Source organism: Haliotis asinina, chromosome 11 (genome assembly GCF_037392515.1).
Source record: "Haliotis asinina isolate JCU_RB_2024 chromosome 11, JCU_Hal_asi_v2, whole genome shotgun sequence".
In the NCBI taxonomy this organism is placed as follows: Eukaryota; Metazoa; Mollusca; class Gastropoda; order Lepetellida; family Haliotidae; genus Haliotis; species Haliotis asinina.
Window position 1 is genome coordinate 28528322 of NC_090290.1, and position 144179 is coordinate 28672500.

Below are 144179 nucleotides of genomic sequence, written 5' to 3' on the forward strand. Positions count from 1 at the left end.
CTCAGAGTTATATTTAGCACACATTTACGGCAAAGGAATTAAATTGTAGACGCGTTTGAGGATTTGAACAAGGGTTCGTTTCTTACCACTCTTTCATTTTTATTTCAAAGGAAACGCTTTCAGTCTCAAAAACACAAACTGTCAGACTCTTCACATTGAATTGTCTCCCCTTCTGACAGGTCGAATACTACATGTGTGCAGGATGTCAAGAATGACATAACTCCATTTCTATCTCTTAATTTTTCAATGTAACGTTTCCACAAACCGAAGATAATACAATGTCATCATCTAAAAGTTTGAAATTGAATGTTGGACCAGAGGTTGAATTAATAAAGGCGAAGTAAGGTTTCAAAGACACCTTAGTCAGCTGAAATACCATGTGATACATATACCTCAGAGTTATATTTAGCACACATTTACGGCAAAGGAATTAAATTGTAGACGCGTTTGAGGATTTGAACAAGGGTTCGTTTCTTACCACTCTTTCATTTTTATTTCAAAGGAAGCGCTTTCAGTCTGAAAAACACAAACTGTCAGGTGCTTCACATTGAATTGTCTCCCCTTCTGACAGGTCGAATACTACATGTGTGCAGGATGTCAAGAATGACATAGCTCCATTTCTATCTCTTAATTTTTCAATGTAACGTTTCCACAAACCGAAGATAATACAATGTCATCATGTAAAAGTTTGAAATTGAATGTTGGACCAGAGGTTGAATTAATAAAGGCGAAGTAAGATTTGGAAGACACCTTAGTCATCTGAAATACCATGTGATACATATACCTCAGAGTTATATTTGGCACACATTTAAGGCAAAGGAATTCCAAAGTAGACGCGTTTGAGGATTTGAACAAGGGTTCGTTTCTTACCACTCTTTCATTTTTATTTCAAAGGAAACGCTTTCAGTCTGAAAAACACAAACTGTCAGACTCTTCACATTGAATTGTCTCCCCTTCTGACAGGTCGAATACTACATGTGTGCAGGATGTCAAGAATGACATAACTCCATTTCTATCTCTTAATTTTTCAATGTAACGTTTCCACAAACCGAAGATAATACAATGTCATCATCTAAAAGTTTGAAATTGAATGTTGGACCAGAGGTTGAATTAATAAAGGCGAAGTAAGGTTTGGAAGACACCTTAGTCAGCTGAAATACCATGTGATACATATACCTCAGAGTTATATTTGGCACACATTTACGGCAAAGGAATTCCAATGTAGACGCGTTTGAGGATTTGAACAAGGGTTCGTTTCTTACCACTCTTTCATTTTTATTTCAAAGGAAACGCTTTTAGTCTCAAAAACACAAACTGTCAGACTCTTCACATTGAATTGTCTCCCCTTCTGACAGGTCGAATACTACATGTGTGCAGGATGTCAAGAATGACATAACTCCATTTCTATCTCTTAATTTTTCAATGTAACGTTTCCACAAACCGAAGATAATACAATGTCATCATCTAAAAGTTTGAAATTGAATGTTGGACCAGAGGTTGAATTAATAAAGGCGAAATAAGGTTTCCAAGACACCTTAGTCAGCTGAAATACCATGTGATACATATACCTCAGAGTTATATTTAGCACACATTTACGGCAAAGGAATTAAATTGTAGACGCGTTTGAGGATTTGAACAAGGGTTCGTTTCTTACCACTCTTTCATTTTTATTTCAAAGGAAACGCTTTCAGTCTCAAAAACGCAAACTGTCAGACTCTTCACATTGAATTGTCTCCCCTTCTGACAGGTCGAATACTACATGTGTGCAGGATGTCAAGAATGACATAACTCCATTTCTATCTCTTAATTTTTCAATGTAACGTTTCCACAAACCGAAGATAATACAATGTCATCATCTAAAAGTTTGAAATTGAATGTTGGACCAGAGGTTGAATTAATAAAGGCGAAGTAAGGTTTGGAAGACACCTTAGTCAGCTGAAATACCATGTGATACATATACCTCAGAGTTATATTGATATATAGACGCGTTTGAGGATTTGAACAAGGGTTCGTTTCTTACCACTCTTTCATTTTTATTTCAAAGGAAACGCTTTTAGTCTCTAAAACACAAACTGTCAGGTGCTTCACATTGAATTGTCTCCCCTTCTGACAGGTCGAATACTACATGTGTGCAGGATGTCAAGAATGACATAACTCCATTTCTATCTCTTAATTTTTCAATGTAACGTTTCCACAAACCGAAGATAATACAATGTCATCATCTAAAAGTTTGAAATTGAATGTTGGACCAGAGGTTGAATTAATAAAGGCGAAGTAAGGTTTCAAAGACACCTTAGTCAGCTGAAATACCATGTGATACATATACCTCAGAGTTATATTTAGCACACATTTACGGCAAAGGAATTCCAATGTAGACGCGTTTGAGGATTTGAACAAGGGTTCGTTTCTTACCACTCTTTCATTTTTATTTCAAAGGAAACGCTTTCAGTCTCAAAAACACAAACTGTCAGGTGCTTCACATTGAATTGTCTCCCCTTCTGACAGGTCGAATACTACATGTGTGCAGGATGTCAAGAATGACATAACTCCATTTCTATCTCTTAATTTTTCAATGTAACGTTTCCACAAACCGAAGATAATACAATGTCATCATCTAAAAGTTTGAAATTGAATGTTGGACCAGAGGTTGAATTAATAAAGGCGAAATAAGGTTTGGAAGACACCTTAGTCAGCTGAAATACCATGTGATACATATACCTCAGAGTTATATTTAGCACACATTTACGGCAAAGGAATTAAATTGTAGACGCGTTTGAGGATTTGAACAAGGGTTCGTTTCTTACCACTCTTTCATTTTTATTTCAAAGGAAACGCTTTCAGTCTCAAAAACACAAACTGTCAGACTCTTCACATTGAATTGTCTCCCCTTCTGACAGGTCGAATACTACATGTGTGCAGGATGTCAAGAATGACATAACTCCATTTCTATCTCTTAATTTTTCAATGTAACGTTTCCACAAACCGAAGATAATACAATGTCATCATCTAAAAGTTTGAAATTGAATGTTGGACCAGAGGTTGAATTAATAAATTCGAAGTAAGATTTGGAAGACACCTTAGTCAGCTGAAATACAATTTGATGCATTTACCTCAGAGTTATATTTGGCACACATTTACGGCAAAGGAATACCAATGTAGACGCGTTTGAGGATTAGAACAAGGGTTCGTTTCTTACCACTCTTTCATTTCTAATTCTAAGGAAACCCTTTCAGTCTGAAAAACACAAACTGTCATGTGCTTCACATTGAATTGTCTCCCGTTCTGACAGGTCGAATACTACATGTGTGCAGGATGTCAAGAATGACATAGCTTCATTTGTATCTCTTAGTTTCTCAATGTAATGTTTCCACAAACCGAAGATAATACATTGTCATCATCTAAACATATAAAAGTTTGAAATTGAATGTTGGACCAGAGGTTGAATTAATAAAGGCGAAGTAAGATTTGGAAGACACCTTAGTCAGCTGAAATACCATGTGATACATATACCTCAGAGTTATATTTAGCACACATTTACGGCAAAGGAATTCCAATGTAGACGCGTTTGAGGATTTGAAGAAGGGTTCGATTCTTACCACTCTTTCATTTCTATTTCAAAGGAAACGCTTTCAGTCTGAAAAACACAAACTGTCAGGTGCTTCACATTGAATTGTCTTCTCTCCTGACAGGTCGAATACTACATGTGTGCAGGATGTCAAGAATGACAAAAATCCATTTCTTTCTCTTAATTTTTTAATGCAATGTTTCCACAAACCGAAGATAATACAATGTCATCATGTAAAAGTTTGAAATTGAATGTTGGACCAGAGGTTGAATTAATAAAGGCGAAGTAAGATTTGGAAGACACCTTAGTCAGCTGAAATACCATGTGATACATATACCTCAGAGTTATATTTGGCACACATTTACGGCAAAGGAATTAAATTGTAGACGCGTTTGAGGATTTGAACAAGGGTTCGTTTCTTACCACTCTTTCATTTTTATTTCAAAGGAAACGCTTTCAGTCTGAAAAACACAAACTGACAGACTCTTCACATTGAATTGTCTCCCCTCCTGACAGGTCGAATGCTACATGTGTGCAGGATGTCAAGAATGACATAGCTCCATTTGTATCTCTTAGTTTTTGAATGTAATGTTTCCACAAACCGAAGATAATACAATGTCATCATGTAAAAGTTTGAAATTGAATGTTGGACCAGAGGTTGAATTAATAAAGGCGAAGTAAGATTTGGAAGACACCTTAGTCATCTGAAATACCATGTGATACATATACCTCAGAGTTATATTTAGCACACATTTACGGCAAAGGAATTCCAAAGTAGACGCGTTTGAGGATTTGAACAAGGGTTCGTTTCTTACCACTCTTTCATTTTTATTTCAAAGGAAACGCTTTCAGTCTGAAAAACACAAACTGTCAGACTCTTCACATTGAATTGTCTCCCCTTCTGACAGGTCGAATACTACATGTGTGCAGGATGTCAAGAATGACATAACTCCATTTCTATCTCTTAATTTTTCAATGTAACGTTTCCACAAACCGAAGATAATACAATGTCATCATCTAAAAGTTTGAAATTGAATGTTGGACCAGAGGTTGAATTAATAAAGGCGAAGTAAGGTTTCAAAGACACCATAGTCAGCTGAAATACCATGTGATACATATACCTCAGAGTTATATTTGGCACACATTTACGGCAAAGGAATTCCAATGTAGACGCGTTTGAGGATTTGAACAAGGGTTCGTTTCTTACCACTCTTTCATTTTTATTTCAAAGGAAACGCTTTTAGTCTCAAAAACACAAACTGTCAGACTCTTCACATTGAATTGTCTCCCCTTCTGACAGGTCGAATACTACATGTGTGCAGGATGTCAAGAATGACATAACTCCATTTCTATCTCTTAATTTTTCAATGTAACGTTTCCACAAACCGAAGATAATACAATGTCATCATCTCAAAGTTTGAAATTGAATGTTGGACCAGAGGTTGAATTAATAAAGGCGAAATAAGGTTTGGAAGACACCTTAGTCAGCTGAAATACCATGTGATACATATACCTCAGAGTTATATTTAGCACACATTTACGGCAAAGGAATTAAATTGTAGACGCGTTTGAGGATTTGAACAAGGGTTCGTTTCTTACCACTCTTTCATTTTTATTTCAAAGGAAACGCTTTCAGTCTCAAAAACACAAACTGTCAGACTCTTCACATTGAATTGTCTCCCCTTCTGACAGGTCGAATACTACATGTGTGCAGGATGTCAAGAATGACATAACTCCATTTCTATCTCTTAATTTTTCAATGTAACGTTTCCACAAACCGAAGATAATACAATGTCATCATCTAAAAGTTTGAAATTGAATGTTGGACCAGAGGTTGAATTAATAAAGGCGAAGTAAGGTTTGGAAGACACCTTAGTCAGCTGAAATACCATGTGATACATATACCTCAGAGTTATATTGATATATAGACGCGTTTGAGGATTTGAACAAGGGTTCGTTTCTTACCACTCTTTCATTTTTATTTCAAAGGAAACGCTTTTAGTCTCTAAAACACAAACTGTCAGGTGCTTCACATTGAATTGTCTCCCCTTCTGACAGGTCGAATACTACATGTGTGCAGGATGTCAAGAATGACATAACTCCATTTCTATCTCTTAATTTTTCAATGTAACGTTTCCACAAACCGAAGATAATACAATGTCATCATCTAAAAGTTTGAAATTGAATGTTGGACCAGAGGTTGAATTAATAAAGGCGAAGTAAGGTTTGGAAGACACCTTAGTCAGCTGAAATACCATGTGATACATATACCTCAGAGTTATATTGATATATAGACGCGTTTGAGGATTTGAACAAGGGTTCGTTTCTTACCACTCTTTCATTTTTATTTCAAAGGAAACGCTTTTAGTCTCTAAAACACAAACTGTCAGGTGCTTCACATTGAATTGTCTCCCCTTCTGACAGGTCGAATACTACATGTGTGCAGGATGTCAAGAATGACATAACTCCATTTCTATCTCTTAATTTTTCAATGTAACGTTTCCACAAACCGAAGATAATACAATGTCATCATCTAAAAGTTTGAAATTGAATGTTGGACCAGAGGTTGAATTAATAAAGGCGAAGTAAGGTTTGGAAGACACCTTAGTCAGCTGAAATACCATGTGATACATATACCTCAGAGTTATATTGATATATAGACGCGTTTGAGGATTTGAACAAGGGTTCGTTTCTTACCACTCTTTCATTTTTATTTCAAAGGAAACGCTTTTAGTCTCTAAAACACAAACTGTCAGGTGCTTCACATTGAATTGTCTCCCCTTCTGACAGGTCGAATACTACATGTGTGCAGGATGTCAAGAATGACATAACTCCATTTCTATCTCTTAATTTTTCAATGTAACGTTTCCACAAACCGAAGATAATACAATGTCATCATCTAAAAGTTTGAAATTGAATGTTGGACCAGAGGTTGAATTAATAAAGGCGAAGTAAGGTTTCAAAGACACCTTAGTCAGCTGAAATACCATGTGATACATATACCTCAGAGTTATATTTAGCACACATTTACGGCATAGGAATTCCAATGTAGACGCGTTTGAGGATTTGAACAAGGGTTCGTTTCTTACCACTCTTTCATTTTTATTTCAAAGGAAACGCTTTCAGTCTCAAAAACACAAACTGTCAGACTCTTCACATTGAATTGTCTCCCCTTCTGACAGGTCGAATACTACATGTGTGCAGGATGTCAAGAATGACATAACTCCATTTCTATCTCTTAATTTTTCAATGTAACGTTTCCACAAACCGAAGATAATACAATGTCATCATCTAAAAGTTTGAAATTGAATGTTGGACCAGAGGTTGAATTAATAAAGGCGAAGTAAGGTTTGGAAGACACCTTAGTCAGCTGAAATACCATGTGATACATATACCTCAGAGTTATATTGATATATAGACGCGTTTGAGGATTTGAACAAGGGTTCGTTTCTTACCACTCTTTCATTTTTATTTCAAAGGAAACGCTTTTAGTCTCTAAAACACAAACTGTCAGGTGCTTCACATTGAATTGTCTCCCCTTCTGACAGGTCGAATACTACATGTGTGCAGGATGTCAAGAATGACATAACTCCATTTCTATCTCTTAATTTTTCAATGTAACGTTTCCACAAACCGAAGATAATACAATGTCATCATCTAAAAGTTTGAAATTGAATGTTGGACCAGAGGTTGAATTAATAAAGGCGAAGTAAGGTTTGGAAGACACCTTAGTCAGCTGAAATACCATGTGATACATATACCTCAGAGTTATATTGATATATAGACGCGTTTGAGGATTTGAACAAGGGTTCGTTTCTTACCACTCTTTCATTTTTATTTCAAAGGAAACGCTTTTAGTCTCTAAAACACAAACTGTCAGGTGCTTCACATTGAATTGTCTCCCCTTCTGACAGGTCGAATACTACATGTGTGCAGGATGTCAAGAATGACATAACTCCATTTCTATCTCTTAATTTTTCAATGTAACGTTTCCACAAACCGAAGATAATACAATGTCATCATCTAAAAGTTTGAAATTGAATGTTGGACCAGAGGTTGAATTAATAAAGGCGAAGTAAGGTATCAAAGACACCTTAGTCAGCTGAAATACCATGTGATACATATACCTCAGAGTTATATTTAGCACACATTTACGGCATAGGAATTCCAATGTAGACGCGTTTGAGGATTTGAACAAGGGTTCGTTTCTTACCACTCTTTCATTTTTATTTCAAAGGAAACGCTTTCAGTCTCAAAAACACAAACTGTCAGACTCTTCACATTGAATTGTCTCCCCTTCTGACAGGTCGAATACTACATGTGTGCAGGATGTCAAGAATGACATAACTCCATTTCTATCTCTTAATTTTTCAATGTAACGTTTCCACAAACCGAAGATAATACAATGTCATCATCTAAAAGTTTGAAATTGAATGTTGGACCAGAGGTTGAATTAATAAAGGCGAAGTAAGGTTTGGAAGACACCTTAGTCAGCTGAAATACCATGTGATACATATACCTCAGAGTTATATTGATATATAGACGCGTTTGAGGATTTGAACAAGGGTTCGTTTCTTACCACTCTTTCATTTTTATTTCAAAGGAAACGCTTTTAGTCTCTAAAACACAAACTGTCAGGTGCTTCACATTGAATTGTCTCCCCTTCTGACAGGTCGAATACTACATGTGTGCAGGATGTCAAGAATGACATAACTCCATTTCTATCTCTTAATTTTTCAATGTAACGTTTCCACAAACCGAAGATAATACAATGTCATCATCTAAAAGTTTGAAATTGAATGTTGGACCAGAGGTTGAATTAATAAAGGCGAAGTAAGGTTTGGAAGACACCTTAGTCAGCTGAAATACCATGTGATACATATACCTCAGAGTTATATTGATATATAGACGCGTTTGAGGATTTGAACAAGGGTTCGTTTCTTACCACTCTTTCATTTTTATTTCAAAGGAAACGCTTTTAGTCTCTAAAACACAAACTGTCAGGTGCTTCACATTGAATTGTCTCCCCTTCTGACAGGTCGAATACTACATGTGTGCAGGATGTCAAGAATGACATAACTCCATTTCTATCTCTTAATTTTTCAATGTAACGTTTCCACAAACCGAAGATAATACAATGTCATCATCTAAAAGTTTGAAATTGAATGTTGGACCAGAGGTTGAATTAATAAAGGCGAAGTAAGGTTTGGAAGACACCTTAGTCAGCTGAAATACCATGTGATACATATACCTCAGAGTTATATTTAGCACACATTTACGGCAAAGGAATTCCAATGTAGACGCGTTTGAGGATTTGAACAAGGGTTCGTTTCTTACCACTCTTTCATTTTTATTTCAAAGGAAACGCTTTCAGTCTCAAAAACACAAACTGTCAGGTGCTTCACATTGAATTGTCTCCCCTTCTGACAGGTCGAATACTACATGTGTGCAGGATGTCAAGAATGACATAACTCCATTTCTATCTCTTAATTTTTCAATGTAACGTTTCCACAAACCGAAGATAATACAATGTCATCATCTAAAAGTTTGAAATTGAATGTTGGACCAGAGGTTGAATTAATAAAGGCGAAATAAGGTTTGGAAGACACCTTAGTCAGCTGAAATACCATGTGATACATATACCTCAGATTTATATTTAGCACACATTTACGGCAAAGGAATTAAATTGTAGACGCGTTTGAGGATTTGAACAAGGGTTCGTTTCTTACCACTCTTTCATTTTTATTTCAAAGGAAACGCTTTCAGTCTCAAAAACACAAACTGTCAGACTCTTCACATTGAATTGTCTCCCCTTCTGACAGGTCGAATACTACATGTGTGCAGGATGTCAAGAATGACATAACTCCATTTCTATCTCTTAATTTTTCAATGTAACGTTTCCACAAACCGAAGATAATACAATGTCATCATCTAAAAGTTTGAAATTGAATGTTGGACCAGAGGTTGAATTAATAAAGGCGAAGTAAGGTTTGGAAGACACCTTAGTCAGCTGAAATACCATGTGATACATATACCTCAGAGTTATATTGATATATAGACGCGTTTGAGGATTTGAACAAGGGTTCGTTTCTTACCACTCTTTCATTTTTATTTCAAAGGAAACGCTTTTAGTCTCTAAAACACAAACTGTCAGGTGCTTCACATTGAATTGTCTCCCCTTCTGACAGGTCGAATACTACATGTGTGCAGGATGTCAAGAATGACATAACTCCATTTCTATCTCTTAATTTTTCAATGTAACGTTTCCACAAACCGAAGATAATACAATGTCATCATCTAAAAGTTTGAAATTGAATGTTGGACCAGAGGTTGAATTAATAAAGGCGAAGTAAGGTTTCAAAGACACCTTAGTCAGCTGAAATACCATGTGATACATATACCTCAGAGTTATATTTAGCACACATTTACGGCAAAGGAATTCCAATGTAGACGCGTTTGAGGATTTGAACAAGGGTTCGTTTCTTACCACTCTTTCATTTTTATTTCAAAGGAAACGCTTTCAGTCTCAAAAACACAAACTGTCAGGTGCTTCACATTGAATTGTCTCCCCTTCTGACAGGTCGAATACTACATGTGTGCAGGATGTCAAGAATGACATAACTCCATTTCTATCTCTTAATTTTTCAATGTAACGTTTCCACAAACCGAAGATAATACAATGTCATCATCTAAAAGTTTGAAATTGAATGTTGGACCAGAGGTTGAATTAATAAAGGCGAAGTAAGGTTTCAAAGACACCTTAGTCAGCTGAAATACCATGTGATACATATACCTCAGAGTTATATTTAGCACACATTTACGGCAAAGGAATTAAATTGTAGACGCGTTTGAGGATTTGAACAAGGGTTCGTTTCTTACCACTCTTTCATTTTTATTTCAAAGGAAACGCTTTCAGTCTGAAAAACACAAACTGTCAGACTCTTCACATTGAATTGTCTCCCCTTCTGACAGGTCGAATACTACATGTGTGCAGGATGTCAAGAATGACATAACTCCATTTCTATCTCTTAATTTTTCAATGTAACGTTTCCACAAACCGAAGATAATACAATGTCATCATCTAAAAGTTTGAAATTGAATGTTGGACCAGAGGTTGAATTAATAAAGGCGAAGTAAGGTTTGGAAGACACCTTAGTCAGCTGAAATACCATGTGATACATATACCTCAGAGTTATATTTAGCACACATTTACGGCAAAGGAATTAAATTGTAGACGCGTTTGAGGATTTGAACAAGGGTTCGTTTCTTACCACTCTTTCATTTTTATTTCAAAGGAAACGCTTTCAGTCTGAAAAACACAAACTGTCAGACTCTTCACATTGAATTGTCTCCCCTTCTGACAGGTCGAATACTACATGTGTGCAGGATGTCAAGAATGACATAACTCCATTTCTATCTCTTAATTTTTCAATGTAACGTTTCCACAAACCGAAGATAATACAATGTCATCATCTAAAAGTTTGAAATTGAATGTTGGACCAGAGGTTGAATTAATAAAGGCGAAATAAGGTTTGGAAGACACCTTAGTCAGCTGAAATACCATGTGATACATATACCTCAGAGTTATATTTAGCACACATTTACGGCAAAGGAATTAAATTGTAGACGCGTTTGAGGATTTGAACAAGGGTTCGTTTCTTACCACTCTTTCATTTTTATTTCAAAGGAAACGCTTTGAGTCTCAAAAACACAAACTGTCAGACTCTTCACATTGAATTGTCTCCCCTTCTGACAGGTCGAATACTACATGTGTGCAGGATGTCAAGAATGACATAACTCCATTTCTATCTCTTAATTTTTCAATGTAACGTTTCCACAAACCGAAGATAATACAATGTCATCATCTAAAAGTTTGAAATTGAATGTTGGACCAGAGGTTGAATTAATAAAGGCGAAGTAAGGTTTGGAAGACACCTTAGTCAGCTGAAATACCATGTGATACATATACCTCAGAGTTATATTGATATATAGACGCGTTTGAGGATTTGAACAAGGGTTCGTTTCTTACCACTCTTTCATTTTTATTTCAAAGGAAACGCTTTCAGTCTGAAAAACACAAACTGTCAGACCCTTCACACTGAATTGTCTCCCCTTCTGACAGGTCGAATACTACATGTGTGCAGGATGTCAAGAATGACATAACTCCATTTCTATCTCTTAATTTTTCAATGTAACGTTTCCACAAACCGAAGATAATACAATGTCATGATCTAAAAGTTTGAAATTGAATGTTGGACCAGAGGTTGAATTAATAAAGCCGAAGTAAGATTTGGAAGACACCTTAGTCAGCTGAAATACCATGTGATACATATACCTCAGAGCTATATTTGGCACACATTTACGGCAAAGGAATTCCAATGTAGACGCGTTTGAGGATTTGAACAAGGGTTCGATTCTTACCAGTCTTTCATTTCTAATTCTACGGAAACGCTTTCAGTCTGAAAAACACAAACTGTCAGGTGCTTCACACTGAATTGTCTCCCCTCCTGACAGGTCGAATACTACATGTGTGCAGGATGTCAAGAATGACAAAACTCCATTTCTCTCTCTTAATTTTTCAATATAATGTTTCCACAAACCGAAGATAATACAATGTCATCATCTAAAAGTTTGAAATTGAATGTTGGACCAGAGGTTGAATTAATAAAGGCAAAGTAAGGTTTGGAAGACACCTTAGTCAGCTGAAATACCATGTGATACATATACCTCAGAGTTATATTTGGCACACATTTACGGCAAAGGAATTCCAATGTAGACGCGTTTGAGGATTTGAACAAGGGTTCGTTTCTTACCACTCTTTCATTTTTATTTCAAAGGAAACGCTTTCACTCTGAAAAACACAAACTGTCAGACTCTTCACATTGAATTGTCTCCCCTTCTGACAGGTCGAATACTACATGTGTGCAGGATGTCAAGAATGACATAACTCCATTTCTATCTCTTAATTTTTTAATGTAACGTTTCCACAAACCGAAGATAATACAATGTCATCATCTAAAAGTTTGAAATTGAATGTTGGACCAGAGGTTGAATTAATAAAGGCGAAGTAAGGTTTGGAACACACCTTAGTCAGCTGAAATACCATGTGATACATATACCTCAGAGTTATATTTGGCACACATTTACGGCAAAGGAATTCCAATGTAGACACGTTTGAGGATTTGAACAAGGGTTCGTCTCTCACCACTCTTTTATTTTTATTTCAAAGGAAACGCTTTCACTCTGAAAAATACAAAGTGTCAGGTGCATCACATTGAATTGTCTCCCCTTCTGACAGGTCGAATACTACATGTGTGCAGGATGTCAAGAATGACATAGCTCCATTTGTATCTCTTAGTTTTTCAATCTAACGTTTCCACAAACCGAAGATAATACAATGTCATCATCTAAAAGTTTGAAATTGAATGTTGGACCAGAGGTTGAATTAATGAAGGCGAAGTAAGGTTTGGACGACACCTTAGTCAGCTGAAATACCATGTGATACATATACCTCAGAGTTATATTTGGCACACATTTACGGCAAAGGAATTAAATTGTAGACGCGTTTGAGGATTTGAACAAGGGTTCGTTTCTTACCACTCTTTCATTTTTATTTCAAAGGAAGCGCTTTCAGTCTGAAAAACACAAACTGTCAGGTGCATCACATTGAATTGTCTCCCCTTCTGACAGGTCGAATACTACATGTGTGCAGGATGTCAAGAATGACATAACTCCATTTCTATCTCTTAATTTTTCAATGTAACGTCTCCACAAACCGAAGATAATACAATGTCATCATCTAAAAGTTTGAAATTGAATGTTGGACCAGAGGATGAATTAATGAAGGCGAAGTAAGGTTTGGAAGACACCTTAGTCAGCTGAAATACCATGTGATACATATACCTCAGAGTTATATTTAGCACACATTTACGGCAAAGGAATTAAATTGTAGACGCGTTTGAGGATTTGAACAAGGGTTCGTTTCTTACCACTCTTTCATTTTTATTTCAAAGGAAACGCTTTCAGTCTGAAAAACACAAACTGTCAGACCCTTCACACTGAATTGTCTCCCCTTCTGACAGGTCGAATACTACATGTGTGCAGGATGTCAAGAATGACATAACTCCATTTCTATCTCTTAATTTTTCAATGTAACGTTTCCACAAACCGAAGATAATACAATGTCATGATCTAAAAGTTTGAAATTGAATGTTGGACCAGAGGTTGAATTAATAAAGCCGAAGTAAGATTTGGAAGACACCTTAGTCAGCTGAAATACCATGTGATACATATACCTCAGAGCTAAATTTGGCACACATTTACGGCAAAGGAATTCCAATGTAGACGCGTTTGAGGATTTGAACAAGGGTTCGATTCTTACCAGTCTTTCATTTCTAATTCTACGGAAACGCTTTCAGTCTGAAAAACACAAACTGTCAGGTGCTTCACACTGAATTGTCTCCCCTCCTGACAGGTCGAATACTACATGTGTGCAGGATGTCAAGAATGACAAAACTCCATTTCTCTCTCTTAATTTTTCAATATAATGTTTCCACAAACCGAAGATAATACAATGTCATCATCTAAAAGTTTGAAATTGAATGTTGGACCAGAGGATGAATTAATAAAGGCAAAGTAAGGTTTGCAAGACACCTTAGTCAGCTGAAATACCATGTGATACATATACCTCAGAGTTATATTTGGCACACATTTACGGCAAAGGAATTCCAATGTAGACGCGTTTGAGGATTTGAACAAGGGTTCGTTTCTTACCACTCTTTCATTTTTATTTCAAAGGAAACGCTTTCACTCTGAAAAACACAAACTGTCAGACTCTTCACATTGAATTGTCTCCCCTTCTCACAGGTCGAATACTACATGTGTGCAGGATGTGAAGAATGACATAACTCCATTTCTATCTCTTAATTTTTTAATGTAACGTTTCCACAAACCGAAGATAATACAATGTCATCATCTAAAAGTTTGAAATTGAATGTTGGACCAGAGGTTGAATTAATAAAGGCGAAGTAAGGTTTCAAAGACACCTTAGTCAGCTGAAATACCATGTGATACATATACCTCAGAGTTATATTTGGCACACATTTACGGCAAAGGAATTAAATTGTAGACGCGTTTGAGGATTTGAACAAGGGTTCGTTTCTTACCACTCTTTCATTTTTATTTCAAAGGAAACGCTTTCACTCTGAAAAACACAAACTGTCAGACTCTTCACATTGAATTGTCTCCCCTTCTCACAGGTCGAATACTACATGTGTGCAGGATGTGAAGAATGACATAACTCCATTTCTATCTCTTAATTTTTCAATGTAACGTCTCCACAAACCGAAGATAATACAATGTCATCATCTAAAAGTTTGAAATTGAATGTTGGACCAGAGGATGAATTAATGAAGGCGAAGTAAGGTTTGGAAGACACCTTAGTCAGCTGAAATACCATGTGATACATATACCTCAGAGTTATATTTAGCACACATTTACGGCAAAGGAATTAAATTGTAGACGCGTTTGAGGATTTGAACAAGGGTTCGTTTCTTACCACTCTTTCATTTTTATTTCAAAGGAAACGCTTTCAGTCTGAAAAACACAAACTGTCAGACCCTTCACACTGAATTGTCTCCCCTTCTGACAGGTCGAATACTACATGTGTGCAGGATGTCAAGAATGACATAACTCCATTTCTATCTCTTAATTTTTCAATGTAACGTTTCCACAAACCGAAGATAATACAATGTCATGATCTAAAAGTTTGAAATTGAATGTTGGACCAGAGGTTGAATTAATAAAGCCGAAGTAAGATTTGGAAGACACCTTAGTCAGCTGAAATACCATGTGATACATATACCTCAGAGCTAAATTTGGCACACATTTACGGCAAAGGAATTCCAATGTAGACGCGTTTGAGGATTTGAACAAGGGTTCGATTCTTACCAGTCTTTCATTTCTAATTCTACGGAAACGCTTTCAGTCTGAAAAACACAAACTGTCAGGTGCTTCACACTGAATTGTCTCCCCTCCTGACAGGTCGAATACTACATGTGTGCAGGATGTCAAGAATGACAAAACTCCATTTCTCTCTCTTAATTTTTCAATATAATGTTTCCACAAACCGAAGATAATACAATGTCATCATCTAAAAGTTTGAAATTGAATGTTGGACCAGAGGATGAATTAATAAAGGCAAAGTAAGGTTTGCAAGACACCTTAGTCAGCTGAAATACCATGTGATACATATACCTCAGAGTTATATTTGGCACACATTTACGGCAAAGGAATTCCAATGTAGACGCGTTTGAGGATTTGAACAAGGGTTCGTTTCTTACCACTCTTTCATTTTTATTTCAAAGGAAACGCTTTCACTCTGAAAAACACAAACTGTCAGACTCTTCACATTGAATTGTCTCCCCTTCTCACAGGTCGAATACTACATGTGTGCAGGATGTGAAGAATGACATAACTCCATTTCTATCTCTTAATTTTTTAATGTAACGTTTCCACAAACCGAAGATAATACAATGTCATCATCTAAAAGTTTGAAATTGAATGTTGGACCAGAGGTTGAATTAATAAAGGCGAAGTAAGGTTTCAAAGACACCTTAGTCAGCTGAAATACCATGTGATACATATACCTCAGAGTTATATTTGGCACACATTTACGGCAAAGGAATTCCAATGTAGACGCGTTTGAGGATTTGAACAAGGGTTCGTTTCTTACCACTCTTTCATTTTTATTTCAAAGGAAACGCTTTCACTCTGAAAAACACAAACTGTCAGACTCTTCACATTGAATTGTCTCCCCTTCTCACAGGTCGAATACTACATGTGTGCAGGATGTGAAGAATGACATAACTCCATTTCTATCTCTTAATTTTTTAATGTAACGTTTCCACAAACCGAAGATAATACAATGTCATCATCTAAAAGTTTGAAATTGAATGTTGGACCAGAGGTTGAATTAATAAAGGCGAAGTAAGGTTTCAAAGACACCTTAGTCAGCTGAAATACCATGTGATACATATACCTCAGAGTTATATTTGGCACACATTTACGGCAAAGGAATTAAATTGTAGACGCGTTTGAGGATTTGAACAAGGGTTCGTTTCTTACCACTCTTTCATTTTTATTTCAAAGGAAACGCTTTCAGTCTGAAAAACACAAACTGTCAGACTCTTCACATTGAATTGTCTCCCCTTCTGACATGTCGAATACTACATGTGTGCAGGATGTCAAGAATGACAAAACTCCATTTCTATCTCTTAATTTTTCAATGTATCGTTTCCACAAACCGAAGATAATACAATGTCATCATCTAAAAGTTTGAAATTGAATGTTGGACCAGAGGTTGAATTAATAAAGCCGAAGTAAGGTTTGGAAGACACCTTAGTCAGCTGAAATACCATGTGATACATATACCTCAGAGTTATATTTGGCACACATTTACGGCAAAGGAATTCCAAGGTAGACGCGTTTGAGGATTTGAACAAGGGTTCGTTTCTTACCACTCTTTCATTTTTATTTCAAAGGAAACGCTTTCAGTCTGAAAAACACAAACTGTCAGGTGCTTCACATTGAATTGTCTCCCCTTCTGACAGATCGAATACTACATGTGTGCAGGATGTCAAGAATGACATAGCTCCATTTCTATCTCTTAATTTTTCAATGTAGCGTTTCCACAAACCGAAGATAATATACACCTGGAAATTAATCAAGCAACACCCCATTTTTTTCTATTGGAGCAACTTTGAAGTGTTCTGACAATCAAAATATGCCGGGTTGATATAGTTTGACACTTTTTTATTCAACAGACGATCTCTGACAAACAACTTAAAGGGAAAAAGTATCAAGACTTTGCTTTATTGCAACGAAATCCAAATTCTTAAAACTGTCTTAAATTCATGAAAAAATGGACACAATTTACTATTCATCCACAGACGTTGTTGTCAGGTGTATTAACACAAATGTCACATGGAAAGAAAGAACAGTCATCTGAGAGTCTGCACACCGACTTTCATCAATATCTAGTGTGTCCTCCCTGCGCACGCACCACCGATTCCAGACGCCTCCTCATTCCTTGGATGAGTCTCCGGATCTGATTCTGGGGGATCCTGTTCCACTCCTCATGCAGGGCAGCCGTCAATTCGTTGAGATTATGGACTGGTGGGTCTCTCTGCCTCACACGACGGCCAATAAAGTCCCACAAATGTTCAATGGGGTTGAGGTCAGGGCTCATGGCAGGCCATGGAATTCTGTCAATTGCATTTTGCCGCAAAAAATCATTTACAGCATGCGCCCTGTGAGGTCTAGCATTGTCGTCCATAAATATGGGTCTCGTTGCCAGAGGATGGTTCTCAAAATGAGGTACCACAGCCCTGTCAAGAACCTCCTGTTGGTAACGAACACCGTTAAGGTTGCCACGGATGGTAATGATATCCAACTTGCAGTTCATGGAAATGCACCCCCATACCATAACGGAACCTCCCCCAAAGGCCACAGTCTCCTGGATGTTCCGTGGAGCCATTGCTGTGTTCCTCTGCCTCCAGACCCGAGTACGACCGTCCACCATGTGCAGCAAGAACCGGCTCTCATCTGAGAAATGGACCTTCCTCCAAGAGGCAATGTTCCAGTGCAAACGGTCATTACACCAGGCCAGTCGGGCTGCCTTATGGGCTGGAGACAGTCTGGGTCGCTTGATTGGCCTCCTTGCCCGGTATCCTGCAGCTTTCAGACGATTCCGAACAGTCCTGTTCGAGATGGGTCTCCCTGGAAGCCACTCCTGTCTCAACCGAGAGCTCGAGTCGAAGGACCTGCGCCGTACAAGTCTCAGTAAAGCTCTGTCCTCCCGGACTGTGGTCTTCCTGGGTCTTCCTGGTCTAGGCAGGTCTTTAACTTCATTAGTGGCCCGGTATTTTTTCAAAAGTTTTGAAATTATGGAATGATGTCGTCCGATTTGAGTCCCGATTTGTCTTAGAGACATACCAGCATTCCTCATGCCGATTATTTGCCAACGAGTGGCCTCTGATAATTTCCTACGTGCCATGACATTGAAATGAATGAAAAACCGAATGCAATCGACAACCTGCGCTTGTAAACACCCCAGGGAAAAAGTGCATTTTTCGAAAGTTGAGGTTAAAGCAATGCACGTGCGCTGTGCAAGCTTCACGCGCGTCATATCAACCCATGAAAAGCTCATGCTGTATGTCAATACATCAAAATTGAATAATCAATCATCAAAATTACTTCGTTAAACTTTGTTAAGTTTTTATGTGTCTTTGAATTTGGTGTTGCTTAATTAATTTCCATATGTATACAATGTCATCATCTAAAAGTTTGAAATTGAATGTTGGACCAGAGGTTGAATTAATAAAGGCGAAGTAAGGTTTCGGAGACACCTTAGTCATCTGAAATACCATGTGATACATATACCTCAGAGTTATATTTAGCACACATTTACGGTAAAGGAATTCCAATGTAGACGCGTTTGAGGATTTGAACAAGGGTTCGTTTCTTACCACTCTTTCATTTTTATTTCAAAGGAAACGCTTTCAGTCTGAAAAACACAAACTCTCAGACTCTTCACATTGAATTGTCTCCCCTTCTGACAGGTCGAATACTACATGTGTGCAGGATGTCAAGAATGACAAAACTCCATTTCTATCTCTTAATTTTTCAATCTAACGTTTCCACAAACCGAAGATAATACAATGTCATCATCTAAAAGTTTGAAATTGAATGTTGGACCAGAGGTTGAATTAATAAAGGCGAAGTAAGGTTTGGAAGACACCTTAGTCAGCTGAAATACCATGTGATACATATACCTCAGAGTTATATTTAGCACACATTTACGGTAAAGGAATTCCAATGTAGACGCGTTTGAGGATTTGAACAAGGGTTCGTTTCTCACCACTCTTTTATTTTTATTTCAAAGGAAACGCTTTCACTCTGAAAAATACAAAGTGTCAGGTGCTTCACATTGAATTGTCTCCCCTTCTGACAGGTCGAATACTACATGTGTGCAGGATGTCAAGAATGACATAGCTCCACTTGTATCTCTTAGTTTTTCAATCTAACGTTTCCACAAACCGAAGATAATACAATGTCATCATCTAAAAGTTTGAAATTGAATGTTGGACCAGAGGTTGAATTAATGAAGGCGAAGTAAGGTTTGGAAGACACCTTAGTCAGCTGAAATACCATGTGATACATATACCTCAGAGTTATATTTAGCACACATTTACGGCAAAGGAATTAAATTGTAGACGCGTTTGAGGATTTGAACAAGGGTTCGTTTCTTACCACTCTTTCATTTTTATTTCAAAGGAAACGCTTTCAGTCTGAAAAACACAAACTGTCAGACCCTTCACACTGAATTGTCTCCCCTTCTGACAGGTCGAATACTACATGTGTGCAGGATGTGAAGAATGACATAACTCCATTTCTATCTCTTAATTTTTCAATGTAACGTCTCCACAAACCGAAGATAATACAATGTCATCATCTAAAAGTTTGAAATTGAATGTTGGACCAGAGGATGAATTAATGAAGGCGAAGTAAGGTTTGGAAGACACCTTAGTCAGCTGAAATATCATGTGATACATATACCTCAGAGTTATATTTAGCACACATTTACGGCAAAGGAATTAAATTGTAGACGCGTTTGAGGATTTGAACAAGGGTTCGTTTCTTACCACTCTTTCATTTTTATTTCAAAGGAAACGCTTTCAGTCTGAAAAACACAAACTGTCAGACCCTTCACACTGAATTGTCTCCCCTTCTGACAGGTCGAATACTACATGTGTGCAGGATGTCAAGAATGACATAACTCCATTTCTATCTCTTAATTTTTCAATGTAACGTTTCCACAAACCGAAGATAATACAATGTCATGATCTAAAAGTTTGAAATTGAATGTTGGACCAGAGGTTGAATTAATAAAGCCGAAGTAAGATTTGGAAGACACCTTAGTCAGCTGAAATACCATGTGATACATATACCTCAGAGCTATATTTGGCACACATTTACGGCAAAGGAATTCCAATGTAGACGCGTTTGAGGATTTGAACAAGGGTTCGATTCTTACCAGTCTTTCATTTCTAATTCTACGGAAACGCTTTCAGTCTGAAAAACACAAACTGTCAGGTGCTTCACACTGAATTGTCTCCCCTCCTGACAGGTCGAATACTACATGTGTGCAGGATGTCAAGAATGACAAAACTCCATTTCTATCTATTAATTTTTGAATATAATGTTTCCACAAACCGAAGATAATACAATGTCATCATCTAAAAGTTTGAAATTGAATGTTGGACCAGAGGTTGAATTAATAAAGGCAAAGTAAGGTTTGGAAGACACCTTAGTCAGCTGAAATACCATGTGATACATATACCTCAGAGTTATATTTGGCACACATTTACGGCAAAGGAATTCCAATGTAGACGCGTTTGAGGATTTGAACAAGGGTTCGTTTCTTACCACTCTTTCATTTTTATTTCAAAGGAAACGCTTTCAGTCTGAAAAACACAAACTGTCAGACTCTTCACATTGAATTGTCTCCCCTTCTGACAGGTCGAATACTACATGTGTGCAGGATGTCAAGAATGACATAACTCCATTTCTATCTCTTAATTTTTTAATGTAACGTTTCCACAAACCGAAGATAATACAATGTCATCATCTAAAAGTTTGAAATTGAATGTTGGACCAGAGGTTGAATTAATAAAGGCGAAGTAAGGTTTCAAAGACACCTTAGTCAGCTGAAATACCATGTGATACATATACCTCAGAGTTATATTTGGCACACATTTACGGCAAAGGAATTAAATTGTAGACGCGTTTGAGGATTTGAACAAGGGTTCGTTTCTTACCACTCTTTCATTTTTATTTCAAAGGAAACGCTTTCAGTCTGAAAAACACAAACTGTCAGACTCTTCACATTGAATTGTCTCCCCTTCTGACATGTCGAATACTACATGTGTGCAGGATGTCAAGAATGACAAAACTCCATTTCTATCTCTTAATTTTTCAATGTAACGTTTCCACAAACCGAAGATAATACAATGTCATGATCTAAAAGTTTGAAATTGAATGTTGGACCAGAGGTTGAATTAATAAAGCCGAAGTAGGGTTTGGAAGACACCTTAGTCAGCTGAAATACCATGTGATACATATACCTCAGAGTTATATTTGGCAGACATTTACGGCAAAGGAATTAAATTGTAGACGCGTTTGAGGATTTGAACAAGGGTTCGTTTCTTACCACTCTTTCATTTTTATTTCAAAGGAAACGCTTTCAGTCTGAAAAACACAAACTGTCAGGTGCTTCACATTGAATTGTCTCCCCTTCTGACAGGTCGAATACTACATGTGTGCAGGATGTCAAGAATGACAAAACTCCATTTCTATCTCTTAATTTTTGAATATAATGTTTCCACAAACCGAAGATAATACAATGTCATCATCTAAAATTTTGAAATTGAATGTTGGACCAGAGGTTGAATTAATAAAGGCGAAGTAAGGTTTGGAAGACACCTTAGTCAGCTGAAATACCATGTGATACATATACCTCAGAGTTATATTTGGCACACATTTACGGCAAAGGAATTCCAATGTAGACGCGTTTGAGGATTTGAACAAGGGTTCGTTTCTTACAACTCTTTCATTTTTATTTCAAAGGAAACGCTTTCAGTCTGAAAAACACAAACTGTCAGACTCTTCACATTGAATTGTCTCCCCTTCTGACAGGTCGAATACTACATGTGTGCAGGATGTCAAGAATGACATAACTCCATTTCTATCTCTTAATTTTTTAATGTAACGTTTCCACAAACCGAAGATAATACAATGTCATCATCTAAAAGTTTGAAATTGAATGTTGGACCAGAGGTTGAATTAATAAAGGCGAAGTAAGGTTTGGAACACACCTTAGTCAGCTGAAATACCATGTGATACATATACCTCAGAGTTATATTTGGCACACATTTACGGCAAAGGAATTCCAATGTAGACGCGTTTGAGGATTTGAACAAGGGTTCGATTCTTACAACTCTTTCATTTCTAATTCTAAGGAAACGCTTTCAGTCTGAAAAACACAAACTGTCAGGTGCTTCACATTGAATTGTCTCCCCTCCTGACAGGTCGAATACTACATGTGTGCAGGATGTCAAGAATGACAAAACTCCATTTCTATCTCTTAATTTTTAAATGCAATGTTTCCACAAACCGAAGATAATACAATGTCATCATCTAAAAGTTTGAAATTGAATGTTGGACCAGAGGTTGAATTAATAAAGGCGAAGTAAGGTTTGGAAGACACCTTAGTCAGCTGAAATACCATGTGATACATATACCTCAGAGTTATATTTGGCACACATTTACGGCAAAGGAATTAAATTGTAGACGCGTTTGAGGATTTGAACAAGGGTTCGTTTCTTACCACTCTTTCATTTTTATTTCAAAGGAAGCGCTTTCAGTCTGAAAAACACAAACTGTCAGGTGCATCACATTGAATTGTCTCCCCTTCTGACAGGTCGAATACTACATGTGTGCAGGATGTCAAGAATGACATAACTCCATTTCTATCTCTTAATTTTTCAATGTAACGTCTCCACAAACCGAAGATAATACAATGTCATCATCTAAAAGTTTGAAATTGAATGTTGGACCAGAGGATGAATTAATGAAGGCGAAGTAAGGTTTGGAAGACACCTTAGTCAGCTGAAATATCATGTGATACATATACCTCAGAGTTATATTTAGCACACATTTACGGCAAAGGAATTAAATTGTAGACGCGTTTGAGGATTTGAACAAGGGTTCGTTTCTTACCACTCTTTCATTTTTATTTCAAAGGAAACGCTTTCAGTCTGAAAAACACAAACTGTCAGACCCTTCACACTGAATTGTCTCCCCTTCTGACAGGTCGAATACTACATGTGTGCAGGATGTCAAGAATGACATAACTCCATTTCTATCTCTTAATTTTTCAATGTAACGTTTCCACAAACCGAAGATAATACAATGTCATGATCTAAAAGTTTGAAATTGAATGTTGGACCAGAGGTTGAATTAATAAAGCCGAAGTAAGATTTGGAAGACACCTTAGTCAGCTGAAATACCATGTGATACATATACCTCAGAGCTATATTTGGCACACATTTACGGCAAAGGAATTTCAATGTAAACGCGTTTGAGGATTTGAACAAGGGTTCGATTCTTACCAGTCTTTCATTTCTAATTCTACGGAAACGCTTTCAGTCTGAAAAACACAAACTGTCAGGTGCTTCACACTGAATTGTCTCCCCTCCTGACAGGTCGAATACTACATGTGTGCAGGATGTCAAGAATGACAAAACTCCATTTCTATCTATTAATTTTTGAATATAATGTTTCCACAAACCGAAGATAATACAATGTCATCATCTAAAAGTTTGAAATTGAATGTTGGACCAGAGGTTGAATTAATAAAGGCAAAGTAAGGTTTGGAAGACACCTTAGTCAGCTGAAATACCATGTGATACATATACCTCAGAGTTATATTTGGCACACATTTACGGCAAAGGAATTCCAATGTAGACGCGTTTGAGGATTTGAACAAGGGTTCGTTTCTTACCACTCTTTCATTTTTATTTCAAAGGAAACGCTTTCAGTCTGAAAAACACAAACTGTCAGACTCTTCACATTGAATTGTCTCCCCTTCTGACAGGTCGAATACTACATGTGTGCAGGATGTCAAGAATGACATAACTCCATTTCTATCTCTTAATTTTTTAATGTAACGTTTCCACAAACCGAAGATAATACAATGTCATCATCTAAAAGTTTGAAATTGAATGTTGGACCAGAGGTTGAATTAATAAAGGCGAAGTAAGGTTTCAAAGACACCTTAGTCAGCTGAAATACCATGTGATACATATACCTCAGAGTTATATTTGGCACACATTTACGGTAAAGGAATTCCAATGTAGACGCGTTTGAGGATTTGAACAGGGTTCGTTTCTTACCACTCTTTCATTTTTATTTCAAAGGAAACGCTTTCAGTCTCAAAAACACAAACTGTCAGGTGCATCACATTGAATTGTCTCCCCTTCTGACAGGTCGAATACTACATGTGTGTAGGATGTCAAGAATGACGTAGCTCCATTTGTATCTCTTAGTTTTTGAATGTAATGTTTCCACAAACCGAAGATAATACAATGTCATCATCTAAAAGTTTGAAATTGAATGTTGGACCAGAGGTTGAATTAATAAAGGCGAAGTAAGGTTTAGAAGACACCTTAGTCAGCTGAAATACCATGTGATACATATACCTCAGAGTTATATTTGGCACACATTTACGGCAAAGGAATTCCAATGTAGACGCGTTTGAGGATTTGAACAAGGGTTCGTTTCTTACCACTCTTTCATTTTTATTTCAAAGGAAACGCTTTCAGTCTGAAAAACACAAACTGTCAGACCCTTCACACTGAATTGTCTCCCCTTCTGACAGGTCGAACACAACATGTGTGCAGGATGTCAAGAATGACATAACTCCATTTCTATCTCTTAATTTTTCAATGTAACGTTTCCACAAACCGAAGATAATACAATGTCATCATCTAAAGGTTTGAAATTGAATGTTGGACCAGAGGATGAATTAATAAAGGCAAAGTAAGGTTTGGAAGACACCTTAGTCAGCTGAAATACCATGTGATACATATACCTCACAGTTATATTTAGCACACATTTACGGCAAAGGAATGAAATTGTAGACGCGTTTGAGGATTTGAACAAGGGTTCGTTTCTTACCACTCTTTCATTTTTATTTCAAAGGAAACGCTTTCAGTCTGAAAAACACAAACTGTCAGACCCTTCACACTGAATTGTCTCCCCTTCTGACAGGTCGAATACTACATGTGTGCAGGATGTCAAGAATGACATAACTCCATTTCTATCTCTTAATTTTTCAATGTAACGTTTCCACAAACCGAAGATAATACAATGTCATCATCTAAAAGTTTGAAATTGAATGTTGGACCAGAGGTTGAATTAATAAAGCCGAAGTAAGATTTGGAAGACACCTTAGTCAGCTGAAATACCATGTGATACATATACCTCAGAGCTATATTTGGCACACATTTACGGCAAAGGAATTCCAATGTAGACGCGTTTGAGGATTTGAACAAGGGTTCGATTCTTACCACTCTTTCATTTTTATTTCAAAGGAAACGCTTTCAGTCTCAAAAACACAAACTGTCAGACTCTTCACATTGAATTGTCTCCCCTTCTGACAGGTCGAATACTACATGTGTGCAGGATGTCAAGAATGACATAACTCCATTTCTATCTCTTAATTTTTGAATGTAATGTTTCCACAAACCGAAGATAATACAATGTCATCATCTAAAGGTTTGAAATTGAATGTTGGACCAGAGGATGAATTAATAAAGGCAAAGTAAGGTTTGGAAGACACCTTAGTCAGCTGAAATACCATGTGATACATATACCTCACAGTTATATTTAGCACACATTTACGGCAAAGGAATGAAATTGTAGACGCGTTTGAGGATTTGAACAAGGGTTCGTTTCTTACCACTCTTTCATTTTTATTTCAAAGGAAACGCTTTCAGTCTGAAAAACACAAACTGTCAGGTGCTTCACATTGAATTGTCTCCCTTTCTGACAGGTCGAATGCTACATGTGTGCAGGATGTCAAGAATGACATAACTCCATTTCTATCTCTTAATTTTTCAATATAACGTTTCCACAAACCGAAGATAATACAATGTCATCATCTAAAAGTTTGAAATTGAATGTTGGACCAGAGGTTGAATTAATAAAGGCGAAGTAAGGTTTAGAAGACACCTTAGTCAGCTGAAATACCATGTGATACATATACCTCAGAGTTATATTTGGCACACATTTACGGTAAAGGAATTCCAATGTAGACGCGTTTGAGGATTTGAACAGGGTTCGTTTCTTACCACTCTTTCATTTTTATTTCAAAGGAAACGCTTTCAGTCTCAAAAACACAAACTGTCAGGTGCATCACATTGAATTGTCTCCCCTTCTGACAGGTCGAATACTACATGTGTGTAGGATGTCAAGAATGACGTAGCTCCATTTGTATCTCTTAGTTTTTGAATGTAATGTTTCCACAAACCGAAGATAATACAATGTCATCATCTAAAAGTTTGAAATTGAATGTTGGACCAGAGGTTGAATTAATAAAGGCGAAGTAAGGTTTAGAAGACACCTTAGTCAGCTGAAATACCATGTGATACATATACCTCAGAGTTATATTTGGCACACATTTACGGCAAAGGAATTCCAATGTAGACGCGTTTGAGGATTTGAACAAGGGTTCGTTTCTTACCACTCTTTCATTTTTATTTCAAAGGAAACGCTTTCAGTCTGAAAAACACAAACTGTCAGACCCTTCACACTGAATTGTCTCCCCTTCTGACAGGTCGAACACTACATGTGTGCAGGATGTCAAGAATGACATAACTCCATTTCTATCTCTTAATTTTTCAATGTAACGTTTCCACAAACCGAAGATAATGCAATGTCATCATCTAAAGGTTTGAAATTGAATGTTGGACCAGAGGATGAATTAATAAAGGCAAAGTAAGGTTTGGAAGACACCTTAGTCAGCTGAAATACCATGTGATACATATACCTCACAGTTATATTTAGCACACATTTACGGCAAAGGAATGAAATTGTAGACGCGTTTGAGGATTTGAACAAGGGTTCGTTTCTTACCACTCTTTCATTTTTATTTCAAAGGAAACGCTTTCAGTCTGAAAAACACAAACTGTCAGACCCTTCACACTGAATTGTCTCCCCTTCTGACAGGTCGAATACTACATGTGTGCAGGATGTCAAGAATGACATAACTCCATTTCTATCTCTTAATTTTTCAATGTAACGTTTCCACAAACCGAAGATAATACAATGTCATCATCTAAAAGTTTGAAATTGAATGTTGGACCAGAGGTTGAATTAATAAAGGCGAAGTATGGTTTGGAAGACACCTTAGTCATCTGAAATACCATGTGATACATATACCTCAGAGTTATATTTAGCACACATTTACGGCAAAGGAATTAAATTGTAGACGCGTTTGAGGATTTGAACAAGGGTTCGTTTCTTACCACTCTTTCATTTTTATTTCAAAGGAAACGCTTTCAGTCTAAAAACACAAACTGTCAGACTCTTCACATTGAATTGTCTCCCCTTCTGACAGGTCGAATACTACATGTGTGCAGGATGTCAAGAATGACATAACTCCATTTCTATCTCTTAATTTTTCAATGTAACGTTTCCACAAACCGAAGATAATACAATGTCATCATCTAAAAGTTTGAAATTGAATGTTGGACCAGAGGTTGAATTAATAAAGGCGAAGTAAGGTTTCAAAGACACCTTAGTCAGCTGAAATACCATGTGATACATATACCTCAGAGTTATATTTAGCACACATTTACGGCAAAGGAATTAAATTGTAGACGCGTTTGAGGATTTGAACAAGGGTTCGTTTCTTACCACTCTTTCATTTTTATTTCAAAGGAAACGCTTTCAGTCTCAAAAACACAAACTGTCAGACTCTTCACATTGAATTGTCTCCCCTTCTGACAGGTCGAATACTACATGTGTGCAGGATGTCAAGAATGACATAACTCCATTTCTATCTCTTAATTTTTCAATGTAACGTTTCCACAAACCGAAGATAATACAATGTCATCATCTAAAAGTTTGAAATTGAATGTTGGACCAGAGGTTGAATTAATAAAGGCAAAGTAAGGTTTCAAAGACACCTTAGTCAGCTGAAATACCATGTGATACATATACCTCAGAGTTATATTTAGCACACATTTACGGCAAAGGAATTAAATTGTAGACGCGTTTGAGGATTTGAACAAGGGTTCGTTTCTTACCACTCTTTCATTTTTATTTCAAAGGAAACGCTTTTAGTCTCAAAAACACAAACTGTCAGGTGCTTCACATTGAATTGTCTCCCCTTCTGACAGGTCGAATACTACATGTGTGCAGGATGTCAAGAATGACATAACTCCATTTCTATCTCTTAATTTTTCAATGTAACGTTTCCACAAACCGAAGATAATACAATGTCATCATCTAAAAGTTTGAAATTGAATGTTGGACCAGAGGTTGAATTAATAAAGGCGAAGTAAGGTTTCAAAGACACCTTAGTCAGCTGAAATACCATGTGATACATATACCTCAGAGTTATATTTAGCACACATTTACGGCAAAGGAATTAAATTGTAGACGCGTTTGAGGATTTGAACAAGGGTTCGTTTCTTACCACTCTTTCATTTTTATTTCAAAGGAAACGCTTTCAGTCTGAAAAACACAAACTGTCAGACTCTTCACATTGAATTGTCTCCCCTTCTGACAGGTCGAATACTACATGTGTGCAGGATGTCAAGAATGACATAACTCCATTTCTATCTCTTAATTTTTCAATGTAACGTTTCCACAAACCGAAGATAATACAATGTCATCATCTAAAAGTTTGAAATTGAATGTTGGACCAGAGGTTGAATTAATAAAGGCGAAGTAAGGTTTCAAAGACACCTTAGTCAGCTGAAATACCATGTGATACATATACCTCAGAGTTATATTTAGCACACATTTACGGCAAAGGAATTAAATTGTAGACGCGTTTGAGGATTTGAACAAGGGTTCGTTTCTTACCACTCTTTCATTTTTATTTCAAAGGAAACGCTTTTAGTCTGAAAAACACAAACTGTCAGGTGCTTCACATTGAATTGTCTCCCCTTCTGACAGGTCGAATACTACATGTGTGCAGGATGTCAAGAATGACATAACTCCATTTCTATCTCTTAATTTTTCAATGTAACGTTTCCACAAACCGAAGATAATACAATGTCATCATCTAAAAGTTTGAAATTGAATGTTGGACCAGAGGTTGAATTAATAAAGGCGAAGTAAGGTTTCAAAGACACCTTAGTCAGCTGAAATACCATGTGATACATATACCTCAGAGTTATATTTAGCACACATTTACGGCAAAGGAATTAAATTGTAGACGCGTTTGAGGATTTGAACAAGGGTTCGTTTCTTACCACTCTTTCATTTTTATTTCAAAGGAAACGCTTTCAGTCTGAAAAACACAAACTGTCAGACTCTTCACATTGAATTGTCTCCCCTTCTGACAGGTCGAATACTACATGTGTGCAGGATGTCAAGAATGACATAACTCCATTTCTATCTCTTAATTTTTCAATGTAACGTTTCCACAAACCGAAGATAATACAATGTCATCATCTAAAAGTTTGAAATTGAATGTTGGACCAGAGGTTGAATTAATAAAGGCGAAGTAAGGTTTCAAAGACACCTTAGTCAGCTGAAATACCATGTGATACATATACCTCAGAGTTATATTTAGCACACATTTACGGCAAAGGAATTAAATTGTAGACGCGTTTGAGGATTTGAACAAGGGTTCGTTTCTTACCACTCTTTCATTTTTATTTCAAAGGAAACGCTTTCAGTCTGAAAAACACAAACTGTCAGACTCTTCACATTGAATTGTCTCCCCTTCTGACAGGTCGAATACTACATGTGTGCAGGATGTCAAGAATGACATAACTCCATTTCTATCTCTTAATTTTTCAATGTAACGTTTCCACAAACCGAAGATAATACAATGTCATCATCTAAAAGTTTGAAATTGAATGTTGGACCAGAGGTTGAATTAATAAAGGCGAAGTAAGGTTTGGAAGACACCTTAGTCAGCTGAAATACCATGTGATACATATACCTCAGAGTTATATTTGGCACACATTTACGGCAAAGGAATTCCAATGTAGACGCGTTTGAGGATTTGAACAAGGGTTCGTTTCTTACCACTCTTTCATTTTTATTTCAAAGGAAACGCTTTCAGTCTGAAAAACACAAACTGTCAGACTCTTCACATTGAATTGTCTCCCCTTCTGACAGGTCGAATACTACATGTGTGCAGGATGTCAAGAATGACATAACTCCATTTCTATCTCTTAATTTTTCAATGTAACGTTTCCACAAACCGAAGATAATACAATGTCATCATCTAAAAGTTTGAAATTGAATGTTGGACCAGAGGTTGAATTAATAAAGGCGAAGTAAGGTTTCAAAGACACCTTAGTCAGCTGAAATACCATGTGATACATATACCTCAGAGTTATATTTAGCACACATTTACGGCAAAGGAATTAAATTGTAGACGCGTTTGAGGATTTGAACAAGGGTTCGTTTCTTACCACTCTTTCATTTTTATTTCAAAGGAAACGCTTTCAGTCTCAAAAACACAAACTGTCAGACTCTTCACATTGAATTGTCTCCCCTTCTGACAGGTCGAATACTACATGTGTGCAGGATGTCAAGAATGACATAACTCCATTTCTATCTCTTAATTTTTCAATGTAACGTTTCCACAAACCGAAGATAATACAATGTCATCATCTAAAAGTTTGAAATTGAATGTTGGACCAGAGGTTGAATTAATAAAGGCGAAGTAAGATTTGGAAGACACCTTAGTCAGCTGAAATACCATGTGATACATATACCTCAGAGTTATATTTGGCACACATTTACGGTAAAGGAATTCCAATGTAGACGCGTTTGAGGATTTGAACAGGGTTCGTTTCTTACCACTCTTTCATTTTTATTTCAAAGGAAACGCTTTCAGTCTGAAAAACACAAACTGTCAGGTGCTTCACACTGAATTGTCTCCCCTCCTGACAGTTCGAATACTACATGTGTGCAGGATGTCAAGAATGACAAAACTCCATTTCTATCTCTTATGTTTTGAATATAATGTTTCCACAAACCGAAGATAATACAATGTCATCATCTAAAAGTTTGAAATTGAATGTTGGACCAGAGGTTGAATTAATAAAGGCGAAGTAAGGTTTGGAAGACACCTTAGTCAGCTGAAATACCATGTGATACATATACCTCACAGTTATTTTTGTGACACATTTACGGTAAAGGAATTAAATTGTAGACGCGTTTGAGGATTTGAACAAGGGTTCGTTTCTTACCACTCTTTCATTTTTATTTCAAAGGAAACGCTTTCAGTCTCAAAAACACAAACTGTCAGGTGCATCACATTGAATTGTCTCCCCTTCTGACAGGTCGAATACTACATGTGTGTAGGATGTCAAGAATGACGTAGCTCCATTTGTATCTCTTAGTTTTTGAATGTAATGTTTCCACAAACCGAAGATAATACAATGTCATCATCTAAAAGTTTGAAATTGAATGTTGGACCAGAGGTTGAATTAATAAAGGCGAAGTAAGGTTTAGAAGACACCTTAGTCAGCTGAAATACCATGTGATACATATACCTCAGAGTTATATTTGGCACACATTTACGGCAAAGGAATTCCAATGTAGACGCGTTTGAGGATTTGAACAAGGGTTCGTTTCTTACCACTCTTTCATTTTTATTTCAAAGGAAACGCTTTCAGTCTGAAAAACACAAACTGTCAGACCCTTCACACTGAATTGTCTCCCCTTCTGACAGGTCGAACACTACATGTGTGCAGGATGTCAAGAATGACATAACTCCATTTCTATCTCTTAATTTTTCAATGTAACGTTTCCACAAACCGAAGATAATACAATGTCATCATCTAAAAGTTTGAAATTGAATGTTGGACCAGAGGTTGAATTAATAAAGGCGAAGTATGGTTTGGAAGACACCTTAGTCATCTGAAATACCATGTGATACATATACCTCAGAGTTATATTTAGCACACATTTACGGCAAAGGAATTAAATTGTAGACGCGTTTGAGGATTTGAACAAGGGTTCGTTTCTTACCACTCTTTCATTTTTATTTCAAAGGAAACGCTTTCAGTCTAAAAACACAAACTGTCAGACTCTTCACATTGAATTGTCTCCCCTTCTGACAGGTCGAATACTACATGTGTGCAGGATGTCAAGAATGACATAACTCCATTTCTATCTCTTAATTTTTCAATGTAACGTTTCCACAAACCGAAGATAATACAATGTCATCATCTAAAAGTTTGAAATTGAATGTTGGACCAGAGGTTGAATTAATAAAGGCGAAGTAAGGTTTCAAAGACACCTTAGTCAGCTGAAATACCATGTGATACATATACCTCAGAGTTATATTTAGCACACATTTACGGCAAAGGAATTAAATTGTAGACGCGTTTGAGGATTTGAACAAGGGTTCGTTTCTTACCACTCTTTCATTTTTATTTCAAAGGAAACGCTTTCAGTCTCAAAAACACAAACTGTCAGACTCTTCACATTGAATTGTCTCCCCTTCTGACAGGTCGAATACTACATGTGTGCAGGATGTCAAGAATGACATAACTCCATTTCTATCTCTTAATTTTTCAATGTAACGTTTCCACAAACCGAAGATAATACAATGTCATCATCTAAAAGTTTGAAATTGAATGTTGGACCAGAGGTTGAATTAATAAAGGCAAAGTAAGGTTTCAAAGACACCTTAGTCAGCTGAAATACCATGTGATACATATACCTCAGAGTTATATTTAGCACACATTTACGGCAAAGGAATTAAATTGTAGACGCGTTTGAGGATTTGAACAAGGGTTCGTTTCTTACCACTCTTTCATTTTTATTTCAAAGGAAACGCTTTTAGTCTCAAAAACACAAACTGTCAGGTGCTTCACATTGAATTGTCTCCCCTTCTGACAGGTCGAATACTACATGTGTGCAGGATGTCAAGAATGACATAACTCCATTTCTATCTCTTAATTTTTCAATGTAACGTTTCCACAAACCGAAGATAATACAATGTCATCATCTAAAAGTTTGAAATTGAATGTTGGACCAGAGGTTGAATTAATAAAGGCGAAGTAAGGTTTCAAAGACACCTTAGTCAGCTGAAATACCATGTGATACATATACCTCAGAGTTATATTTAGCACACATTTACGGCAAAGGAATTAAATTGTAGACGCGTTTGAGGATTTGAACAAGGGTTCGTTTCTTACCACTCTTTCATTTTTATTTCAAAGGAAACGCTTTCAGTCTGAAAAACACAAACTGTCAGACTCTTCACATTGAATTGTCTCCCCTTCTGACAGGTCGAATACTACATGTGTGCAGGATGTCAAGAATGACATAACTCCATTTCTATCTCTTAATTTTTCAATGTAACGTTTCCACAAACCGAAGATAATACAATGTCATCATCTAAAAGTTTGAAATTGAATGTTGGACCAGAGGTTGAATTAATAAAGGCGAAGTAAGGTTTCAAAGACACCTTAGTCAGCTGAAATACCATGTGATACATATACCTCAGAGTTATATTTAGCACACATTTACGGCAAAGGAATTAAATTGTAGACGCGTTTGAGGATTTGAACAAGGGTTCGTTTCTTACCACTCTTTCATTTTTATTTCAAAGGAAACGCTTTTAGTCTCAAAAACACAAACTGTCAGGTGCTTCACATTGAATTGTCTCCCCTTCTGACAGGTCGAATACTACATGTGTGCAGGATGTCAAGAATGACATAACTCCATTTCTATCTCTTAATTTTTCAATGTAACGTTTCCACAAACCGAAGATAATACAATGTCATCATCTAAAAGTTTGAAATTGAATGTTGGACCAGAGGTTGAATTAATAAAGGCGAAGTAAGGTTTCAAAGACACCTTAGTCAGCTGAAATACCATGTGATACATATACCTCAGAGTTATATTTAGCACACATTTACGGCAAAGGAATTAAATTGTAGACGCGTTTGAGGATTTGAACAAGGGTTCGTTTCTTACCACTCTTTCATTTTTATTTCAAAGGAAACGCTTTCAGTCTGAAAAACACAAACTGTCAGACTCTTCACATTGAATTGTCTCCCCTTCTGACAGGTCGAATACTACATGTGTGCAGGATGTCAAGAATGACATAACTCCATTTCTATCTCTTAATTTTTCAATGTAACGTTTCCACAAACCGAAGATAATACAATGTCATCATCTAAAAGTTTGAAATTGAATGTTGGACCAGAGGTTGAATTAATAAAGGCGAAGTAAGGTTTCAAAGACACCTTAGTCAGCTGAAATACCATGTGATACATATACCTCAGAGTTATATTTAGCACACATTTACGGCAAAGGAATTAAATTGTAGACGCGTTTGAGGATTTGAACAAGGGTTCGTTTCTTACCACTCTTTCATTTTTATTTCAAAGGAAACGCTTTCAGTCTGAAAAACACAAACTGTCAGACTCTTCACATTGAATTGTCTCCCCTTCTGACAGGTCGAATACTACATGTGTGCAGGATGTCAAGAATGACATAACTCCATTTCTATCTCTTAATTTTTCAATGTAACGTTTCCACAAACCGAAGATAATACAATGTCATCATCTAAAAGTTTGAAATTGAATGTTGGACCAGAGGTTGAATTAATAAAGGCGAAGTAAGGTTTGGAAGACACCTTAGTCAGCTGAAATACCATGTGATACATATACCTCAGAGTTATATTTGGCACACATTTACGGCAAAGGAATTCCAATGTAGACGCGTTTGAGGATTTGAACAAGGGTTCGTTTCTTACCACTCTTTCATTTTTATTTCAAAGGAAACGCTTTCAGTCTGAAAAACACAAACTGTCAGACTCTTCACATTGAATTGTCTCCCCTTCTGACAGGTCGAATACTACATGTGTGCAGGATGTCAAGAATGACATAACTCCATTTCTATCTCTTAATTTTTCAATGTAACGTTTCCACAAACCGAAGATAATACAATGTCATCATCTAAAAGTTTGAAATTGAATGTTGGACCAGAGGTTGAATTAATAAAGGCGAAGTAAGGTTTGGAAGACACCTTAGTCAGCTGAAATACCATGTGATACATATACCTCAGAGTTATATTTAGCACACATTTACGGCAAAGGAATTAAATTGTAGACGCGTTTGAGGATTTGAACAAGGGTTCGTTTCTTACCACTCTTTCATTTTTATTTCAAAGGAAACGCTTTCAGTCTCAAAAACACAAACTGTCAGACTCTTCACATTGAATTGTCTCCCCTTCTGACAGGTCGAATACTACATGTGTGCAGGATGTCAAGAATGACATAACTCCATTTCTATCTCTTAATTTTTCAATGTAACGTTTCCACAAACCGAAGATAATACAATGTCATCATCTAAAAGTTTGAAATTGAATGTTGGACCAGAGGTTGAATTAATAAAGGCGAAGTAAGGTTTAGAAGACACCTTAGTCAGCTGAAATACCATGTGATACATATACCTCACAGCTATATTTGGCACACATTTACGGCAAAGGAATTCCAATGTAGACGCGTTTGAGGATTTGAACAAGGGTTCGTTTCTTACCACTCTTTCATTTTTATTTCAAAGGAAACGCTTTCAGTCTGAAAAACACAAACTGTCAGGTGCTTCACACTGAATTGTCTCCCCTCCTGACAGTTCGAATACTACATGTGTGCAGGATGTCAAGAATGACAAAACTCCATTTCTATCTCTTATTTTTTGAATATAATGTTTCCACAAACCGAAGATAATACAATGTCATCATCTAAAAGTTTGAAATTGAATGTTGGACCAGAGGTTGAATTAATAAAGGCGAAGTAAGGTTTGGAAGACACCTTAGTCAGCTGAAATACCATGTGATACATATACCTCACAGTTATTTTTGTGACACATTTACGGTAAAGGAATTAAATTGTAGACGCGTTTGAGGATTTGAACAAGGGTTCGTTTCTTACCACTCTTTCATTTTTATTTCAAAGGAAACGCTTTCAGTCTGAAAAACACAAACTGTCAGGTGCTTCACATTGAATTGTCTCCCTTTCTGACAGGTCGAATGCTACATGTGTGCAGGATGTCAAGAATGACATAACTCCATTACTATCTCTTAATTTTTCAATGTAACGTTTCCACAAACCGAAGATAATACAATGTCATCATCTAAAAGTTTGAAATTGAATGTTGGACCAGAGGTTGAATTAATAAAGGCAAAGTAAGGTTTGGAAGACACCTTAGTCAGCTGATATACCATGTGATACATATACCTCAGAGTTATATTTGGCACACATTTACGGCAAAGGAATTAAATTGTAGACGCGTTTGAGGATTTGAACAAGGGTTCGTTTCTTACCACTCTTTCATTTTTATTTCAAAGGAAACGCTTTCAGTCTGAAAAACACAAACTGTCAGGTGCTTCACATTGAATTGTCTCCCCTTCTGACAGGTCGAATACTACATGTGTGCAGGATGTCAAGAATGACATAGCTCCATTTGTATCTCTTAGTTTTTGAATGTAATGTTTCCACAAACCGAAGATAATACAATGTCATCATCTAAAAGTTTGAAATTGAATGTTGGACCAGAGGTTGAATTAATAAAGGCGAAGTAAGATTTAGAAGACACCTTAGTCAGCTGAAATACCATGTGATACATATACCTAAGAGTTATATTTGGCACACATTTACGGTAAAGGAATTCCAATGTAGACGCGTTTGAGGATATGAACAGGGTTCGTTTCTTACCACTCTTTCATTTTTATTTCAAAGGAAACGCTTTCAGTCTCAAAAACACAAACTGTCAGGTGCATCACATTGAATTGTCTCCCCTTCTGACAGGTCGAATACTACATGTGTGTAGGATGTCAAGAATGACGTAGCTCCATTTGTATCTCTTAGTTTTTGAATGTAATGTTTCCACAAACCGAAGATAATACAATGTCATCATCTAAAAGTTTGAAATTGAATGTTGGACCAGAGGTTGAATTAATAAAGGCGAAGTAAGGTTTAGAAGACACCTTAGTCAGCTGAAATACCATGTGATACATATACCTCACAGCTATATTTGGCACACATTTACGGCAAAGGAATTCCAATGTAGACGCGTTTGAGGATTTGAACAAGGGTTCGTTTCTTACCACTCTTTCATTTTTATTTCAAAGGAAACGCTTTCAGTCTGAAAAACACAAACTGTCAGACCCTTCACACTGAATTGTCTCCCCTTCTGACAGGTCGAACACTACATGTGTGCAGGATGTCAAGAATGACATAACTCCATTTCTATCTCTTAATTTTTCAATGTAACGTTTCCACAAACCGAAGATAATACAATGTCATCATCTAAAGGTTTGAAATTGAATGTTGGACCAGAGGATGAATTAATAAAGGCAAAGTAAGGTTTGGAAGACACCTTAGTCAGCTGAAATACCATGTGATACATATACCTCACAGTTATATTTAGCACACATTTACGGCAAAGGAATGAAATTGTAGACGCGTTTGAGGATTTGAACAAGGGTTCGTTTCTTACCACTCTTTCATTTTTATTTCAAAGGAAACGCTTTCAGTCTGAAAAACACAAACTGTCAGGTGCTTCACATTGAATTGTCTCCCTTTCTGACAGGTCGAATGCTACATGTGTGCAGGATGTCAAGAATGACATAACTCCATTTCTATCTCTTAATTTTTCAATATAACGTTTCCACAAACCGAAGATAATACAATGTCATCATCTAAAAGTTTGAAATTGAATGTTGGACCAGAGGTTGAATTAATAAAGGCGAAGTAAGGTTTAGAAGACACCTTAGTCAGCTGAAATACCATGTGATACATATACCTCAGAGTTATATTTGGCACACATTTACGGTAAAGGAATTCCAATGTAGACGCGTTTGAGGATTTGAACAGGGTTCGTTTCTTACCACTCTTTCATTTTTATTTCAAAGGAAACGCTTTCAGTCTCAAAAACACAAACTGTCAGGTGCATCACATTGAATTGTCTCCCCTTCTGACAGGTCGAATACTATATGTGTGTAGGATGTCAAGAATGACGTAGCTCCATTTGTATCTCTTAGTTTTTGAATGTAATGTTTCCACAAACCGAAGATAATACAATGTCATCATCTAAAAGTTTGAAATTGAATGTTGGACCAGAGGTTGAATTAATAAAGGCGAAGTAAGGTTTAGAAGACACCTTAGTCAGCTGAAATACCATGTGATACATATACCTCAGAGTTATATTTGGCACACATTTACGGCAAAGGAATTCCAATGTAGACGCGTTTGAGGATTTGAACAAGGGTTCGTTTCTTACCACTCTTTCATTTTTATTTCAAAGGAAACGCTTTCAGTCTGAAAAACACAAACTGTCAGACCCTTCACACTGAATTGTCTCCCCTTCTGACAGGTCGAACACTACATGTGTGCAGGATGTCAAGAATGACATAACTCCATTTCTATCTCTTAATTTTTCAATGTAACGTTTCCACAAACCGAAGATAATACAATGTCATCATCTAAAGGTTTGAAATTGAATGTTGGACCAGAGGATGAATTAATAAAGGCAAAGTAAGGTTTGGAAGACACCTTAGTCAGCTGAAATACCATGTGATACATATACCTCACAGTTATATTTAGCACACATTTACGGCAAAGGAATGAAATTGTAGACGCGTTTGAGGATTTGAACAAGGGTTCGTTTCTTACCACTCTTTCATTTTTATTTCAAAGGAAACGCTTTCAGTCTGAAAAACACAAACTGTCAGACCCTTCACACTGAATTGTCTCCCCTTCTGACAGGTCGAATACTACATGTGTGCAGGATGTCAAGAATGACATAACTCCATTTCTATCTCTTAATTTTTCAATGTAACGTTTCCACAAACCGAAGATAATACAATGTCATCATCTAAAAGTTTGAAATTGAATGTTGGACCAGAGGTTGAATTAATAAAGGCGAAGTAAGATTTGGAAGACACCTTAGTCAGCTGAAATACCATGTGATACATATACCTCAGAGCTATATTTGGCACACATTTACGGCAAAGGAATTCCAATGTAGACGCGTTTGAGGATTTGAACAAGGGTTCGATTCTTACCACTCTTTCATTTCTAATTCTACTCAAACGCTTTCAGTCTGAAAAACACAAACTGTCAGGTGCTTCACACTGAATTGTCTCCCCTCCTGACAGGTCGAATACTACATGTGTGCAGGATGTCAAGAATGACAAAACTCCATTTCTATCTCTTAATTTTTGAATGTAATGTTTCCACAAACCGAAGATAATACAATGTCATCATCTAAAAGTTTGAAATTGAATGTTGGACCAGAGGTTGAATTAATAAAGGCGAAGTAAGGTTTGGAAGACACCTTAGTCAGCTGAAATACCATGTGATACATATACCTCACAGTTATTTTTGTGACACATTTACGGCAAAGGAATTAAATTGTAGACGCGTTTGAGGATTTCAACAAGGGTTCGTTTCTTACCACTCTTTCATTTTTATTTCAAAGGAAACGCTTTCACTCTGAAAAACACAAACTGTCAGGTGCTTCACATTGAATTGTCTCCCCTTCTGACAGGTCGAATACTACATGTGTGCAGGATGTCAAGAATGACAAAACTCCATTTCTATCTCTTAATTTTTCAATGTAACGTTTCCACAAACCGAAGATAATACAATGTCATCATCTAAAAGTTTGAAATTGAATGTTGGACCAGAGGTTGAATTAATAAAGGCGAAGTAAGATTTGGAAGACACCTTAGTCAGCTGAAATACCATGTGATACATATACCTCAGAGTTATATTTGGCACACATTTACGGTAAAGGAATTCCAATGTAGACGCGTTTGAGGATTTGAACAAGGGTTCGATTCTTACCACTCTTTCATTTCTAATTCCACGGAAACGCTTTCAGTCTGAAAAACACAAACTGTCAGGTGCTTCACATTGAATTGTCTCCCCTTCTGACAGGTCGAATACTACATGTGTGCAGGATGTCAAGAATGACATAACTCCATTTCTATCTCTTAATTTTTGAATGTAGTGTTTCCACAAACCGAAGGTAATACAATGTCATCATCTAAAAGTTTGAAATTGAATGTTGGACCAGAGGTTGAATTAATAAAGGCGAAGTAAGGTTTGGAACACACCTTAGGCATCTGAAATACCATGTGATACATATACCTCACAGTTATTTTTGTGACACATTTACGGCAAAGGAATTAAATTGTAGACGCGTTTGAGGATTTGAACAAGGGTTCGTTTCTTACCACTCTTTCATTTTTATTTCAAAGGAAACGCTTTCAGTCTCAAAAACACAAACTGTCAGGTGCATCACATTGAATTGTCTCCCCTTCTGACAGGTCGAATACTACATGTGTGCAGGATGTCAAGAATGACGTAGCTCCATTTGTATCTCTTAGTTTTTGAATGTAATGTTTCCACAAACCGAAGATAATACAATGTCATCATCTAAAAGTTTGAAATTGAATGTTGGACCAGAGGTTGAATTAATAAAGGCGAAGTAAGGTTTAGAAGACACCTTAGTCAGCTGAAATACCATGTGATACATATACCTCACAGCTATATTTGGCACACATTTACGGCAAAGGAATTCCAATGTAGACGCGTTTGAGGATTTGAACAAGGGTTCGTTTCTTACCACTCTTTCATTTTTATTTCAAAGGAAACGCTTTCAGTCTGAAAAACACAAACTGTCAGACCCTTCACACTGAATTGTCTCCCCTTCTGACAGGTCGAACACTACATGTGTGCAGGATGTCAAGAATGACATAACTCCATTTCTATCTCTTAATTTTTCAATGTAACGTTTCCACAAACCGAAGATAATACAATGTCATCATCTAAAGGTTTGAAATTGAATGTTGGACCAGAGGATGAATTAATAAAGGCAAAGTAAGGTTTGGAAGACACCTTAGTCAGCTGAAATACCATGTGATACATATACCTCACAGTTATATTTAGCACACATTTACGGCAAAGGAATGAAATTGTAGATCCGTTTGAGGATTTGAACAAGGGTTCGTTTCTTACCACTCTTTCATTTTTATTTCAAAGGAAACGCTTTCAGTCTGAAAAACACAAACTTCTTCTCTTCTTCTTCGCTTCTCGGCCTTTTGGCTTGCGATCTATTGTTTGCATCCAGTGGAAGCGATCTTCACGGTATATCATCAAGGTGATATTGAACATTGTTTGATTGACTTTTTCTTTCCAGATCTACGGGCGGGCATCAGACACATAGTGTTTGTGTGACCTTTGGTCTCCCCCCACTTACTGTCACCATGGCTTACAGTGCTGCCACAGTCCTGCCTCCAGTGCCGGCCAAGTTTCTTGACAAAAGGAAAGCTGCATTGACGGTACGTGTGAAGTCGGTAATAAGAAACTTTGACAGGGAGGCAATACTAGATATCATTCAGTCGGTATCAAACCCAGGAATCCGTGCTAAAGAGGTACTCTCCATCTGGAAGACGGAATCCTCTGGTGTATGGTATGTAACGCTTAAACACGAAAACAGAGTGAGACTCTTATTAACTGCTGGTTCTGTGGTTTACAGGGGGGTGAAAGTGGATTTCACTCCTTATGAAAAAGAGATTATGGACTTGCGGGTGCACTGGTTGCATGACATTGTGTCCGATGCTTTTCTCAGGGATTTCTTTTCCCGTTTTGGAAACGTTATTTCAGTGTCATCCGAGACCATGATTGTGGGAGGGGAACCCATGCAGACTGGCGTCAGGATTGTGCAACTCCAGACAGATTGTGACAAGGCTGCCACCATTCCTTATATCGTCAGGCTGGGAGACAGAATGAGTATGCTGATAACAGCACCAGGTAGGCTGCCTGTTTGTTTACGTTGTTATCATTTGGGACATACACGATCTGAATGCCCAAGGAGATATGCTAATCGTGATCAGCAAAAAGACATTAGTGAAAAGGGTGTGGAGGAGCATTCTAAGGAAGCGCCTGATAATGTTGTTGCTGTACATAGTGAGCCAGGTCACGTGATGGATAATAGAGAGAATGAGGTTGATGAATCTGAGAATGTAATGGTTATTCAGAGTCAGGGCCAGAGTCAGGATGAGAGCGACGCAGATAAAGACGTTGAAAAGCAGGGTGTTGCTAAAAGCTATGCTGCAGCTGCCTCAGTGCCCGCTCTTGAATTGATGGATTCTCAGGACACTGATAATCTATTAGCTAGTGTAAGTTCTCAGTCATGGCAGGAAGTGAATAGATCGAAACATCGTTCGAGATCAGTGACACGTGGGTCCTCGTCGGGGAAAAAACAAAGGCTATCGTCCATTCCTTTGGGTGTGGCTAATGCCGCTGCTGTTGCAGTTACGCGTTCCCCGACGGGACCTCATCGTGCTGAGCGAGTGATAGCCAGTAAGCGGGACCCCCCGTAAAGTGCGCAAGTGTGTGAGCGAACTTCAGATAACGACCAAGCAATGTCCATCACTAAACGAGCCAGACTACTGAAATTAACATTGTTTGCATGGTTCTCCCTGTGTGGGGAGTGTTCGGATCTTTCGATTAATGTTTATACTATTGTGTATTTTAAGAGGGTTTCTTTCACTTGGTTGGAATTAGTAACTGATGCATTATGGGTAAATTTTATCTTTGAAGTATTTGCTTTGTACAAAACTTGGCCACAGCTCATTTGCATATTACTTGGTTTTCATTGTTTCTTGAAGGTTTTGGGCTTTTTACGGGTAAGAATTAAGTGCACTGTGTTGCTTGAATATTTATGGTTTAATTTATGGAATGTTTCATGTTGTCATTTTGTCTTTTTGATGTTTGTTTTTACATGTGAATCTAGTAAATAATATGTATATAGCTGCAATATATTTTACGTACGCTTCTGTCATTTCCTACTCATCACACATCATGTATAATTTTGTCTCAATCAACTGTAATGGTCTTCTTAATAATTCTTCAAAGTTAGATTTACTTGCTGATTCTTTTGTTAATGATAGCATTGATTTTTTATTTCTTCAAGAGACTCATGTTTACAATCTAAGGTTAGCTAAATTGTTCGAATCTAAATTTCAGGGGAAAGCATTCTGGAGCTTTGGGAGTAATTTCAGTCGTGGGGTAGGGTTTATTGTGTCTTCTAAGGTTAATTTCGTTGTTGATTTCTTTTATTTCGATGTGGAGGGAAGGCTACTTGTTGTTGATTTATCTGTTGATGGGCATGGTGTCAGATTTATAAATGTTTATGCTCCGAATGTTGATGCAGATCGAGTTGAATTTTTTAGGACTATTGCTAAGTATTTAGTTACTAGTAGGTATATTATTTTAGGAGGGGATTTTAATTGTGTTTTAAATATACAATTGGATAAAGTTGGGGGTAGGACTTTGGTTCAGGCTGGGTCAAATATTATTAAACAATGGGTTTCTGATTTTTCTATTTTTGATGTGTATCGCTCCAAGTTTCCTGGTTCTGTGGCGGTTTCCTGGCGCAACTCAGCCGGCGTTGGATCTCGTCTGGACCGGTTCTATATTTCTTCTACTCTGCGCTGTACACTTGAGACTGTAGATATATCTCCTTGTTCCTTTTCTGACCATGACTATGTGTCATTTAAGCTAAGGGATTTTGCTGGCATAAGTTTTGGCCTGGGGTATTTCAAATTTAATAATTCATTATTAGATAACTCATTCAAGGTTTTATTTCAGGGGTTTTGTTTAAATCATATTCCTCCCTTAAATTCTATTACTATAGACTGGTGGGATGCCTTCAAGTTGGAAATTCGTTCATTTGTTAAATTGTATGCTCAAGTATGTAAGTCACAAAGGGCATCTCTTCATAATGATTTAATTAAACAATACAGAAACTTGTGTCAAGCTGAATCTCTACGTCCTGGGCTTTATTGTGACCAAATTGCGGCTGTAAAGAAACAACTCAATGATTTGGAAATGTTGGAATTTAAAGGTCGTCTAGTTCGTTCCAAGGCTAAGGACCTTGAAAATGGTGAAAAACCTTCCAGTTATTTCTTACGCAAGGAAGCACAGAGAGGTAAAAAGAAAACTATTTCTTCAATTTTAGACTCGTTTGGCAATAAAGTAAGTACCTCTCGTGAAATCATGGGCGTTTTTGTTGATTTTTATAGCGAATTGTTTGGCTATGAGCCCATTGATGAGGAAATTTGCAATCAATTCCTTGCTGATTTACCGGTGCTTCATTCGGATGATTCGGCTTCACTGGAAGGGGAGATAACTCGTGATGAAATTCAGGGGTTTTGTTTAAATCATATTCCTCCCTTAAATTCTATTACTATAGACTGGTGGGATGCCTTCAAGTTGGAAATTCGTTCATTTGTTAAATTGTATGCTCAAGTATGTAAGTCACAAAGGGCATCTCTTCATAATGATTTAATTAAACAATACAGAAACTTGTGTCAAGCTGAATCTCTACGTCCTGGGCTTTATTGTGACCAAATTGCGGCTGTAAAGAAACAACTCAATGATTTGGAAATGTTGGAATTTAAAGGTCGTCTAGTTCGTTCCAAGGCTAAGGACCTTGAAAATGGTGAAAAACCTTCCAGTTATTTCTTACGCAAGGAAGCACAGAGAGGTAAAAAGAAAACTATTTCTTCAATTTTAGACTCGTTTGGCAATAAAGTAAGTACCTCTCGTGAAATCATGGGCGTTTTTGTTGATTTTTATAGCGAATTGTTTGGCTATGAGCCCATTGATGAGGAAATTTGCAATCAATTCCTTGCTGATTTACCGGTGCTTCATTCGGATGATTCGGCTTCACTGGAAGGGGAGATAACTCGTGATGAAATTCTAAAGACCCTTAATTCTATGGAGAATAATAAGTCTCCGGGTCCAGACGGGCTTACTAAGGAGTTTTATGTTTATAATTTTGATGTTCTTGGTGATGTACTTCTCCGTGTTATTCAGTTGTCTTTTCAGGAAACTTCCTTACCTGAATCATCTAAAACTTCTTATATTTCTCTTTTGTGTAAAGACATTAATAATGCTGATAATGTTCGTAACTGGCGTCCCATTTCTTTATTAAATGTTGATGTCAAAATTATTTCTAAATTATTATGCACACGTTCAGGCAATGTTATAGGTAGTATCGTGCATTTAGATCAAACTTGTGCTGTTCCTGGCCGATCTATTCAAGATAACTGCCATTTAATTCGCAATGTGTTGGATTATGTGGATCAAAAAGATCTGCCTTGTGCCTTTATCAGTTTAGACCAAGAGAAGGCATTTGATCGGGTCTCTCATGAGTTTTTGTTTAAAGTGCTGGACGCTTTTGGCTTTGGTCCAAATTTTAAAAAATGGGTTAAAATTTTATATCAGGACATATCTAGTGCGCTTATAATTAACCAACACATTTCAAAATCATTTCCTGTAACGAGGTCTGTCCGACAGGGATGTGGCTTGTCTCCATCTCTGTATGTATTAGCACTGGAGCCTTTACTCTGTTATATAAGAAAAAATTCAAAAGTTGTAGGGCTTTCTTTACCAGGCATTGATGATTCAGCAAAAATATCTGCTTTTGCTGATGATGGGCTTGGTTTTTGTACAACTGACGCTTCAATTGGTCACCTTTTGGCAGCATATTCTTGTAATGGTAAAGCGTCAGGCTCCAAATTGAATCTAGCAAAAACTCATGGCATTTTTGTTGGCAAATGGCGTTCAAGATCGGACCACCCTTTCGGTATCTCTTGGATTGAGCAGTCAAAAATAGTTGGAATTGTAACAGGCAAGAATGTCAATGTAGACGATCAGTTACATCCTATATTATCTAAATTTCGTTCAGTTTTAAACGGTGCGAAGGGACGTTCAATTTCTATTTTTGGTAAATCTACTGTGTGCAATATTATGGCCTTATCTAAAGTTTGGTACCGTGGGGCAGTAACTATATATTCAAAACATTATGTCGACCTTTTTCAGAGGGAGACTTTTCGGTTTATTTGGCAATCCACTGCTGAACCTATTCGGAGGTCTGTGTGCTATAAATCTACTTTAGATGGGGGTTTGGGTGTAGTACACATCCAATCAAAATTATATTCTTTTTATCTAAGGCACATTCAAAATCTTTTACTTAATTCCTCAGCTAAGTGGACATTTTTTGCAAAATATTGGTTAGGAATGTCTTTACGCCACTATTGTTCTACTTTTGCTTCACTATTATTTCCACACTCTGAGACGATGCCACAATTCTATCAGACGTGCTTATTGGCTGTAAGACAGTTTGAAGCTGTTAATTCAAATTATCTGATAGATATGTTTCGGTTTACTTCAAAACAGTTCTATTCTTGCTTATTACAAACTGTTGTGGAAAATAAAGTTGAAACGTTGTATCCACGTATTCCTTTTCGACAGGTTTGGCTTAATTTGCATAATTCCTTCGTGGATCCACTTTCGAAATCGGTCAATTATCGTCTCATCTATGATTCTCTCCCCTTGGGGTATACTCTCTATACTCGGGGAATGTCTGTCACTCCGAACTGTCCACTCTGTCGTATAGCAATAGAGACTTCTGACCATCTCTTCATCTATTGCTCGTGTGTGGATGTTTTATGGGATATCGTTTTCCAGTGGTTAGATCAATTGTCATTTGGTTTATTAAAACGATCTAACGAAGTCATTCGATTTAATTTGGTTCCCAAAATTCCAAATTCTTATCAAAAATCAATGTGCATTTACCTTTTAACTTTGGCAAAGTATACCATTTGGCTTGTTCGGAATTCTAATAAATTTGAGCACACAAAATTAAATGGGAATGATATCATGTTGCGTTTTTTGTGTTTCCTTAGGACACGTGTCAAGGTTGACTTTTGTCGCTTTCCATTATCTATCTTTTCTAAATATTGGCTGTTTTCTTCCATCTTTTGCAAAATCAATGCTAATCATTCATTAGAATTATGTATATAACTTCATTTGTAAGCATGTAACGTTCTGGTGTAACCTCTTATATAAAGTATGTTTTATATTGTATATATTTATGCATTTTGTTTGTGCATGTAGCCAGTAAGGCACCTTTTGTGTTAGTTTTACATGTAAGTTCTTATATGTTGCATGCTGCCAGAGACTGGCATTTTTTATGTTTGTATATGTGTGATTCTACATATTGATGTTATGCATGTTGTATGTGTATTATATGTATTATGTCAAAATTGTATATAGTATGTATGTGCTTGTGATGAGTAGTTGAGCTGTACATGTTGTGTGTTTTGTTCATATGTCTTGAATGTATGAATTAATTATTTGTTTCTGAAGCCAGACTAAGGCAAACCTATTTGTATATTTTACGTGTGTTTCATTTATGTTTGCTTTTTTTACTTTTTTCCTTATGTATTGTATAAAGAATTACTGTTCAGTTTGCATGTAGCCGGATGTGGCACTTCTTTTCCTCTTTAGTTCATTTTATGTTAGCGCTGCAGGGCATAACTCTTTGTTGTGATATTCTTTTAGGCCGCCCTGCAGCGACCGCGCTGTCCGCGCCTGTAAAATTCTTTTATCTATTAAATTTTATCAAAAAGAAAAAAAAAACACAAACTGTCAGACCCTTCACACTGAATTGTCTCCCCTTCTGACAGGTCGAATACTACATGTGTGCAGGATGTCAAGAATGACAAAACTCCATTTCTATCTCTTAATTTTTGAATGTAATGTTTCCACAAACCGAAGATAATACAATGTCATCATCTAAAAGTTTGAAATTGAATGTTGGACCAGAGGTTGAATTAATAAAGGCGAAGAAAGGCTTCAAAGACACCTTAGTCAGCTGAAATACCATGTGATACATATACCTCACAGCTATATTTAGCACACATTTACGGCAAAGGAATTAAATTGTAGACGCGTTTGAGGATTTGAACAAGAGTTCGTTTCTTACCACTCTTTCATTTTTATTTCAAAGGAAGCGCTTTCAGTCTGAAAAACACAAACTGTCAGGTGCATCACATTGAATTGTCTCCCCTTCTGACAGGTCGAATACTACATGTGTGCAGGATGTCAAGAATGACATAACTCCATTTCTATCTCTTAGTTTTTGAATGTAACGTTTCCACAAACCGAAGATAATGCAATGTCATCATCTAAAAGTTTCAAATTGAATGTTGGACCAGAGGTTGAATTAATAAAGGCGAAGTAAGATTTGGAAGACACCTTAGTCAGCTGAAATACCATGTGATACATATACCTCAGAGTTATATTTGGCACACATTTACGGTAAAGGAATTCCAATGTAGACGCGTTTGAGGATTTGAACAAGAGTTCGTTTCTTACCACTCTTTCATTTTTATTTCAAAGGAAGCGCTTTCAGTCTGAAAAACACAAACTGTCAGGTGCATCACATTGAATTGTCTCCCCTTCTGACAGGTCGAATACTACATGTGTGCAGGATGTCAAGAATGACATAACTCCATTTCTATCTCTTAGTTTTTGAATGTAACGTTTCCACAAACCGAAGATAATGCAATGTCATCATCTAAAAGTTTGAAATTGAATGTTGGACCAGAGGTTGAATTAATAAAGGCGAAGTAAGGTTTCGAAGACACCTTAGTCAGCTGAAATACCATGTGATACATATACCTCAGAGTTATATTTGGCACACATTTACGGCAAAGGAATTAAATTGTAGACGCGTTTGAGGATTTGAACAAGGGTTCGTTTCTTACCACTCTTTCATTTTTATTTCAAAGGAAACGCTTTCAGTCTCAAAAACACAAACTGTCAGACTTTTCACATTGAATTGTCTCCCCTTCTGACAGGTGGAATGCTACATGTGTGCAGGATGTCAAGAATGACATAGCTCCATTTCTATCTCTTAGTTTTTGAATGTAATGTTTCCACAAACCGAAGATAATACAATGTCATCATCTAAAAGTTTCAAATTGAATGTTGGACCAGAGGTTGAATTAATAAAGGCGAAGTAAGATTTGGAAGACACCTTAGTCAGCTGAAATACCATGTGATACATATACCTCTGAGTTATATTTGGCACACATTTACGGTAAAGGAATTCCAATGTAGACGCGTTTGAGGATTTGAACAAGGGTTCGTTTCTTACCACTCTTTCATTTTTATTTCAAAGGAAACGCTTTCAGTCTGAAAAACAAACTGTCAGACTCTTCACATTGAATTGTCTCCCCTTCTGACAGGTCGAATACTACATGTGTGCAGGATGTCAAGAATGACATAACTCCATTTCTATCTCTTAATTTTTCAATGTAACGTTTCCACAAACCGAAGATAATACAATGTCATCATCTAAAAGTTTGAAATTGAATGTTGGACCAGAGGTTGAATTAATAAAGGCGAAGTAAGGTTTGGAAGACACCTTAGTCAGCTGAAATACCATGTGATACATATACCTCAGAGTTATATTTGGCACACATTTACGGCAAAGGAATTAAATTGTAGACGCGTTTGAGGATTTGAACAAGGGTTCGTTTCTTACCACTCTTTCATTTTTATTTCAAAGGAAACGCTTTCAGTCTGAAAAACACAAACTGTCAGACTCTTCACATTGAATTGTCTCCCCTTCTGACAGGTCGAATACTACATGTGTGCAGGATGTCAAGAATGACATAACTCCATTTCTATCTCTTAATTTTTCAATGTAACGTTTCCACAAACCGAAGATAATACAATGTCATCATCTAAAAGTTTGAAATTGAATGTTGGACCAGAGGTTGAATTAATAAAGGCGAAGTAAGGTTTGGAAGACACCTTAGTCAGCTGAAATACCATGTGATACATATGCATCAGAGTTGTATTTGGCACACATTTACGGTAAAGGAATTAAATTGTAGACGCGTTTGAGGATTTGAACAAGGGTTCGTTTCTTACCACTCTTTCATTTTTATTTCAAAGGAAACGCTTTCAGTCTGAAAAACACAAACTGTCAGGCGCTTCACATTAAATTGTCTCCCCTTCTGACAGGTCGAATACTACATGTGTGCAGGATGTCAAGAATGACAAAACTCCATTTCTATCTCTTAATTTTTGAATATAATGTTTCCACAAACCGAAGATAATACAATGTCATCATCTAAAAGTTTGAAATTGAATGTTGGACCAGAGGTTGAATTAATAAAGGCAAAGTAAGGTTTGGAAGACACCTTAGTCAGCTGAAATACCATGTGATACATATACCTCAGAGTTATATTTGGCACACATTTACGGCAAAGGAATTCCAATGTAGACGCGTTTGAGGATTTGAACAAGGGTTCGTTTCTTACCACTCTTTCATTTTTATTTCAAAGGAAACGCTTTTAGTCTCAAAAACACAAACTGTCAGACTCTTCACATTGAATTGTCTCCCCTTCTCACAGGTCGAATACTACATGTGTGCAGGATGTCAAGAATGACATAACTCCATTTCTATCTCTTAATTTTTTAATGTAACGCTTCCACAAACCGAAGATAATACAATGTCATCATCTAAAAGTTTGAAATTGAATGTTGGACCAGAGGTTGAATTAATAAAGGCGAAGTAAGGTTTGGAAGACACCTTAGTCAGCTGAAATACCATGTGATACATATACCTCAGAGTTATATTTGGCACACATTTACGGCAAAGGAATTCCAATGTAGACGCGTTTGAGGATTTGAACAAGGGTTCGTTTCTTACCACTCTTTCATTTCTAATTCTAAGGAAACGCTTTCAGTCTGAAAAACACAAAGTGTCAGGTGCTTCACATTGAATTGTCTCCCCTCCTGACAGGTCGAATACTACATGTGTGCAGGATGTCAAGAATGACAAAACTCCATTTCTATCTCTTAATTTTTAAATGCAATGTTTCCACAAACCGAAGATAATACAATGTCATCATCTAAAAGTTTGAAATTGAATGTTGGACCAGAGGTTGAATTAATAAAGGCGAAGTAAGGTTTGGAAGACACCTTAGTCAGCTGAAATACCATGTGATACATATACCTCAGAGTTATATTTGGCACACATTTACGGCAAAGGAATTCCAATGTAGACGCGTTTCAGGATTTGAACAAGGGGTCGTTTCTTACCACTCTTTCATTTTTATTTCAAAGGAAACGCTTTCAGTCTGAAAAACACAAACTGTCAGACTCTTCACATTGAATTGTCTCCCCTTCTGACAGGTCGAATACTACATGTGTGCAGGATGTCAAGAATGACATAACTCCATATCTATCTCTTAATTTTTCAATCTAACGTTTCCACAAACCGAAGATAATACAATGTCATCATCTAAAAGTTTGAAATTGAATGTTGGACCAGAGGTTGAATTAATAAAGGCGAAGTAAGGTTTCAAAGACACCTTAGTCAGCTGAAATACCATGTGATGCATATACCTCACAGCTATATTTAGCACACATTTATGGCAAAGGAATTAAATTGTAGACGCGTTTGAGGATTTGAACAAGGGTTCGTTTCTTACCACTCTTTCATTTTTATTTCAAAGGAAGCGCTTTCAGTCTGAAAAACACAAACTGTCAGGTGCATCACATTGAATTGTCTCCCCTTCTGACAGGTCGAATACTACATGTGTGCAGGATGTCAAGAATGACATAACTCCATTTCTATCTCTTAATTTTTGAATGCAATGTTTCCACAAACCGAAGATAATACAATGTCATCATCTAAAAGTTTGAAATTGAATGTTGGACCAGAGGTTGAATTAATAAAGGCGAAGTATGGTTTGGAAGACACCTTAGTCAGCTGAAATACCATGTGATACATACACCTCAGAGTTATATTTGGCACACATTTACGGTAAAGGAATTCCAATGTAGACGCGTTTGAGGATTTGAACAAGGGTTCGTTTCTTACCACTCTTTCATTTTTATTTCAAAGGAAACGCTTTCAGTCTGAAAAACACAAACTGTCAGACTCTTCACATTGAATTGTCTCCCCTTCTGACAGGTCGAATACTACATGTGTGCAGGATGTCAAGAATGACATAACTCCATTTCTATCTCTTAATTTTTCAATGTAACGTTTCCACAAACCGAAGATAATACAATGTCATCATCTAAAAGTTTGAAATTGAATGTTGGACCAGAGGTTGAATTAATAAAGGCGAAGTAAGGTTTCAAAGACACCTTAGTCAGCTGAAATACCATGTGATACATATACCTCACAGCGATATTTAGCACACATTTATGGCAAAGGAATTAAATTGTAGACGCGTTTGAGGATTTGAACAAGGGTTCGTTTCTTAGCACTCTTTCATTTTTATTTCAAAGGAAGCGCTTTCAGTCTGAAAAACACAAACTGTCAGGTGCATCACATTGAATTGTCTCCCCTTCTGACAGGTCGAATACTACATGTGTGCAGGATGTCAAGAATGACATAACTCCATTTCTATCTCTTAATTTTTCAATGTAACGTCTCCACAAACCGAAGATAATACAATGTCATCATCTAAAAGTTTGAAATTGAATGTTGGACCAGAGGTTGAATTAATAAAGCCGAAGTAAGGTTTGGAAGACACCTTAGTCAGCTGAAATACCATGTGATACATATACCTCAGAGTTATATTTGGCACACATTTACGGCAAAGGAATTCCAATGTAGACGCGTTTGAGGATTTGAACAAGGGTTCGTTTCTTACCACTCTTTCATTTTTATTTCAAAGGAAACGCTTTCAGTCTGAAAAACACAAACTGTCAGGTGCTTCACATTGAATTGTCTCCCCTTCTGACAGGTCGAATACTACATGTGTGCAGGATGTCAAGAATGACAAAACTCCATTTCTATCTCTTAATTTTTGAATGCAATGTTTCCACAAACCGAAGATAATACAATGTCATCATCTAAAAGTTTGAAATTGAATGTTGGACCAGAGGATGAATTAATAAAGGCGAAGTATGGTTTGGAAGACACCTTAGTCAGCTGAAATACCATGTGATACATATACCTCAGTGTTATATTTAGCACACATTTACGACAAAGGAATTAAATTGTAGACGCGTTTGAGGATTTGAACAAGGGTTCGTTTCTTACCACTCTTTCATTTTTATTTCAAAGGAAACGCTTTCAGTCTGAAAAACACAAACTCTCAGACTCTTCACATTGAAATGTCTCCCCTTCTGACAGGTCGAATACTACATGTGTGCAGGATGTCAAGAATGACAAAACTCCATTTCTATCTCTTAATTTTTCAATCTAACGTTTCCACAAACCGAAGATAATACAATGTCATCATCTAAAAGTTTGAAATTGAATGTTGGACCAGAGGTTGAATTAATAAAGGCGAAGTAAGGTTTGGAAGACACCGTAGTCAGCTGAAATACCATGTGATACATATACCTCAGAGTTATATTTGGCACACATTTACGGCAAAGGAATTCCAATGTAGACGCGTTTGAGGATTTGAACAGGGGTTCGATTCTTACCACTCTTTCATTTCTAATTCTAAGGAAACGCTTTCAGTCTGAAAAACACAAACTGTCAGGTGCTTCACATTGAATTGTCTCCCCTCCTGACAGGTCGAATACTACATGTGTGCAGGATGTCAAGAATGACAAAACTCCATTTCTATCTCTTAATTTTTGAATGCAATGTTTCCACAAACCGAAGATAATACAATGTCATCATCTAAAAGTTTGAAATTGAATGTTGGACCAGAGGTTGAATTAATAAAGGCGAAGTAAGGTTTGGAAGACACCTTAGTCAGCTGAAATACCATGTGATACATATACCTCAGAGTTATATTTGGCACACATTTACGGTAAAGGAATTCCAATGTAGACGCGTTTGAGGATTTGAACAAGGGTTCGTTTCTTACCACTCTTTCATTTTTATTTCAAAGGAAACGCTTTCAGTCTGAAAAACACAAACTGTCAGACTCTTCACATTGAATTGTCTCCCCTTCTGACAGGTCGAATACTACATGTGTGCAGGATGTCAAGAATGACATAACTCCATTTCTATCTCTTAATTTTTCAATCTAACGTTTCCACAAACCGAAGATAATACAATGTCATCATCTAAAAGTTTGAAATTGAATGTTGGACCAGAGGTTGAATTAATAAAGGCGAAGTAAGGTTTCAAAGACACCTTAGTCAGCTGAAATACCATGTGATACATATACCTCACAGCTATATTTAGCACACATTTATGGCAAAGGAATTAAATTGTAGACGCGTTTGAGGATTTGAACAAGGGTTCGTTTCTTAGCACTCTTTCATTTTTATTTCAAAGGAAGCGCTTTCAGTCTGAAAAACACAAACTGTCAGGTGCATCACATTGAATTGTCTCCCCTTCTGACAGGTCGAATACTACATGTGTGCAGGATGTCAAGAATGACATAACTCCATTTCTATCTCTTAATTTTTCAATGTAACGTCTCCACAAACCGAAGATAATACAATGTCATCATCTAAAAGTTTGAAATTGAATGTTGGACCAGAGGATGAATTAATAAAGGGGAAGTATGGTTTGGAAGACACCTTAGTCAGCTGAAATACCATGTGATACATATACCTCAGTGTTATATTTAGCACACATTTACGACAAAGGAATTAAATTGTAGACGCGTTTGAGGATTTGAACAAGGGTTCGTTTCTTACCACTCTTTCATTTTTATTTCAAAGGAAACGCTTTCAGTCTGAAAAACACAAACTGTCAGACCCTTCACACTGAATTGTCTCCCCTTCTGACAGGTCGAATACTACATGTGTGCAGGATGTCAAGAATGACATAACTCCATTTCTATCTCTTAATTTTTCAATGTAACGTTTCCACAAACCGAAGATAATACAATGTCATGATCTAACAGTTTGAAATTGAATGTTGGACCAGAGGTTGAATTAATAAAGCCGAAGTAAGATTTGGAAGACACCTTAGTCAGCTGAAATACCATGTGATACATATACCTCAGAGCTATATTTGGCACACATTTACGGCAAAGGAATTCCAATGTAGACGCGTTTGAGGATTTGAACAAGGGTTCGATTCTTACCACTCTTTCATTTCTAATTCCACGGAAACGCTTTCAGTCTGAAAAACACAAACTCTCAGGTGCTTCACACTGAATTGTCTCCCCTCCTGACAGGTCGAATACTACATGTGTGCAGGATGTCAAGAATGACAAAACTCCATTTCTATCTCTTAATTTTTCAATGTAACGTTTCCACAAACCGAAGATAATACAATGTCATCATCTAAAAGTTTGAAATTGAATGTTGGACCAGAGGTTGAATTAATAAAGCCGAAGTAAGGTTTCAAAGACACCTTAGTCAGCTGAAATACCATGTGATACATATACCTCAGAGTTATATTTGGCACACATTTACGGCAAAGGAATTAAATTGTCGACGCGTTTGAGGATTTGAACAAGGGTTCGTTTCTTACCACTCTTTCATTTTTATTTCAAAGGAAACGCTTTCAGTCTGAAAAACACAAACTGTCAGGTGCTTCACATTGAATTGTCTCCCCTCCTGACAGGTCGAATACTACATGTGTGCAGGATGTCAAGAATGACAAAACTCCATTTCTATCTCTTAATTTTTGAATGCAATGTTTCCACAAACCGAAGATAATACAATGTCATCATCTAAAAGTTTGAAATTGAATGTTGGACCAGAGGTTGAATTAATAAAGGCTAAGTAAGGTTTGGAAGACACCTTAGTCAGCTGAAATACCATGTGATACATATACCTCAGAGTTATATTTGGCACACATTTACGGCAAAGGAATTCCAATGTAGACGCGTTTGAGGATTTGAACAAGGGTTCGTTTCTTACCACTCTTTCATTTTTATTTCAAAGGAAACGCTTTCAGTCTGAAAAACACAAACTGTCAGGTGCTTCACATTGAATTGTCTCCCCTTCTGACAGGTCGAATACTACATGTGTGCAGGATGTCAAGAATGACATAACTCCATTTGTATCTCTTAGTTTTTCAATGTAATGTTTCCACAAACCGAAGATAATACAATGTCATCATCTAAAAGTTTGAAATTGAATGTTGGACCAGAGGTTGAATTAATAAAGGCGAAGTAAGGTTTCGGAGACACCTTAGTCAGCTGAAATACCATGTGATACATATACCTCAGAGTTATATTTAGCACACATTTACGGTAAAGGAATTCCAATGTAGACGCGTTTGAGGATTTGAACAAGGGTTCGTTTCTTACCACTCTTTCATTTTTATTTCAAAGGAAACGCTTTCACTCTGAAAAACACAAACTGTCAGACTCTTCACATTGAATTGTCTCCCCTTCTGACAGGTCGAATACTACATGTGTGCAGGATGTCAAGAGTGACATAACTCCATTTCTATCTCTTAATTTTTTAATGTAACGTTTCCACAAACCGAAGATAATACAATGTCATCATGTAAAAGTTTGAAATTGAATGTTGGACCAGAGGTTGAATTAATAAAGGCGAAGTAAGGTTTCAAAGACACCTTAGTCAGCTGAAATACCATGTGATACATATACCTCAGAGTTATATTTAGCACACATTTACGGCAAAGGAATTCCAATGTAGACGCGTTTGAGGATTTGAACAAGGGTTCGTTTCTTACCACTCTTTCACTTTTATTTCAAAGGAAACGCTTTCAGTTTGGAAAACACAAACTGTCAGACTCTTCACATTGAATTGTCTCCCCTTCTGACATGTCGAATACTACATGTGTGCAGGATGTCAAGAATGACAAAACTCCATTTCTATCTCTTAATTTTTCAATGTAACGTTTCCACAAACCGAAGATAATACAATGTCATCATCTAAAAGTTTGAAATTGAATGTTGGACCAGAGGTTGAATTAATAAAGCCGAAGTAAGGTTTGGAAGACACCTTAGTCAGCTGAAATACCATGTGAGAAAATATGCCTCACAGTTATATTTGGCACACATTTACGGCAAAGGAATTCCAATGTAGACGCGTTTGAGGATTTGAACAAGGGTTCGTTTCTTACCACTCTTTCATTTCTAATTCTAAGGAAACACTTTCAGTCTGAAAAACACAAACTGTCAGGTGCTTCACATTGAATTGTCTCCCCTCCTGACAGGTCGAATACTACATGTGTGCAGGATGTCAAGAATGACAAAACTCCATTTCTATCTCTTAATTTTTGAATGTAATGTTTCCACAAACCGAAGATAATACAATGTCATCATCTAAAAGTTTGAAATTGAATGTTGGACCAGAGGTTGAATTAATAAAGGCGAAGTAAGGTTTGGAAGACACCTTAGTCAGCTGAAATACAATGTGATACATATGCCTCACAGTTATTTTTGTGACACATTTACGGCAAAGGAATTAAATTGTAGACGCGTTTGAGGATTTGAACAAGGGTTCGTTTCTTACCACTCTTTCATTTTTATTTCAAAGGAAACGCTTTCAGTCTGAAAAACACAAACTGTCAGACTCTTCACACTGAATTGTCTCCCCTTCTGACAGGTCGAATACTACATGTGTGCAGGATGTCAAGAATGACATAACTCCATTTCTATCTCTTAATTTTTCAATCTAACGTTTCCACAAACCGAAGATAATACAATGTCATCATCTAAAAGTTTGAAATTGAATGTTGGACCAGAGGTTGAATTAATAAAGGCGAAGTAAGGTTTGGAAGACACCTTAGTCAGCTGAAATACCATGTGATACATATACCTCAGAGTTATATTTGGCACACATTTACGGTAAAGGAATTCCAATGTAGACGCGTTTCAGGATTTGAACAAGGGTTCGTTTCTTACCACTCTTTCATTTTTATTTCAAAGGAAACGCTTTTAGTCTGAAAAACACAAACTGTCAGACTCTTCACATTGAATTGTCTCCCCTTCTGACAGGTCGAATACTACATGTGTGCAGGATGTCAAGAGTGACATAACTCCATTTCTATCTCTTAATTTTTCAATCTAACGTTTCCACAAACCGAAGATAATACAATGTCATCATCTAAAAGTTTGAAATTGAATGTTGGACCAGAGGTTGAATTAATAAAGGCGAAGTAAGGTTTCAAAGACACCTTAGTCAGCTGAAACACCATGTGATACATATACCTCACAGCTATATTTAGCACACATTTATGGCAAAGGAATTAAATTGTAGACGCGTTTGAGGATTTGAACAAGGGTTCGTTTCTTAGCACTCTTTCATTTTTATTTCAAAGGAAGCGCTTTCAGTCTGAAAAACACAAACTGTCAGGTGCATCACATTGAATTGTCTCCCCTTCTGACAGGTCGAATACTACATGTGTGCAGGATGTCAAGAATGACATAACTCCATTTGTATCTCTTAATTTTTCAATGTAACGTCTCCACAAACCGAAGATAACACAATATCATGATCTAAAAGTTTGAAATTGAATGTTGGACCAGAGGATGAATTAATAAAGGCGAAGTAAGGTTTGGAAGACACCTTAGTCAGCTGAAATACCATGTGATACATATACCTCAGAGTTATATTTAGCACACATTTACGGCAAAGGAATTAAATTGTAGACGCGTTTGAGGATTTGAACAAGGGTTCGTTTCTTACCACTCTTTCATTTCTAATTCTAAGGAAACGCTTTCAGTCTGAAAAACACAAACTGTCAGGTGCTTCACATTGAATTGTCTCCCCTCCTGACAGGTCGAATACTACATGTGTGCAGGATGTCAAGAATGACAAAACTCCATTTCTATCTCTTAATTTTTGAATGTAATGTTTCCACAAACCGAAGATAATACAATGTCATCATCTAAAAGTTTGAAATTGAATGTTGGACCAGAGGTTGAATTAATAAAGGCGAAGTAAGGTTTGGAAGACACCTTAGTCAGCTGAAATACAATGTGATACATATGCCTCACAGTTATTTTTGTGACACATTTACGGCAAAGGAATTAAATTGTAGACGCGTTTGAGGATTTGAACAAGGGTTCGTTTCTTACCACTCTTTCATTTTTATTTCAAAGGAAACGCTTTCAGTCTGAAAAACACAAACTGTCAGGTGCTTCACATTGAATTGTCTCCCCTCCTGACAGGTCGAATACTACATGTGTGCAGGATGTCAAGAATGACATAACTCCATTTCTATCTCTTAATTTTTCAATCTAACGTTTCCACAAACCGAAGATAATACAATGTCATCATCTAAAAGTTTGAAATTGAATGTTGGACCAGAGGTTGAATTAATAAAGGCGAAGTAAGGTTTGGAAGACACCTTAGTCAGCTGAAATACCATGTGATACATATACCTCAGAGTTATATTTGGCACACATTTACGGTAAAGGAATTCCAATGTAGACGCGTTTCAGGATTTGAACAAGGGTTCGTTTCTTACCACTCTTTCATTTTTATTTCAAAGGAAACGCTTTTAGTCTGAAAAACACAAACTGTCAGACTCTTCACATTGAATTGTCTCCCCTTCTGACAGGTCGAATACTACATGTGTGCAGGATGTCAAGAGTGACATAACTCCATTTCTATCTCTTAATTTTTCAATCTAACGTTTCCACAAACCGAAGATAATACAATGTCATCATCTAAAAGTTTGAAATTGAATGTTGGACCAGAGGTTGAATTAATAAAGGCGAAGTAAGGTTTCAAAGACACCTTAGTCAGCTGAAACACCATGTGATACATATACCTCACAGCTATATTTAGCACACATTTATGGCAAAGGAATTAAATTGTAGACGCGTTTGAGGATTTGAACAAGGGTTCGTTTCTTAGCACTCTTTCATTTTTATTTCAAAGGAAGCGCTTTCAGTCTGAAAAACACAAACTGTCAGGTGCATCACATTGAATTGTCTCCCCTCCTGACAGGTCGAATACTACATGTGTGCAGGATGTCAAGAATGACAAAACTCCATTTCTATCTCTTAATTTTTGAATGTAATGTTTCCACAAACCGAAGATAATACAATGTCATCATCTAAAAGTTTGAAATTGAATGTTGGACCAGAGGTTGAATTAATAAAGGCGAAGTAAGGTTTGGAAGACACCTTAGTCAGCTGAAATACAATGTGATACATATGCCTCACAGTTATTTTTGTGACACATTTACGGCAAAGGAATTAAATTGTAGACGCGTTTGAGGATTTGAACAAGGGTTCGTTTCTTACCACTCTTTCATTTTTATTTCAAAGGAAACGCTTTCAGTCTGAAAAACACAAACTGTCAGACTCTTCACACTGAATTGTCTCCCCTTCTGACAGGTCGAATACTACATGTGTGCAGGATGTCAAGAATGACATAACTCCATTTCTATCTCTTAATTTTTCAATCTAACGTTTCCACAAACCGAAGATAATACAATGTCATCATCTAAAAGTTTGAAATTGAATGTTGGACCAGAGGTTGAATTAATAAAGGCGAAGTAAGGTTTGGAAGACACCTTAGTCAGCTGAAATACCATGTGATACATATACCTCAGAGTTATATTTGGCACACATTTACGGTAAAGGAATTCCAATGTAGACGCGTTTCAGGATTTGAACAAGGGTTCGTTTCTTACCACTCTTTCATTTTTATTTCAAAGGAAACGCTTTTAGTCTGAAAAACACAAACTGTCAGACTCTTCACATTGAATTGTCTCCCCTTCTGACAGGTCGAATACTACATGTGTGCAGGATGTCAAGAGTGACATAACTCCATTTCTATCTCTTAATTTTTCAATCTAACGTTTCCACAAACCGAAGATAATACAATGTCATCATCTAAAAGTTTGAAATTGAATGTTGGACCAGAGGTTGAATTAATAAAGGCGAAGTAAGGTTTCAAAGACACCTTAGTCAGCTGAAACACCATGTGATACATATACCTCACAGCTATATTTAGCACACATTTATGGCAAAGGAATTAAATTGTAGACGCGTTTGAGGATTTGAACAAGGGTTCGTTTCTTAGCACTCTTTCATTTTTATTTCAAAGGAAGCGCTTTCAGTCTGAAAAACACAAACTGTCAGGTGCATCACATTGAATTGTCTCCCCTTCTGACAGGTCGAATACTACATGTGTGCAGGATGTCAAGAATGACATAACTCCATTTGTATCTCTTAATTTTTCAATGTAACGTCTCCACAAACCGAAGATAACACAATATCATGATCTAAAAGTTTGAAATTGAATGTTGGACCAGAGGATGAATTAATAAAGGCGAAGTAAGGTTTGGAAGACACCTTAGTCAGCTGAAATACCATGTGATACATATACCTCAGAGTTATATTTAGCACACATTTACGGCAAAGGAATTAAATTGTAGACGCGTTTGAGGATTTGAACAAGGGTTCGTTTCTTACCACTCTTTCATTTCTAATTCTAAGGAAACGCTTTCAGTCTGAAAAACACAAACTGTCAGGTGCTTCACATTGAATTGTCTCCCCTCCTGACAGGTCGAATACTACATGTGTGCAGGATGTCAAGAATGACAAAACTCCATTTCTATCTCTTAATTTTTGAATGTAATGTTTCCACAAACCGAAGATAATACAATGTCATCATCTAAAAGTTTGAAATTGAATGTTGGACCAGAGGTTGAATTAATAAAGGCGAAGTAAGGTTTGGAAGACACCTTAGTCAGCTGAAATACAATGTGATACATATGCCTCACAGTTATTTTTGTGACACATTTACGGCAAAGGAATTAAATTGTAGACGCGTTTGAGGATTTGAACAAGGGTTCGTTTCTTACCACTCTTTCATTTTTATTTCAAAGGAAACGCTTTCAGTCTGAAAAACACAAACTGTCAGACTCTTCACACTGAATTGTCTCCCCTTCTGACAGGTCGAATACTACATGTGTGCAGGATGTCAAGAATGACATAACTCCATTTCTATCTCTTAATTTTTCAATCTAACGTTTCCACAAACCGAAGATAATACAATGTCATCATCTAAAAGTTTGAAATTGAATGTTGGACCAGAGGTTGAATTAATAAAGGCGAAGTAAGGTTTGGAAGACACCTTAGTCAGCTGAAATACCATGTGATACATATACCTCAGAGTTATATTTGGCACACATTTACGGTAAAGGAATTCCAATGTAGACGCGTTTCAGGATTTGAACAAGGGTTCGTTTCTTACCACTCTTTCATTTTTATTTCAAAGGAAACGCTTTTAGTCTGAAAAACACAAACTGTCAGACTCTTCACATTGAATTGTCTCCCCTTCTGACAGGTCGAATACTACATGTGTGCAGGATGTCAAGAGTGACATAACTCCATTTCTATCTCTTAATTTTTCAATCTAACGTTTCCACAAACCGAAGATAATACAATGTCATCATCTAAAAGTTTGAAATTGAATGTTGGACCAGAGGTTGAATTAATAAAGGCGAAGTAAGGTTTCAAAGACACCTTAGTCAGCTGAAACACCATGTGATACATATACCTCACAGCTATATTTAGCACACATTTATGGCAAAGGAATTAAATTGTAGACGCGTTTGAGGATTTGAACAAGGGTTCGTTTCTTAGCACTCTTTCATTTTTATTTCAAAGGAAGCGCTTTCAGTCTGAAAAACACAAACTGTCAGGTGCATCACATTGAATTGTCTCCCCTTCTGACAGGTCGAATACTACATGTGTGCAGGATGTCAAGAATGACATAACTCCATTTGTATCTCTTAATTTTTCAATGTAACGTCTCCACAAACCGAAGATAACACAATATCATGATCTAAAAGTTTGAAATTGAATGTTGGACCAGAGGATGAATTAATAAAGGCGAAGTAAGGTTTGGAAGACACCTTAGTCAGCTGAAATACCATGTGATACATATACCTCAGAGTTATATTTAGCACACATTTACGGCAAAGGAATTAAATTGTAGACGCGTTTGAGGATTTGAACAAGGGTTCGTTTCTTACCACTCTTTCATTTCTAATTCTAAGGAAACGCTTTCAGTCTGAAAAACACAAACTGTCAGGTGCTTCACATTGAATTGTCTCCCCTCCTGACAGGTCGAATACTACATGTGTGCAGGATGTCAAGAATGACAAAACTCCATTTCTATCTCTTAATTTTTGAATGTAATGTTTCCACAAACCGAAGATAATACAATGTCATCATCTAAAAGTTTGAAATTGAATGTTGGACCAGAGGTTGAATTAATAAAGGCGAAGTAAGGTTTGGAAGACACCTTAGTCAGCTGAAATACAATGTGATACATATGCCTCACAGTTATTTTTGTGACACATTTACGGCAAAGGAATTAAATTGTAGACGCGTTTGAGGATTTGAACAAGGGTTCGTTTCTTACCACTCTTTCATTTTTATTTCAAAGGAAACGCTTTCAGTCTGAAAAACACAAACTGTCAGACTCTTCACACTGAATTGTCTCCCCTTCTGACAGGTCGAATACTACATGTGTGCAGGATGTCAAGAATGACATAACTCCATTTCTATCTCTTAATTTTTCAATCTAACGTTTCCACAAACCGAAGATAATACAATGTCATCATCTAAAAGTTTGAAATTGAATGTTGGACCAGAGGTTGAATTAATAAAGGCGAAGTAAGGTTTCAAAGACACCTTAGTCAGCTGAAATACCATGTGATACATATACCTCAGAGTTATATTTGGCACACATTTACGGTAAAGGAATTCCAATGTAGACGCGTTTCAGGATTTGAACAAGGGTTCGTTTCTTACCACTCTTTCATTTTTATTTCAAAGGAAACGCTTTTAGTCTGAAAAACACAAACTGTCAGACTCTTCACATTGAATTGTCTCCCCTTCTGACAGGTCGAATACTACATGTGTGCAGGATGTCAAGAGTGACATAACTCCATTTCTATCTCTTAATTTTTCAATCTAACGTTTCCACAAACCGAAGATAATACAATGTCATCATCTAAAAGTTTGAAATTGAATGTTGGACCAGAGGTTGAATTAATAAAGGCGAAGTAAGGTTTCAAAGACACCTTAGTCAGCTGAAATACCATGTGATACATATACCTCACAGCTATATTTAGCACACATTTATGGCAAAGGAATTAAATTGTAGACGCGTTTGAGGATTTGAACAAGGGTTCGTTTCTTAGCACTCTTTCATTTTTATTTCAAAGGAAGCGCTTTCAGTCTGAAAAACACAAACTGTCAGGTGCATCACATTGAATTGTCTCCCCTTCTGACAGGTCGAATACTACATGTGTGCAGGATGTCAAGAATGACATAACTCCATTTGTATCTCTTAATTTTTCAATGTAACGTCTCCACAAACCGAAGATTACACAATATCATGATCTAAAAGTTTGAAATTGAATGTTGGACCAGAGGATGAATTAATAAAGGCGAAGTAAGGTTTGGAAGACACCTTAGTCAGCTGAAATACCATGTGGTACATATACCTCAGAGTTATATTTAGCACACATTTACGGCAAAGGAATTAAATTGTAGACGCGTTTGAGGATTTGAACAAGGGTTCGTTTCTTACCACTCTTTCATTTCTAATTCTAAGGAAACGCTTTCAGTCTGAAAAACACAAACTGTCAGACCCTTCACATTGAAATGTCTCCCCTCCTGACAGGTCGAATACTACATGTGTGCAGGATGTCAAGAATGACATAACTCCATTTCTATCTCTTAATTTTTCAATGTAACGTTTCCACAAACCGAAGATAATACAATGTCATGATCTAAAAGTTTGAAATTGAATGTTGGACCAGAGGTTGAATTAATAAAGGCGAAGTAAGGTTTGGAAGACACCTTAGTCAGCTGAAATACAATGTGATACATATACCTCACAGTTATTTTTGGCACACATTTACGGTAAAGGAATTCCAATGTAGACGCGTTTGAGGATTTGAACAAGGGTTCGTTTCTTACCACTCTTTCATTTTTATTTCAAAGGAAACGCTTTCAGTCTGAAAAACACAAACTGTCAGGTGCTTCACACTGAATTGTCTCCCCTCCTGACAGGTCGAATACTACATGTGTGCAGGATGTCAAGAATGACGAAACACCATTTCTATCTCTTTATTTTTGAATATAATGTTTCCACAAACCGAAGATAATACAATGTCATCATCTAAAAGTTTGAAATTGAATGTTGGACCAGAGGTTGAATTAATAAAGGCGAAGTAAGGTTTGGAAGACACCTTAGTCAGCTGAAATACCATGTGATACATATACCTCAGAGTTATATTTGGCACACATTTACGGTAAAGGAATTCCAATGTAGACGCGTTTCAGGATTTGAACAAGGGTTCGTTTCTTACCACTCTTTCATTTTTATTTCAAAGGAAACGCTTTTAGTCTGAAAAACACAAACTGTCAGACTCTTCACATTGAATTGTCTCCCCTTCTGACAGGTCGAATACTACATGTGTGCAGGATGTCAAGAGTGACATAGCTCCATTTCTATCTCTTAATTTTTCAATCTAACGTTTCCACAAACCGAAGATAATACAATGTCATCATCTAAAAGTTTGAAATTGAATGTTGGACCAGAGGTTGAATTAATAAAGGCGAAGTAAGGTTTCAAAGACACCTTAGTCAGCTGAAATACCATGTGATACATATACCTCACAGCTATATTTAGCACACATTTATGGCAAAGGAATTAAATTGTAGACGCGTTTGAGGATTTGAACAAGGGTTCGTTTCTTAGCACTCTTTCATTTTTATTTCAAAGGAAGCGCTTTCAGTCTGAAAAACACAAACTGTCAGGTGCATCACATTGAATTGTCTCCCCTTCTGACAGGTCGAATACTACATGTGTGCAGGATGTCAAGAATGACATAACTCCATTTGTATCTCTTAATTTTTCAATGTAACGTCTCCACAAACCGAAGATAACACAATATCATGATCTAAAAGTTTGAAATTGAATGTTGGACCAGAGGATGAATTAATAAAGGCGAAGTAAGGTTTGGAAGACACCTTAGTCAGCTGAAATACCATGTGGTACATATACCTCAGAGTTATATTTAGCACACATTTACGGCAAAGGAATTAAATTGTAGACGCGTTTGAGGATTTGAACAAGGGTTCGTTTCTTACCACTCTTTCATTTCTAATTCTAAGGAAACGCTTTCAGTCTGAAAAACACAAACTGTCAGACCCTTCACATTGAAATGTCTCCCCTCCTGACAGGTCGAATACTACATGTGTGCAGGATGTCAAGAATGACATAACTCCATTTCTATCTCTTAATTTTTCAATGTAACGTTTCCACAAACCGAAGATAATACAATGTCATGATCTAAAAGTTTGAAATTGAATGTTGGACCAGAGGTTGAATTAATAAAGCCGAAGTAAGATTTGGAAGACACCTTAGTCAGCTGAAATACCATGTGATACATATACCTCACAGTTATTTTTGGCACACATTTACGGTAAAGGAATTCCAATGTAGACGCGTTTGAGGATTTGAACAAGGGTTCGTTTCTTACCACTCTTTCATTTTTATTTCAAAGGAAACGCTTTCAGTCTGAAAAACACAAACTGTCAGGTGCTTCACACTGAATTGTCTCCCCTCCTGACAGGTCGAATACTACATGTGTGCAGGATGTCAAGAATGACGAAACACCATTTCTATCTCTTTATTTTTGAATATAATGTTTCCACAAACCGAAGATAATACAATGTCATCATCTAAAAGTTTGAAATTGAATGTTGGACCAGAGGTTGAATTAATAAAGGCGAAGTAAGGTTTGGAAGACACCTTAGTCAGCTGAAATACCATGTGATACATATACCTCACAGTTATTTTTGTGACACATTTACGGCAAAGGAATTAAATTGTAGACGCGTTTGAGGATTTGAACAAGGGTTCGTTTCTTACCACTCTTTCATTTTTATTTCAAAGGAAACGCTTTCAGTCTGAAAAACACAAACTGTCAGGTGCTTCACATTGAATTGTCTCCCTTTCTGACAGGTCGAATGCTACATGTGTGCAGGATGTCAAGAATGACATAACTCCATTTCTATCTCTTAATTTTTCAATGTAAAGTTTCCACAAACCGAAGATAATACAATGTCATCATCTAAAAGTTTGAAATTGAATGTTGGACCAGAGGTTGAATTAATAAAGGCAAAGTAAGGTTTAGAAGACACCTTCGTCGGCTGAAATACCATGTGATACATATACCTCAGAGTTATATTTGTGACACATTTACGGCAAAGGAATTAAATTGTAGACGCGTTTGAGGATTTGAACAAGGGTTCGTTTCTTACCACTCTTTCATTTTTATTTCAAAGGAAACGCTTTCAGTCTGAAAAACACAAACTGTCAGGTGCTTCACATTGAATTGTCTCCCTTTCTGACAGGTCGAATGCTACATGTGTGCAGGATGTCAAGAATGACATAACTCGATTTCTATCTCTTAATTTTTCAATGTAAAGTTTCCACAAACCGAAGATAATACAATGTCATCATCTAAAAGTTTGAAATTGAATGTTGGACCAGAGGTTGAATTAATAAAGGCAAAGTAAGGTTTAGAAGACACCTTCGTCGGCTGAAATACCATGTGATACATATACCTCAGAGTTATATTTGGCACACATTTACGGCAAAGGAATTCCAATGTAGACGCGTTTGAGGATTTGAACAAGGGTTCGTTTCTTACCACTCTTTCATTTTTATTTCAAAGGAAACGCTTTCAGTCTGAAAAACACAAACTGTCAGGTGCTTCACATTGAATTGTCTCCCCTTCTGACAGGTCGAATACTACATGTGTGCAGGATGTCAAGAATGACATAGCTCCATTTCTATCTCTTAATTTTTCAATGTAACGTTTCCACAAACCGAAGATAATACAATGTCATGATCTACAAGTTTGAAATTGAATGTTGGACCAGAGGTTGAATTAATAAAGCCGAAGTAAGGTTTGGAAGACACCTTAGTCAGCTGAAATACCATGTGATACATATACCTCACAGTTATATTTGGCACACATTTACGGCAAAGGAATTCCAATGTAGACGCGTTTGAGGATTTGAACAAGGGTTCGATTCTTACCACTCTTTCATTTCTAATTCTAAGGAAACGCTTTCAGTCTGAAAAACACAAACTGTCAGGTGCTTCACATTGAAATGTCTCCCCTCCTGACAGGTCGAATACTACATGTGTGCAGGATGTCAAGAATGACAAAACTCCATTTCTATCTCTTAATTTTTGAATGCAATGTTTCCACAAACCGAAGATAATACAATGTCATGATCTAAAAGTTTGAAATTGAATGTTGGACCAGAGGTTGAATTAATAAGGCGAAGTAAGGTTTGGAAGACACCTTAGTCAGCTGAAATACCATGTGATACATATACCTCACAGTTATTTTTGTGACACATTTACGGCAAAGGAATTAAATTGTAGACGCGTTTGAGGATTTGAACAAGGGTTCGTTTCTTACCGCTCTTTCATTTTTATTTCAAAGGAAACGCTTTCAGTCTGAAAAACACAAACTGTCAGACTCTTCACATTGAATTGTCTCCCCTTCTGACAGGTCGAATACTACATGTGTGCAGGATGTCAAGAATGACATAACTCCATTTCTATCTCTTAATTTTTCAATGTAACGTTTCCACAAACCGAAGATAATACAATGTCATCATCTAAAAGTTTGAAATTGAATGTTGGACCAGAGGATGAATTAATAAAGGCGAAGTAAGGTTTCAAAGACACCTTAGTCAGCTGAAATACCATGTGATACATATACCTCAGAGCTATATTTAGCACACATTTTTGGCAAAGGAATTAAATTGTAGACGCGTTTGAGGATTTGAACAAGGGTTCGTTTCTTAGCACTCTTTCATTTTTATTTCAAAGGAAGCGCTTTCAGTCTGAAAAACACAAACTGTCAGATGCATCACATTGAATTGTCTCCCCTTCTGACAGGTCGAATACTACATGTGTGCAGGATGTCAAGAATGACATAACTCCATTTCTATCTCTTAATTTTTCAATGTAACGTTTCCACAAACCGAAGATAATACAATGTCATCATCTAAAAGTTTGAAATTGAATGTTGGACCAGAGGTTGAATTAATAAAGCCGAAGTAAGATTTGGAAGACACCTTAGTCAGCTGAAATACCATGTGATACATATACCTCAGAGCTATATTTGGCACACATTTACGGCAAAGGAATTCCAATGTAGACGCGTTTGAGGATTTGAACAAGGGTTCGATTCTTACCAGTCTTTCATTTCTAATTCTACGGAAACGCTTTCAGTCTGAAAAACACAAACTGTCAGGTGCTTCACACTGAATTGTCTCCCCTCCTGACAGGTCGAATACTACATGTGTGCAGGATGTCAAGAATGACAAAACTCCATTTCTATCTCTTAATTTTTGAATATAATGTTTCCACAAACCGAAGATAATACAATGTCATCATCTAAAAGTTTGAAATTGAATGTTGGACCAGAGGTTGAATTAATAAAGGCGAAGTAAGGTTTGGAAGACACCTTAGTCAGCTGAAATACCATGTGATACATATACCTCACAGTTATTTTTGTGACACATTTACGGCAAAGGAATTAAACTGTAGACGCGTTTGAGGATTTGAACAAGGGTTCGTTTCTTACCACTCTTTCATTTTTATTTCAAAGGAAACGCTTTCAGTCTGAAAAACACAAACTGTCAGGTGCTTCACATTGAATTGTCTCCCCTTCTGACAGGTCGAATACTACATGTGTGCAGGATGTCAAGAATGACATAACTCCATTTGTATCTCTTAGTTTTTGAATGTAATGTTTCCACAAACCGAAGATAATGCAATGTCATCATCTAAAAGTTTGAAATTGAATGTTGGACCAGAGGTTGAATTAATAAAGGCGAAGTAAGGTTTCAAAGACACCTTAGTCAGCTGAAATACCATGTGATACATATACCTCAGAGTTATATTTGGCACACATTTACGGTAAAGGTATTCCAATGTAGACGCGTTTGAGGATTTGAACAAGGGTTCGTTTCTTACCACTCTTTCATTTTTATTTCAAAGGAAACGCTTTCAGTCTCAAAAACACAAACTGTCAGGTGCATCACATTGAATTGTCTCCCCTTCTGACAGGTCGAATACTACATGTGTGTAGGATGTCAAGAATGACGTAGCTCCATTTGTATCTCTTAGTTTTTGAATGTAATGTTTCCACAAACCGAAGATAATACAATGTCATGATCTAAAAGTTTGAAATTGAATGTTGGACCAGACGTTGAATTAATAAAGCCGAAGTAAGATTTGGAAGACACCTTAGTCAGCTGAAATACCATGTGATACATATACCTCAGAGCTATATTTGGCACACATTTACGGCAAAGGAATTAAATTGTAGACCCGTTTGAGGATTTGAACAAGGGTTCGTTTCTTACCACTCTTTCACTTTTATTTCAAAGGAAACGCTTTCACTCTGAAAAACACAAACTGTCAGACCCTTCACACTGAATTGTCTCCCTTTCTGACAGGTCGAATACTACATGTGTGCAGGATGTCAAGAATGACATAACTCCATTTCTATCTCTTAATTTTTCAATGTAACGTTTCCACAAACCGAAGATAATACAATGTCATGATCTAAAAGTTTGAAATTGAATGTTGGACCAGAGGTTGAATTAATAAAGCCGAAGAAAGATTTGGAAGACACCTTAGTCAGCTGAAATACCATGTGATACATATACCTCAGAGCTATATTTGGCACACATTTACGGCAAAGGAATTCCAATGTAGACGCGTTTGAGGATTTGAACAAGGGTTCGTTTCTTACCACTCTTTCATTTCTAATTCTACGGAAACGCTTTCAGTCTGAAAAACACAAACTGTCAGGTGCTTCACACTGAATTGTCTCCCCTCCTGACAGGTCGAATACTACATGTGTGCAGGATGTCAAGAATGACAAAACTCCATTTCTATCTCTTAATTTTTGAATATAATGTTTCCACAAACCGAAGATAATACAATGTCATCATCTAAAAGTTTGAAATTGAATGTTGGACCAGAGGTTCAATTAATAAAGGCGAAGTAAGGTTTGGAAGACACCTTAGTCAGCTGAAATACCATGTGATACATATACCTCACAGTTATTTTTGTGACACATTTACGGTAAAGGAATGAAATTGTAGACGCGTTTGAGGATTTGAACAAGGGTTCGTTTCTTACCACTCTTTCATTTTTATTTCAAAGGAAACGCTTTCAGTCTGAAAAACACAAACTGTCAGGTGCTTCACATTGAATTGTCTCCCTTTCTGACAGGTCGAATGCTACATGTGTGCAGGATGTCAAGAATGACATAACTCCATTTCTATCTCTTAATTTTTCAATGTAACGTTTCCACAAACCGAAGATAATACAATGTCATCATCTAAAAGTTTGAAATTGAATGTTGGACCAGAGGTTGAATTAATAAAGGCAAAGTAAGGTTTGGAAGACACCTTAGTCAGCTGAAATACCATGTGATACATATACCTCAGAGTTATATTTGGCACACATTTACGGCAAAGGAATTAAATTGTAGACGCGTTTGAGGATTTGAACAAGGGTTCGTTTCTTACCACTCTTTCATTTTTATTTCAAAGGAAACGCTTTCAGTCTGAAAAACACAAACTGTCAGGTGCTTCACATTGAATTGTCTCCCCTTCTGACAGGTCGAATACTACATGTGTGCAGGATGTCAAGAATGACATAACTCCATTTCTATCTCTTAGTTTTTGAATGTAATGTTTCCAAAAACCGAAGATAATACAATGTCATCATCTAAAAGTTTGAAATTGAATGTTGGACCAGAGGTTGAATTAATAAAGGCGAAGTAAGATTTGGAAGACACCTTAGTCAGCTGAAATACCATGTGATACATATACCTCAGAGTTATATTTGGCACACATTTACGGTAAAGGAATTCCAATGTAGACGCGTTTGAGGATTTGAACAAGGGTTCGTTTCTTACCACTCTTTCATTTTTATTTCAAAGGAAACGCTTTCAGTCTCAAAAACACAAACTGTCAGGTGCTTCACATTGAATTGTCTCCCCTTCTGACAGGTCGAATACTACATGTGTGTAGGATGTCAAGAATGACGTAGCTCCATTTGTATCTCTTAGTTTTTGAATGTAATGTTTCCACAAACCGAAGATAATACAATGTCATCATCTAAAAGTTTGAAATTGAATGTTGGACCAGAGGTTGAATTAATAAAGGCGAAGTAAGGTTTAGAAGACACCTTAGTCAGCTGAAATACCATGTGATACATATACCTCAGAGTTATATTTGGCACACATTTACGGCAAAGGAATTCCAATGTAGACGCGTTTGAGGATTTGAACAAGGGTTCGTTTCTTACCACTCTTTCATTTTTATTTCAAAGGAAACGCTTTCAGTCTGAAAAACACAAACTGTCAGACCCTTCACACTGAATTGTCTCCCCTTCTGACAGGTCGAACACTACATGTGTGCAGGATGTCAAGAATGACATAACTCCATTTCTATCTCTTAATTTTTCAATGTAACGTTTCCACAAACCGAAGATAATACAATGTCATCATCTAAAGGTTTGAAATTGAATGTTGGACCAGAGGATGAATTAATAAAGGCAAAGTAAGGTTTGGAAGACACCTTAGTCATCTGAAATACCATGTGATACATATACCTCACAGTTATATTTAGCACACATTTACGGCAAAGGAATGAAATTGTAGACGCGTTTGAGGATTTGAACAAGGGTTCGTTTCTTACCACTCTTTCATTTTTATTTCAAAGGAAACGCTTTCAGTCTGAAAAACACAAACTGTCAGACCCTTCACACTGAATTGTCTCCCCTTCTGACAGGTCGAATACTACATGTGTGCAGGATGTCAAGAATGACAAAACTCCATTTCTATCTCTTAATTTTTGAATGTAATGTTTCCACAAACCGAAGATAATACAATGTCATCATCTAAAAGTTTGAAATTGAATGTTGGACCAGAGGTTGAATTAATAAAGGCGAAGTAAGATTTGGAAGACACCTTAGTCAGCTGAAATACCATGTGATACATATACCTCAGAGTTATATTTGGCACACATTTACGGTAAAGGAATTCCAATGTAGACGCGTTTGAGGATTTGAACAAGGGTTCGATTCTTACCACTCTTTCATTTCTAATTCCACGGAAACGCTTTCAGTCTGAAAAACACAAACTGTCAGGTGCTTCACATTGAATTGTCTCCCCTTCTGACAGGTCGAATACTACATGTGTGCAGGATGTCAAGAATGACGTAGCTCCATTTGTATCTCTTAGTTTTTGAATGTAGTGTTTCCACAAACCGAAGGTAATACAATGTCATCATCTAAAAGTTTGAAATTGAATGTTGGACCAGAGGTTGAATTAATAAAGGCGAAGTAAGGTTTGGAACACACCTTAGTCATCTGAAATACCATGTGATACATATACCTCACAGTTATTTTTGTGACACATTTACGGCAAAGGAATTAAATTGTAGACGCGTTTGAGGATTTGAACAAGGGTTCGTTTCTTACCACTCTTTCATTTTTATTTCAAAGGAAACGCTTTCAGTCTCAAAAACACAAACTGTCAGGTGCATCACATTGAATTGTCTCCCCTTCTGACAGGTCGAATACTACATGTGTGCAGGATGTCAAGAATGACGTAGCTCCATTTGTATCTCTTAGTTTTTGAATGTAATGTTTCCACAAACCGAAGATAATACAATGTCATCATCTAAAAGTTTGAAATTGAATGTTGGACCAGAGGTTGAATTAATAAAGGCGAAGTAAGGTTTAGAAGACACCTTAGTCAGCTGAAATACCATGTGATACATATACCTCACAGCTATATTTGGCACACATTTACGGCAAAGGAATTCCAATGTAGACGCGTTTGAGGATTTGAACAAGGGTTCGTTTCTTACCACTCTTTCATTTTTATTTCAAAGGAAACGCTTTCAGTCTGAAAAACACAAACTGTCAGACCCTTCACACTGAATTGTCTCCCCTTCTGACAGGTCGAACACTACATGTGTGCAGGATGTCAAGAATGACATAACTCCATTTCTATCTCTTAATTTTTCAATGTAACGTTTCCACAAACCGAAGATAATACAATGTCATCATCTAAAGGTTTGAAATTGAATGTTGGACCAGAGGATGAATTAATAAAGGCAAAGTAAGGTTTGGAAGACACCTTAGTCAGCTGAAATACCATGTGATACATGTACCTCACAGTTATATTTAGCACACATTTACGGCAAAGGAGTGAAATTGTAGACCCGTTTGAGGATTTGAACAAGGGTTCGTTTCTTACCACTCTTTCATTTTTATTTCAAAGGAAACGCTTTCAGTCTGAAAAACACAAACTTCTTCTCTTCTTCTTCGCTTCTCGGCCTTTTGGCTTGCGATCTATTGTTTGCATCCAGTGGAAGCGATCTTCACGGTATATCATCAAGGTGATATTGAACATTGTTTTATTGACTTTTTCTTTCCAGATCTACGGGCGGGCATCAGACACATAGTGTTTGTGTGACCTTTGGTCTCCCCCCACTTACTGTCACCATGGCTTACAGTGCTGCCACAGTCCTGCCTCCAGTGCCGGCCAAGTTTCTTGACAAAAGGAAAGCTGCATTGACGGTACGTGTGAAGTCGGTAATAAGAAACTTTGACAGGGAGGCAATACTAGATATCATTCAGTCGGTATCAAACCCAGGAATCCGTGCTAAAGAGGTACTCTCCATCTGGAAGACGGAATCCTCTGGTGTATGGTATGTAACGCTTAAACACGAAAACAGAGTGAGACTCTTATTAACTGCTGGTTCTGTGGTTTACAGGGGGGTGAAAGTGGATTTCACTCCTTATGAAAAAGAGATTATGGACTTGCGGGTGCACTGGTTGCATGACATTGTGTCCGATGCTTTTCTCAGGGATTTCTTTTCCCGTTTTGGAAACGTTATTTCAGTGTCATCCGAGACCATGATTGTGGGAGGGGAACCCATGCAGACTGGCGTCAGGATTGTGCAACTCCAGACAGATTGTGACAAGGCTGCCACCATTCCTTATATCGTCAGGCTGGGAGACAGAATGAGTATGCTGATAACAGCACCAGGTAGGCTGCCTGTTTGTTTACGTTGTTATCATTTGGGACATACACGATCTGAATGCCCAAGGAGATATGCTAATCGTGATCAGCAAAAAGACATTAGTGAAAAGGGTGTGGAGGAGCATTCTAAGGAAGCGCCTGATAATGTTGTTGCTGTACATAGTGAGCCAGGTCACGTGATGGATAATAGAGAGAATGAGGTTGATGAATCTGAGAATGTAATGGTTATTCAGAGTCAGGGCCAGAGTCAGGATGAGAGCGACGCAGATAAAGACGTTGAAAAGCAGGGTGTTGCTAAAAGCTATGCTGCAGCTGCCTCAGTGCCCGCTCTTGAATTGATGGATTCTCAGGACACTGATAATCTATTAGCTAGTGTAAGTTCTCAGTCATGGCAGGAAGTGAATAGATCGAAACATCGTTCGAGATCAGTGACACGTGGGTCCTCGTCGGGGAAAAAACAAAGGCTATCGTCCATTCCTTTGGGTGTGGCTAATGCCGCTGCTGTTGCAGTTACGCGTTCCCCGACGGGACCTCATCGTGCTGAGCGAGTGATAGCCAGTAAGCGGGACCCCCCGTAAAGTGCGCAAGTGTGTGAGCGAACTTCAGATAACGACCAAGCAATGTCCATCACTAAACGAGCCAGACTACTGAAATTAACATTGTTTGCATGGTTCTCCCTGTGTGGGGAGTGTTCGGATCTTTCGATTAATGTTTATACTATTGTGTATTTTAAGAGGGTTTCTTTCACTTGGTTGGAATTAGTAACTGATGCATTATGGGTAAATTTTGTCTTTGAAGTATTTGCTTTGTACAAAACTTGGCCACAGCTCATTTGCATATTACTTGGTTTTCATTGTTTCTTGAAGGTTTTGGGCTTTTTACGGGTAAGAATTAAGTGCACTGTGTTGCTTGAATATTTATGGTTTAATTTATGGAATGTTTCATGTTGTCATTTTGTCTTTTTGATGTTTGTTTTTACATGTGAATCTAGTAAATAATATGTATATAGCTGCAATATATTTTACGTACGCTTCTGTCATTTCCTACTCATCACACATCATGTATAATTTTGTCTCAATCAACTGTAATGGTCTTCTTAATAATTCTTCAAAGTTAGATTTACTTGCTGATTCTTTTGTTAATGATAGCATTGATTTTTTATTTCTTCAAGAGACTCATGTTTACAATCTAAGGTTAGCTAAATTGTTCGAATCTAAATTTCAGGGGAAAGCATTCTGGAGCTTTGGGAGTAATTTCAGTCGTGGGGTAGGGTTTATTGTGTCTTCTAAGGTTAATTTCGTTGTTGATTTCTTTTATTTCGATGTGGAGGGAAGGCTACTTGTTGTTGATTTATCTGTTGATGGGCATGGTGTCAGATTTATAAATGTTTATGCTCCGAATGTTGATGCAGATCGAGTTGAATTTTTTAGGACTATTGCTAAGTATTTAGTTACTAGTAGGTATATTATTTTAGGAGGGGATTTTAATTGTGTTTTAAATATACAATTGGATAAAGTTGGGGGTAGGACTTTGGTTCAGGCTGGGTCAAATATTATTAAACAATGGGTTTCTGATTTTTCTATTTTTGATGTGTATCGCTCCAAGTTTCCTGGTTCTGTGGCGGTTTCCTGGCGCAACTCAGCCGGCGTTGGATCTCGTCTGGACCGGTTCTATATTTCTTCTACTCTGCACTGTACACTTGAGACTGTAGATATATCTCCTTGTTCCTTTTCTGACCATGACTATGTGTCATTTAAGCTAAGGGATTTTGCTGGCATAAGTTTTGGCCCGGGGTATTTCAAATTTAATAATTCATTATTAGATAACTCATTCAAGGTTTTATTTCAGGGGTTTTGTTTAAATCATATTCCTCCCTTAAATTCTATTACTATAGACTGGTGGGATGCCTTCAAGTTGGAAATTCGTTCATTTGTTAAATTGTATGCTCAAGTATGTAAGTCACAAAGGGCATCTCTTCATAATGATTTAATTAAACAATACAGAAACTTGTGTCAAGCTGAATCTCTACGTCCTGGGCTTTATTGTGACCAAATTGCGGCTGTAAAGAAACAACTCAATGATTTGGAAATGTTGGAATTTAAAGGTCGTCTAGTTCGTTCCAAGGCTAAGGACCTTGAAAATGGTGAAAAACCTTCCAGTTATTTCTTACGCAAGGAAGCACAGAGAGGTAAAAAGAAAACTATTTCTTCAATTTTAGACTCGTTTGGCAATAAAGTAAGTACCTCTCGTGAAATCATGGGCGTTTTTGTTGATTTTTATAGCGAATTGTTTGGCTATGAGCCCATTGATGAGGAAATTTGCAATCAATTCCTTGCTGATTTACCGGCGCTTCATTCGGATGATTCGGCTTCACTGGAAGGGGAGATAACTCGTGATGAAATTCTAAAGACCCTTAATTCTATGGAGAATAATAAGTCTCCGGGTCCAGACGGGCTTACTAAGGAGTTTTATGTTTATAATTTTGATGTTCTTGGTGATGTACTTCTCCGTGTTATTCAGTTGTCTTTTCAGGAAACTTCCTTACCTGAATCATCTAAAACTTCTTATATTTCTCTTTTGTGTAAAGACATTAATAATGCTGATAATGTTCGTAACTGGCGTCCCATTTCTTTATTAAATGTTGATGTCAAAATTATTTCTAAATTATTATGCACACGTTTAGGCAATGTTATAGGTAGTATCGTGCATTTAGATCAAACTTGTGCTGTTCCTGGCCGATCTATTCAAGATAACTGCCATTTAATTCGCAATGTGTTGGATTATGTGGATCAAAAAGATCTGCCTTGTGCCTTTATCAGTTTAGACCAAGAGAAGGCATTTGATCGGGTCTCTCATGAGTTTTTGTTTAAAGTGCTGGACGCTTTTGGCTTTGGTCCAAATTTTAAAAAATGGGTTAAAATTTTATATCAGGACATATCTAGTGCGCTTATAATTAACCAACACATTTCAAAATCATTTCCTGTAACGAGGTCTGTCCGACAGGGATGTGGCTTGTCTCCATCTCTGTATGTATCAGCACTGGAGCCTTTACTCTGTTATATAAGAAAAAATTCAAAAGTTGTAGGGCTTTCTTTACCAGGCATTGATGATTCAGCAAAAATATCTGCTTTTGCTGATGATGGGCTTGGTTTTTGTACAACTGACGCTTCAATTGGTCACCTTTTGGCAGCATATTCTTGTAATGGTAAAGCGTCAGGCTCCAAATTGAATCTAGCAAAAACTCATGGCATTTTTGTTGGCAAATGGCGTTCAAGATCGGACCACCCTTTCGGTATCTCTTGGATTGAGCAGTCAAAAATAGTTGGAATTGTAACAGGCAAGAATGTCAATGTAGACGATCAGTTACATCCTATATTATCTAAATTTCGTTCAGTTTTAAACGGTGCGAAGGGACGTTCAATTTCTATTTTTGGTAAATCTACTGTGTGCAATATTATGGCCTTATCTAAAGTTTGGTACCGTGGGGCAGTAACTATATATTCAAAACATTATGTCGACCTTTTTCAGAGGGAGACTTTTCGGTTTATTTGGCAATCCACTGCTGAACCTATTCGGAGGTCTGTGTGCTATAAATCTACTTTAGATGGGGGTTTGGGTGTAGTACACATCCAATCAAAATTATATTCTTTTTATCTAAGGCACATTCAAAATCTTTTACTTAATTCCTCAGCTAAGTGGACATTTTTTGCAAAATATTGGTTAGGAATGTCTTTACGCCACTATTGTTCTACTTTTGCTTCACTATTATTTCCACACTCTGAGACGATGCCACAATTCTATCAGACGTGCTTATTGGCTGTAAGACAGTTTGAAGCTGTTAATTCAAATTATCTGATAGATATGTTTCGGTTTACTTCAAAACAGTTCTATTCTTGCTTATTACAAACTGTTGTGGAAAATAAAGTTGAAACGTTGTATCCACGTATTCCTTTTCGACAGGTTTGGCTTAATTTGCATAATTCCTTCGTGGATCCACTTTCGAAATCGGTCAATTATCGTCTCATCTATGATTCTCTCCCCTTGGGGTATACTCTCTATACTCGGGGAATGTCTGTCACTCCGAACTGTCCACTCTGTCGTATAGCAATAGAGACTTCTGACCATCTCTTCATCTATTGCTCGTGTGTGGATGTTTTATGGGATATCGTTTTCCAGTGGTTAGATCAATTGTCATTTGGTTTATTAAAACGATCTAACGAAGTCATTCGATTTAATTTGGTTCCCAAAATTCCAAATTCTTATCAAAAATCAATGTGCATTTACCTTTTAACTTTGGCAAAGTATACCATTTGGCTTGTTCGGAATTCTAATAAATTTGAGCACACAAAATTAAATGGGAATGATATCATGTTGCGTTTTTTGTGTTTCCTTAGGACACGTGTCAAGGTTGACTTTTGTCGCTTTCCATTATCTATCTTTTCTAAATATTGGCTGTTTTCTTCCATCTTTTGCAAAATCAATGCTAATCATTCATTAGAATTATGTATATAACTTCATTTGTAAGCATGTAACGTTCTGGTGTAACCTCTTATATAAAGTATGTTTTATATTGTATATATTTATGCATTTTGTTTGTGCATGTAGCCAGTAAGGCACCTTTTGTGTTAGTTTTACATGTAAGTTCTTATATGTTGCATGCTGCCAGAGACTGGCATTTTTTATGTTTGTATATGTGTGATTCTACATATTGATGTTATGCATGTTGTATGTGTATTATATGTATTATGTCAAAATTGTATATAGTATGTATGTGCTTGTGATGAGTAGTTGAGCTGTACATGTTGTGTGTTTTGTTCATATGTCTTGAATGTATGAATTAATTATTTGTTTCTGAAGCCAGACTAAGGCAAACCTATTTGTATATTTTACGTGTGTTTCATTTATGTTTGCTTTTTTTACTTTTTTCCTTATGTATTGTATAAAGAATTACTGTTCAGTTTGCATGTAGCCGGATGTGGCACTTCTTTTCCTCTTTAGTTCATTTTATGTTAGCGCTGCAGGGCATAACTCTTTGTTGTGATATTCTTTTAGGCCACCCTGCAGCGACCGCGCTGTCCGCGCCTGTAAAATTCTTTTATGTATTAAATTTTATCAAAAAGAAAAAAAAAACACAAACTGTCAGACCCTTCACACTGAATTGTCTCCCCTTCTGACAGGTCGAATACTACATGTGTGCAGGATGTCAAGAATGACAAAACTCCATTTCTATCTCTTAATTTTTGAATGTAATGTTTCCACAAACCGAAGATAATACAATGTCATCATCTAAAAGTTTGAAATTGAATGTTGGACCAGAGGTTGAATTAATAAAGGCGAAGTAAGATTTGGAAGACACCTTAGTCAGCTGAAATACCATGTGATACATATACCTCAGAGTTATATTTGGCACACATTTACGGTAAAGGAATTCCAATGTAGACGCGTTTGAGGATTTGAACAAGGGTTCGATTCTTACCACTCTTTCATTTCTAATTCTACGGAAACGCTTTCAGTCTGAAAAACACAAACTGTCAGGTGCTTCACACTGAATTGTCTCCCCTTCTGACAGGTCGAATACTACATGTGTGCAGGATGTCAAGAATGACAAAACTCCATTTCTATCTCTTAATTTTTGAATGTAGTGTTTCCACAAACCGAAGATAATACAATGTCATCATCTAAAAGTTTGAAATTGAATGTTGGACCAGAGGTTGAATTAATAAAGGCGAAGAAAGGCTTCAAAGACACCTTAGTCAGCTGAAATACCATGTGATACATATACCTCACAGCTATATTTAGCACACATTTACGGCAAAGGAATTAAATTGTAGACGCGTTTGAGGATTTGAACAAGAGTTCGTTTCTTACCACTCTTTCATTGTTATTTCAAAGGAAGCGCTTTCAGTCTGAAAAACACAAACTGTCAGGTGCATCACATTGAATTGTCTCCCCTTCTGACAGGTCGAATACTACATGTGTGCAGGATGTCAAGAATGACATAACTCCATTTCTATCTCTTAGTTTTTGAATGTAACATTTCCACAAACCGAAGATAATGCAATGTCATCATCTAAAAGTTTCAAATTGAATGTTGGACCAGAGGTTGAATTAATAAAGGCGAAGTAAGATTTGGAAGACACCTTAGTCAGCTGAAATACAATTTGATACATATACCTCAGAGTTATATTTGGCACACATTTACGGGAAAGGAATTCCAATGTAGACGCGTTTGAGCATTAGAACAAGCGTTCGTTTCTTACCACTCTTTCATTTCTAATTCTAAGGAAACCCTTTCAGTCTGAAAAACACAAACTGTCAGGTGCTTCACATTGAATTGTCTCCCCTTCTGACAGGTCGAATACTACATGTGTGCAGGATGTCAAGAATGCATAGCTCCATTTGTATCTCTTAGTTTTTGAATGTAATGTTTCCACAAACCGAAGATAATACAATGTCATCATCTAAAAGTTTGAAATTGAATGTTGGACCAGAGGTTGAATTAATAAAGTCGAAGTAAGATTTGGAAGACACCTTAGTCAGCTGAAATACAATTTGATACATTTACCTCAGAGTTATATTTGGCACACATTTACGGCAAAGGAATTCCAATGTAGACGCGTTTGAGGATTAGAACAAGGGTTCGTTTCTTACCACTCTTTCATTTCTAATTTTAAGGAAACCCTTTCAGTCTCAAAAACACAAACTGTCAGGTGCTTCACATTGAATTGTCAACCCTTCTGACAGGTCGAATACTACATGTGTGCAGGATGTCAAGAATGACATAACTCCATTTCTATCTCTTAGTTTTTGAATGTAATGTTTCCACAAACCGAAGATAATGCAATGTCATCATCTAAAAGTTTGAAATTGAATGTTGGACCAGAGGTGGAATTAATAAAGGCGAAGTAAGATTTGGAAGACACCTTAGTCAGCTGAAATACCATGTGATACATATACCTCAGAGTTATATTTGGCACACATTTACGGTAAAGGAACTCCAATGTAGACGCGTTTGAGGATTTGAACAAGGGTTCGTTTCTTACCACTCTTTCATTTTTATTTCAAAGGAAACGCTTTCACTCTGAAAAACAAACTGTCAGACTCTTCACATTGAATTGTCTCCCCTTCTGACAGGTCGAATACTACATGTGTGCAGGATGTCAAGAATGACATAACTCCATTTCTATCTCTTAATTTTTGAATGTAACGTTTCCACAAACCGAAGATAACACAATGTCATCATCTAAAAGTTTGAAATTGAATGTTGGACCAGAGGTTGAATTAATAAAGGCAAAGTAAGGTTTGGAAGACACCTTAGTCAGCTGAAATACCATGTGATACATATACCTCACAGTTATTTTTGTGACACATTTACGGCAAAGGAATTAAATTGTAGACGCGTTTGAGGATTTGAACAAGGGTTCGTTTCTTACCACTCTTTCATTTTTATTTCAAAGGAAACGCTTTCACTCTGAAAAACACAAACTGTCAGGTGCTTCACATTGAATTGTCTCCCCTTCTGACAGGTCGAATACTACATGTGTGCAGGATGTCAAGAATGACATAGCTCCATTTGTATCTCTTAGTTTTTGAATGTAATGTTTCCACAAACCGAAGATAATACAATGTCATCATCTAAAAGTTTGAAATTGAATGTTGGACCAGAGGTTGAATTAATAAAGGCAAAGAAAGGTTTGGAAGACACCTTTGTCAGCTGAAATACCATGTGATACATATACCTCAGAGTTATATTTGGCACACATTTACGGCAAAGCAATTCCAATGTAGACGCGTTTGAGGATTTGAACAAGGGTTCGTTTCTTACCACTCTTTCATTTTTATTTCAAAGGAAACGGTTTCACTCTGAAAAATACAAACTGTCAGGTGCTTCACATTGAATTGTCTCCCCTTCTGACAGGTCGAATACTACATGTGTGCAGGATGTCAAGAATGACATAACTCCATTTCTATCTCTTAATTTTTGAATGTAACGTTTCCACAAACCGAAGATAATACAATGTCATCATCTAAAAGTTTGAAATTGAATGTTGGACCAGAGGTTGAATTAATAAAGGCAAAGTAAGGTTTGGAAGACACCTTAGTCAGCTGAAATACCATGTGATACATATACCTCACAGTTATTTTTGTGACACATTTACGGCAAAGGAATTAAATTGTAGACGCGTTTGAGGATTTGAACAAGGGTTCGTTTCTTACCACTCTTTCATTTTTATTTCAAAGGAAACGCTTTCACTCTGAAAAACACAAACTGTCAGGTGCATCACATTGAATTGTCTCCCCTTCTGACAGGTCGAATACTACATGTGTGCAGGATGTCAAGAATGACAAAACTCCATTTCTATCTCTTAATTTTTCAATGCAATGTTTCCACAAACCGAAGATAATACAATGTCATCATCTAAAAGTTTGAAATTGAATGTTGGACCAGAGGTTGAATTAATAAAGGCGAAGTAAGGTTTCAAAGACACCTTAGTCATCTGAAATACCATGTGATACATATACCTAACAGTTATATTTAGCACACATTTACGGCAAAGGAGTTAAATTGTAGACGCGTTTGAGGATTTGAACAAGAGTTCGTTTCTTAGCACTCTTTCATTTTTATTTCAAAGGAAACGCTTTCAGTCTGAAAAACACAAACTGTCAGGTGCATCACATTGAATTGTCTCCCCTTCTGACAGGTCGAATACTACATGTGTGCAGGATGTCAAGAATGACATAACTCCATTTCTATCTCTTAATTTTTCAATGTAACGTTTCCACAAACCGAAGATAATACAATGTCATCATCTAAAAGTTTGAAATTGAATGTTGGACCAGAGGTTGAATTAATAAAGGCGAAGTAAGGTTTCGAAGACACCTTAGTCAGCTGAAATACCATGTGATACATATACCTCAGAGTTATATTTGGCACACATTTACGGCAAAGGAATTAAATTGTAGACGCGTTTGAGGATTTGAACAAGGGTTCGTTTCTTACCACTCTTTCATTTTTATTTCAAAGGAAACGCTTTCAGTCTCAAAAACACAAACTGTCAGACTCTTCACATTGAATTGTCTCCCCTTCTGACAGGTGGAATGCTACATGTGTGCAGGATGTCAAGAATGACATAGCTCCATTTCTATCTCTTAGTTTTTGAATGTAATGTTTCCACAAACCGAAGATAATACAATGTCATCATCTAAAAGTTTGAAATTGAATGTTGGACCAGAGGTTGAATTAATAAAGGCGAAGTAAGATTTGGAAGACACCTTAGTCAGCTGAAATACCATGTGATACATATACCTCTGAGTTATATTTGGCACACATTTACGGTAAAGGAATTCCAATGTAGACGCGTTTGAGGATTTGAACAAGGGTTCGTTTCTTACCACTCTTTCATTTTTATTTCAAAGGAAACGCTTTCAGTCTGAAAAACAAACTGTCAGACTCTTCACATTGAATTGTCTCCCCTTCTGACAGGTCGAATACTACATGTGTGCAGGATGTCAAGAATGACATAACTCCATTTCTATCTCTTAATTTTTGAATGTAACGTTTCCACAAACCGAAGATAATACAATGTCATCATCTAAAAGTTTGAAATTGAATGTTGGACCAGAGGTTGAATTAATAAAGGCGAAGTAAGGTTTGGAAGACACCTTAGTCAGCTGAAATACCATGTGATACATATACCTCAGAGTTATATTTGGCACACATTTACGGCAAAGGAATTAAATTGTAGACGCGTTGGAGGATTTGAACAAGGGTTCGTTTCTTACCACTCTTTCATTTCTAATTCTAAGGAAACGCTTTCAGTCTGAAAAACACAAACTGTCAGGCTCTTCACATTGAATTGTCTCCCCTTCTGACAGGTCGAATGCTACATGTGTGCAGGATGTCAAGAATGACATAACTCCATTTCTATCTCTTAATTTTTCAATGTAACGTTTCCACAAACCGAAGATAATACAATGTCATCATCTAAAAGTTTGAAATTGAATGTTGGACCAGAGGTTGAATTAATAAAGGCGAAGTAAGGTTTCAAAGACACCTTAGTCAGCTGAAATACCATGTGATACATATACCTCAGAGTTATATTTAGCACACATTTACGTCAAAGGAATTGCAATGTAGACGCGTTTGAGGATTTGAACAAGGGTTCGTTTCTTACCACTCTTTCATTTTTATTTCAAAGGAAACGCTTTCAGTCTCAAAAACACAAACTGTCAGGTGCTTCACATTGAATTGTCTCCCCTTCTGACAGGTCGAATACTACATGTGTGCAGGATGTCAAGAATGACATAACTCCATTTCTATCTCTTAATTTTTCAATGTAACGTTTCCACAAACCGAAGATAATACAATGTCATCATCTAAAAGTTTGAAATTGAATGTTGGACCAGAGGTTGAATTAATAAAGGCGAAGTAAGGTTTCAAAGACACCTTAGTCAGCTGAAATACCATGTGATACATATACCTCAGAGTTATATTTGGCACACATTTACGGTAAAGGAATTCCAATGTATACGCGTTTGAGGATTTGAACAAGGGTTCGTTTCTTACCACTCTTTCATTTTTATTTCAAAGGAAACGCTTTCAGCCTGAAAAACACAAACTGTCAGACCCTTCACATTGAATTGTCTCCCCTTCTGACAGGTCGAATACTACATGTGTGCAGGATGTCAAGAATGACATAACTCCATTTCTATCTCTTAATTTTTCAATGTAACGTTTCCACAAACCGAAGATAATACAATGTCATCATCTAAAAGTTTGAAATTGAATGTTGGACCAGAGGTTGAATTAATAAAGGCGAAGTAAGGTTTGGAAGACACCTTAGTCAGCTGAAATACCATGTGATACATATACCTCAGAGTTATATTTGGCACACATTTACGGCAAAGGAATTAAATTGTAGACGCGTTTGAGGATTTGAACAAGGGTTCGTTTCTTACCACTCTTTCATTTTTATTTCAAAGGAAACGCTTTCAGTCTGAAAAACACAAACTGTCAGACTCTTCACATTGAATTGTCTCCCCTTCTGACAGGTCGAATACTACATGTGTGCAGGATGTCAAGAATGACATAACTCCATTTCTATCTCTTAATTTTTCAATGTAACGTTTCCACAAACCGAAGATAATACAATGTCATCATCTAAAAGTTTGAAATTGAATGTTGGACCAGAGGATGAATTAATAAAGGCGAAGTAAGGTTTGGAAGACACCTTAGTCAGCTGAAATACCATGTGATACATATACCTCAGAGTTATATTTAGCACACATTTACGGTAAAGGAATTAAATTGTAGACGCGTTTGAGGATTTGAACAAGGGTTCGTTTCTTACCACTCTTTCATTTTTATTTCAAAGGAAACGCTTTCAGTCTGAAAAACACAAACTGTCAGACCCTTCACATTGAATTGTCTCCCCTTCTGACAGGTCGAATACTACATGTGTGCAGGATGTCAAGAATGACATAACTCCATTTCTATCTCTTAATTTTTCAATGTAACGTTTCCACAAACCGAAGATAATACAATGTCATCATCTAAAAGTTTGAAATTGAATGTTGGACCAGAGGTTGAATTAATAAAGGCGAAGTAAGGTTTGGAAGACACCTTAGTCAGCTGAAATACCATGTGATACATATACCTCAGAGTTATATTTGGCACACATTTACGGCAAAGGAATTAAATTGTAGACGCGTTTGAGGATTTGAACAAGGGTTCGTTTCTTACCACTCTTTCATTTTTATTTCAAAGGAAACGCTTTCAGTCTGAAAAACACAAACTGTCAGATTCTTCACATTGAATTGTCTCCCCTTCTGACAGGTCGAATACTACATGTGTGCAGGATGTCAAGAATGACATAACTCCATTTCTATCTCTTAATTTTTCAATGTAACGTTTCCACAAACCGAAGATAATACAATGTCATCATCTAAAAGTTTGAAATTGAATGTTGGACCAGAGGATGAATTAATAAAGGCGAAGTAAGGTTTGGAAGACACCTTAGTCAGCTGAAATACCATGTGATACATATACCTCAGAGTTATATTTAGCACACATTTACGGTAAAGGAATTAAATTGTAGACGCGTTTGAGGATTTGAACAAGGGTTCGTTTCTTACCACTCTTTCATTTTTATTTCAAAGGAAACGCTTTCAGTCTGAAAAACACAAACTGTCAGACCCTTCACATTGAATTGTCTCCCCTTCTGACAGGTCGAATACTACATGTGTGCAGGATGTCAAGAATGACATAACTCCATTTCTATCTCTTAATTTTTCAATGTAACGTTTCCACAAACCGAAGATAATACAATGTCATCATCTAAAAGTTTGAAATTGAATGTTGGACCAGAGGTTGAATTAATAAAGGCGAAGTAAGGTTTCAAAGACACCTTAGTCAGCTGAAATACCATGTGATACATATACCTCAGAGTTATATTTAGCACACATTTACGTCAAAGGAATTGCAATGTAGACGCGTTTGAGGATTTGAACAAGGGTTCGTTTCTTACCACTCTTTCATTTTTATTTCAAAGGAAACGCTTTCAGTCTGAAAAACACAAACTGTCAGACTCTTCACATTGAATTGTCTCCCCTTCTGACAGGTCGAATACTACATGTGTGCAGGATGTCAAGAATGACATAACTCCATTTCTATCTCTTAATTTTTCAATGTAACGTTTCCACAAACCGAAGATAATATAATGTCATCATCTAAAAGTTTGAAATTGAATGTTGGACCAGAGGTTGAATTAATAAAGGCGAAGTAAGTTTTCGAAGACACGTTAGTCAGCTGAAATACCATGTGATACATATACCTCAGAGTTATATTTAGCACACATTTACGGTAAAGGAATTAAATTGTAGACGCGTTTGAGGATTTGAAGAAGGGTTCGTTTCTTACCACTCTTTCATTTTTATTTCAAAGGAAACGCTTTTAGTCTGAAAAACACAAACTGTCAGGTGCTTCACATTGAATTGTCTCCCCTTCTGACAGGTCGAATACTACATGTGTGCAGGATGTCAAGAATGACATAACTCCATTTCTATCTCTTAATTTTTCAATGTAACGTTTCCACAAACCGAAGATAATACAATGTCATCATCTAAAAGTTTGAAATTGAATGTTGGACCAGAGGTTGAATTAATAAAGGCAAAGTAAGGTTTCAAAGACACCTTAGTCAGCTGAAATACCATGTGATACATATACCTCAGAGTTATATTTAGCACACATTTACGGCAAAGGAATTAAATTGTAGACGCGTTTGAGGATTTGAACAAGGGTTCGTTTCTTACCACTCTTTCATTTTTATTTCAAAGGAAACGCTTTCAGTCTGAAAAACACAAACTGTCAGGTGCTTCACATTGAATTGTCTCCCCTTCTGACAGGTCGAATACTACATGTGTGCAGGATGTCAAGAATGACATAACTCCATTTCTATCTCTTAATTTTTCAATGTAACGATTCCACAAACCGAAGATAATACAATGTCATCATCTAAAAGTTTGAAATTGAATGTTGGACCAGAGGTTGAATTAATAAAGGCGAAGTAAGGTTTCAAAGACACCTTAGTCAGCTGAAATACCATGTGATACATATACCTCAGAGTTATATTTAGCACACATTTACGGCAAAGGAATTAAATTGTAGACGCGTTTGAGGATTTGAACAAGGGTTCGTTTCTTACCACTCTTTCATTTTTATTTCAAAGGAAACGCTTTTAGTCTCAAAAACACAAACTGTCAGGTGCTTCACATTGAATTGTCTCCCCTTCTGACAGGTCGAATACTACATGTGTGCAGGATGTCAAGAATGACATAACTCCATTTCTATCTCTTAATTTTTCAATGTAACGTTTCCACAAACCGAAGATAATACAATGTCATCATCTAAAAGTTTGAAATTGAATGTTGGACCAGAGGTTGAATTAATAAAGGCGAAGTAAGGTTTCAAAGACACCTTAGTCAGCTGAAATACCATGTGATACATATACCTCAGAGTTATATTTAGCACACATTTACGGCAAAGGAATTCCAATGTAGACGCGTTTGAGGATTTGAACAAGGGTTCGTTTCTTACCACTCTTTCATTTTTATTTCAAAGGAAACGCTTTCAGTCTCAAAAACACAAACTGTCAGGTGCTTCACATTGAATTGTCTCCCCTTCTGACAGGTCGAATACTACATGTGTGCAGGATGTCAAGAATGACATAACTCCATTTCTATCTCTTAATTTTTCAATGTAACGTTTCCACAAACCGAAGATAATACAATGTCATCATCTAAAAGTTTGAAATTGAATGTTGGACCAGAGGTTGAATTAATAAAGGCGAAGTAACGTTTCAAAGACACCTTAGTCAGCTGAAATACCATGTGATACATATACCTCAGAGTTATATTTAGCACACATTTACGGCAAAGGAATTAAATTGTAGACGCGTTTGAGGATTTGAACAAGGGGTCGTTTCTTACCACTCTTTCATTTTTATTTCAAAGGAAACGCTTTTAGTCTCAAAAACACAAACTGTCAGGTGCTTCACATTGAATTGTCTCCCCTTCTGACAGGTCGAATACTACATGTGTGCAGGATGTCAAGAATGACATAACTCCATTTCTATCTCTTAATTTTTCAATGTAACGTTTCCACAAACCGAAGATAATACAATGTCATCATCTAAAAGTTTGAAATTGAATGTTGTACCAGAGGTTGAATTAATAAAGGCGAAGTAAGGTTTGGAAGACACCTTAGTCAGCTGAAATACCATGTGATACATATACCTCAGAGTTATGTTTGGCACACATTTACGGCAAAGGAATTAAATTGTAGACGCGTTTGAGGATTTGAACAAGGGTTCGTTTCTTACCACTCTTTCATTTTTATTTCAAAGGAAACGCTTTCAGTCTGAAAAACACAAACTGTCAGACTCTTCACACTGAATTGTCTCCCCTTCTGACAGGTCGAATACTACATGTGTGCAGGATGTCAAGAATGACATAACTCCATTTCTATCTCTTAATTTTTCAATGTAACGTTTCCACAAACCGAAGATAATACAATGTCATCATCTAAAAGTTTGAAATTGAATGTTGGACCAGAGGTTGAATTAATAAAGGCGAAGTAAGGTTTGGAAGACACCTTAGTCAGCTGAAATACCATGTGATACATATACCTCAGAGTTATGTTTGGCACACATTTACGGCAAAGGAATTAAATTGTAGACGCGTTTGAGGATTTGAACAAGGGTTCGTTTCTTACCACTCTTTCATTTTTATTTCAAAGGAAACGCTTTCAGTCTGAAAAACACAAACTGTCAGACTCTTCACACTGAATTGTCTCCCCTTCTGACAGGTCGAATACTACATGTGTGCAGGATGTCAAGAATGACATAACTCCATTTCTATCTCTTAATTTTTCAATGTAACGTTTCCACAAACCGAAGATAATACAATGTCATCATCTAAAAGTTTGAAATTGAATGTTGGACCAGAGGATGAATTAATAAAGGCGAAGTAAGGTTTGGAAGACACCTTAGTCAGCTGAAATACCATGTGATACATATACCACAGAGTTATATTTAGCACACATTTACGGTAAAGGAATTAAATTGTAGACGCGTTTGAGGATTTGAACAAGGGTTCGTTTCTTACCACTCTTTCATTTTTATTTCAAAGGAAACGCTTTCAGTCTGAAAAACACAAACTGTCAGACCCTTCACATTGAATTGTCTCCCCTTCTGACAGGTCGAATACTACATGTGTGCAGGATGTCAAGAATGACATAACTCCATTTCTATCTCTTAATTTTTCAATGTAACGTTTCCACAAACCGAAGATAATACAATGTCATCATCTAAAAGTTTGAAATTGAATGTTGGACCAGAGGTTGAATTAATAAAGGCGAAGTAATGTTTCAAAGACACCTTAGTCAGCTGAAATACCATGTGATACATATACCTCAGAGTTATATTTAGCACACATTTACGGCAAAGGAATTCCAATGTAGACGCGTTTGAGGATTTGAACAAGGGTTCGTTTCTTACCACTCTTTCATTTTTATTTCAAAGGAAACGCTTTCAGTCTGAAAAACACAAACTGTCAGACTCTTCACATTGAATTGTCTCCCCTTCTGACAGGTCGAATACTACATGTGTGCAGGATGTCAAGAATGACATAACTCCATTTCTATCTCTTAATTTTTCAATGTAACGTTTCCACAAACCGAAGATAATATAATGTCATCATCTAAAAGTTTGAAATTGAATGTTGGACCAGAGGTTGAATTAATAAAGGCGAAGTAAGTTTTGTTTTCGAAGACACCTTAGTCAGCTGAAATACCATGTGATACATATACCTCAGAGTTATATTTAGCACACATTTACGGTAAAGGAATTAAATTGTAGACGCGTTTGAGGATTTGAACAAGGGTTCGTTTCTTACCACTCTTTCATTTTTATTTCAAAGGAAACGCTTTCAGTCTCAAAAACACAAACTGTCAGGTGCTTCACATTGAATTGTCTCCCCTTCTGACAGGTCGAATACTACATGTGTGCAGGATGTCAAGAATGACATAACTCCATTTCTATCTCTTAATTTTTCAATGTAACGTTTCCACAAACCGAAGATAATACAATGTCATCATCTAAAAGTTTGAAATTGAATGTTGGACCAGAGGTTGAATTAATAAAGGCGAAGTAAGGTTTGGAAGACACCTTAGTCAGCTGAAATACCATGTGATACATATACCTCAGAGTTATGTTTGGCACACATTTACGGCAAAGGAATTAAATTGTAGACGCGTTTGAGGATTTGAACAAGGGTTCGTTTCTTACCACTCTTTCATTTTTATTTCAAAGGAAACGCTTTCAGTCTGAAAAACACAAACTGTCAGACTCTTCACACTGAATTGTCTCCCCTTCTGACAGGTCGAATACTACATGTGTGCAGGATGTCAAGAATGACATAACTCCATTTCTATCTCTTAATTTTTCAATGTAACGTTTCCACAAACCGAAGATAATACAATGTCATCATCTAAAAGTTTGAAATTGAATGTTGGACCAGAGGATGAATTAATAAAGGCGAAGTAAGGTTTGGAAGACACCTTAGTCAGCTGAAATACCATGTGATACATATACCTCAGAGTTATATTTAGCACACATTTACGGTAAAGGAATTAAATTGTAGACGCGTTTGAGGATTTGAAGAAGGGTTCGTTTCTTACCACTCTTTCATTTTTATTTCAAAGGAAACGCTTTCAGTCTGAAAAACACAAACTGTCAGACCCTTCACATTGAATTGTCTCCCCTTCTGACAGGTCGAATACTACATGTGTGCAGGATGTCAAGAATGACATAACTCCATTTCTATCTCTTAATTTTTCAATGTAACGTTTCCACAAACCGAAGATAATACAATGTCATCATCTAAAAGTTTGAAATTGAATGTTGGACCAGAGGTTGAATTAATAAAGGCGAAGTAATGTTTCAAAGACACCTTAGTCAGCTAAAATACCATGTGATACATATACCTCAGAGTTATATTTAGCACACATTTACGGCAAAGGAATTCCAATGTAGACGCGTTTGAGGATTTGAACAAGGGTTCGTTTCTTACCACTCTTTCATTTTTATTTCAAAGGAAACGCTTTCAGTCTGAAAAACACAAACTGTCAGACTCTTCACATTGAATTGTCTCCCCTTCTGACAGGTCGAATACTACATGTGTGCAGGATGTCAAGAATGACATAACTCCATTTCTATCTCTTAATTTTTCAATGTAACGTTTCCACAAACCGAAGATAATATAATGTCATCATCTAAAAGTTTGAAATTGAATGTTGGACCAGAGGTTGAATTAATAAAGGCGAAGTAAGTTTTGTTTTCGAAGACACCTTAGTCAGCTGAAATACCATGTGATACATATACCTCAGAGTTATATTTAGCACACATTTACGGTAAAGGAATTAAATTGTAGACGCGTTTGAGGATTTGAACAAGGGTTCGTTTCTTACCACTCTTTCATTTTTATTTCAAAGGAAACGCTTTTAGTCTCAAAAACACAAACTGTCAGGTGCTTCACATTGAATTGTCTCCCCTTCTGACAGGTCGAATACTACATGTGTGCAGGATGTCAAGAATGACATAACTCCATTTCTATCTCTTAATTTTTCAATGTAACGTTTCCACAAACCGAAGATAATACAATGTCATCATCTAAAAGTTTGAAATTGAATGTTGGACCAGAGGTTGAATTAATAAAGGCGAAGTAAGGTTTCAAAGACACCTTAGTCAGCTGAAATACCATGTGATACATATACCTCAGAGTTATATTTAGCACACATTTACGGCAAAGGAATTAAATTGTGACGCGTTTGAGGATTTGAACAAGGGTTCGTTTCTTACCACTCTTTCATTTTTATTTCAAAGGAAACGCTTTTAGTCTCAAAAACACAAACTGTCAGACTCTTCACATTGAATTGTCTCCCCTTCTGACAGGTCGAATACTACATGTGTGCAGGATGTCAAGAATGACATAACTCCATTTCTATCTCTTAATTTTTCAATGTAACGATTCCACAAACCGAAGATAATACAATGTCATCATCTAAAAGTTTGAAATTGAATGTTGGACCAGAGGTTGAATTAATAAAGGCGAAGTAAGGTTTCAAAGACACCTTAGTCAGCTGAAATACCATGTGATACATATACCTCAGAGTTATATTTAGCACACATTTACGGCAAAGGAATTAAATTGTAGACGCGTTTGAGGATTTGAACAAGGGTTCGTTTCTTACCACTCTTTCATTTTTATTTCAAAGGAAACGCTTTTAGTCTCAAAAACACAAACTGTCAGACTCTTCACATTGAATTGTCTCCCCTTCTGACAGGTCGAATACTACATGTGTGCAGGATGTCAAGAATGACATAACTCCATTTCTATCTCTTAATTTTTCAATGTAACGTTTCCACAAACCGAAGATAATACAATGTCATCATCTAAAAGTTTGAAATTGAATGTTGGACCAGAGGTTGAATTAATAAAGGCGAAGTAAGGTTTCAAAGACACCTTAGTCAGCTGAAATACCATGTGATACATATACCTCAGAGTTATATTTAGCACACATTTACGGCAAAGGAATTCCAATGTAGACGCGTTTGAGGATTTGAACAAGGGTTCGTTTCTTACCACTCTTTCATTTTTATTTCAAAGGAAACGCTTTCAGTCTCAAAAACACAAACTGTCAGGTGCTTCACATTGAATTGTCTCCCCTTCTGACAGGTCGAATACTACATGTGTGCAGGATGTCAAGAATGACATAACTCCATTTCTATCTCTTAATTTTTCAATGTAACGTTTCCACAAACCGAAGATAATACAATGTCATCATCTAAAAGTTTGAAATTGAATGTTGGACCAGAGGTTGAATTAATAAAGGCGAAGTAACGTTTCAAAGACACCTTAGTCAGCTGAAATACCATGTGATACATATACCTCAGAGTTATATTTAGCACACATTTACGGCAAAGGAATTAAATTGTAGACGCGTTTGAGGATTTGAACAAGGGGTCGTTTCTTACCACTCTTTCATTTTTATTTCAAAGGAAACGCTTTTAGTCTCAAAAACACAAACTGTCAGGTGCTTCACATTGAATTGTCTCCCCTTCTGACAGGTCGAATACTACATGTGTGCAGGATGTCAAGAATGACATAACTCCATTTCTATCTCTTAATTTTTCAATGTAACGTTTCCACAAACCGAAGATAATACAATGTCATCATCTAAAAGTTTGAAATTGAATGTTGGACCAGAGGTTGAATTAATAAAGGCGAAGTAAGGTTTGGAAGACACCTTAGTCAGCTGAAATACCATGTGATACATATACCTCAGAGTTATATTTGGCACACATTTACGGCAAAGGAATTAAATTGTAGACGCGTTTGAGGATTTGAACAAGGGTTCGTTTCTTACCACTCTTTCATTTTTATTTCAAAGGAAACGCTTTCAGTCTGAAAAACACAAACTGTCAGACTCTTCACATTGAATTGTCTCCCCTTCTGACAGGTCGAATACTACATGTGTGCAGGATGTCAAGAATGACATAACTCCATTTGTATCTCTTAATTTTTTAATGTAACGTTTCCACAAACCGAAGATAATACAATGTCATCATCTAAAAGTTTGAAATTGAATGTTGGACCAGAGGATGAATTAATAAAGGCGAAGTAAGGTTTGGAAGACACCTTAGTCAGCTGAAATACCATGTGATACATATACCTCAGAGTTATATTTAGCACACATTTACGGTAAAGGAATTAAATTGTAGACGCGTTTGAGGATTTGAACAAGGGTTCGTTTCTTACCACTCTTTCATTTTTATTTCAAAGGAAACGCTTTTAGTCTGAAAAACACAAACTGTCAGGTGCTTCACATTGAATTGTCTCCCCTTCTGACAGGTCGAATACTACATGTGTGCAGGATGTCAAGAATGACATAACTCCATTTCTATCTCTTAATTTTTCAATGTAACGTTTCCACAAACCGAAGATAATACAATGTCATCATCTAAAAGTTTGAAATTGAATGTTGGACCAGAGGTTGAATTAATAAAGGCGAAGTAACGTTTGGAAGACACCTTAGTCAGCTGAAATACCATGTGATACATATACCTCAGAGTTATATTTAGCACACATTTACGGCAAAGGAATTAAATTGTAGACGCGTTTGAGGATTTGAACAAGGGTTCGTTTCTTACCACTCTTTCATTTTTATTTCAAAGGAAACGCTTTTAGTCTGAAAAACACAAACTGTCAGGTGCTTCACATTGAATTGTCTCCCCTTCTGACAGGTCGAATACTACATGTGTGCAGGATGTCAAGAATGACATAACTCCATTTCTATCTCTTAATTTTTCAATGTAACGTTTCCACAAACCGAAGATAATACAATGTCATCATCTAAAAGTTTGAAATTGAATGTTGGACCAGAGGTTGAATTAATAAAGGCGAAGTAAGGTTTGGAAGACACCTTAGTCAGCTGAAATACCATGTGATACATATACCTCAGAGTTATATTTGGCACACATTTACGGCAAAGGAATTAAATTGTAGACGCGTTTGAGGATTTGAACAAGGGTTCGTTTCTTACCACTCTTTCATTTTTATTTCAAAGGAAACGCTTTCAGTCTGAAAAACACAAACTGTCAGACTCTTCACATTGAATTGTCTCCCCTTCTGACAGGTCGAATACTACATGTGTGCAGGATGTCAAGAATGACATAACTCCATTTCTATCTCTTAATTTTTCAATGTAACGTTTCCACAAACCGAAGATAATACAATGTCATCATCTAAAAGTTTGAAATTGAATGTTGGACCAGAGGATGAATTAATAAAGGCGAAGTAAGGTTTCAAAGACACCTTAGTCAGCTGAAATACCATGTGATACATATACCTCAGAGTTATATTTAGCACACATTTACGGTAAAGGAATTAAATTGTAGACGCGTTTGAGGATTTGAACAAGGGTTCGTTTCTTACCACTCTTTCATTTTTATTTCAAAGGAAACGCTTTCAGTCTGAAAAACACAAACTGTCAGACCCTTCACATTGAATTGTCTCCCCTTCTGACAGGTCGAATACTACATGTGTGCAGGATGTCAAGAATGACATAACTCCATTTCTATCTCTTAATTTTTCAATGTAACGTTTCCACAAACCGAAGATAATACAATGTCATCATCTAAAAGTTTGAAATTGAATGTTGGACCAGAGGTTGAAGTAATAAAGGCGAAGTAATGTTTCAAAGACACCTTAGTCAGCTGAAATACCATGTGATACATATACCTCAGAGTTATATTTAGCACACATTTACGGCAAAGGAATTCCAATGTAGACGCGTTTGAGGATTTGAACAAGGGTTCGTTTCTTACCACTCTTTCATTTTTATTTCAAAGGAAACGCATTCAGTCTGAAAAACACAAACTGTCAGACTCTTCACATTGAATTGTCTCCCCTTCTGACAGGTCGAATACTACATGTGTGCAGGATGTCAAGAATGACATAACTCCATTTCTATCTCTTAATTTTTCAATGTAACGTTTCCACAAACCGAAGATAACATAATGTCATCATCTAAAAGTTTGAAATTGAATGTTGGACCAGAGGTTGAATTAATAAAGGCGAAGTAAGTTTTCGAAGACACCTTAGTCAGCTGAAATACCATGTGATACATATACCTCAGAGTTATATTTAGCACACATTTACGGCAAAGGAATTAAATTGTAGACGCGTTTGAGGATTTGAACAAGGGTTCGTTTCTTACCACTCTTTCATTTTTATTTCAAAGGAAACGCTTTCAGTCTCAAAAACACAAACTGTCAGGTGCTTCACATTGAATTGTCTCCCCTTCTGACAGGTCGAATACTACATGTGTGCAGGATGTCAAGAATGACATAACTCCATTTCTATCTCTTAATTTTTCAATGTAACGTTTCCACAAACCGAAGATAATACAATGTCATCATCTAAAAGTTTGAAATTGAATGTTGGACCAGAGGTTGAATTAATAAAGGCGAAGTAAGGTTTCAAAGACACCTTAGTCAGCTGAAATACCATGTGATACATATACCTCAGAGTTATATTTAGCACACATTTACGGCAAAGGAATTAAATTGTAGACGCGTTTGAGGATTTGAACAAGGGTTCGTTTCTTACCACTCTTTCATTTTTATTTCAAAGGAAACGCTTTTAGTCTCAAAAACACAAACTGTCAGGTGCTTCACATTGAATTGTCTCCCCTTCTGACAGGTCGAATACTACATGTGTGCAGGATGTCAAGAATGACATAACTCCATTTCTATCTCTTAATTTTTCAATGTAACGTTTCCACAAACCGAAGATAATACAATGTCATCATCTAAAAGTTTGAAATTGAATGTTGGACCAGAGGTTGAATTAATAAAGGCGAAGTAAGGTTTCAAAGACACCTTAGTCAGCTGAAATACCATGTGATACATATACCTCAGAGTTATATTTAGCACACATTTACGGCAAAGGAATTCCAATGTAGACGCGTTTGAGGATTTGAACAAGGGTTCGTTTCTTACCACTCTTTCATTTTTATTTCAAAGGAAACGCTTTTAGTCTGAAAAACACAAACTGTCAGGTGCTTCACATTGAATTGTCTCCCCTTCTGACAGGTCGAATACTACATGTGTGCAGGATGTCAAGAATGACATAACTCCATTTCTATCTCTTAATTTTTCAATGTAACGTTTCCACAAACCGAAGATAATACAATGTCATCATCTAAAAGTTTGAAATTGAATGTTGGACCAGAGGTTGAATTAATAAAGGCGAAGTAAGGTTTCAAAGACACCTTAGTCAGCTGAAATACCATGTGATACATATACCTCAGAGTTATATTTAGCACACATTTACGGCAAAGGAATTAAATTGTAGACGCGTTTGAGGATTTGAACAAGGGTTCGTTTCTTACCACTCTTTCATTTTTATTTCAAAGGAAACGCTTTTAGTCTGAAAAACACAAACTGTCAGGTGCTTCACATTGAATTGTCTCCCCTTCTGACAGGTCGAATACTACATGTGTGCAGGATGTCAAGAATGACATAACTCCATTTCTATCTCTTAATTTTTCAATGTAACGTTTCCACAAACCGAAGATAATACAATGTCATCATCTAAAAGTTTGAAATTGAATGTTGGACCAGAGGTTGAATTAATAAAGGCGAAGTAAGGTTTCAAAGACACCTTAGTCATCTGAAATACCATGTGATACATATACCTCAGAGTTATATTTGGCACACATTTACGGCAAAGGAATTAAATTGTAGACGCGTTTGAGGATTTGAACAAGGGTTCGTTTCTTACCACTCTTTCATTTTTATTTCAAAGGAAACGCTTTCAGTCTCAAAAACACAAACTGTCAGGTGCTTCACATTGAATTGTCTCCCCTTCTGACAGGTCGAATACTACATGTGTGCAGGATGTCAAGAATGACATAACTCCATTTCTATCTCTTAATTTTTCAATGTAACGTTTCCACAAACCGAAGATAATACAATGTCATCATCTAAAAGTTTGAAATTGAATGTTGGACCAGAGGTTGAATTAATAAAGGCGAAGTAAGGTTTCAAAGACACCTTAGTCAGCTGAAATACCATGTGATACATATACCTCAGAGTTATATTTAGCACACATTTACGGCAAAGGAATTAAATTGTGACGCGTTTGAGGATTTGAAGAAGAGTTCGTTTCTTACCACTCTTTCATTTTTATTTCAAAGGAAACGCTCTTAGTCTCAAAAACACAAACTGTCAGACTCTTCACATTGAATTGTCTCCCCTTCTGACAGGTCGAATACTACATGTGTGCAGGATGTCAAGAATGACATAACTCCATTTCTATCTCTTAATTTTTCAATGTAACGATTCCACAAACCGAAGATAATACAATGTCATCATCTAAACGTTTGAAATTGAATGTTGGACCAGAGGTTGAATTAATAAAGGCGAAGTAAGGTTTCAAAGACACCTTAGTCAGCTGAAATACCATGTGATACATATACCTCAGAGTTATATTTAGCACACATTTACGGCAAAGGAATTAAATTGTAGACGCGTTTGAGGATTTGAACAAGGGTTCGTTTCTTACCACTCTTTCATTTTTATTTCAAAGGAAACGCTTTTAGTCTCAAAAACACAAACTGTCAGGTGCTTCACATTGAATTGTCTCCCCTTCTGACAGGTCGAATACTACATGTGTGCAGGATGTCAAGAATGACATAACTCCATTTCTATCTCTTAATTTTTCAATGTAACGTTTCCACAAACCGAAGATAATACAATGTCATCATCTAAAAGTTTGAAATTGAATGTTGGACCAGAGGTTGAATTAATAAAGGCGAAGTAAGGTTTCAAAGACACCTTAGTCAGCTGAAATACCATGTGATACATATACCTCAGAGTTATATTTAGCACACATTTACGGCAAAGGAATTCCAATGTAGACGCGTTTGAGGATTTGAACAAGGGTTCGTTTCTTACCACTCTTTCATTTTTATTTCAAAGGAAACGCTTTTAGTCTGAAAAACACAAACTGTCAGGTGCTTCACATTGAATTGTCTCCCCTTCTGACAGGTCGAATACTACATGTGTGCAGGATGTCAAGAATGACATAACTCCATTTCTATCTCTTAATTTTTCAATGTAACGTTTCCACAAACCGAAGATAATACAATGTCATCATCTAAAAGTTTGAAATTGAATCTTGGACCAGAGGTTGAATTAATAAAGGCGAAGTAAGGTTTCAAAGACACCTTAGTCAGCTGAAATACCATGTGATACATATACCTCAGAGTTATATTTGGCACACATTTACGGCAAAGGAATTCCAATGTAGACGCGTTTGAGGATTTGAACAAGGGTTCGTTTCTTACCACTCTTTCATTTTTATTTCAAAGGAAACGCTTTCAGTCTGAAAAACACAAACTGTCAGACTCTTCACATTGATTTGTCTCCCCTTCTGACAGGTCGAATACTACATGTGTGCAGGATGTCAAGAATGACATAACTCCATTTCTATCTCTTAATTTTTCAATGTAACGTTTCCACAAACCGAAGATAATACAATGTCATCATCTAAAAGTTTGAAATTGAATGTTGGACCAGAGGTTGAATTAATAAAGGCGAAGTAAGGTTTCAAAGACACCTTAGTCAGCTGAAATACCATGTGATACATATACCTCAGAGTTATATTTAGCACACATTTACGGCAAAGGAATTCCAATGTAGACGCGTTTGAGGATTTGAACAAGGGTTCGTTTCTTACCACTCTTTCATTTTTATTTCAAAGGAAACGCTTTCAGTCTCAAAAACACAAACTGTCAGGTGCTTCACATTGAATTGTCTCCCCTTCTGACAGGTCGAATACTACATGTGTGCAGGATGTCAAGAATGACATAACTCCATTTCTATCTCTTAATTTTTCAATGTAACGTTTCCACAAACCGAAGATAATACAATGTCATCATCTAAAAGTTTGAAATTGAATGTTGGACCAGAGGTTGAATTAATAAAGGCGAAGTAAGGTTTCAAAGACACCTTAGTCAGCTGAAATACCATGTGATACATATACCTCAGAGTTATATTTAGCACACATTTACGGCAAAGGAATTAAATTGTAGACGCGTTTGAGGATTTGAACAAGGGTTCGTTTCTTACCACTCTTTCATTTTTATTTCAAAGGAAACGCTTTTAGTCTGAAAAACACAAACTGTCAGGTGCTTCACATTGAATTGTCTCCCCTTCTGACAGGTCGAATACTACATGTGTGCAGGATGTCAAGAATGACATAACTCCATTTCTATCTCTTAATTTTTCAATGTAACGTTTCCACAAACCGAAGATAATACAATGTCATCATCTAAAAGTTTGAAATTGAATGTTGGACCAGAGGTTGAATTAATAAAGGCGAAGTAAGGTTTCAAAGACACCTTAGTCATCTGAAATACCATGTGATACATATACCTCAGAGTTATATTTGGCACACATTTACGGCAAAGGAATTCCAATGTAGACGCGTTTGAGGATTTGAACAAGGGTTCGTTTCTTACCACTCTTTCATTTTTATTTCAAAGGAAACGCTTTCAGTCTGAAAAACACAAACTGTCAGACTCTTCACATTGATTTGTCTCCCCTTCTGACAGGTCGAATACTACATGTGTGCAGGATGTCAAGAATGACATAACTCCATTTCTATCTCTTAATTTTTCAATGTAACGTTTCCACAAACCGAAGATAATACAATGTCATCATCTAAAAGTTTGAAATTGAATGTTGGACCAGAGGTTGAATTAATAAAGGCGAAGTAAGGTTTCAAAGACACCTTAGTCAGCTGAAATACCATGTGATACATATACCTCAGAGTTATATTTAGCACACATTTACGGCAAAGGAATTCCAATGTAGACGCGTTTGAGGATTTGAACAAGGGTTCGTTTCTTACCACTCTTTCATTTTTATTTCAAAGGAAACGCTTTCAGTCTCAAAAACACAAACTGTCAGGTGCTTCACATTGAATTGTCTCCCCTTCTGACAGGTCGAATACTACATGTGTGCAGGATGTCAAGAATGACATAACTCCATTTCTATCTCTTAATTTTTCAATGTAACGTTTCCACAAACCGAAGATAATACAATGTCATCATCTAAAAGTTTGAAATTGAATGTTGGACCAGAGGTTGAATTAATAAAGGCGAAGTAAGGTTTCAAAGACACCTTAGTCATCTGAAATACCATGTGATACATATACCTCAGAGTTATATTTAGCACACATTTACGGCAAAGGAATTAAATTGTAGACGCGTTTGAGGATTTGAACAAGGGTTCGTTTCTTACCACTCTTTCATTTTTATTTCAAAGGAAACGCTTTTAGTCTCAAAAACACAAACTGTCAGACTCTTCACATTGAATTGTCTCCCCTTCTGACAGGTCGAATACTACATGTGTGCAGGATGTGAAGAATGACATAACTCCATTTCTATCTCTTACTTTTTCAATGTAACGACTCCACAAACCGAAGATAATACAATGTCATCATCTAAAAGTTTGAAATTGAATGTTGGACCAGAGGTTGAATTAATAAAGGCGAAGTAAGGTTTGGAAGACACCAAAGTCAGCTGAAATACCATGTGATACATATACCTCAGAGTTATATTTATATATAGACGCGTTTGAGGATTTGAACAAGGGTTCGTTTCTTACCACTCTTTCATTTTTATTTCAAAGGAAACGCTTTCAGTCTGAAAAACACAAACTGTCAGGTGCTTCACATTGAATTGTCTCCCCTTCTGACAGGTGGAATACTACATGTGTGCAGGATGTCAAGAATGACATAACTCCATTTCTATCTCTTAATTTTTCAATGTAACGTTTCCACAAACCGAAGATAATACAATGTCATCATCTAAAAGTTTGAAATTGAATGTTGGACCAGAGGTTGAATTAATAAAGGCGAAGAAAGGTTTCAAAGACACCTTAGTCAGCTGAAATACCATGTGATACATATACCTCAGAGTTATATTTAGCACATATTTACGGCAAAGGAATTAAATTGTAGACGCGTTTGAGGATTTGAACAAGGGTTCGTTTCTTACCACTCTTTCATTTTTATTTCAAAGGAAACGCTTTTAGTCTCAAAAACACAAACTGTCAGGTGCTTCACATTGAATTGTCTCCCCTTCTGACAGGTCGAATACTACATGTGTGCAGGATGTCAAGAATGACATAACTCCATTTCTATCTCTTAATTTTTCAATGTAACGTTTCCACAAACCGAAGATAATACAATGTCATCATCTAAAAGTTTGAAATTGAATGTTGGACCAGAGGTTGAATTAATAAAGGCGAAGTAAGGTTTCAAAGACACCTTAGTCATCTGAAATACCATGTGATACATATACCTCAGAGTTATATTTGGCACACATTTACGGCAAAGGAATTCCAATGTAGATGCGTTTGAGGATTTGAACAAGGGTTCGTTTCTTACCACTCTTTCATTTTTATTTCAAAGGAAACGCTTTCAGTCTGAAAAACACAAACTGTCAGACTCTTCACATTGAATTGTCTCCCCTTCTGACAGGTCGAATACTACATGTGTGCAGGATGTCAAGAATGACATAACTCCATTTCTATCTCTTAATTTTTCAATGTAACGTTTCCACAAACCGAAGATAATACAATGTCATCATCTAAAAGTTTGAAATTGAATGTTGGACCAGAGGTTGAATTAATAAAGGCGAAGAAAGGTTTCAAAGACACCTTAGTCAGCTGAAATACCATGTGATACATATACCTCAGAGTTATATTTAGCACACATTTACGGCAAAGGAATTAAATTGTAGACGCGTTTGAGGATTTGAACAAGGGTTCGTTTCTTACCACTCTTTCATTTTTATTTCAAAGGAAACGCTTTCAGTCTCAAAAACACAAACTGTCAGACCCTTCACATTGAATTGTCTCCCCTTCTGACAGGTCGAATACTACATGTGTGCAGGATGTCAAGAATGACATAACTCCATTTCTATCTCTTAATTTTTCAATGTAACGTTTCCACAAACCGAAGATAATACAATGTCATCATCTAAAAGTTTGAAATTGAATGTTGGACCAGAGGTTGAATTAATAAAGGCGAAGTAAGGTTTGGAAGACACCTTAGTCATCTGAAATACCATGTGATACATATACCTCAGAGTTATATTTGGCACACATTTACGGCAAAGGAATTCCAATGTAGACGCGTTTGAGGATTTGAACAAGGGTTCGTTTCTTACCACTCTTTCATTTTTATTTCAAAGGAAACGCTTTTAGTCTCAAAAACACAAACTGTCAGACTCTTCACATTGAATTGTCTCCCCTTCTGACAGGTCGAATACTACATGTGTGCAGGATGTCAAGAATGACATAACTCCATTTCTATCTCTTAATTTTTCAATGTAACGACTCCACAAACCGAAGATAATACAATGTCATCATCTAAAAGTTTGAAATTGAATGTTGGACCAGAGGTTGAATTAATAAAGGCGAAGTAAGGTTTGGAAGACACCTTAGTCAGCTGAAATACCATGTGATACATATACCTCAGAGTTATATTTATATATAGACGCGTTTGAGGATTTGAACAAGGGTTCGTTTCTTACCACTCTTTCATTTTTATTTCAAAGGAAACGCTTTCAGTCTGAAAAACACAAACTGTCAGGTGCTTCACATTGAATTGTCTCCCCTTCTGACAGGTGGAATACTACATGTGTGCAGGATGTCAAGAATGACATAACTCCATTTCTATCTCTTAATTTTTCAATGTAACGTTTCCACAAACCGAAGATAATACAATGTCATCATCTAAAAGTTTGAAATTGAATGTTGGACCAGAGGTTGAATTAATAAAGGCGAAGAAAGGTTTCAAAGACACCTTAGTCAGCTGAAATACCATGTGATACATATACCTCAGAGTTATATTTAGCACACATTTACGGCAAAGGAATTAAATTGTAGACGCGTTTGAGGATTTGAACAAGGGTTCGTTTCTTACCACTCTTTCATTTTTATTTCAAAGGAAACGCTTTTAGTCTCAAAAACACAAACTGTCAGGTGCTTCACATTGAATTGTCTCCCCTTCTGACAGGTCGAATACTACATGTGTGCAGGATGTCAAGAATGACATAACTCCATTTCTATCTCTTAATTTTTCAATGTAACGTTTCCACAAACCGAAGATAATACAATGTCATCATCTAAAAGTTTGAAATTGAATGTTGGACCAGAGGTTGAATTAATAAAGGCGAAGTAAGGTTTCAAAGACACCTTAGTCATCTGAAATACCATGTGATACATATACCTCAGAGTTATATTCGGCACACATTTACGGCAAAGGAATTCCAATGTAGATGCGTTTGAGGATTTGAACAAGGGTTCGTTTCTTACCACTCTTTCATTTTTATTTCAAAGGAAACGCTTTCAGTCTGAAAAACACAAACTGTCAGACTCTTCACATTGAATTGTCTCCCCTTCTGACAGGTCGAATACTACATGTGTGCAGGATGTCAAGAATGACATAACTCCATTTCTATCTCTTAATTTTTCAATGTAACGTTTCCACAAACCGAAGATAATACAATGTCATCATCTAAAAGTTTGAAATTGAATGTTGGACCAGAGGTTGAATTAATAAAGGCGAAGAAAGGTTTCAAAGACACCTTAGTCAGCTGAAATACCATGTGATACATATACCTCAGAGTTATATTTAGCACACATTTACGGCAAAGGAATTAAATTGTAGACGCGTTTGAGGATTTGAACAAGGGTTCGTTTCTTACCACTCTTTCATTTTTATTTCAAAGGAAACGCTTTCAGTCTCAAAAACACAAACTGTCAGACCCTTCACATTGAATTGTCTCCCCTTCTGACAGGTCGAATACTACATGTGTGCAGGATGTCAAGAATGACATAACTCCATTTCTATCTCTTAATTTTTCAATGTAACGTTTCCACAAACCGAAGATAATACAATGTCATCATCTAAAAGTTTGAAATTGAATGTTGGACCAGAGGTTGAATTAATAAAGGCGAAGAAAGGTTTCAAAGACACCTTAGTCAGCTGAAATACCATGTGATACATATACCTCAGAGTTATATTTAGCACACATTTACGGCAAAGGAATTAAATTGTAGACGCGTTTGAGGATTTGAACAAGGGTTCGTTTCTTACCACTCTTTCATTTTTATTTCAAAGGAAACGCTTTTAGTCTGAAGAACACAAACTGTCAGGTGCTTCACATTGAATTGTCTCCCCTTCTGACAGGTCGAATACTACATGTGTGCAGGATGTCAAGAATGACATAACTCCATTTCTATCTCTTAATTTTTCAATGTAACGTTTCCACAAACCGAAGATAATACAATGTCATCATCTAAAAGTTTGAAATTGAATGTTGGACCAGAGGTTGAATTAATAAAGGCGAAGTAAGGTTTCAAAGACACCTTAGTCAGCTGAAATACCATGTGATACATATACCTCAGAGTTATATTTAGCACACATTTACGGCAAAGGAATTCCAATGTAGACGCGTTTGAGGATTTGAACAAGGGTTCGTTTCTTACCACTCTTTCATTTTTATTTCAAAGGAAACGCTTTTAGTCTCAAAAACACAAACTGTCAGACTCTTCACATTGAATTGTCTCCCCTTCTGACAGGTCGAATACTACATGTGTGCAGGATGTCAAGAATGACATAACTCCATTTCTATCTCTTAATTTTTCAATGTAACGACTCCACAAACCGAAGATAATACAATGTCATCATCTAAAAGTTTGAAATTGAATGTTGGACCAGAGGTTGAATTAATAAAGGCGAAGAAAGGTTTCAAAGACACCTTAGTCATCTGAAATACCATGTGATACATATACCTCAGAGTTATATTTAGCACACATTTACGGCAAAGGAATTAAATTGTAGACGCGTTTGAGGATTTGAACAAGGGTTCGTTTCTTACCACTCTTTCATTTTTATTTCAAAGGAAACGCTTTTAGTCTGAAAAACACAAACTGTCAGGTGCTTCACATTGAATTGTCTCCCCTTCTGACAGGTCGAATACTACATGTGTGCAGGATGTCAAGAATGACATAACTCCATTTCTATCTCTTAATTTTTCAATGTAACGTTTCCACAAACCGAAGATAATACAATGTCATCATCTAAAAGTTTGAAATTGAATGTTGGACCAGAGGTTGAATTAATAAAGGCGAAGTAAGGTTTCAAAGACACCTTAGTCATCTGAAATACCATGTGATACATATACCTCAGAGTTATATTTGGCACACATTTACGGCAAAGGAATTCCAATGTAGATGCGTTTGAGGATTTGAACAAGGGTTCGTTTCTTACCACTCTTTCATTTTTATTTCAAAGGAAACGCTTTCAGTCTGAAAAACACAAACTGTCAGACTCTTCACATTGAATTGTCTCCCCTTCTGACAGGTCGAATACTACATGTGTGCAGGATGTCAAGAATGACATAACTCCATTTCTATCTCTTAATTTTTCAATGTAACGTTTCCACAAACCGAAGATAATACAATGTCATCATCTAAAAGTTTGAAATTGAATGTTGGACCAGAGGTTGAATTAATAAAGGCGAAGAAAGGTTTCAAAGACACCTTAGTCAGCTGAAATACCATGTGATACATATACCTCAGAGTTATATTTAGCACACATTTACGGCAAAGGAATTAAATTGTAGACGCGTTTGAGGATTTGAACAAGGGTTCGTTTCTTACCACTCTTTCATTTTTATTTCAAAGGAAACGCTTTTAGTCTGAAAAACACAAACTGTCAGGTGCTTCACATTGAATTGTCTCCCCTTCTGACAGGTCGAATACTACATGTGTGCAGGATGTCAAGAATGACATAACTCCATTTCTATCTCTTAATTTTTCAATGTAACGTTTCCACAAACCGAAGATAATACAATGTCATCATCTAAAAGTTTGAAATTGAATGTTGGACCAGAGGTTGAATTAATAAAGGCGAAGTAAGGTTTCCAAGACACCTTAGTCAGCTGAAATACCATGTGATACATATACCTCAGAGTTATATTTAGCACACATTTACGGCAAAGGAATTAAATTGTAGACGCGTTTGAGGATTTGAACAAGGGTTCGTTTCTTACCACTCTTTCATTTTTATTTCAAAGGAAACGCTTTTAGTGTCAAAAACACAAACTGTCAGGTGCTTCACATTGAATTGTCTCCCCTTCTGACAGGTCGAATACTACATGTGTGCAGGATGTAAAGAATGACATAACTCCATTTCTATCTCTTAATTTTTCAATGTAACGTTTCCACAAACCGAAGATAATACAATGTCATCATCTAAAAGTTTGAAATTGAATGTTGGACCAGAGGTTGAATTAATAAAGGCGAAGTAAGGTTTCAAAGACACCTTAGTCAGCTGAAATACCATGTGATACATATACCTCAGAGTTATATTTGGCACACATTCACGGCAAAGGAATTCCAATGTAGACGCGTTTGAGGATTTGAACAAGGGTTCGTTTCTTACCACTCTTTCATTTTTATTTCAAAGGAAACGCTTTCAGTCTGAAAAACACAAACTGTCAGACTCTTCACATTGATTTGTCTCCCCTTCTGACAGGTCGAATACTACATGTGTGCAGGATGTCAAGAATGACATAACTCCATTTCTATCTCTTAATTTTTCAATGTAACGTTTCCACAAACCGAAGATAATACAATGTCATCATCTAAAAGTTTGAAATTGAATGTTGGACCAGAGGTTGAATTAATAAAGGCGAAGTATGGTTTGGAAGACACCTTAGTCATCTGAAATACCATGTGATACATATACCTCAGAGTTATATTTAGCACACATTTACGGCAAAGGAATTAAATTGTAGACGCGTTTGAGGATTTGAACAAGGGTTCGTTTCTTACCACTCTTTCATTTTTATTTCAAAGGAAACGCTTTCAGTCTGAAAAACACAAACTGTCATACTCTTCACATTGAATTGTCTCCCCTTCTGGCAGGTCGAATACTACATGTGTGCAGGATGTCAAGAATGACATAACTCCATTTCTATCTCTTAATTTTTCAATGTAACGTTTCCACAAACCGAAGATAATACAATGTCATCATCTAAAAGTTTGAAATTGAATGTTGGACCAGAGCTTGAATTAATAAAGGCGAAGTATGGTTTGGAAGACACCTTAGTCAGCTGAAATACCATGTGATACATATACCTCAGAGTTATATTTAGCACACATTTACGGCAAAGGAATTAAATTGTAGACGCGTTTGAGGATTTGAACAAGGGTTCGTTTCTTACCACTCTTTCATTTTTATTTCAAAGGAAACGCTTTCAGTCTGAAAAACACAAACTGTCAGACTCTTCACATTGAATTGTCTCCCCTTCTGACAGGTCGAATACTACATGTGTGCAGGATGTCAAGAATGACATAACTCCATTTCTATCTCTTAATTTTTCAATGTAACGTTTCCACAAACCGAAGATAATACAATGTCATCATCTAAAAGTTTGAAATTGAATGTTGGACCAGAGGTTGAATTAATAAAGGCGAAGTAAGATTTGGAAGACACCTTAGTCAGCTGAAATACCATGTGATACATATGCCTCAAAGTTATATTTAGCACACATTTACGGCAAAGGAATTCCAATGTAGACGCGTTTGAGGATTTGAACAAGGGTTCGTTTCTTACCACTCTTTCATTTTTATTTCAAAGGAAACGCTTTCAGTCTGAAAAACACAAACTGTCAGACTCTTCACATTGAATTGTCTCCCCTTCTGACAGGTCGAATACTACATGTGTGCAGGATGTCAAGAATGACATAACTCCATTTCTATCTCTTAATTTTTCAATGTAACGTTTCCACAAACCGAAGATAATACAATGTCATCATCTAAAAGTTTGAAATTGAATGTTGGACCAGAGGTTGAATTAATAAAGGCGAAGTAAGGTTTCAAAGACACCTTAGTCAGCTGAAATACCATGTGATACATATACCTCAGAGTTATATTTAGCACACATTTACGGCAAAGGAATTAAATTGTAGACGCGTTTGAGGATTTGAACAAGGGTTCGTTTCTTACCACTCTTTCATTTTTATTTCAAAGGAAACGCTTTCAGTCTGAAAAACACAAACTGTCAGACTCTTCACATTGAATTGTCTCCCCTTCTGACAGGTCGAATACTACATGTGTGCAGGATGTCAAGAATGACATAACTCCATTTCTATCTCTTAATTTTTCAATGTAACGTTTCCACAAACCGAAGATAATACAATGTCATCATCTAAAAGTTTGAAATTGAATGTTGGACCAGAGGTTGAATTAATAAAGGCGAAGTATGGTTTGGAAGACACCTTAGTCATCTGAAATACCATGTGATACATATACCTCAGAGTTATATTTAGCACACATTTACGGCAAAGGAATTAAATTGTAGACGCGTTTGAGGATTTGAACAAGGGTTCGTTTCTTACCACTCTTTCATTTTTATTTCAAAGGAAACGCTTTCAGTCTGAAAAACACAAACTGTCAGACTCTTCACATTGAATTGTCTCCCCTTCTGACAGGTCGAATACTACATGTGTGCAGGATGTCAAGAATGACATAACTCCATTTCTATCTCTTAATTTTTCAATGTAACGTTTCCACAAACCGAAGATAATACAATGTCATCATCTAAAAGTTTGAAATTGAATGTTGGACCAGAGCTTGAATTAATAAAGGCGAAGTAAGGTTTGGAAGACACCTTAGTCAGCTGAAATACCATGTGATACATATACCTCAGAGTTATATTTAGCACACATTTACGGCAAAGGAATTAAATTGTAGACGCGTTTGAGGATTTGAACAAGGGTTCGTTTCTTACCACTCTTTCATTTTTATTTCAAAGGAAACGCTTTCAGTCTGAAAAACACAAACTGTCAGACTCTTCACATTGAATTGTCTCCCCTTCTGACAGGTCGAATACTACATGTGTGCAGGATGTCAAGAATGACATAACTCCATTTCTATCTCTTAATTTTTCAATGTAACGTTTCCACAAACCGAAGATAATACAATGTCATCATCTAAAAGTTTGAAATTGAATGTTGGACCAGAGGTTGAATTAATAAAGGCGAAGTAAGATTTGGAAGACACCTTAGTCAGCTGAAATACCATGTGATACATATACCTCAAAGTTATATTTAGCACACATTTACGGCAAAGGAATTCCAATGTAGACGCGTTTGAGGATTTGAACAAGGGTTCGTTTCTTACCACTCTTTCATTTTTATTTCAAAGGAAACGCTTTCAGTCTGAAAAACACAAACTGTCAGACTCTTCACATTGAATTGTCTCCCCTTCTGACAGGTCGAATACTACATGTGTGCAGGATGTCAAGAATGACATAACTCCATTTCTATCTCTTAATTTTTCAATGTAACGTTTCCACAAACCGAAGATAATACAATGTCATCATCTAAAAGTTTGAAATTGAATGTTGGACCAGAGGTTGAATTAATAAAGGCGAAGTAAGGTTTCAAAGACACCTTAGTCAGCTGAAATACCATGTGATACATATACCTCAGAGTTATATTTGGCACACATTTACGGCAAAGGAATTCCAATGTAGACGCGTTTGAGGATTTGAACAAGGGTTCGTTTCTTACCACTCTTTCATTTTTATTTCAAAGGAAACGCTTTCAGTCTGAAAAACACAAACTGTCAGACTCTTCACATTGAATTGTCTCCCCTTCTGACAGCTCGAATACTACATGTGTGCAGGATGTCAAGAATGACATAACTCCATTTCTATCTCTTAATTTTTCAATGTAACGTTTCCACAAACCGAAGATAATACAATGTCATCATCTAAAAGTTTGAAATTGAATGTTGGACCAGAGGTTGAATTAATAAAGGCGAAGTAAGGTTTGGAAGACACCTTAGTCAGCTGAAATACCATGTGATACATATACCTCAGAGTTATATTTAGCACACATTTACGGCAAAGGAATTAAATTGTAGACGCGTTTGAGGATTTGAACAAGGGTTCGTTTCTTACCACTCTTTCATTTTTATTTCAAAGGAAACGCTTTCAGTCTGAAAAACACAAACTGTCAGACTCTTCACATTGAATTGTCTCCCCTTCTGACAGGTCGAATACTACATGTGTGCAGGATGTCAAGAATGACATAACTCCATTTCTATCTCTTAATTTTTCAATGTAACGTTTCCACAAACCGAAGATAATACAATGTCATCATCTAAAAGTTTGAAATTGAATGTTGGACCAGAGGTTGAATTAATAAAGGCGAAATAAGGTTTGGAAGACACCTTAGTCAGCTGAAATACCATGTGATACATATACCTCAGAGTTATATTTAGCACACATTTACGGCAAAGGAATTAAATTGTAGACGCGTTTGAGGATTTGAACAAGGGTTCGTTTCTTACCACTCTTTCATTTTTATTTCAAAGGAAACGCTTTCAGTCTGAAAAACACAAACTGTCAGACTCTTCACATTGAATTGTCTCCCCTTCTGACAGGTCGAATACTACATGTGTGCAGGATGTCAAGAATGACATAACTCCATTTCTATCTCTTAATTTTTCAATGTAACGTTTCCACAAACCGAAGATAATACAATGTCATCATCTAAAAGTTTGAAATTGAATGTTGGACCAGAGGTTGAATTAATAAAGGCGAAGTAAGGTTTGGAAGACACCTTAGTCAGCTGAAATACCATGTGATACATATACCTCAGAGTTATATTGATATATAGACGCGTTTGAGGATTTGAACAAGGGTTCGTTTCTTACCACTCTTTCATTTTTATTTCAAAGGAAACGCTTTTAGTCTCTAAAACACAAACTGTCAGGTGCTTCACATTGAATTGTCTCCCCTTCTGACAGGTCGAATACTACATGTGTGCAGGATGTCAAGAATGACATAACTCCATTTCTATCTCTTAATTTTTCAATGTAACGTTTCCACAAACCGAAGATAATACAATGTCATCATCTAAAAGTTTGAAATTGAATGTTGGACCAGAGGTTGAATTAATAAAGGCGAAGTAAGCTTTCAAAGACACCTTAGTCAGCTGAAATACCATGTGATACATATACCTCAGAGTTATATTTAGCACACATTTACGGCAAAGGAATTCCAATGTAGACGCGTTTGAGGATTTGAACAAGGGTTCGTTTCTTACCACTCTTTCATTTTTATTTCAAAGGAAACGCTTTCAGTCTCAAAAACACAAACTGTCAGGTGCTTCACATTGAATTGTCTCCCCTTCTGACAGGTCGAATACTACATGTGTGCAGGATGTCAAGAATGACATAACTCCATTTCTATCTCTTAATTTTTCAATGTAACGTTTCCACAAACCGAAGATAATACAATGTCATCATCTAAAAGTTTGAAATTGAATGTTGGACCAGAGGTTGAATTAATAAAGGCGAAGTAAGCTTTCAAAGACACCTTAGTCAGCTGAAATACCATGTGATACATATACCTCAGAGTTATATTTGGCACACATTTAAGGCAAAGGAATTCCAAAGTAGACGCGTTTGAGGATTTGAACAAGGGTTCGTTTCTTACCACTCTTTCATTTTTATTTCAAAGGAAACGCTTTCAGTCTGAAAAACACAAACTGTCAGACTCTTCACATTGAATTGTCTCCCCTTCTGACAGGTCGAATACTACATGTGTGCAGGATGTCAAGAATGACATAACTCCATTTCTATCTCTTATTTTTTCAATGTAACGTTTCCACAAGCCGAAGATAATACAATGTCATCATCTAAAAGTTTGAAATTGAATGTTGGACCAGAGGTTGAATTAATAAAGGCGAAGTAAGGTTTCAAAGACACCTTAGTCAGCTGAAATACCATGTGATACATATACCTCAGAGTTATATTTGGCACACATTTACGGCAAAGGAATTCCAATGTAGACGCGTTTGAGGATTTGAACAAGGGTTCGTTTCTTACCACTCTTTCATTTTTATTTCAAAGGAAACGCTTTTAGTCTCAAAAACACAAACTGTCAGACTCTTCACATTGAATTGTCTCCCCTTCTGACAGGTCGAATACTACATGTGTGCAGGATGTCAAGAATGACATAACTCCATTTCTATCTCTTAATTTTTCAATGTAACGTTTCCACAAACCGAAGATAATACAATGTCATCATCTAAAAGTTTGAAATTGAATGTTGGACCAGAGGTTGAATTAATAAAGGCGAAATAAGGTTTGGAAGACACCTTAGTCAGCTGAAATACCATGTGATACATATACCTCAGAGTTATATTTAGCACACATTTACGGCAAAGGAATTAAATTGTAGACGCGTTTGAGGATTTGAACAAGGGTTCGTTTCTTACCACTCTTTCATTTTTATTTCAAAGGAAACGCTTTCAGTCTGAAAAACACAAACTGTCAGACTCTTCACATTGAATTGTCTCCCCTTCTGACAGGTCGAATACTACATGTGTGCAGGATGTCAAGAATGACATAACTCCATTTCTATCTCTTAATTTTTCAATGTAACGTTTCCACAAACCGAAGATAATACAATGTCATCATCTAAAAGTTTGAAATTGAATGTTGGACCAGAGGTTGAATTAATAAAGGCGAAATAAGGTTTGGAAGACACCTTAGTCAGCTGAAATACCATGTGATACATATACCTCAGAGTTATATTTAGCACACATTTACGGCAAAGGAATTAAATTGTAGACGCGTTTGAGGATTTGAACAAGGGTTCGTTTCTTACCACTCTTTCATTTTTATTTCAAAGGAAACGCTTTCAGTCTGAAAAACACAAACTGTCAGACTCTTCACATTGAATTGTCTCCCCTTCTGACAGGTCGAATACTACATGTGTGCAGGATGTCAAGAATGACATAACTCCATTTCTATCTCTTAATTTTTCAATGTAACGTTTCCACAAACCGAAGATAATACAATGTCATCATCTAAAAGTTTGAAATTGAATGTTGGACCAGAGGTTGAATTAATAAAGGCGAAGTAAGGTTTGGAAGACACCTTAGTCAGCTGAAATACCATGTGATACATATACCTCAGAGTTATATTGATATATAGACGCGTTTGAGGATTTGAACAAGGGTTCGTTTCTTACCACTCTTTCATTTTTATTTCAAAGGAAACGCTTTTAGTCTCTAAAACACAAACTGTCAGGTGCTTCACATTGAATTGTCTCCCCTTCTGACAGGTCGAATACTACATGTGTGCAGGATGTCAAGAATGACATAACTCCATTTCTATCTCTTAATTTTTCAATGTAACGTTTCCACAAACCGAAGATAATACAATGTCATCATCTAAAAGTTTGAAATTGAATGTTGGACCAGAGGTTGAATTAATAAAGGCGAAGTAAGGTTTCAAAGACACCTTAGTCAGCTGAAATACCATGTGATACATATACCTCAGAGTTATATTTAGCACACATTTACGGCAAAGGAATTCCAATGTAGACGCGTTTGAGGATTTGAACAAGGGTTCGTTTCTTACCACTCTTTCATTTTTATTTCAAAGGAAACGCTTTCAGTCTCAAAAACACAAACTGTCAGGTGCTTCACATTGAATTGTCTCCCCTTCTGACAGGTCGAATACTACATGTGTGCAGGATGTCAAGAATGACATAACTCCATTTCTATCTCTTAATTTTTCAATGTAACGTTTCCACAAACCGAAGATAATACAATGTCATCATCTAAAAGTTTGAAATTGAATGTTGGACTAGAGCTTGAATTAATAAAGGCGAAGTAAGGTTTGGAAGACACCTTAGTCAGCTGAAATACCATGTGATACATATACCTCAGAGTTATATTTAGCACACATTTACGGCAAAGGAATTAAATTGTAGACGCGTTTGAGGATTTGAACAAGGGTTCGTTTCTTACCACTCTTTCATTTTTATTTCAAAGGAAACGCTTTCAGTCTGAAAAACACAAACTGTCAGACTCTTCACATTGAATTGTCTCCCCTTCTGACAGGTCGAATACTACATGTGTGCAGGATGTCAAGAATGACATAACTCCATTTCTATCTCTTAATTTTTCAATGTAACGTTTCCACAAACCGAAGATAATACAATGTCATCATCTAAAAGTTTGAAATTGAATGTTGGACCAGAGCTTGAATTAATAAAGGCGAAATAAGGTTTGGAAGACACCTTAGTCAGCTGAAATACCATGTGATACATATACCTCAGAGTTATATTTAGCACACATTTACGGCAAAGGAATTAAATTGTAGACGCGTTTGAGGATTTGAACAAGGGTTCGTTTCTTACCACTCTTTCATTTTTATTTCAAAGGAAACGCTTTCAGTCTGAAAAACACAAACTGTCAGACTCTTCACATTGAATTGTCTCCCCTTCTGACAGGTCGAATACTACATGTGTGCAGGATGTCAAGAATGACATAACTCCATTTCTATCTCTTAATTTTTCAATGTAACGTTTCCACAAACCGAAGAAAATACAATGTCATCATCTAAAAGTTTGAAATTGAATGTTGGACCAGAGGTTGAATTAATAAAGGCGAAATAAGGTTTGGAAGACACCTTAGTCAGCTGAAATACCATGTGATACATATACCTCAGAGTTATATTTAGCACACATTTACGGCAAAGGAATTAAATTGTAGACGCGTTTGAGGATTTGAACAAGGGTTCGTTTCTTACCACTCTTTCATTTTTATTTCAAAGGAAACGCTTTCAGTCTGAAAAACACAAACTGTCAGACTCTTCACATTGAATTGTCTCCCCTTCTGACAGGTCGAATACTACATGTGTGCAGGATGTCAAGAATGACATAACTCCATTTCTATCTCTTAATTTTTCAATGTAACGTTTCCACAAACCGAAGATAATACAATGTCATCATCTAAAAGTTTGAAATTGAATGTTGGACCAGAGGTTGAATTAATAAAGGCGAAGTAAGGTTTGGAAGACACCTTAGTCAGCTGAAATACCATGTGATACATATACCTCAGAGTTATATTGATATATAGACGCGTTTGAGGATTTGAACAAGGGTTCGTTTCTTACCACTCTTTCATTTCTATTTCAAAGGAAACGCTTTTAGTCTCTAAAACACAAACTGTCAGGTGCTTCACATTGAATTGTCTCCCCTTCTGACAGGTCGAATACTACATGTGTGCAGGATGTCAAGAATGACATAACTCCATTTCTATCTCTTAATTTTTCAATGTAACGTTTCCACAAACCGAAGATAATACAATGTCATCATCTAAAAGTTTGAAATTGAATGTTGGACCAGAGGTTGAATTAATAAAGGCGAAGTAAGGTTTCAAAGACACCTTAGTCAGCTGAAATACCATGTGATACATATACCTCAGAGTTATATTTAGCACACATTTACGGCAAAGGAATTCCAATGTAGACGCGTTTGAGGATTTGAACAAGGGTTCGTTTCTTACCACTCTTTCATTTTTATTTCAAAGGAAACGCTTTCAGTCTCAAAAACACAAACTGTCAGGTGCTTCACATTGAATTGTCTCCCCTTCTGACAGGTCGAATACTACATGTGTGCAGGATGTCAAGAATGACATAACTCCATTTCTATCTCTTAATTTTTCAATGTAACGTTTCCACAAACCGAAGATAATACAATGTCATCATCTAAAAGTTTGAAATTGAATGTTGGACCAGAGGTTGAATTAATAAAGGCGAAGTAAGCTTTCAAAGACACCTTAGTCAGCTGAAATACCATGTGATACATATACCTCAGAGTTATATTTGGCACACATTTAAGGCAAAGGAATTCCAAAGTAGACGCGTTTGAGGATTTGAACAAGGGTTCGTTTCTTACCACTCTTTCATTTTTATTTCAAAGGAAACGCTTTCAGTCTGAAAAACACAAACTGTCAGACTCTTCACATTGAATTGTCTCCCCTTCTGACAGGTCGAATACTACATGTGTGCAGGATGTCAAGAATGACATAACTCCATTTCTATCTCTTATTTTTTCAATGTAACGTTTCCACAAACCGAAGATAATACAATGTCATCATCTAAAAGTTTGAAATTGAATGTTGGACCAGAGGTTGAATTAATAAAGGCGAAGTAAGGTTTCAAAGACACCTTAGTCAGCTGAAATACCATGTGATACATATACCTCAGAGTTATATTTGGCACACATTTACGGCAAAGGAATTCCAATGTAGACGCGTTTGAGGATTTGAACAAGGGTTCGTTTCTTACCACTCTTTCATTTTTATTTCAAAGGAAACGCTTTTAGTCTCAAAAACACAAACTGTCAGACTCTTCACATTGAATTGTCTCCCCTTCTGACAGGTCGAATACTACATGTGTGCAGGATGTCAAGAATGACATAACTCCATTTCTATCTCTTAATTTTTCAATGTAACGTTTCCACAAACCGAAGATAATACAATGTCATCATCTAAAAGTTTGAAATTGAATGTTGGACCAGAGGTTGAATTAATAAAGGCGAAATAAGGTTTGGAAGACACCTTAGTCAGCTGAAATACCATGTGATACATATACCTCAGAGTTATATTTAGCACACATTTACGGCAAAGGAATTAAATTGTAGACGCGTTTGAGGATTTGAACAAGGGTTCGTTTCTTACCACTCTTTCATTTTTATTTCAAAGGAAACGCTTTCAGTCTGAAAAACACAAACTGTCAGACTCTTCACATTGAATTGTCTCCCCTTCTGACAGGTCGAATACTACATGTGTGCAGGATGTCAAGAATGACATAACTCCATTTCTATCTCTTAATTTTTCAATGTAACGTTTCCACAAACCGAAGATAATACAATGTCATCATCTAAAAGTTTGAAATTGAATGTTGGACCAGAGGTTGAATTAATAAAGGCGAAATAAGGTTTGGAAGACACCTTAGTCAGCTGAAATACCATGTGATACATATACCTCAGAGTTATATTTAGCACACATTTACGGCAAAGGAATTAAATTGTAGACGCGTTTGAGGATTTGAACAAGGGTTCGTTTCTTACCACTCTTTCATTTTTATTTCAAAGGAAACGCTTTCAGTCTGAAAAACACAAACTGTCAGACTCTTCACATTGAATTGTCTCCCCTTCTGACAGGTCGAATACTACATGTGTGCAGGATGTCAAGAATGACATAACTCCATTTCTATCTCTTAATTTTTCAATGTAACGTTTCCACAAACCGAAGATAATACAATGTCATCATCTAAAAGTTTGAAATTGAATGTTGGACCAGAGGTTGAATTAATAAAGGCGAAGTAAGGTTTGGAAGACACCTTAGTCAGCTGAAATACCATGTGATACATATACCTCAGAGTTATATTGATATATAGACGCGTTTGAGGATTTGAACAAGGGTTCGTTTCTTACCACTCTTTCATTTTTATTTCAAAGGAAACGCTTTTAGTCTCTAAAACACAAACTGTCAGGTGCTTCACATTGAATTGTCTCCCCTTCTGACAGGTCGAATACTACATGTGTGCAGGATGTCAAGAATGACATAACTCCATTTCTATCTCTTAATTTTTCAATGTAACGTTTCCACAAACCGAAGATAATACAATGTCATCATCTAAAAGTTTGAAATTGAATGTTGGACCAGAGGTTGAATTAATAAAGGCGAAGTAAGGTTTCAAAGACACCTTAGTCAGCTGAAATACCATGTGATACATATACCTCAGAGTTATATTTAGCACACATTTACGGCAAAGGAATTCCAATGTAGACGCGTTTGAGGATTTGAACAAGGGTTCGTTTCTTACCACTCTTTCATTTTTATTTCAAAGGAAACGCTTTCAGTCTCAAAAACACAAACTGTCAGGTGCTTCACATTGAATTGTCTCCCCTTCTGACAGGTCGAATACTACATGTGTGCAGGATGTCAAGAATGACATAACTCCATTTCTATCTCTTAATTTTTCAATGTAACGTTTCCACAAACCGAAGATAATACAATGTCATCATCTAAAAGTTTGAAATTGAATGTTGGACTAGAGCTTGAATTAATAAAGGCGAAGTAAGGTTTGGAAGACACCTTAGTCAGCTGAAATACCATGTGATACATATACCTCAGAGTTATATTTAGCACACATTTACGGCAAAGGAATTAAATTGTGACGCGTTTGAGGATTTGAACAAGGGTTCGTTTCTTACCACTCTTTCATTTTTATTTCAAAGGAAACGCTTTTAGTCTCAAAAACACAAACTGTCAGACTCTTCACATTGAATTGTCTCCCCTTCTGACAGGTCGAATACTACATGTGTGCAGGATGTCAAGAATGACATAACTCCATTTCTATCTCTTAATTTTTCAATGTAACGATTCCACAAACCGAAGATAATACAATGTCATCATCTAAAAGTTTGAAATTGAATGTTGGACCAGAGGTTGAATTAATAAAGGCGAAGTAAGGTTTCAAAGACACCTTAGTCAGCTGAAATACCATGTGATACATATACCTCAGAGTTATATTTAGCACACATTTACGGCAAAGGAATTAAATTGTAGACGCGTTTGAGGATTTGAACAAGGGTTCGTTTTTTACCACTCTTTCATTTTTATTTCAAAGGAAACGCTTTTAGTCTGAAAAACACAAACTGTCAGACTCTTCACATTGAATTGTCTCCCCTTCTGACAGGTCGAATACTACATGTGTGCAGGATGTCAAGAATGACATAACTCCATTTCTATCTCTTAATTTTTCAATGTAACGTTTCCACAAACCGAAGATAATACAATGTCATCATCTAAAAGTTTGAAATTGAATGTTGGACCAGAGGTTGAATTAATAAAGGCGAAATAAGGTTTGGAAGACACCTTAGTCAGCTGAAATACCATGTGATACATATACCTCAGAGTTATATTTAGCACACATTTACGGCAAAGGAATTAAATTGTAGACGCGTTTGAGGATTTGAACAAGGGTTCGTTTCTTACCACTCTTTCATTTTTATTTCAAAGGAAACGCTTTCAGTCTGAAAAACACAAACTGTCAGACTCTTCACATTGAATTGTCTCCCCTTCTGACAGGTCGAATACTACATGTGTGCAGGATGTCAAGAATGACATAACTCCATTTCTATCTCTTAATTTTTCAATGTAACGTTTCCACAAACCGAAGATAATACAATGTCATCATCTAAAAGTTTGAAATTGAATGTTGGACCAGAGGTTGAATTAATAAAGGCGAAGTAAGGTTTCAAAGACACCTTAGTCAGCTGAAATACCATGTGATACATATACCTCAGAGTTATATTTATATATAGACGCGTTTGAGGATTTGAACAAGGGTTCGTTTCTTACCACTCTTTCATTTTTATTTCAAAGGAAACGCTTTCAGTCTGAAAAACATAAACTGTCAGGTGCTTCACATTGAATTGTCTCCCCTTCTGACAGGTCGAATACTACATGTGTGCAGGATGTCAAGAATGACATAACTCCATTTCTATCTCTTAATTTTTCAATGTAACGTTTCCACAAACCGAAGATAATACAATGTCATCATCTAAAAGTTTGAAATTGAATGTTGGACCAGAGGTTGAATTAATAAAGGCGAAGTAAGGTTTCAAAGACACCTTAGTCAGCTGAAATACCATGTGATACATATACCTCAGAGTTATATTTAGCACACATTTACGGCAAAGGAATTAAATTGTAGACGCGTTTGAGGATTTGAACAAGGGTTCGTTTTTTACCACTCTTTCATTTTTATTTCAAAGGAAACGCTTTTAGTCTGAAAAACACAAACTGTCAGACTCTTCACATTGAATTGTCTCCCCTTCTGACAGGTCGAATACTACATGTGTGCAGGATGTCAAGAATGACATAACTCCATTTCTATCTCTTAATTTTTCAATGTAACGTTTCCACAAACCGAAGATAATACAATGTCATCATCTAAAAGTTTGAAATTGAATGTTGGACCAGAGGTTGAATTAATAAAGGCGAAATAAGGTTTGGAAGACACCTTAGTCAGCTGAAATACCATGTGATACATATACCTCAGAGTTATATTTAGCACACATTTACGGCAAAGGAATTAAATTGTAGACGCGTTTGAGGATTTGAACAAGGGTTCGTTTCTTACCACTCTTTCATTTTTATTTCAAAGGAAACGCTTTCAGTCTGAAAAACACAAACTGTCAGACTCTTCACATTGAATTGTCTCCCCTTCTGACAGGTCGAATACTACATGTGTGCAGGATGTCAAGAATGACATAACTCCATTTCTATCTCTTAATTTTTCAATGTAACGTTTCCACAAACCGAAGATAATACAATGTCATCATCTAAAAGTTTGAAATTGAATGTTGGACCAGAGGTTGAATTAATAAAGGCGAAGTAAGGTTTCAAAGACACCTTAGTCAGCTGAAATACCATGTGATACATATACCTCAGAGTTATATTTAGCACACATTTACGGCAAAGGAATTAAATTGTAGACGCGTTTGAGGATTTGAACAAGGGTTCGTTTTTTACCACTCTTTCATTTTTATTTCAAAGGAAACGCTTTTAGTCTGAAAAACACAAACTGTCAGACTCTTCACATTGAATTGTCTCCCCTTCTGACAGGTCGAATACTACATGTGTGCAGGATGTCAAGAATGACATAACTCCATTTCTATCTCTTAATTTTTCAATGTAACGTTTCCACAAACCGAAGATAATACAATGTCATCATCTAAAAGTTTGAAATTGAATGTTGGACCAGAGGTTGAATTAATAAAGGCGAAATAAGGTTTGGAAGACACCTTAGTCAGCTGAAATACCATGTGATACATATACCTCAGAGTTATATTTAGCACACATTTACGGCAAAGGAATTAAATTGTAGACGCGTTTGAGGATTTGAACAAGGGTTCGTTTCTTACCACTCTTTCATTTTTATTTCAAAGGAAACGCTTTCAGTCTGAAAAACACAAACTGTCAGACTCTTCACATTGAATTGTCTCCCCTTCTGACAGGTCGAATACTACATGTGTGCAGGATGTCAAGAATGACATAACTCCATTTCTATCTCTTAATTTTTCAATGTAACGTTTCCACAAACCGAAGATAATACAATGTCATCATCTAAAAGTTTGAAATTGAATGTTGGACCAGAGGTTGAATTAATAAAGGCGAAGTAAGGTTTCAAAGACACCTTAGTCAGCTGAAATACCATGTGATACATATACCTCAGAGTTATATTTAGCACACATTTACGGCAAAGGAATTAAATTGTAGACGCGTTTGAGGATTTGAACAAGGGTTCGTTTCTTACCACTCTTTCATTTTTATTTCAAAGGAAGCGCTTTCAGTCTGAAAAACACAAACTGTCAGGTGCTTCACATTGAATTGTCTCCCCTTCTGACAGGTCGAATACTACATGTGTGCAGGATGTCAAGAATGACATAGCTCCATTTCTATCTCTTAATTTTTCAATGTAACGTTTCCACAAACCGAAGATAATACAATGTCATCATGTAAAAGTTTGAAATTGAATGTTGGACCAGAGGTTGAATTAATAAAGGCGAAGTAAGATTTGGAAGACACCTTAGTCATCTGAAATACCATGTGATACATATACCTCAGAGTTATATTTGGCACACATTTAAGGCAAAGGAATTCCAAAGTAGACGCGTTTGAGGATTTGAACAAGGGTTCGTTTCTTACCACTCTTTCATTTTTATTTCAAAGGAAACGCTTTCAGTCTGAAAAACACAAACTGTCAGACTCTTCACATTGAATTGTCTCCCCTTCTGACAGGTCGAATACTACATGTGTGCAGGATGTCAAGAATGACATAACTCCATTTCTATCTCTTAATTTTTCAATGTAACGTTTCCACAAACCGAAGATAATACAATGTCATCATCTAAAAGTTTGAAATTGAATGTTGGACCAGAGGTTGAATTAATAAAGGCGAAGTAAGGTTTGGAAGACACCTTAGTCAGCTGAAATACCATGTGATACATATACCTCAGAGTTATATTTGGCACACATTTACGGCAAAGGAATTCCAATGTAGACGCGTTTGAGGATTTGAACAAGGGTTCGTTTCTTACCACTCTTTCATTTTTATTTCAAAGGAAACGCTTTTAGTCTCAAAAACACAAACTGTCAGACTCTTCACATTGAATTGTCTCCCCTTCTGACAGGTCGAATACTACATGTGTGCAGGATGTCAAGAATGACATAACTCCATTTCTATCTCTTAATTTTTCAATGTAACGTTTCCACAAACCGAAGATAATACAATGTCATCATCTAAAAGTTTGAAATTGAATGTTGGACCAGAGGTTGAATTAATAAAGGCGAAATAAGGTTTGGAAGACACCTTAGTCAGCTGAAATACCATGTGATACATATACCTCAGAGTTATATTTAGCACACATTTACGGCAAAGGAATTCCAATGTAGACGCGTTTGTGGATTTGAACAAGGGTTCGTTTCTTACCACTCTTTCATTTTTATTTCAAAGGAAACGCTTTCAGTCTCAAAAACACAAACTGTCAGACTCTTCACATTGAATTGTCTCCCCTTCTGACAGGTCGAATACTACATGTGTGCAGGATGTCAAGAATGACATAACTCCATTTCTATCTCTTAATTTTTCAATGTAACGTTTCCACAAACCGAAGATAATACAATGTCATCATCTAAAAGTTTGAAATTGAATGTTGGACCAGAGGTTGAATTAATAAAGGCAAAGTAAGGTTTGGAAGACACCTTAGTCAGCTGAAATACCATGTGATACATATACCTCAGAGTTATATTGATATATAGACGCGTTTGAGGATTTGAACAAGGGTTCGTTTCTTACCACTCTTTCATTTTTATTTCAAAGGAAACGCTTTTAGTCTCTAAAACACAAACTGTCAGGTGCTTCACATTGAATTGTCTCCCCTTCTGACAGGTCGAATACTACATGTGTGCAGGATGTCAAGAATGACATAACTCCATTTCTATCTCTTAATTTTTCAATGTAACGTTTCCACAAACCGAAGATAATACATTGTCATCATCTAAAAGTTTGAAATTGAATGTTGGACCAGAGGTTGAATTAATAAAGGCGAAGTAAGGTTTGGAAGACACCTTAGTCAGCTGAAATACCATGTGATACATATACCTCAGAGTTATATTGATATATAGACGCGTTTGAGGATTTGAACAAGGGTTCGTTTCTTACCACTCTTTCATTTTTATTTCAAAGGAAACGCTTTTAGTCTCTAAAACACAAACTGTCAGGTGCTTCACATTGAATTGTCTCCCCTTCTGACAGGTCGAATACTACATGTGTGCAGGATGTCAAGAATGACATAACTCCATTTCTATCTCTTAATTTTTCAATGTAACGTTTCCACAAACCGAAGATAATACAATGTCATCATCTAAAAGTTTGAAATTGAATGTTGGACCAGAGGTTGAATTAATAAAGGCGAATTAAGGTTTCAAAGACACCTTAGTCAGCTGAAATACCATGTGATACATATACCTCAGAGTTATATTTAGCACACATTTAAGGCAAAGGAATTCCAATGTAGACGCGTTTGAGGATTTGAACAAGGGTTCGTTTCTTACCACTCTTTCATTTTTATTTCAAAGGAAACGCTTTCAGTCTGAAAAACACAAACTGTCAGACTCTTCACATTGAATTGTCTCCCCTTCTGACAGGTCGAATACTACATGTGTGCAGGATGTCAAGAATGACATAACTCCATTTCTATCTCTTAATTTTTCAATGTAACGTTTCCACAAACCGAAGATAATACAATGTCATCATCTAAAAGTTTGAAATTGAATGTTGGACCAGAGCTTGAATTAATAAAGGCGAAATAAGGTTTGGAAGACACCTTAGTCAGCTGAAATACCATGTGATACATATACCTCAGAGTTATATTTAGCACACATTTACGGCAAAGGAATTAAATTGTAGACGCGTTTGAGGATTTGAACAAGGGTTCGTTTCTTACCACTCTTTCATTTTTATTTCAAAGGAAACGCTTTCAGTCTCAAAAACACAAACTGTCAGACTCTTCACATTGAATTGTCTCCCCTTCTGACAGGTCGAATACTACATGTGTGCAGGATGTCAAGAATGACATAACTCCATTTCTATCTCTTAATTTTTCAATGTAACGTTTCCACAAACCGAAGATAATACAATGTCATCATCTAAAAGTTTGAAATTGAATGTTGGACCAGAGGTTGAATTAATAAAGGCGAAGTAAGGTTTGGAAGACACCTTAGTCAGCTGAAATACCATGTGATACATATACCTCAGAGTTATATTGATATATAGACGCGTTTGAGGATTTGAACAAGGGTTCGTTTCTTACCACTCTTTCATTTTTATTTCAAAGGAAACGCTTTTAGTCTCTAAAACACAAACTGTCAGGTGCTTCACATTGAATTGTCTCCCCTTCTGACAGGTCGAATACTACATATGTGCAGGATGTCAAGAATGACATAACTCCATTTCTATCTCTTAATTTTTCAATGTAACGTTTCCACAAACCGAAGATAATACAATGTCATCATCTAAAAGTTTGAAATTGAATGTTGGACCAGAGGTTGAATTAATAAAGGCGAAGTAAGGTTTCAAAGACACCTTAGTCAGCTGAAATACCATGTGATACATATACCTCAGAGTTATATTTAGCACACATTTACGGCAAAGGAATTCCAATGTAGACGCGTTTGAGGATTTGAACAAGGGTTCGTTTCTTACCACTCTTTCATTTTTCTTTCAAAGGAAACGCTTTCAGTCTCAAAAACACAAACTGTCAGGTGCTTCACATTGAATTGTCTCCCCTTCTGACAGGTCGAATACTACATGTGTGCAGGATGTCAAGAATGACATAACTCCATTTCTATCTCTTAATTTTTCAATGTAACGTTTCCACAAACCGAAGATAATACAATGTCATCATCTAAAAGTTTGAAATTGAATGTTGGACCAGAGGTTGAATTAATAAAGGCGAAATAAGGTTTGGAAGACACCTTAGTCAGCTGAAATACCATGTGATACATATACCTCAGAGTTATATTTAGCACACATTTACGGCAAAGGAATTAAATTGTAGACGCGTTTGAGGATTTGAACAAGGGTTCGTTTCTTACCACTCTTTCATTTTTATTTCAAAGGAAACGCTTTCAGTCTGAAAAACACAAACTGTCAGACTCTTCACATTGAATTGTCTCCCCTTCTGACAGGTCGAATACTACATGTGTGCAGGATGTCAAGAATGACATAACTCCATTTCTATCTCTTAATTTTTCAATGTAACGTTTCCACAAACCGAAGATAATACAATGTCATCATCTAAAAGTTTGAAATTGAATGTTGGACCAGAGGTTGAATTAATAAAGTCGAAGTAAGATTTGGAAGACACCTTAGTCAGCTGAAATACAATTTGATGCATTTACCTCAGAGTTATATTTGGCACACATTTACGGCAAAGGAATTCCAATGTAGACGCGTTTGAGGATTAGAACAAGGGTTCGTTTCTTACCACTCTTTCATTTCTAATTCTAAGGAAACCCTTTCAGTCTGAAAAACACAAACTGTCAGGTGCTTCACATTGAATTGTCTCCCGTTCTGACAGGTCGAATACTACATGTGTGCAGGATGTCAAGAATGACATAGCTTCATTTGTATCTCTTAGTTTTTCAATGTAGTGTTTCCACAAACCGAAGATAATACATTGTCATCATCTAAACATATAAAAGTTTGAAATTGAATGTTGGACCAGAGGTTGAATTAATAAAGGCGAAGTAAGATTTGGAAGACACCTTAGTCAGCTGAAATACCATGTGATACATATACCTCAGAGTTATATTTAGCACACATTTACGGCAAAGGAATTCCAATGTAGACGCGTTTGAGGATTTGAAGAAGGGTTCGATTCTTACCACTCTTTCATTTCTATTTCAAAGGAAACGCTTTCAGTCTGAAAAACACAAACTGTCAGGTGCTTCACATTGAATTGTCTTCTCTCCTGACAGGTCGAATGCTACATGTGTGCAGGATGTCAAGAATGACAAAAATCCATTTCTTTCTCTTAATTTTTGAATGCAATGTTTCCACAAACCGAAGATAATACAATGTCATCATGTAAAAGTTTGAAATTGAATGTTGGACCAGAGGTTGAATTAATAAAGGCGAAGTAAGATTTGGAAGACACCTTAGTCAGCTGAAATACCATGTGATACATATACCTCAGAGTTATATTTGGCACACATTTACGGCAAAGGAATTAAATTGTAGACGCGTTTGAGGATTTGAACAAGGGTTCGTTTCTTACCACTCTTTCATTTTTATTTCAAAGGAAACGCTTTCAGTCTGAAAAACACAAACTGACAGACTCTTCACATTGAATTGTCTCCCCTCCTGACAGGTCGAATGCTACATGTGTGCAGGATGTCAAGAATGACATAACTCCATTTCTATCTCTTAATTTTTCAATGTAACGTTTCCACAAACCGAAGATAATACAATGTCATCATCTAAAAGTTTGAAATTGAATGTTGGACCAGAGGTTGAATTAATAAAGGCGAAGTAAGGTTTCAAAGACACCTTAGTCAGCTGAAATACCATGTGATACATATACCTCAGAGTTATATTTGGCACACATTTACGGCAAAGGAATTCCAATGTAGACGCGTTTGAGGATTTGAACAAGGGTTCGTTTCTTACCACTCTTTCATTTTTATTTCAAAGGAAACGCTTTCAGTCTCAAAAACACAAACTGTCAGACTCTTCACATTGAATTGTCTCCCCTTCTGACAGGTCGAATACTACATGTGTGCAGGATGTCAAGAATGACATAACTCCATTTCTATCTCTTAATTTTTCAATGTAACGTTTCCACAAACCGAAGATAATACAATGTCATCATCTAAAAGTTTGAAATTGAATGTTGGACCAGAGGTTGAATTAATAAAGGCGAAGTAAGGTTTGGAAGACACCTTAGTCAGCTGAAATACCATGTGATACATATACCTCAGAGTTATATTGATATATAGACGCGTTTGAGGATTTGAACAAGGGTTCGTTTCTTACCACTCTTTCATTTTTATTTCAAAGGAAACGCTTTTAGTCTCTAAAACACAAACTGTCAGGTGCTTCACATTGAATTGTCTCCCCTTCTGACAGGTCGAATACTACATGTGTGCAGGATGTCAAGAATGACATAACTCCATTTCTATCTCTTAATTTTTCAATGTAACGTTTCCACAAACCGAAGATAATACAATGTCATCATCTAAAAGTTTGAAATTGAATGTTGGACCAGAGGTTGAATTAATAAAGGCGAAGTAAGGTTTGGAAGACACCTTAGTCAGCTGAAATACCATGTGATACATATACCTCAGAGTTATATTGATATATAGACGCGTTTGAGGATTTGAACAAGGGTTCGTTTCTTACCACTCTTTCATTTTTATTTCAAAGGAAACGCTTTTAGTCTCTAAAACACAAACTGTCAGGTGCTTCACATTGAATTGTCTCCCCTTCTGACAGGTCGAATACTACATGTGTGCAGGATGTCAAGAATGACATAACTCCATTTCTATCTCTTAATTTTTCAATGTAACGTTTCCACAAACCGAAGATAATACAATGTCATCATCTAAAAGTTTGAAATTGAATGTTGGACCAGAGGTTGAATTAATAAAGGCGAAGTAAGGTTTCAAAGACACCTTAGTCAGCTGAAATACCATGTGATACATATACCTCAGAGTTATATTTAGCACACATTTACGGCAAAGGAATTCCAATGTAGACGCGTTTGAGGATTTGAACAAGGGTTCGTTTCTTACCACTCTTTCATTTTTATTTCAAAGGAAACGCTTTCAGTCTCAAAAACACAAACTGTCAGGTGCTTCACATTGAATTGTCTCCCCTTCTGACAGGTCGAATACTACATGTGTGCAGGATGTCAAGAATGACATAACTCCATTTCTATCTCTTAATTTTTCAATGTAACGTTTCCACAAACCGAAGATAATACAATGTCATCATCTAAAAGTTTGAAATTGAATGTTGGACCAGAGGTTGAATTAATAAAGGCGAAATAAGGTTTGGAAGACACCTTAGTCAGCTGAAATACCATGTGATGCATATACCTCAGAGTTATATTTAGCACACATTTACGGCAAAGGAATTAAATTGTAGACGCGTTTGAGGATTTGAACAAGGGTTCGTTTCTTACCACTCTTTCATTTTTATTTCAAAGGAAACGCTTTCAGTCTCAAAAACACAAACTGTCAGACTCTTCACATTGAATTGTCTCCCCTTCTGACAGGTCGAATACTACATGTGTGCAGGATGTCAAGAATGACATAACTCCATTTCTATCTCTTAATTTTTCAATGTAACGTTTCCACAAACCGAAGATAATACAATGTCATCATCTAAAAGTTTGAAATTGAATGTTGGACCAGAGGTTGAATTAATAAAGGCGAAGTAAGGTTTGGAAGACACCTTAGTCAGCTGAAATACCATGTGATACATATACCTCAGAGTTATATTGATATATAGACGCGTTTGAGGATTTGAACAAGGGTTCGTTTCTTACCACTCTTTCATTTTTATTTCAAAGGAAACGCTTTTAGTCTCTAAAACACAAACTGTCAGGTGCTTCACATTGAATTGTCTCCCCTTCTGACAGGTCGAATACTACATGTGTGCAGGATGTCAAGAATGACATAACTCCATTTCTATCTCTTAATTTTTCAATGTAACGTTTCCACAAACCGAAGATAATACAATGTCATCATCTAAAAGTTTGAAATTGAATGTTGGACCAGAGGTTGAATTAATAAAGGCGAAGTAAGGTTTCAAAGACACCTTAGTCAGCTGAAATACCATGTGATACATATACCTCAGAGTTATATTTAGCACACATTTACGGCAAAGGAATTCCAATGTAGACGCGTTTGAGGATTTGAACAAGGGTTCGTTTCTTACCACTCTTTCATTTTTATTTCAAAGGAAACGCTTTCAGTCTCAAAAACACAAACTGTCAGGTGCTTCACATTGAATTGTCTCCCCTTCTGACAGGTCGAATACTACATGTGTGCAGGATGTCAAGAATGACATAACTCCATTTCTATCTCTTAATTTTTCAATGTAACGTTTCCACAAACCGAAGATAATACAATGTCATCATCTAAAAGTTTGAAATTGAATGTTGGACCAGAGGTTGAATTAATAAAGGCGAAGTAAGGTTTCAAAGACACCTTAGTCAGCTGAAATACCATGTGATACATATACCTCAGAGTTATATTTAGCACACATTTACGGCAAAGGAATTAAATTGTAGACGCGTTTGAGGATTTGAACAAGGGTTCGTTTCTTACCACTCTTTCATTTTTATTTCAAAGGAAACGCTTTCAGTCTGAAAAACACAAACTGTCAGACTCTTCACATTGAATTGTCTCCCCTTCTGACAGGTCGAATACTACATGTGTGCAGGATGTCAAGAATGACATAACTCCATTTCTATCTCTTAATTTTTCAATGTAACGTTTCCACAAACCGAAGATAATACAATGTCATCATCTAAAAGTTTGAAATTGAATGTTGGACCAGAGGTTGAATTAATAAAGGCGAAGTAAGGTTTCAAAGACACCTTAGTCAGCTGAAATACCATGTGATACATATACCTCAGAGTTATATTTGGCACACATTTACGGCAAAGGAATTCCAATGTAGACGCGTTTGAGGATTTGAACAAGGGTTCGTTTCTTACCACTCTTTCATTTTTATTTCAAAGGAAACGCTTTCAGTCTGAAAAACACAAGCTGTCAGGTGCTTCACATTGAATTGTCTCCCCTTCTGACAGGTCGAATGCTACATGTGTGCAGGATGTCAAGAATGACATAACTCCATTTCTATCTCTTAATTTTTCAATGTAACGTTTCCACAAACCGAAGATAATACAATGTCATCATCTAAAAGTTTGAAATTGAATGTTGGACCAGAGGATGAATTAATAAAGGCGAAGTAAGGTTTCAAAGACACCTTAGTCGGCTGAAATACCATGTGATACATATACCTCAGAGTTATATTTGGCACACATTTACGGCAAAGGAATTCCAATGTAGACGCGTTTGAGGATTTGAACAAGGGTTCGTTTCTTACCACTCTTTCATTTTTATTTCAAAGGAAACGCTTTCAGTCTCAAAAACACAAACTGTCAGGTGCATCACATTGAATTGTCTCCCCTTCTGACAGGTCGAATACTACATGTGTGTAGGATGTCAAGAATGACGTAGCTCCATTTGTATCTCTTAGTTTTTGAATGTAATGTTTCCACAAACCGAAGATAATACAATGTCATCATCTAAAAGTTTGAAATTGAATGTTGGACCAGACGTTGAATTAATAAAGGCGAAGTAAGATTTGGAAGACACCTTAGTCAGCTGAAATACCATGTGATACATATACCTCAGAGCTATATTTGGCACACATTTACGGCAAAGGAATTAAATTGTAGACCCGTTTGAGGATTTGAACAAGGGTTCGTTTCTTACCACTCTTTCACTTTTATTTCAAAGGAAACGCTTTCACTCTGAAAAACACAAACTGTCAGACCCTTCACACTGAATTGTCTCCCCTTCTGACAGGTCGAATACTACATGTGTGCAGGATGTCAAGAATGACATAACTCCATTTCTATCTCTTAATTTTTCAATGTAACGTTTCCACAAACCGAAGATAATACAATGTCATGATCTAAAAGTTTGAAATTGAATGTTGGACCAGAGGTTGAATTAATAAAGCCGAAGTAAGATTTGGAAGACACCTTAGTCAGCTGAAATACCATGTGATACATATACCTCAGCGCTATATTTGGCACACATTTACGGCAAAGGAATTCCAATGTAGACGCGTTTGAGGATTTGAACAAGGGTTCGTTTCTTAACACTCTTTCATTTCTAATTCTACGGAAACGCTTTCAGTCTGAAAAACACAAACTGTCAGGTGCTTCACACTGAATTGTCTCCCCTCCTGACAGTTCGAATACTACATGTGTGCAGGATGTCAAGAATGACAAAACTCCATTTCTATCTCTTAATTTTTGAATATAATGTTTCCACAAACCGAAGATAATACAATGTCATCATCTAAAAGTTTGAAATTGAATGTTGGACCAGAGGTTGAATTAATAAAGGCGAAGTAAGGTTTGGAAGACACCTTAGTCAGCTGAAATACCATGTGATACATATACCTCAGAGTTATATTTGGCACACATTTACGGTAAAGGAATTCCAATGTAGACGCGTTTGAGGATTTGAACAGGGTTCGTTTCTTACCACTCTTTCATTTTTATTTCAAAGGAAACGCTTTCAGTCTCAAAAACACAAACTGTCAGGTGCATCACATTGAATTGTCTCCCCTTCTGACAGGTCGAATACTACATGTGTGTAGGATGTCAAGAATGACGTAGCTCCATTTGTATCTCTTAGTTTTTGAATGTAATGTTTCCACAAACCGAAGATAATACAATGTCATCATCTAAAAGTTTGAAATTGAATGTTGGACCAGAGGTTGAATTAATAAAGGCGAAGTAAGGTTTAGAAGACACCTTAGTCAGCTGAAATACCATGTGATACATATACCTCACAGCTATATTTGGCACACATTTACGGCAAAGGAATTCCAATGTAGACGCGTTTGAGGATTTGAACAAGGGTTCGTTTCTTACCACTCTTTCATTTTTATTTCAAAGGAAACGCTTTCAGTCTGAAAAACACAAACTGTCAGGTGCTTCACACTGAATTGTCTCCCCTCCTGACAGTTCGAATACTACATGTGTGCAGGATGTCAAGAATGACAAAACTCCATTTCTATCTCTTATTTTTTGAATATAATGTTTCCACAAACCGAAGATAATACAATGTCATCATCTAAAAGTTTGAAATTGAATGTTGGACCAGAGGTTGAATTAATAAAGGCGAAGTAAGGTTTGGAAGGCACCTTAGTCAGCTGAAATACCATGTGATACATATACCTCACAGTTATTTTTGTGACACATTTACGGTAAAGGAATTAAATTGTAGACGCGTTTGAGGATTTGAACAAGGGTTCGTTTCTTACCACTCTTTCATTTTTATTTCAAAGGAAACGCTTTCAGTCTGAAAAACACAAACTGTCAGGTGCTTCACATTGAATTGTCTCCCTTTCTGACAGGTCGAATGCTACATGTGTGCAGGATGTCAAGAATGACATAACTCCATTTCTATCTCTTAATTTTTCAATGTAACGTTTCCACAAACCGAAGATAATACAATGTCATCATCTAAAAGTTTGAAATTGAATGTTGGACCAGAGGTTGAATTAATAAAGGCAAAGTAAGGTTTGGAAGACACCTTAGTCAGCTGAAATACCATGTGATACATATACCTCAGAGTTATATTTGGCACACATTTACGGCAAAGGAATTAAATTGTAGACGCGTTTGAGGATTTGAACAAGGGTTCGTTTCTTACCACTCTTTCATTTTTATTTCAAAGGAAACGCTTTCAGTCTGAAAAACACAAACTGTCAGGTGCTTCACATTGAATTGTCTCCCCTTCTGACAGGTCGAATACTACATGTGTGCAGGATGTCAAGAATGACATAGCTCCATTTGTATCTCTTAGTTTTTGAATGTAATGTTTCCACAAACCGAAGATAATACAATGTCATCATCTAAAAGTTTGAAATTGAATGTTGGACCAGAGGTTGAATTAATAAAGGCGAAGTAAGATTTGGAAGACACCTTAGTCAGCTGAAATACCATGTGATACATATACCTCAGAGTTATATTTGGCACACATTTACGGTAAAGGAATTCCAATGTAGACGCGTTTGAGGATATGAACAGGGTTCGTTTCTTACCACTCTTTCATTTTTATTTCAAAGGAAACGCTTTCAGTCTCAAAAACACAAACTGTCAGGTGCATCACATTGAATTGTCTCCCCTTCTGACAGTTCGAATACTACATGTGTGTAGGATGTCAAGAATGACGTAGCTCCATTTGTATCTCTTAGTTTTTGAATGTAATGTTTCCACAAACCGAAGATAATACAATGTCATCATCTAAAAGTTTGAAATTGAATGTTGGACCAGAGGTTGAATTAATAAAGGCGAAGTAAGGTTTAGAAGACACCTTAGTCAGCTGAAATACCATGTGATACATATACCTCACAGCTATATTTGGCACACATTTACGGCAAAGGAATTCCAATGTAGACGCGTTTGAGGATTTGAACAAGGGTTCGTTTCTTACCACTCTTTCATTTTTATTTCAAAGGAAACGCTTTCAGTCTGAAAAACACAAACTGTCAGACCCTTCACACTGAATTGTCTCCCCTTCTGACAGGTCGAACACTACATGTGTGCAGGATGTCAAGAATGACATAACTCCATTTCTATCTCTTAATTTTTGAATGTAACGTTTCCACAAACCGAAGATAATACAATGTCATCATCTAAAGGTTTGAAATTGAATGTTGGACCAGAGGATGAATTAATAAAGGCAAAGTAAGGTTTGGAAGACACCTTAGTCAGCTGAAATACCATGTGATACATATACCTCACAGTTATATTTAGCACACATTTACGGCAAAGGAATGAAATTGTAGACGCGTTTGAGGATTTGAACAAGGGTTCGTTTCTTACCACTCTTTCATTTTTATTTCAAAGGAAACGCTTTCAGTCTGAAAAACACAAACTGTCAGGTGCTTCACATTGAATTGTCTCCCTTTCTGACAGGTCGAATGCTACATGTGTGCAGGATGTCAAGAATGACATAACTCCATTTCTATCTCTTAATTTTTCAATATAACGTTTCCACAAACCGAAGATAATACAATGTCATCATCTAAAAGTTTGAAATTGAATGTTGGACCAGAGGTTGAATTAATAAAGGCGAAGTAAGGTTTAGAAGACACCTTAGTCAGCTGAAATACCATGTGATACATATACCTCAGAGTTATATTTGGCACACATTTACGGTAAAGGAATTCCAATGTAGACGCGTTTGAGGATTTGAACAGGGTTCGTTTCTTACCACTCTTTCATTTTTATTTCAAAGGAAACGCTTTCAGTCTCAAAAACACAAACTGTCAGGTGCATCACATTGAATTGTCTCCCCTTCTGACAGGTCGAATACTACATGTGTGTAGGATGTCAAGAATGACGTAGCTCCATTTGTATCTCTTAGTTTTTGAATGTAATGTTTCCACAAACCGAAGATAATACAATGTCATCATCTAAAAGTTTGAAATTGAATGTTGGACCAGAGGTTGAATTAATAAAGGCGAAGTAAGGTTTAGAAGACACCTTAGTCAGCTGAAATACCATGTGATACATATACCTCAGAGTTATATTTGGCACACATTTACGGCAAAGGAATTCCAATGTAGACGCGTTTGAGGATTTGAACAAGGGTTCGTTTCTTACCACTCTTTCATTTTTATTTCAAAGGAAACGCTTTCAGTCTGAAAAACACAAACTGTCAGACCCTTCACACTGAATTGTCTCCCCTTCTGACAGGTCGAACACTACATGTGTGCAGGATGTCAAGAATGACATAACTCCATTTCTATCTCTTAATTTTTCAATGTAACGTTTCCACAAACCGAAGATAATACAATGTCATCATCTAAAGGTTTGAAATTGAATGTTGGACCAGAGGATGAATTAATAAAGGCAAAGTAAGGTTTGGAAGACACCTTAGTCAGCTGAAATACCATGTGATACATATACCTCACAGTTATATTTAGCACACATTTACGGCAAAGGAATTAAATTGTAGACGCGTTTGAGGATTTGAACAAGGGTTCGTTTCTTACCACTCTTTCATTTTTATTTCAAAGGAAACGCTTTCAGTCTGAAAAACACAAACTGTCAGACTCTTCACATTGAATTGTCTCCCCTTCTGACAGGTCGAATACTACATGTGTGCAGGATGTCAAGAATGACATAACTCCATTTCTATCTCTTAATTTTTCAATGTAACGTTTCCACAAACCGAAGATAATACAATGTCATCATCTAAAAGTTTGAAATTGAATGTTGGACCAGAGGTTGAATTAATAAAGGCGAAGTAAGATTTGGAAGACACCTTAGTCAGCTGAAATACCATGTGATACATATGCATCAGAGTTGTATTTGGCACACATTTACGGTAAAGGAATTAAATTGTAGACGCGTTTGAGGATTTGAACAAGGGTTCGTTTCTTACCACTCTTTCATTTTTATTTCAAAGGAAACGCTTTCAGTCTGAAAAACACAAACTGTAAGGCGCTTCACATTAAATTGTCTCCCCTTCTGACAGGTCGAATACTACATGTGTGCAGGATGTCAAGAATGACGTAGCTCCATTTCTATCTCTTAGTTTTTGAATGTAATGTTTCCACAAACCGAAGATAATACAATGTCATCATGTAAAAGTTTGAAATTGAATGTTGGACCAGAGGTTGAATTAATAAAAGCGAAGTAATGTTTCAAAGACACCTTAGTCAGCTGAAATACCATGTGATACATATACCTCAGAGTTATATTTAGCACACATTTACGTCAAAGGAATTCCAATGTAGACGCGTTTGAGGATTTGAACAAGGGTTCGTTTCTTACCACTCTTTCATTTTTATTTCAAAGGAAACGCTTTCAGTCTGAAAAACACAAACTGTCAGGCGCTTCACACATTTACGGCAAAGGAATTAAATTGTAGACGCGTTTGAGGATTTCAACAAGGGTTCGTTTCTTACCACTCTTTCATTTTTATTTCAAAGGAAACGCTTTCAGTCTGAAAAACACAAACTGTCAGGCGCTTCACATTGAATTGTCTCCCCTTCTCACAGGTCGAATACCTCAAACCGAAGATAATACAATGTCATCATCTAAAAGTTTGAAATTGAATGTTGGACCAGAGGTTGAATTAATAAAGGCGAAGTAAGATTTGGAAGACACCTTAGTCAGCTGAAATACCATGTGATACATATACCTCAGAGTTATATTTGGTACACATTTACGGCAAAGGAATTAAATTGTAGACGCGTTTGAGGATTTGAACAAGGGTTCGTTTCTTACCACTCTTTCATTTTTATTTCAAAGGAAACGCTTTCAGTCTGAAAAACACAAACTGTCAGACTCTTCACATTGAATTGTCTCCCCTTCTGACAGGTCGAATACTACATGTGTGCAGGATGTCAAGAATGACATAACTCCATTTCTATCTCTTAATTTTTCAATGTAACGTTTCCACAAACCGAAGATAATACAATGTAATCATGTAAAAGTTTGAAATTGAATGTTGGACCAGAGGTTGAATTAATAAAAGCGAATTAAGGTTTCAGCTGAAATACCATGTGATACATATACCTCAGAATTATATATAGCACACATTTACGGCAAAGGAATTAAATTGTAGACGCGTTTGAGGATTTGAACAAGGGTTCGTTTCTTACCACTCTTTCATTTTTGTTTCAAAGGAAACGCTTTCAGTCTGAAAAACACAAACTGTCAGGCGCTTCACATTAAATTGTCTCCCCTTCTGACAGGTCGAATACTACATGTGTGCAGGATGTCAAGAATGACGTAGCTCCATTTGTATCTGTTAGTTTTTGAATGTAATGTTTCCACAAACCGAAGATAATACAATGTCATCATGTAAAAGTTTGAAATTGAATGTTGGACCAGAGGTTGAATTAATAAAGGCGAAGTAAGGTTTGGAAGACACCTTAGTCATCTGAAATACCATGTGATACATATACCTCAGAGTTATATTTGGCACACATTTACGGCAAAGGAATTAAATTGTAGACGCGTTTGAGGATTTGAACAAGGGTTCGTTTCTTACCACTCTTTCATTTCTAATTCTAAGGAAACGCTTTCAGTCTGAAAAACACAAACTGTCAGGCTCTTCACATTGAATTGTCTCCCCTTCTGACAGGTCGAATGCTACATGTGTGCAGGATGTCAAGAATGACATAACTCCATTTCTATCTCTTAATTTTTCAATGTAACGTTTCCACAAACCGAAGATAATACAATGTCATCATCTAAAAGTTTGAAATTGAATGTTGGACCAGAGGTTGAATTAATAAAGGCGAAGTAAGGTTTCAAAGACACCTTAGTCAGCTGAAATACCATGTGATACATATACCTCAGAGTTATATTTAGCACACATTTACGTCAAAGGAATTGCAATGTAGACGCGTTTGAGGATTTGAACAAGGGTTCGTTTCTTACCACTCTTTCATTTTTATTTCAAAGGAAACGCTTTCAGTCTCAAAAACACAAACTGTCAGGTGCTTCACAATGAATTGTCTCCCCTTCTGACAGGTCGAATACTACATGTGTGCAGGATGTCAAGAATGACATAACTCCATTTCTATCTCTTAATTTTTCAATGTAACGTTTCCACAAACCGAAGATAATACAATGTCATCATCTAAAAGTTTGAAATTGAATGTTGGACCAGAGGTTGAATTAATAAAGGCGAAGTAAGGTTTGGAAGACACCTTAGTCAGCTGAAATACCATGTGATACATATACCTCAGAGTTATATTTGGCACACATTTACGGTAAAGGAATTCCAATGTATACGCGTTTGAGGATTTGAACAAGGGTTCGTTTCTTACCACTCTTTCATTTTTATTTCAAAGGAAACGCTTTCAGTCTGAAAAACACAAACTGTCAGACCCTTCACATTGAATTGTCTCCCCTTCTGACAGGTCGAATACTACATGTGTGCAGGATGTCAAGAATGACATAACTCCATTTCTATCTCTTAATTTTTCAATGTAACGTTTCCACAAACCGAAGATAATACAATGTCATCATCTAAAAGTTTGAAATTGAATGTTGGACCAGAGGTTGAATTAATAAAGGCGAAGTAATGTTTCAAAGACACCTTAGTCAGCTGAAATACCATGTGATACATATACCTCAGAGTTATATTTAGCACACATTTACGGCAAAGGAATTAAATTGTAGACGCGTTTGAGGATTTGAACAAGGGTTCGTTTCTTACCACTCTTTCATTTTTATTTCAAAGGAAACGCTTTCAGTCTGAAAAACACAAACTGTCAGGCGCTTCACACATTTACGGCAAAGGAATTAAATTGTAGACGCGTTTGAGGATTTCAACAAGGGTTCGTTTCTTACCACTCTTTCATTTTTATTTCAAAGGAAACGCTTTCAGTCTGAAAAACACAAACTGTCAGGCGCTTCACATTGAATTGTCTCCCCTTCTCACAGGTCGAATACCTCAAACCGAAGATAATACAATGTCATCATCTAAAAGTTTGAAATTGAATGTTGGACCAGAGGTTGAATTAATAAAGGCGAAGTAAGATTTGGAAGACACCTTAGTCAGCTGAAATACCATGTGATACATATACCTCAGAGTTATATTTGGTACACATTTACGGCAAAGGAATTAAATTGTAGACGCGTTTGAGGATTTGAACAAGGGTTCGTTTCTTACCACTCTTTCATTTTTATTTCAAAGGAAACGCTTTCAGTCTGAAAAACACAAACTGTCAGACTCTTCACATTGAATTGTCTCCCCTTCTGACAGGTCGAATACTACATGTGTGCAGGATGTCAAGAATGACATAACTCCATTTCTATCTCTTAATTTTTCAATCTAACGTTTCCACAAACCGAAGATAATACAATGTAATCATGTAAAAGTTTGAAATTGAATGTTGGACCAGAGGTTGAATTAATAAAAGCGAATTAAGGTTTCAGTTGAAATACCATGTGATACATATACCTCAGAATTATATATAGCACACATTTACGGCAAAGGAATTAAATTGTAGACGCGTTTGAGGATTTGAACAAGGGTTCGTTTCTTACCACTCTTTCATTTTTATTTCAAAGGAAACGCTTTCAGTCTGAAAAACACAAACTGTCAGGCGCTTCACATTAAATTGTCTCCCCTTCTGACAGGTCGAATACTACATGTGTGCAGGATGTCAAGAATGACGTAGCTCCATTTGTATCTGTTAGTTTTTGAATGTAATGTTTCCACAAACCGAAGATAATACAATGTCATCATGTAAAAGTTTGAAATTGAATGTTGGACAAGAGGTTGAATTAATAAAGGCGAAGTAAGGTTTGGAAGACACCTTAGTCATCTGAAATACCATGTGATACATATACCTCAGAGTTATATTTGGCACACATTTACGGCAAAGGAATTAAATTGTAGACGCGTTTGAGGATTTGAACAAGGGTTCGTTTCTTACCACTCTTTCATTTCTAATTCTAAGGAAACGCTTTCAGTCTGAAAAACACAAACTGTCAGGCTCTTCACATTGAATTGTCTCCCCTTCTGACAGGTCGAATGCTACATGTGTGCAGGATGTCAAGAATGACATAACTCCATTTCTATCTCTTAATTTTTCAATGTAACGTTTCCACAAACCGAAGATAATACAATGTCATCATCTAAAAGTTTGAAATTGAATGTTGGACCAGAGGTTGAATTAATAAAGGCGAAGTAAGGTTTCAAAGACACCTTAGTCAGCTGAAATACCATGTGATACATATACCTCAGAGTTATATTTAGCACACATTTACGTCAAAGGAATTGCAATGTAGACGCGTTTGAGGATTTGAACAAGGGTTCGTTTCTTACCACTCTTTCATTTTTATTTCAAAGGAAACGCTTTCAGTCTCAAAAACACAAACTGTCAGGTGCTTCACAATGAATTGTCTCCCCTTCTGACAGGTCGAATACTACATGTGTGCAGGATGTCAAGAATGACATAACTCCATTTCTATCTCTTAATTTTTCAATGTAACGTTTCCACAAACCGAAGATAATACAATGTCATCATCTAAAAGTTTGAAATTGAATGTTGGACCAGAGGTTGAATTAATAAAGGCGAAGTAAGATTTGGAAGACACCTTAGTCAGCTGAAATACCATGTGATACATATACCTCAGAGTTATATTTGGCACACATTTACGGTAAAGGAATTCCAATGTATACGCGTTTGAGGATTTGAACAAGGGTTCGTTTCTTACCACTCTTTCATTTTTATTTCAAAGGAAACGCTTTCAGTCTGAAAAACACAAACTGTCAGACCCTTCACATTGAACTGTCTCCCCTTCTGACAGGTCGAATACTACATGTGTGCAGGATGTCAAGAATGACATAACTCCATTTCTATCTCTTAATTTTTCAATGTAACGTTTCCACAAACCGAAGATAATACAATGTCATCATCTAAAAGTTTGAAATTGAATGTTGGACCAGAGGTTGAATTAATAAAGGCGAAGTAATGTTTCAAAGACACCTTAGTCAGCTGAAATACCATGTGATACATATACCTCAGAGTTATATTTAGCACACATTTACGGCAAAGGAATTGCAATGTAGACGCGTTTGAGGATTTGAACAAGGGTTCGTTTCTTACCACTCTTTCATTTTTATTTCAAAGGAAACGCTTTCAGTCTGAAAAACACAAACTGTCAGGCGCTTCACACATTTACGGCAAAGGAATTAAATTGTAGACGCGTTTGAGGATTTCAACAAGGGTTCGTTTCTTACCACTCTTTCATTTTTATTTCAAAGGAAACGCTTTCAGTCTGAAAAACACAAACTGTCAGGCGCTTCACATTGAATTGTCTCCCCTTCTCACAGGTCGAATACCACAAACCGAAGATAATACAATGTCATCATCTAAAAGTTTGAAATTGAATGTTGGACCAGAGGTTGAATTAATAAAGGCGAAGTAAGGTTTGGAAGACACCTTAGTCAGCTGAAATACCATGTGATACATATACCTCAGAGTTATATTTAGCACACATTTACGGCAAAGGAATTAAATTGTAGACGCGTTTGAGGATTTGAACAAGGGTTCGTTTCTTACCACTCTTTCATTTTTATTTCAAAGGAAACGCTTTCAGTCTGAAAAACACAAACTGTCAGACTCTTCACATTGAATTGTCTCCCCTTCTGACAGGTCGAATACTACATGTGTGCAGGATGTCAAGAATGACATAACTCCATTTCTATCTCTTAATTTTTCAATGTAACGTTTCCACAAACCGAAGATAATACAATGTCATCATCTAAAAGTTTGAAATTGAATGTTGGACCAGAGGTTGAATTAATAAAGGCGAAGTAAGGTTTCAAAGACACCTTAGTCAGCTGAAATACCATGTGATACATATACCTCAGAGTTATATTTAGCACACATTTACGGTAAAGGAATTAAATTGTAGACGCGTTTGAGGATTTGAACAAGGGTTCGTTTCTTACCACTCTTTCATTTTTATTTCAAAGGAAACGCTTTTAGTCTGAAAAACACAAACTGTCAGGTGCTTCACATTGAATTGTCTCCCCTTCTGACAGGTCGAATACTACATGTGTGCAGGATGTCAAGAATGACATAACTCCATTTCTATCTCTTAATTTTTCAATGTAACGTTTCCACAAACCGAAGATAATACAATGTCATCATCTAAAAGTTTGAAATTGAATGTTGGACCAGAGGTTGAATTAATAAAGGCGAAGTAAGGTTTGGAAGACACCTTAGTCAGCTGAAATACCATGTGATACATATACCTCAGAGTTATATTTGGCACACATTTACGGCAAAGGAATTAAATTGTAGACGCGTTTGAGGATTTGAACAAGGGTTCGTTTCTTACCACTCTTTCATTTTTATTTCAAAGGAAACGCTTTCAGTCTGAAAAACACAAACTGTCAGACTCTT